This window comes from Fundulus heteroclitus, unplaced genomic scaffold, assembly GCF_011125445.2.
Source record: "Fundulus heteroclitus isolate FHET01 unplaced genomic scaffold, MU-UCD_Fhet_4.1 scaffold_98, whole genome shotgun sequence".
NCBI classification, from domain to species: domain Eukaryota; kingdom Metazoa; phylum Chordata; class Actinopteri; order Cyprinodontiformes; family Fundulidae; genus Fundulus; species Fundulus heteroclitus.
Window position 1 is genome coordinate 390167 of NW_023397450.1, and position 144179 is coordinate 534345.

Below are 144179 nucleotides of genomic sequence, written 5' to 3' on the forward strand. Positions count from 1 at the left end.
TCACTGTTACTCAGACATTTAGCAGAGAAAGAGCCCTCCCACTGGCGTTGCACATGAGAAACTCTGTAACGGGTCAGCATGGCAACCCTTAACCTGTAATCTGTTATCAGAACAAACATCGGCCGTCTCTGCGGGCTGACCGCCTAGCTTCATGTTCAGATACTCCAGTCAAAAGGTTCTGATTCTGCTTCAGTTCAGCAAAACATCACCTGAAGCTGGTTGGTTCCACACTGTGAGGATTAATCAGCTCACTTCACATTAGCAGCATTTCACTGCAAGCATCATGTCTGGGCACAAGGCACAAAACAGACCGGCCACCAGCTGGAGACTGAGAGGACAGAACGGAGAAACACACAAACGGTCCTGGGGAACCTTCTATAGAAAGGGAAAAAAAAAACAAGAGTTATGGTCAGCAGTAGCTTCATTAGTGGCTTAATCTTAATTAAACACAAATTAACTTGAATTTAAGTTTCATCTGAACCAGTAATACTAACAATAGGATAGAAACCACAGAGGTTATCCAGAGGCTTTATCCAGAAAAAAAAGATAGTTTAATGTGGAAACACTGGGCCAAGCGTACTTTCTACCAGAGGTTTTTGTCAGTTTTGGCCGGCGTGGTTAAACGTTTGCACACCACTGGCTTAAAACAAAGCTTAAACTGCTGCTTTTGGTTTGATTGTTCTGTGAAGACATCCTCTGGCTCTAGCCGTGTCTCTTTTCCTTGTCATGATGCCTGCTGGGTCTATAAACTCAGATCCAGACCAGCATCTACCTGATAAACCTCCTCTGGTCTTTATGGCCAGTTTTACAGCATGCATCAGTGGATAGGAGTTATTTTAGCCTGTGGCTCAAAGTCAAGATGCTCCAAATTGGTATTCTCTGCACAACGAAGGACAGATTCAGCCAGAACGCCAGCTGAAAACCTCTAATTTATCTGCAGGCATTGAAAAAGATAAGGAGAAGACAAACTCAGCAGGCATTTAACTATGCAGTTTCAAGGAAAAATGACAGAAGCATCCGTGAGATGGAGAGCTGCTGCTAAACCGAGGGAGGTGGGCTAAGACCACACACCCTTTTAGCTCTCCTTATCTGTCCCACAAATGGAGAAGATGTCCCTCGTTTGTTTCTATGCATGATGGACACTTTTTAATGTCGGGCATATATCCAAAGACTGAATAATATGACAAAGGTTCCAGCTGTTAGTCAAAGGGGGCAAACTTGGGGTGAAGCACAATTTAGCCTTTTAACGTCTCCACTGGTTTTAAACGCTGCATAACCATGGGATCTGCCTAGAATCTGAGCTGAAATAATTTTGAGTTATCTTCTAAACACTGAGGTCATGTTTCCCAGAAAAATCCCACAGTCCGGAAGTCTCCAGCTCCCCAACATGAAGCCTCTCAAGTTGAGCTGGAGATACTTCACTGATGAACGGATGGCTCCTCTTCAGAGGGAGGAATCAGCATCCAAGGTTTTCATCAGAACCTCATGTTTTTACTTCCTGTGGAAATGGAGGGCTGAACAGAAATCTCAGATGATGGATTATAGTAGATCTGAGTTTTACTGAAGCTGTTGAACCGAAGGTGATTCAGCTGTTTAAACCCTCTATCTATCTGACAAAGCTACAGAATCGCTGTGCAACGTGTAAAGCAGGTTTGCAGCGGCAGAAAGTCTGACAGGGTCACTCTGTGTGCTTCAGATTAAGGACCCCTACAGATCGTGGCCTGAAGCTGCCGTCAGCAGCAGATTATCTGGACGTCAGACTCACAGGTGGCGTCCTGCTCTCAATCCCCCTCAAACTGATTCCAGCTGCAGAAGAAAACATCTGTCCTCTGATTGCTTTTTTTTCTAAGACTGATTAATGGATAGAAAGCCTGCACTGCCTGCCTCCACCTTTCTGACACAAACATGCAGATCAAACCAAATCCTCTGACTGCACAGCACTTTGATTTCCTGTCTGACATCAGATTCACTCATTTAAGATCAGATTGAGTGGTCAGAATCACCACAGAACCTCATGAGGAAGATGCTGACATCATCAGAAGTCCACATCAAGTTTTATTTAACATCTCTTGTTTCATAGAACAAGTCTTCACTCCCTAAACGTTAATACACTGTTTAATCGGAGTTTAATGTCAAGTAATTTAAACGTCTGGAGTAACAAGCGTAGAGAGGGGTAGAGGGTATGACACATATAAAGAGGCCTTAGTCCTCGACCCGGCTGACCCAGCTGACCCTTCTGGAGTAATGATCTGGTCAGGTCAGTAGTCAAGGCGGTTTTTAATCATTGTGGGCGGTTCTGGTGTTAATGACGGTCATGTTTCTGACTTGTAACTGGTGTTATCTCCTTCACTTTGTCTCCACCCTCCCCCAGCAGTTCACCAAGCAGCTTCCATTCACCTATTTACCTGCCTTTATATACTGGGTACCTACAGTCTCATCTTGCCTGATTTTTAAAAGCCTTTGTCTGAGTAGGTGTCTGGCGTTCATTGCCTGGTTTGCCTGATCTTGATCAAATTCCTGTTTTTGGATTTCACCTTGCCCTCATTTGGACACCTCGTTGGCTTTTGTTTTCTGGTCACAACCTGACTCCGAACCTTGCCAAGCCCTTGCAACCCTCATCTCTCATCGTTATAACATCATATCATATCCATGGAGGGAGAAGCACTTTTTTGGAAGTGTATTTTATGGATCTCTTGTCTTGTTGAATTCTGTCATCTTTGAAGGTTGACACTTGTTTTGGTGTTAGGATCAGGACCAGCTAGGATCAGGATCTGGCGAATCATGAATCAGCTTGGATCCGGTTTCTGCTGTGATCAGAATAATCTGGAATCAGAACCAGTACTGCACCTGAATTTGGCTCCTAACCTGATGTCAGGTGTCGTCTGGGATCAGGATCATCAGAGACGAGATTCAAGTGGGATCAGGTGTTGACTGGGGCGAAAATAATCTGGGATCAAGACCAACAGGTGAGTCAGGTCTCAGATAGAATCAGGTATTAGTTGGGATTAGGCAACACTGGGTGTCAGTTTGGTCTGTCAGTTTTGGATCAGGATTGTCTGGGACTACACTCAGCTGGGATCAGGTGTTAGATTGGACCAGAGTCATCTGTGATCAAGTGTTGACTGGTTTGAAGACCATCTGGGGTCATTAAGAGCAGGTGAATCAGATGTTTGCTAGAATCAGGTCTTCACTGGGATCAGGATAGTCTGGGACTAGGGTCCGTGGTTTCAGGATCCAGTTGAATCAGGATCAGATGGGACCAGTGGTTCGCTGGGAACAAGACGATCTAGGATCAGGATGAAGTGTTAGCTGGGATCCAAACCCGGTTGTACCAGGGTGAATTTGGTTTAAGATCAAGCAGGATCAAGTGTCCATTGGATAAAGGTTGTCTGCGACCAGATCAAGGTAGGTGATGTCCTTATTCACTTAGTTCTTCTTTATCGCTGCTGTGGAGAAACAATGACACTCTTCTGCTTTTCAAACACGTTTTTTATCTGATATTGTAATGTCCAGTTTGTTTCTGGATCTTGTTCTTTAGGTCGAGCCAGAACCCTCTTAATCACCCTGGGTTTTGTCTGCTCAGGCCGAGCTGCAGATGTATAAATAGCTCAGTTGCTCATCTGGGAATGTGTGAAACTCTGAGTGTTTAAAAAACATGAACGGGGCCCCTGAGCACTATCAGACTCAGCTTACGGGTCAGTACTTCCTGTGTGAGGGCTGGGAAGCTGCTCCGGTCTGCCCCACGACTTCTCAGGAAGCAGTGAGTTTGGGAAGTTTTCTGTGAGTGGGGACAGAGATTTTCATGGTAAGAAACCCTCATCACAGAAAGATGGCAGCTTCAAGACAAACTGGTGATCAGTTCCTGGATTTCCTTCCCTGTAGACAGAAACCCGGCTGCTGGTTTCAACAGTGTCAGCAGAATTTCGTAGATCACGTCAGATTTAGGTTATGGACATCATCCAATATTGCAGTGACAGGGTTTAAAATAAAGAAGAACCTGATGTGGCGGTTCCAGAAACATCTGCGACCTTCAGGCTCAATCTGCTGCTTCTGGAAATGAATCCACCAATCAGCTGCCATCAGTGCAGGAGCAGAGAGACGTTTGATCTGACAGCCGAAACTTTGATTTTTCCTCTCTGGAGCTCTTTGTTTTACTTTGATCTGATCAAACGCTAATTAATCCTCCCATCTTTGGGATGATCGGCGGCATGATTTGCTGTCTTTAGTCAAATTTCCCATCTGGGATGTTTGCGCTGCAGCAGCATGTTTCTGTTATCACTTCATATTTCAGCTGTGACTGTCGCTGATTTGGGCTGTGTGTGTGTGTGTGTGTGTGTGTGTGTGTGTGTGTGTGTGTGTGTGTGTGTGTGTGTGTGTGTGTGTGTGTGTGTGTGTGTGTGTGTGTGTGTGTTGGGAGGGAAGATAAATAAAAAGGCCCAGAGAGCAGGTCTGGGATCAGAGGCAGGAATGCAGAGAGGGCCTGGGAACTACACTTCCCCTGCAGCAGGACTCACAACACACACTCTGATCTCACACACACACACACTTATGACACATCACTGCTGCTGTCGTTATCATCCATCCATCCATCCATCCATCCATCCATCCATCCATCCATCCATCCATCCATCCATCCATCCATCCATCCATCCATCCATCCATCCATCCATCCATCCACAGATGTTCCCAACACTTCCTCTTTCAGCACATGAGTAGCATAAGATGCTATAATCGATAAGCAGCTTATGATTTTCCACTTCTCAGGTTCTGTTACGTGTTCTGTTTGGAACAAAGCAACAAGTTTTTTTTTTTTGTTTCTCTTTAATATATAATAAATCGTGATAAATCGTGGCTCTGTTGCATTTTCCAGAGGACTGGGCTGCAGAATCTGTGACGTAGCAGACGTTAATCGCTGATATGGTGAGTTTTACTTCCTAAAAACAGATTTTGATCCATTTTTACTTTTATTTAGCCAGATGTAGGTCCACCCAAGGCTACATGGTTGATCAGAGCTTAGCTCGCCCCAAACAAGGAAGGACTGAATCCAAGCCGGTACATGTGTGGGTTTTCCACCAGACTCTGTAATTTCCATTGAAAAAAATCAGAAACATTCATGTAGATTTAAATTGTTATAAAGTGTGTGAATGCTTTTTTTCTCCTGCATGTCCTTTGCTGCACTGCAAAAACAGACCTAAAAATAAGTAAAATGTTCCTAAAACGTGGGTTTTTGTCCTTGATTTGAGCAGGTAAATTATATTATCTGCCAATGGAATGAGTATTTTGACCCCTAAAATAAGATAATTAGACATCCTGGACTTGAAATAAGACGATGGAGATGAGTTGTTCCTATTTTATGTGTTAAAATCTTATTCCATTGGCAGATCATCTTATTTACCTGCTCAAATCAAGGACACATACACTGATTTTAAGAAAATGTTACTTATTTTTAGTTCCATTTTTGCAGTGTGGGTTACTGACCTGTCCAGGCAGTGATGGTTGTTGCATGAACGGTGTTGCATGAACGGTGCACTGACTGAGCCCCTCCGTGTGCACCTCTACTATCCCCCACCCATGCATGACCCTGCACATAAACCCAAATAAGCAGCTTATATTTTGAATGAAAAAAAGCCTGTATTTTGAAGTAACTGCTTTAGTTTCTCTGTCTGAGTAGCTATGTTACTATCATCAGCTGTGAGCCCATGTCAGGTTACTTTAAAAAAAGACTGTTTTTTAACAATGCACGGACTTTAAAGTATAACCTGGAACAACCTAGTGTGCACATTATTGATATTGTGAAATAATAAATGAAAATCAATATATCTTGTTAGACATTTGGATGGAGACTCACTGCAGTAGGTACTCTGGGCACAAATCAAATGTCTTAATAGCCTGCAGCCATAATCTGAAGCATTTATTTCCTCTATTCAAAGAAAATGCATTTTGTAACGGAGAATAGACTACTAAAAAGAGATAAAAAATCTGAGAGGATTAACCTACTAAGGTGAACAGGAAGCAGAGGGGTGGAGCAGATGAGTCTGTAGAAACGTCTGCTTAATTTACGACGTTAATTGAAAAACAAGCAGCTCTAACATGGAAAACATTAGAAGAGATCCATCCTCCTGCCATTATGGAAATGAGCTGCTGCAATCATCCCACCTCCACTTTGATCCTCCCTGATCGTCCCAAACATCAAAGAAGGAACACACTGGAAACATAGGGAATACATCCAAACCTCCTCTGCTCTCCTGGAATTTAATGCAAATAAAGAGGGTTGATTAATATTTGATGGGTTTTTTTTACTAACGCTGGATGCATATTAACCTCTGAGTCTGCAGGAAAACTGGGAATTACCAAGAGAAGCTGATTTAAGATCAGTTCTTCATCCTCATCCTGAGAGGTCTGAGCTCCGTGAGCTCCGCCCACTTATTCATTCATCAATCCGGTCAGATTTCTCAGATTCCCAGCATCACATTGATGGGTACAAGATTTTTCTGTTCCTTTCTTGTAGCCCAGAGGTAAGATGTTTAGGACCTCACAGCAATTTCCAGTTCAGGTTGAGTTGTAAGTGGAAATTCAGGATGAGACTGATGCAGGATTGTTATTAGGTGTTTTGCTGCCCTGCTTGATGGTTAATGTCCTATTTTCTCTTTAAAACTACATGTTTCTGCATAATGAAGCTCCAGGTAAAAAGCTGGGACATTAGAACACCTGCCTCAGCTCTGACTTCTGATTTGTTGGATCCAATCAGGTACTGTAGGAGAGATGTATTCCTGCTGGCAGTGGGTGATTGTTTTCTACAGATGTCTTTTCCAGCTGAGCACCAAACTCTCCGGGGGAAAGTTGCCCCAGTTTCCTAATCTGATTCCGAAGCAACTCCTCTGCTTGCGCTTTCATTTGCCTGGTTGTGGCTGAAACCACCTCAGGAAGGAGGAAAAGTCTCTGTTTGCATCCGGAACCCCGACGGATCCCATTCATGTTTATTTACATCTTTAATCTTTAATGATGTGTGTGTTTGCTTCACGTTTTTCCTCGATCACACTCAGCAGTGCCTCTGACGATTCTGCAGGAACGGCAGCAACGCCGCAGCGAGTTTTCATCTGTAATAAGTAAAGTTGTGATGAGGAGTTTTAACGTGTGGGACTGAAACAAGAGGCTGACGCCCGTGCTGCAGCGGGCTGCCTGTTTATCCTGCAGATCAACAGATTTTCCCATCATGCTCCGGTCTGTTTGGACATCATCAGGTGAACGCCACCACCGCAGCAGCAGCAGATTGTTTTTTTTTTTTTACCTTTTAAGTCGGCATTAGTATGAAAACTGAAAGCCTCTTACAGGCTGACATGAAAATCCTCTGAGAGTTTGAGCTGCAGCCAGCAGTCTGTGTTCAGGTATCAGTGGGTTTTAAAGGCCCGAAATGATGAAGATGATGATGAAACCACCCCCGCTCCTGCCTGTCGGACAGGCAGAGGCTCAGTCTAATTAAAGAGATGAAGGTCTGAGTGTGAGTGTTGGTGTTGGGATGGAGATAAACCCTGATCAGGGAGCAGGTCTGAGAGGAAAACCCTGATCCTCAGGTCTGAGAGGTGCAGATTAAAACCTGAAATCTGCTCGGTCTGATCAGCTCTCCGCGGCATGTGGAGGTGCACAGGGAGCCGCAGCCAGCTGCAGATTTTCAGCCGCATTAAGCTGCAACAGATGTGTTTGGGTGTTGACATTGTTTGGATCTGATAGATCAAAATGTTTCACTCGCTAATAGGCTTTGGTTTCTGTACATTCTGGATTTAGAAGGCCCCTATCACCCCCCGTCCTGACTCTGTCTGGAGCAGAGCAGATCACGTGACGCCTGCAAGGTCACATGAAGCTGCTAACAGTTTGCTTTGAATCAAAGGTTTAAGGAAAATTACTGAAATGTGCACGTATATCCAGAGGAGATTTCCTGCTGCTGGTGGTTGACTGTGCAGGAAAAGAGAAAGAGGAACGCCTCCTCTGCATCCTTCTGCTCCTCCTCTTCCTCCTCTTCCTCCTGCTATGGTCAGCAGCTCTACTAGACTTTGACAGACAAAATGTTTCTGTGAGGTTTCACTCAAAGAGTTAATCCAGCCTGGAGAACCTTATGATGGGTTAGACTGATCAATCGTTAAAAAAATAACGAATAAAACAAAAAAAAAACATGAATAAATTGTTAGTGTTGCGTTGTACAGAGAGACATTAATTGTTCTTTTAAAGCTCTTCAGCGAACAAAAAGCCTGGACTTTTTTCTGTGACAAATAATTAAAAAAACTCAAAACCTGGTCTGTCCCTTTAAAGAAAATAAACTACTATGGGGTTTTTTTTCAAATTATAACAAAAGAGTTCCTTTTATGAACAAAGAAAACCTTGAGAACCTAAACATTTTATTTAAAGAACCAAAATATAAGCTCTTTTTTTAAATAATAAAAAGTTTCTTGATAGATCAAACTATTTAGAAGGATTATTTGAAGGACATAAATATGAACTGTATTTAAAAAAAAAAAAGTAAAACAAAATCGTTGCTATTAAGAAAGAAAATTTGTTTGTTTTGGGAAACAAAAAGCTGAACTATTCATTAAAGGGACAGTGTTTAACTAATTTGGCTTTCAATTAGCAAATATCAAGTATTGCTTTTATAAATACATATTCTGGCAAAGTCTAATAACCTCAAAAACGAAAGCGTTCTCATTACTTTGAATTAGTAGTTTATAAATAAACAGGCGTCGGTGCACCCACTGGGAGGCGCCATGTTGCGTCACTATTTCTGATTTCAGTAGCTCTCATGGGGGGGGAGGAGTATAAACAAGCAAAGATGACTGTAGCTCATTCTATTTGCCATTTTCTGGCTAAATGAAAAAGGAAAAGAAAGTAACCAAGAAAAGAAAACGTAGTAATAACCGGGAGATAATTTATGAGGGAGAGGGGATTTAAAATGGATGCGGGGTTTGCAGGCTTTCTGCTGGACAAGTAAGTTAATTTAGTATAACAGTGAAGTTTAGTTTGGCTTTATGTTATAAACAGTGAACTGTAGTCCAACAACCATTAATTTGTTCATCTCTCGATATGTTTGTACGTGGAGGGGCGGAGGGATATCAGCCGTTCACTGCCTGTGGCGCAGCAGCAAGATGGGTCTCTTTACTTGTGTTTATAGTCACTTATTTTAGAACCCAAATAAGCGACTGCACGTTCAGAAACAAAACTTTTAAAAGCGACTTTAGAAAAAGAGCAATTAGACTTGGCAGCAGTGCTAAAAAAAAACGTTTCAGACAAGGACCGTAGCTATTAGCTATTAGCAGTGGCTAATACATGAAGGACATGTTGACATTGTCACATTTATGTTACTCCGCAGCCTCCGTAGTGGTTATCACACAGTCAAAGGCGAGGTCATTTGTAATCCATTTAGCGCATCGTTAGATGGTCAGTGAAAATCATACACACTGGAGCTTTTTTTTTTTTCTCTTTCTTGCATAAGATGAACTGTTTCTTTAAAGAATCCCCCCTCCATCCCAGACAGGAGTCACATGGGGCTGATGTGATAAGCTGAGGTCATTCATATCAATCAGTCTGATCATGAATCTTTTGAAAAAGCATGATCATGTATTAAACCATCAGAACCATCTAAGGATGAGCAGCAGACCGTCCTCTCCCTGTGAACCACCTCAGAGGATGTTCCTGCGCCTCACTGGACCCCGCTGCCCTCACAGCCTCCTCGTTGTCGCCGTCCTCCCTCTGACTTGTTATCAGGACTCAGAACAAACGTGTTCTTCAGCAGGGAATGAACAGATAAAGAGTTGATCGTGGTGCCCCCTCAGGAGCTCGTTTGGGGATGGGGGGGTAGTGGGGGGGTTATGAATGTGTGTTTGATTTCATATAGAGATGGAGGACGGCGCCACACTGAGCTGCTTGTTGACTGTGGTCCAGATGTGCAGCAGTCAGAGCCAGCCCATCAATGCCCCCCCTGTTCCTCCTGTTCCAAACACACTCAGGGTCTCATCTGCACCTCATACAACAACCCCCCCCCCCCGCCCGAAAAAAGTGGACAGAGGCAGGGAGGGGGCCACAGAGCACAGTTCATGTGTTCACTGTCACCTTCTGCCGTCGCTCCATGTGACCGAACAGAGGAAACAGAGACGCTTTAATCCTGAGATGCTGAATGTGACAAGCTGGGAGGATCTTTACCAGTCACAGCTCAAACTGCTGGGAGACGCCTCAAAACCGTCCCTTTAAGGAACCCAACAAATCTCATCTGTTCTTAAAGGATTAAAGGGAAAATAGTTACATGGACTGTTTATGTAAAGAAGGGGAAAACTGTATTGTTCCTTACGTAAAAGAACCCTTTAAAGGACAGTAAACCTATTTTTCTTATCCAATTAATAAGAAAGACACAACTCAACTGTTCTTTTAAGGAACCACACTAGTAAAATTTGAAAATAAGAACAAAAATATGCACTGTTCTTTTATGGAACATGTCACACTACTTAAAAGAATGAATAGCAGAAATTTAACCATTCCTTTTAAGAAAAAAAAAACATCTTCAATTGGCCCGTAATGGAGCAAAAACCTATACAGTTCCTGTTGTAGAAAAAAAAGTCTGCTCCCATAAAGAACAACAACTGAATTGTCCTTTTAAAGACTATTACTGTAAAGAACAAACAGAAAGAAACTATTGTTTTATGTGTGGAAAATATCTATCTATCTATCTATCTATCTATCTATCTATCTATCTATCTATCTATCTATCTATCTATCTATCTATCTATCTATCTATCTATCTATCTATCTATCTATCTATCTATCTATCTATCTATCTATCTATCTATCTATCTACCTCCACTTCTCTCTCTCTCTCTCTCTCTCTCTCTCTGTATATATATATATATATATATATATATATATATATATATATATATATATAAACAAAGGAGTAAAGCTCCTCCTCCACAATAGAAGGAGTTAGCTAATGTTGCTGTACTGATCAGGACATGTTAACCTTTGTATCTGGAGGATACCTCAGATTCACATTTTTACTTGTTTTCACCCATTAGAAAACTTCTCTTCTCTTGTCTTTGCTATGATGTTAATTTGGTTTGAGATGATTCAGCAGAAATCCTGAATTTCCTTCTGATTTTTCTTAAGTTCTCATTCATTTTTACCTTTTTCCCTCTCAGTGATGGATCAGTGTGTGTGTGTGTGTGTGTCTACATAGTCAGACAGAGATTAAACAATCCCCCCCCCCCCCCAACCCCAATCACCCTCCTCTGTGTCAACAAAGATGAGTGCAGTACGATAATCTTCATCTTAATGCAGAGACACCTGCTGTTGCCACGGCAGCACTCAGCATCCCATAATGTTGCTATAAGCAGATTAGGCCTCTAATGCAGGTGTCCGAGGTAAAGTCCTGATGGAGCTGATGGAAGCTTGCTCTGCTTATTGGTTTCACAGGATGCTCCTCCTTCTCCTTGCCGTCATCATCATAATCATCATCATCATCATCATCATCATCATCATCATCATCATAAATGTAGATTAACAGATTAATGATGTTTTAAAGCCTTTATTTCTGTTAATTATATTTTTTTCCACCTCCAGCTAATAAAAACACATTTACCCATAACACACTTCAGATTAGAATATTGTATCAGACCAACACAAAAGCAACATTTTTCCTGCAGAAACTGAAATCAGTTCAATTAAAAAATAATTTATTAATCCCGAAGGAACATTAAAGGCTGGTGTAACTCATGTTATGTGGTGTTTTTCATGGAGTCGTTGGAGATACTGATGGCTGCAGGCGTGAAGAATCTGGAGACACTCTGTTTTTGTATGACAGTGTGATGAAGAGGATGCTGTATATAATTTTCCTCATTTTATGAAGAATCCTTCTTTGTAAAGTAATCTCTAGAGGCTATAGAAGAGTCCCCAGAACAGAACAGAGCCAGCCTTCTTGATCAACTTGTTCCTTATGAGCTTCTTCTGAGTACATTTCTGCTGACTGTATGTCAGAAGAGAGGTGAAACTTCTTTTACATCCAACTCAGACCAACTAACCAATCAGCAGGAAGCCTGCTGGCTGGAAAATCTTTTAGAATGATTAAACAGTACATCATCCATTTGTTGATGCATCTTTTTACTTTCTAAACACAATAAGGTCTGTCAGATTTAACCCAGAGAAAGATAATGTATGTATAAATAAAAAATAAAATGAATCAGATTCAAGGGGAATGTTTTTATTTCAGAGGACAGGATTATATAATTCTCTTGCAGCGCTGCCGTCTGGAAGCTTTTTGCTCTGAAATATAAAGCGTGAAGATGTTTCAGGCCTGGATCAGGAAGGTTTTTTAATCTCCTCGTCTTCATTGTGGCTGCAGCTCAGGCTGACCCTTGCAGCTGCAGCTCCACCTCTCACCTTGTTGCTGTGAAAGGAGAACTGGGTAAAACAGCGGCTGGTTGGGTAACAGCAGTCTGACTCAGAGTGCTCGCTCAGCAGCTTTCAGCGCTGCGTCTGTTGGCAGGTAAGACAAACTGTCAGCAATGTGGCAACTCCAGACGACCTGCCGCTCCCACACTTCCTCTCTGATGAGTTTCAGAGAAAAACAAGAGGAACAGAGTAAACTTTTACCTTCTGTCCAGCCGGCAGGAGCATCCCGAGGACGCTTCAACGCCCCGCTGACAAACTCTGCATCATTGCTGCTCAGAAAGGCTCAGTGAGTCACTGTCACCACGGTCCGACCTACCTTAACCAGCTACAAACCAGTTAACTGCATTCCTCACAGGCCAAAAGGTTTAATTGTCCATTTTTTAAAGGTCGATGCTTAGATAAAGTCCTTTTAACAAGAAGAAATTAAATCACTGTTAAATAGAAATGAAAGTAAACCCATGCAGATTATTACTGACCTGCAGGCTGTGTGTTTGTTTCTATTTCCAATAAAAAAAAAAGTAAGAACACCATCAGGTAAAAAGCAAACCAGTCGCTCTGGATGTTTTTGGTTTTGTTTGGTCCTGTTGCAGGTTCTATGTTCTGGTATTTAATATTTATTCCTTGTTTCTGATCACATCTGGTTCTGGTTAATGAGAGGATAACACCTGGTCTTTTACTGGTCTTATCAGATATAAGATATTATTTTAATTTCTTATATCTGGTTCTGGTTTATTCAGCTTCCTATCTAGATAACAAATTAGATCTAGCTGTAGTTTGTTAACCACCTGTTTTTTTTTTATCCCTCCTGGTTCTAGTTTGTGCATATTTTATATCTTGTTTAGGTTTGTTGCTTTGGTGGCAAAGAAATTCATAGTAAACTTGGTTCTGACCAGTTATTCATCATATCTGGATCTATTAAACACATTTAGTTTTGGTTTAGTAATCCAAGTCCTGGTTTGTTAACATCACACCTGGTTAGGATTTTGTCATCTTCTGTTTAAGTGAATTCATTTTATTTTTATCTAAACATCTTGTATTATCTATTAACTATTGCACCGTATTTTCACCCTTCTGGTCAGTCTCTTTTGCTGTACAGCTTAACTTTAAATTTTGCCTTTTATGAGAGTTTTCTCTACAAATGCTCTTCATGTCTCCATGGATGTGTGTTTATATGTGAACCCAGAGCTGCTGTTTCACCAGAAATTACATAATATGTACAAACCGACAATAAAGACTGTTGATTCTGAATCACACCACTTGGTTCTGGTCTCTGAAAGAATCAGACCTACTTCTGGTTAGTTAGATGTGGTTTGTTTGTATTTACTCTGTGCTTCTAGGCCTCAGCTCCTCCCTTTTTGCTGTTCCCTGTTTGCTCCAGTTTAATAACCCTAAATGGTTTTAATGAGACTCAGAAAGTTTCTACGACTTAGACACATCCGGGCCTTGACCCGAACTGGAACTGTCAGACTTAATTCTTAATTAATATATAACTAAAGTTAAAGCTGTTTTTATTGAATAGAGCTTAGGTGAATTTATTTGATACAAGTTGATACAACGACCTATTTGTTTAAAACTAAACTCTCCACTTACTGAAACATCTCCAGAACTGCTGGCATACCTATTAGGATAGAAATGATTGAAAACCATCTGTCTGGACCAAACCAGATCTTCTTATTGCTGAGAATTTCTTCATCAGGCTGGTTTTCACATTTCTTTTTGCTCAATCTGATTTTCATCACATCTGAACTTTCCCCGAGTCTGGTGCTTTCTCCTGCTCTGGCCTTTGACCCATAAACAGAGCCATATTAACAGGACTGTAGGCGGGGGGGGGGGGGTTGTTAGAACAGAACATCTTCCTGACCCAGGTCTGGGTGAACCAGAACCTGAAACCTTTCACCTCGTTTCTGTCTTCTTAATGTAAAGCCATCTAGCCTTCCTGCATATTCATGACCTGCTGCTCAGTTTCAGTCATTCAGGTGGTTTCTGAGCTACACCATTGATTTATTTGGGGTTTTCCATTTATGTGAGGTCAGGTCACAAAGGATGCGTGTAGTTCCCTCGCTGCGACACTCTCCAGCTCATTCTGGGGGATCCCATGGTGTTTCTAGGCCATAAGCGACATGCTGTCAGTATAACGAGTTCTGGGTCGGCAGGGTAATCCGGGTTTATATTCTGGATTTTTCATGTTGGTGTTAACTGTCTCTGCACAAGGCCTGCTTCCTCTCTTTGAAATTCACTTATTTATAGCCGGCAGAGTTTTGATACTGGATCCAACATGAAGCGTAGAAAAATCAGCACGCCTTTATCTTCTTTTCAGTAAACTTGAATATTTTCAGGATTAGGTCAAACCCTCTGAGCTCCTGTTGTTCATTCTCTAGTAATGTCATGGCAATCTACAGTTAAGAAAATTATTTAAACTGACCCCTTTTTCTCTAATGTACTCTAGTTTTTTTTAAATCCAGCTCTCTCTTCTGTATCATCACTGGACTGAATGTCAATATATCAATAAACTTTCAAAATGAAAAAGATAGGAAAATCAGAAGCTTGGATGATATCCTAAATAATAAGGACTTCTTAAATAAAATTTAGACACATATTGATTGTCTTTCGTAAATTCATCTGATCCCAAACGGCTGTCATGTGATCCCAAACGCCTGTCCTGTTGCCATAGTTACCCATCATACCAATAAAAAAAATCCTGTGGATGCCAAGCATCCAAACCAGCAGCAAGAAAATCTCTCAAATCAAATCAAAAGAAACTGGGTTACTTAGGCGAGCTGCCACTAGAGGGTGCTGTGCCAAGTCTGCATTGCATTGTGGGTATAGTTTCATGGATTTTTTTTTCTTTAGTTTACAGAAGGTGTGGATCTAACATCCTAAAACATAATTTCCTCTATGCAGGAACAAAGATGGGTCATGTGACTGTGTCCAGTTAAACATAGTGTGTCCCATCCCCCATCCTGACCCCCCCCCCCCCCCCCAACCCGGACAATGTTCTGATCCTCCATCTGATCTGTTATCAGCTGCAAACATCTCTGTAATCTGACCCTTTTATCAGATTAACACAGATTACAGATGAAAACACACACACACACACACAGAAATATGCAGAGACACAGAGAGTCACAAAAACATACTTAAACCCGTAAACACGCACTGAAACATGCAACAACAAACCGCCGCTCACCTGCCCTTACCCTGCAGTATGTAGGTACAGGATGAGCGACCCCACGACAACAACATGATCACATCGGTCCAGCAACATGTCAACGCCGCAGACCAGCCAGGCTGCAGCTGCTGCTACAGTGACGATGCTCTGCAGAAACATCTGGACAGAGAAAAACCTTCAAACCTTTTCATTAGGAGAGACATTCCTCAGTACTGCCACCTGACTCCTGCATCAAGGACAGACATGTTTCCCGTCACCGCGGGTCAGATGACACGGGTGTGAGCCAAAGAGACTTTCTGATTGATCGTCGTCCTGCAGTGAGTCAGTTTACACGAGACAACCACAAGCCGCTGATCTGCTGTGACAGCTAATAGTTCAGACACCAGCCATGAACTCCACCCACAAACAGTTTCCAGACTGTTTCAAGAATGTTTCCAAACCCATTCTAGATCGATTACAGACTGACAGCAGAGTTTTCCTCCAGGACCGACGAACTGAGGTGGCTCTGGATCAAATTCTGCTTTCCAAAGATCACCAGGAATAAAACTTTATATCACATCACAGACACACAGATCCAGTGAGGTGCAGTCAGAGGAGGCAGGTGAGGCAATGCCAAATTCGTCATGCCGAGTAAAATACTGATAAGATTTGTCCCTTTGACATCTCTTTAAATTTGTTTTGAGTATGATTTTAAAATTTTTCAGAATCGCTGAATTTATGCGTTTCCTGTTCAAAATACATGACAGAAGGAGGCCAAGCAGTGAGGAGCTGTTGATGGCGCTGTGCCACACAATCTGATTGATGTATGTTGGAACATACCCAGTGCTGTCTGTCTTTATATCACCAATACACTCGTTATATTATACATGTAGTTCACAGTCTGTCTACAACATATAATGCATGTGTGTGTGGCATATTTAGTCTTTGTAATCAGCCATAAATGTGCGGTTAAAATTCACTAAGTACGGCAAAAAGCACCAGTGATAGTGCTGAGTCCCATAGAAACATGTAACAGGTGCACGGTTTACATTTTAGCACATCCTCAGGTCTCAGGAAAACATCCTCAGGCTAAACTACATCAGACTAAAAAGTCTGATCCTTCCCTCACTGAACATCCATCCATCCATCTTCTTCCGCTTATCCGGGGTCGGGTCGCGGGGGTAGCATCTTCAGTAGGGAGGCCCAGACGTCCCTCTCCCCAGCCACTTGGGCCAGCTCCTCAGGAGGAACCCCAAGGCGTTCCCAGGCCAGCAGAGAGACATAGTCCCTCCAGCGTGTCCTGGGTATTCCCCTGGGCCTCCTCCCAGTAGGACGTGCCTGGAACACCTCACCAGGGAGGCGTCCAGGAGGCATCCTGACCAGATGCCCGAGCCACCTCAACTGGCTCCTCTCAACGTGGAGGAGCAGCGGCTCTACTCTGAGTCCTCCCCGGATGACTGAGCTCCTCACCCTATCTCTAAGGGAGAGCCCAGACACACTACGGAGAAAACTCATTTTGGCCGCTTGTATCTCGGTCACGACCCAAAGCTCGTGACCACAGATGAGGGTAGGAACGCAGATCGACCTTCGTCTTTTGGCTCAGCTCTCTCTTCACCACAACGGATTGGTACATCAAGCGCTTCACTGCAGACGCTGCACCAATCCGCCTGTCGATCTCCCGCTCCATCTGTCCGTCGATCGTGAACAAGACCTGAGGTACTTAAGCTCCTCCACTTGGGGCAGAAAATCCTCCCCGACACGGAGAATGCTTTGTACCCTTTTCCGTCTCAAGACCATGGTCTTGGATTTGGAGGCACAGAACCTTTCTGAAGGAGTAGCTTTCATCTGAACCAACTGCAGAAGAACTTTAACCGTAGTGTGAAGACCCGGTTCTGATCTAAAACAGGCCCAGAAACCAATCAGGTTCAGTTTGAGACTATGGACTGAAAGAACAGGGACTGAATGAGGATCCATTAGATGATTCTCTGGTTCTGGAGATCAGAATGATCGGTCCTGTTCTGGTTGGTCTCTGACTCCAAGAGCTGCAGCCAACTGTTCCTGAAGGATCAGAGAAACAATTACCTGTCATTCAGCTCAGTTGATTAAAAACCTGTTCCTAACAAGTCTTATTAGAGACTGCCAGCAAACTGTCATCATTTTTGGGGGGTTCTGATATGAAACAGTCAAAGTTGCAGCTTTAATGAATCCCATCAGAACAGCCTGATGTTCAGAGGAGAGGAGCAGGCACATAAACAGATGACCCGATGAAGCTGAACTTCCTTAAAATCTGAACATTATTCAGACCAGATTCAGAGGGGTTGGATAGCTTCACCTCCTGCAGCTTCATCCTGTAGAACTTCATTTCCTTCAGATTCATCTGCTGCTGCTGCTGCTGCTGCTGCAGTGAATCCAACTAGATTTACAATAAAACTGCAATAATCCTCACTATTAATCTGTCCATTAACTCATCTGTCTCCACTTCTTAACTAAACATTTTCCTTTCCGCTTTCATTAAAGGAAGAAAAGTCCAGAATCTTTTAAATGTATAAAGACGATTACAAGAGAGCATGCAGTTGAGTTGAATCATTTGGCTTAGTTAATGTGAAGTTAAAAAGGTATTTCTACAACAAAGTTTTCCTGTTTAGCAAATCCACCGACACAGCACCGTAGATAAAAATCAGATGTTTCTGACAAGCCTGATCGCAGCAAAATAATTTAAAACTCAACGCTTCCATTGAGAAAGTCTTTGCTAGAAATAGTAAAAACCTCAGTTGGCCTCCAGCTGTAAATCTGCTGGTTGAACAAGCTGTTTTTAGTCATTTTTTACACTATTGCCTGAGAGAAATCAATCATCAATCCCACTCATGGAGGATGATGTTTATTTATTGCAAAAGGGGACAATTGACGTTAAAAACATGCCAGAATTAGCCATGAAGGCTAGTTTTCATTGGTACCTCAGGGTACCATTTAAAATATGTTAAATATGAATATAATACATACAAATTATCTCAATACTTCCATTACAAAATACGATAAGTAGTAAAATCAGACTACATCTGTTAAAAAATCACGTAGCATACGTAAAAAGAATAAAACACAATAACACAGATCTGCAGCTGCATATCTGATCCAAAAACAAACTCATAAAGCATCAATAAAGCATCATGATCAGCCGGATTGCATGAAGAACAACCCTGAAAACTGTAAATAAGACAGTTCAGGACTTTATTTCATATTACATTATTTTGTTGGGAGGTATTTCTCGCTAAAGGTAATGCATACCTGCCTGGATGTTTGCCCTTGTTATCAGTGTATCAACCCTCCAGTCCAGCCTACTCTGCATACCTAGAACACGAACCAAACATGGAGAAGCAGCATTTAGTTCCTATGCTCCACTTATCTGGAACAAACTTCCAGAAAAGTGTAAAAGTGCTGAAAGCCTGAGTTCCTTTAAATCGAGATTAAAAACACATGTGTTTAAAATTGCCTTTGAATGTTCTAGTTAACTGAATCACCACTTTTTTGTTCTTTTTTGTTTCTACATTCTATCCCTACTTGCTTTTATTCCTATATTTTAATCATGTAAAGCACTTTGCATTGTCTCTGCACTAAATTGTGCTATATAAATAAATTTGCCTTGCCTTGCCTTGCCTTGCCTTGCCTTGCCTTGCCTTGCCTTGCCTTGCCTTGCCTTGCCTGTTGTTTTGCAGAATGAAGACCTTACTATTATATCCCAGATCCGGCCTTTCTGCATGGAGGTTGCATGTTTTGTCCCTGCACTTGTGGATTGTCTCCGGTTACTTGGGTTTCCTCCAGCAGGTTAGAATTGCACGGCGAGTTAACCGCAGATTCTAACCTGCTCGTGGGTTTGTGGGCCCAGCCCCTCACTGTTAAGTGCACCTATAGGGGACAGCAGAGGCCAGCAGCCTTGTTTGGCTCACCCAGCAGGATTCATTTATCTGCCGACATTCAGAGCGAACAGATTCAGAGAGCTTCATTACTTCTGTGATGAGCTGCCGCATCCAGTATCTGTGTTCGTTATCGGACCTCTGATTGGACGTCAGCACGGTGCCTTCGTAATGAGACAAACTAATGATGAGAAGGAAGGAGTACGGGGGGGTCAGGAGGTCATCGATAACATTATCACCTCGGCTCTGACACAAAGCTTGTCCTTGGAGGCTAAAAGGTCCTCGTTCAGACACAAAGAGCTCAGACAGATGGAGAAACATGTCGGAATACAGATGCTGCTGATTTCTGAACTTCCTTCAGACAGAATCTGCGCTCGTCACATGTGTTCAGACGGTCACACGTGTAGTTTCTGCTCAGACTGCAGCCTCTGCAGCTCTGACAGCCCCCTGCAGTGATGTCTGAGTCTGAACTTTAATAAAGTCATTTATTTTATATGTAGAACTAAATGAAGCTTTTCTCTTGTCCAGATACCAGAGATAAATAGTCTTCCTTCAGATGTGGGGCAGCAAACTGTACTTTGTAGAGGAACACGGCCTGCCACATCTCCTAAAGCCTACCCACAGGGAAGGCTTTTGTAACAAGTCAGTATAAGTCTTTGGTCAGCAGTGCCTGTGCACTAGGATACATTCGGTCTCCATGGTAACTAATTGCTGTACTCACTGATGGGAGGTGGTGGTGGTTAAATTAATCAAAGGTTCCAGAATAAATCAAAATCATTAAGGCTCATAATCTAAAAAAAAAGGTTTTAAAATCTCTCAGGATTTGGATGTATTTAGGATCAACACTGACTAATTTAACAATAATACGAAGCCTCTGAGCCTGAGGCCAGGGTCCTCTACCAGAAAAAGATGTATTGCCCCCTGGGGGTTGGGGGTCGGTCTTTGCCATGAGTTCACGAGTGATGGTAAGATGGAACAGGAGATGGACAGGCAGATCGAGGCTTCTTCTGCAGTAATGAGGGAGCGGCTCTGATCTGTTGTGGTGAAGAAAGAGCTGATCCAAAAGGCAAAGCTCTTGATTTACCAGTCCGTCTATGTTTCAACTAGTGTTGCACCGATACCGATTCCAGTATCGGACGGGCCCCCAATCCAGCACTGAAATGCTGGTATCGGCATCGGCGAGTACCAACAAATAGGGCACTGATACCACTTTGATTTGTATGTCACTTAAAGCGCGGCATTCTCTCTCCCAACACTCACTAGTGTTAACTAACGCTATTGGCCTGCTCAATTATTAATGTAATTTTACTTTCTTACTGTTGCACTAGTATTATACATGTTATATAAGTTCATGAAATTTGCACTATTTTGGTAGTTGAGAGCCAAAACTCAGGGCTTAAAAGGGATTATTAAATTATTAATGTAATTTTACTGTCTTACTGTTGCACTACTATTAAAAACATGTTATAATTTCACGAATGTTGCACTATTTTGGTCTTTGAGAGACAAAAGTTTATTCAACTATTATCACCCATTCCAGGTAGGCAATAAAAAGTTTTACTGGATTCACTTTGTATTAGTCTTTTTCCTGCTCCACAAAGGTAGGCAGCAGTTTGACAAAGCCATGATGGCAATTATTTTACATCCAAGTAGAATGCAATTCTTCATATATACACACACACATCAATTTCAAACAGATGGTATCAGTATCGGCCGATACTGCACAGCCAGGTAACGGGTATTGGTGTTGGGGCCAAAAAATGACATCGGTGCAACACTAGTTTCAAGATACCAACACAATTCTACTTCAAAGGGGACAGGATGAATGATGAGGGAAATCTATTCCTCACTATAGTTTTATCTAAATGGATTACAGACTTATGTTTATCAAACATTTATCAAGTCTTTTGAGTGCCTTAATGGTTCTAGGAAACATCTGTGTGGGTAAAAGCCACGCTCATCGTCCTCTAAGAACATTTTAAAGGGACACGGAGAAAAGCTGTTCTTGTGGCTGAAAGCTCAAATCTGAAAAGTTTGTGTTCAGTAGTCAAGCACTAGTTTTGGTTATTGTTTCTGTTTTATCTCAGACATTCAGCACAGCATCAGAATATTGCAAAGGACACAACGCTTAATTACCTATGTTAGCTGCCACCCTGCTTGTCCATCAATCTGAATTCAGAAACTTTACTAGGAGATCGTCAAAAACACAGCAGTATCCAGAGGATGAACATTAGCAGGAATTAGCAATGAGGAAGTTGTTTTCGTCCTGCTAGCTTTGAGCCATGCTCTGCTAACGACTCTCCAAGCACGCCGCATCCCGTGAGTCCTCCTTCTTTCAGGTCCGTCAGCTGGTAGCGTCCTCTAGATGAACAGCTTCACCTCCAAGAAAAGCTGCCATATGTCTTTCATATATGAAAGGTTTATCTGATTTCAGTCAAAAACACACAAATGTGCGTCCTAGACCAAAAGGCTGCAAGAAAGTTACTTCTTGCATTTTTTATTTTTTTTTATATATCTGTCATGAAGACAAACTGCAGCTTTGTGTTGCCTCGGACTCCGCTGATCCTCCTGGTGGTGGCGCTGCTGTGCAGGCTGTTTTTCCTGATGGCGGTCCTGCTCTGCAGGCGATCTGACACCTTCTTTTTGCAGGAACAGCCTCTAAACCAACAGACAGGAAGCAGCATGATGGGAACACACCCGCCATTTTCAGCCTGTTTGTTTTGTCCCAGCTGGGCTCTCCATTTCAGAATAAAAACCCGGCAGGACATCCCGCCACTGCCATCAGGTCACTTTTCTTCGTCCTTACTCAGAACACAAAGGCCGAGTCGAGGAGGATGGAGCCTGCAGCTGAAAGCCACCAACGGGCCCCTGATGTCTGCAGGATGTCTGCAGAAAAGGGCCTGAATGAAACCGAGGGTGCGTTTGGTTTTAATGTTGGCTGCAGAGGAGAGCTGTGGCAGGGGAGGAGACGCTTCCAGAGCCGCAGCATCATCTCTTAGCAACAGCACCTTTCAAATTGGACCACAACTCAGCTGGAAGAGCCTGTCAGACAGGAACAGGGAGGACAATTAAAAAATAAACAACTTTATTACCATGCCTTGAAAAAAAAAAAAAAAAAATGAACTTTTTCACTTTTTATTTTGTTACAGCCACATGAGTCAATCTGTTGAACTGGGATTGCATTTTCTATGAACAGTGTATCGTTTTCCAAAAGGTTTTAACTAATTGAAAATAAATCTGAAGAGTGCGGCATACATTTGTGTTTCATACAACTCGTTCAATGTAGAAACACCTTTCGCTACAATTAGAGTTCCACGTATTTCTGGGTATGTCTCTACAGGCTTTGCACAGCAGAGGCAAAATACTCCTGCACCGCTAGAATGAAGGAGCGTATCTGGGAACATTAGTTTTAAAATATTTTCACACATTCACAACAGGGTTTACGTATAAACTTTGACCAATTAGAAAATCATTTGCTTTCCACTTCACAAAAGTGCACTAATTTATGTTGGACTATAATTGTAATGTGTGAAAATGTGAAGAGAAGCCTGGTCCAGCCATTAAAAGTGGTGGTTTTACTTTATCTCATAAAGCAGGAGCAGTAGGAATAAAATGAGCGTAATCTTTGACCCATCTGACTTAGTTCTGCAGGAGTCAGAAGGTAGAGCTGATGGATGAAAAGGGAGCAAAGTGTTTGCTTAAATCTATTTATTAAAGGCAAATCAGGCTAAATAAAACCCCTCCATGATGCCTGACAGGCAAAAAGCTCCCTGTGGTTCCCACAAAGTGTCATAATGTTGGCAGATGGAGCCGAAAGTTAAAACAAACCTCCACACTGCTTCATTCATTCGGTCCCAGCTGGAGCAGGAACCGTTTTCTCCTCTTCACACGTTCAGACAAACAGAACACGCTAGGAGTTCCTGTCCTCCAAACAGGCTTTTATTTTGGTGGGACAGAGGCCTTTATTCCAGGAACAAATCAAAACCAATAGAAACCTTTATGTTCCCACTGAGCTGACCTCAGATTAGACCAAAGGTTCCTGATACTAACTCACAACCTGAACTGGTGGTTCAAGAAAAGATTCTGGTCTTGGTGGGTCTTGCAGAATTAATTGGAATCTGTCCCTGAAAATGTCTCAGGTCTCCGTCAGAAAGTTCACTTGGTTCTGACCAACTGGTTGTGGCTTCAGGGCTTTCTTCGGCGAATGGCTCACTTTAAAAATAAATGCTCCAATCATCTTCCAGGTCTTACAGAGCTCCTTCATGCATTCCATCAGGAGGTATCACTCTGTCTGTTATTTAAAATATCATGTTGCTTGTCTCTAAAACTCAATCCAGATTCTTATTCACCAGATCAAACCAGCACAAACTTTTCCACCGTGTCCAAATGAAATGAGCCCAAAGACACGGAAAATATCAAACTCTGAACTCAGTTCTGGTTCTGATGCCAACCTTCACACAGATCCCTGCACCCATGCAGGGGCGATGGTGTTTATGGGTGAGAGTCTGTTTTTAGAGAGCAATTTAATGAACATAAGGTTTACAGTTTTCTCAACTCAGGAGAAAGAAAAGATCTTCCGTTTTATGCATCTGGTTCCAGAATCTGCAGGTTGGAGCACTCTTCCTCTGCTCCACAGCACTAGTTTGGACTTCTGTTAGAGTAGCTGATTCCAGTGAGGACATGGTGTTTAAAAAGTGGGGCGTGCATTTATTCAACCCTTCTGAGTCAATACTCTGTAGAACCACCTTTCAATCTAGACGTTTCTGTCAGCCTTTTCACATCAGAATCAAAATCAGCTATAATCACCAGGTTTGTACACAAAAGCCAGAGCCTTGGAAAAGGCAGCATGGCCTCAGTGAACCTTTGTCTTGATGGCTTGTATTGAAATGTAACTTCCCCCACAGGGGACAAATAATTTAGACAAGGAACTTGACTGGTTCCACTTTGCCTTCAATTAATACATTTTAAGTATAAATCCATAAAAATGCAAGTAGAAATATTTTTGTAAATATTCAAATACAGAGTTTTTTGGTTTTTTTTTTACAAAAGAGGAAAAAAATGGTTGGATTGGGCCAAAGATTCATTATGATTAATCAATTAAGTGTTCATCAAAGTGTGGGCTAGGGGGAAGAAACTGTCTCTTTGGCTGCTGCCTTTTGTAAATAGTGCTCAGTAACGCTTTTGGGGTGGGAGTGGTGGCCTAGTGGTTAGAGTGTTGAGTGAGCTTGGGTCCCAGAGGTTCTGAGTTCAACTCCCACTGACTACCACTCTGGGTCCCTGAGCAAGACCCTTACCCCTGATTGCTCCCCACAGTGGCAGTCCACTGCTCCTCAAGGGGATGGGATAAATGCAGAGGTGAATTTCTCCATTGTAAAATAAATCAATTATCAATATTTTCAGAGTTTGAAACCTTTGGATTATCTTTCTTTTTTTCCCTACATTACACTATTATACATTACTTTGTGCTTATTTTTCACATAGACATGAAGTTTGAGCTTTATTCGACTGCTTTTAGTTTGTTTTTTATTATTCATTACTATTTCTAATGATTGACAGAAACAAACGTTTAATTTTCCACCCACGTGTGCGTTGAATGTCAGCTGATCCCCAGATGCGTCTAAATAGTTCTATAGTAACAGCTTGATGTCATACCGCCCTCTACTGGATTTATTACGGTACTGCATCTGCATCTAAAAACATCTTCCTTTTCATCCGCAACCAATCCATCATCTATCCATCTTCTAACCACTGAGCTATATTATACACTGGAGTGCTAACAGCCCCCTGTTAGAACGAGTCGCTTTGAAGCCACCAGACGCCATATTGGTACTCCCTATTTTCCTCCAGTAACTAGGGAATATGTGCGCTACAGCATCGAATAACGAGGATTTTCTCATGTTCAGGGGGGGGGGGGGGGCTTAAAACTTTTAAAATGTCAAATGCTATATACTTTATGTTCTAAAACTATCAAGTACTGAGAAAGTCATGTGCTGAAATATTTTGCATTTTATTAAATAAATATATAGCATTTATAAATATATAAATAACAATATACAAAAACATATATTTACATATATGTATACATATATACATATACAAATACTATATATATATATATATATATATATATATATATATATATATATATTCAGTACATAATTTCCTAGTAGTTGATAGTGTTAGTACATCCACTGACTGTAAAATTACCTATGAAACGTTTTCACACAGCCGGAAAACTGCTTGTTGTTTCAACCAAATCCTATGAGATTCTGTATGAGTAGGGAGTAGCAAGATGGCGGCCAGTGACTTCGGTTTTTCGGCAAAATCAGCTCTCCAGTGTATAATATAGCTCAGTGATATCCCTTGTGGGGTTGCGAGGGGTGCTGGTTCCTATCTCCAGCTGTCAGTGGGTGAGAGGCGGGGTACACCCTGGACAGGTCGCCAGTCTGTCGCAGAGCAACACAGAAACAAACAACCATTCACACACACACACCTAAGGAGAATTTAGAGAGGCCAATTAACCTAACAGTCATGTTTTTAGACTGTGGGAGGAAGCTGGAGTACCTGGAGAGAACCCACGCATGCACAGGGAGAACATGCAAACTCCATGCAGAAAGACCCAGGGCAAGGGTATCCTCAGCCTAAACTTTATATAATATAATCAAGGCTTCGTTAACATCCCCTCATTATTACCATAATCCTAGCACTCATCATCAACATCAGCACTAGCATCTTCATCTTTTTCTATCATTATTATCATCATAATTACTATATCTTTACCATCACCAGAATCCCCCTGATCACAATCATTCTCACTGTTATCACCGTGATCCTCATCTTCGTTATCATCACAATAACCATTGCCCTTATCATCCTCATTATCACCAATGTCATCGCAATCCCTATTATCAATATAATCTATAAGTAAAATCTTAATCATTGTCATCATCATAATGATCTCAACCATCACCACCATCATGACCATCACCGTGATTATTATCATGATCACCATCGTGATCACAATCATCATCACTACCATAATAACCGATCTCATCCTCAGTGTTGCCATGGTCATCGTCCCAATAACTACTGTCATCATCATCATCATCATCATCATCATCCTCATCTTCACAATCCTCCAGCTTGACTGAACACATGTATGAGCTCATTTTGCATTTGCAGCATAAAAATAGAAACCCATATCCGTGGTAAATCAGATAACTTGGAGATATGGTTACTTCATTAACTTAGAAGGACAAAGATAAAGTTTCAAATGCAGCAAGTTGTATAATAAAGGATTATTTTAGTTAATTAAAGCACCCATGTGCTGCCCAATGCACTGACTCACAACGGTGGAAGGAAGTGCTACTCTGAGGTCACTGTTCATAGACTTATGATCAACATTTAGACTCAGGTTCAATGCAGAGCTCTGGGATCTAGAACTGAACAGAAGAGTAAACGGGTTCTGATCTCCCCTCTGGTGCAGAGTAAAGTGCAGCTGAATCTGGAGTCCTTCTCCACCTGATACCAGGTTATAAGCTTATTTCTCACCATCTGTGCAATGAAGGGGGTGCTTGGTGGAGATAAAAGGCAGAAGCTTAATCAAGTAAATTCATTTTTATTCATATAGCACCAATTCACAACACATATCTCAAGCCTGGTCCTCTCTTCACCAATCCCTTGATTATTAAGGGATTTGTATGAGAAGGATAATTTTGACATTGTACTCTTAATTTAACAGGGAGTCAATGAAGGAAAGCTAAAATAGGAGAAATATCTATTTTTTTTTAATTTGCACAACTGTTTTAGTCATATTAATGGAACTGATTTACTGACTTCTGCTGGTTAAACCTGTAAATTAACACCTGCCTCAGTAAACGACCAGAGTTACTTCCGTGTTCTTGACATTTTGTTTTGAAAAAGCGGAAGTGGCCGTATGTTCCTGTTGGTGAACTTGACACATGCGAGTCGCGTGGAGCAGCGTGTGACCCTGCTGCATATGGTTAATTTCTATAGTTTGTATCTTGACCGATAAAACCGCCTATACCCCCGGTTTTCCTCAGATTTCCCACCACGAAGCCAGTCCACGGTGTGGTTTAAAGAGCTTGGCAGTGGGCGGGGCTTCTCCCCTTACGTCAGCCGACTCGCGTCCACAAGTCGCTGCTGATTGGCGGAGAACAAGATTTCCGTCTTGTCATTGGCCGCTTGTTTCGTCAGTCACTATTTTTGTGACAAGCTTAAAAACATTAATCTCTGCACGGAAGCCATTTTTTTTTGCTCAATGCTCAGCTGGTTCGGACAGGGAGAATCGAACCGAAAACGACTAAACCTGGATATCTACCCGTTGTAAATCCGGGATCGGAACCTCAGCGGGCTCGGTTCCGGTCTCGGTTCCAGTACCTACAGAATGAAGGATTGTGTCTTTGGTTCGGTCCACTGGGCTAAGCTAGCAGTAGCAGCTAACCCCGGTAGATAAAGTAACCGAACACAAGTCAATCAGAACCGGACTAAGGTAACCAGAACCCGGATGGTGGCTTGGTGCTCGTGCCGGACGGCTCCAGGTGAAAGAGGAGGCTTTTTTTTTTCAGCCAGAACCGAACCCACTCCTGACGGAATAAATCTCAGCCAGTGCGCCTGGATCTCTGTTTTGATTCGGATACCCTGATCCGAACCGAACTCAGCTGCCCACAGCGATGACCGAACTCTCCGAGTCAACGGTCCGGACGGTTCTGCAGGTCCAAACACGGCTGCTGTCTCTCCACGCAGAGCTTTGGGTCGGCGTGTTCCGGTGAACGGATCGGAACCCCGAACCAGCTGCCTGGATCAGAACGTGTGGTTCCCGTTCATCGGGACCGGTGTAAAAGTTAGCGGGTTCTCAAAACCCCCAACTGGGGCCTTAAACGTTTGGACTCAGGATGGGACCAGAAGCCAGACTGGTTCTGAGTGTTCTCCTCGTCTGCTGCTGCTGCTCAGGTGAGAAGCACACCTGTATGACGGTTACGTGATCAGACCTGGTTCCGGTTCGGTAACAGCTGGAAAACATTCCTCATCAACATGTTGTTTAATGAACCAGAGGTGGGCGGTTCTGATCCTTTTTCTCCACATTTTGGGTTATTTCGCACCTTCACACCTGGTTCCGATACGGGAACAATCTCTGATTCAAAGGTTCTTTATTGCAATAAACAACGTGTGCTGATTTTTATTTATTTCACATTAGATCCTGCAAAGATAAAGAAGGTAAATTAGGCGATAAAAGGTTTGTGTCAGAGTCTGAGGGCTTTGATATCAGTCCCTTAGCCGCTGATATGAGCCGTGACAGATCACTCCTTCATGAATCACCGTAATGAGGAAATAAGTCACTTTTTGTGTAATGATTTAAGGCTCCGTTTGCTGAGATGTGCAGTTTGACGCTCCTGAGAGAGAGACGTGTGCAAACAGGCAATAACAGAACGCCACCATGATGGTTGATAATGACCTGAACTGAAAATCCGGTTCTCCTGCCTGAACGTTTTTGATCTAAACCGATCATCTCCCTCCGCCGGGTTCTCCATCGGTTCCTCAGATTAGCAGGGAAAAGGATGATTGGGAGTGAAGAAAAGTTTAACCTTTGCTCCTCCAGAATCTCCTTAAATTCTCTGTTTATGTGTCAGTAAAGGTTCAAGGCTTTTACTGGAACTTTGTCCCTTCAGTTCCTCCCCCAGAAAATGCAGTTTATTCAGCACTTTGGGCTGAATCCCATTTCCTGGGGTCACTCCCTCCTCTCCTTATCTGTTGGCTCGTCACTCAGGAAGTCGCTGCGGCTCTGAGAAACAGGACGTGATCACATCTTACTAATTTCAAATGCCTAAACGCCTGTATGTCCGTATATTGTTGTGTAACCAGGCATCACGCTGGTTCTGTGCTGGTGGAAGAACAAAAATATAATAAACCCCAGTTTTCTGGTGAAACACTAATCGGTTTAACCAAAGTGAATTATTGGATCATTTTTAGGTAACAATAAGCATACCCATTAAGCCCACCAAAATCTAAGTTTACATATTTTTCATAGACACTAAGATTGTTTATAAAGATGATAATTTGTTAAAATGATGGATTAATCGCTCATTTGAAAGTGTAGTCATTTACTTATCCATATTTTAAAGAACAAATTAAAGAAATGTTATGAATAAAGTCAAAAGTTAAATAACTTTGTTATAGATTATACTTCCTGTTCTGCTTGTCTGGTTGTTTTTTACACAATGCCAGTGTTGAAATCTGAAGTCAGAATCTGAAGTTTGGCAGATAAAATGGATTCTTATATCGACAACATACCAACAAATGTATATAAACATAAATTATATGATTTAGAGAAACACCTTTTCTAGAGAAAAAAAAAAACACTGCAATAAACTACACATTTTGATAGTTCACGTGGTACAATATTCTAAATTAAGAAATATTTAGTGATTATTTCTGTGATAATCTGCAGTAATAGTTTACGTAACTTATCAGAACGCTTAAAAGTACGCAGTGATTATTTTATCATTAAAACCATGTTAAACTAAAAAAAAAAAAGGTTTACATTTGTGAGCGAATTTCCAAATGCGGCTCTTATGTCTGAAAAGTCTAAATTGTTTAAGGATATGAATTAGTCTGCAGGATGTAATGCATATCAGTGGTGTAGAACTACCTGGACTGAAAAACATGTTAATTATTCAGGAGCCTTAATGCAAACAGGCTGTCTGCCTGTAGTATAATGTGTAATAGGGCTGGACGACATAGGATAAAAGCATATCGATAAAATAGAAATCATATCGATCGATATCGATAATTATCAAAACAATTCAAAATATACGTTTTAAGTGCATCCAGTCCTGGCCATTTTATGTTGTTTCTTAATTACCTTTTTTTATATGAATGGATTCACACACAACCCTTTATTCAACCAACATTTTACAAAAACTGTAACTTAAGTGTTAAAAAAGGAAAAAAGAAAATGTGTTCTCTGATGGAGCTTTCCTGGGTTTGTGATTGGTTGGGAGGATTAATGACTGTATATTAACCTACATGATGAGCTAGAATGTTCTTTTATTGAACTTTTTATTGACCCCCGTTTTTTATATTGAACCATACGTCTATCGATCAATATATACCGTTATCGTCCAGCCCTAATGCGTAAAATTTTTTTGTTTAATGCGACAGAAACTAGCTTTAGAAGACAAAAAAGTGAGAGACTAAGAGTTTCAGGGGCCAGAAAAAACTTTCTGAATAAAACCCTGTTGTTGAGACGGAAATAAGGAATTTTTCTTTCCTGCAGTAGCTGGACAGACTACTCATTCCTTCCTTCTTTGTGTCCTTCCTTCCTTCCCTCTGGCCTTTACCTCCTGCTTCCACGTTTAAAGCAAGTTCACAGTGGAAAGAAATGTAGGAAACCATAATTCTGGGAAAAAAGTGTTGTATCTTCTCCAAAGGGCATAAAGGACAGAGAACTCTGACTTAACTGTGAATATTGAGGTTTTACAGAGAAAATGTCGAGGAAATTGTAAATTCCTCTGATTTATCTGTGTTTTAGGGGTGTGTGGGGGTCTGTTTGTACCACAAGTTGTAACATTTGTATAAAATTGTACGTTTAGTCAATAAGAAATAAATTATCTGTGGTTAGTCTGTCCACTAACTCCTCCCTGGGAAAGTGTACACCTAGAAAACAAGTATTAGCTGGATAAAAACTATATTACTAGATTAATATATACTGTAGACAAGTGTTGGAGACGGTTGTCTGGGTGACAAACTAATCAAAAACCTTGATTTAAGGTAAATATCAGGTTATTTTAAGTCATTTTTGTAGCACTTATGTTAATTATAAAGGTCTTAACCCAGACCTGGTTCTGTAGGAGCTCCGATCGGTTCTTGCTCATCATTAACGGGCTGCAGCAGAAGTTCAGACCATTCAGAACCGGTTCCATCTGCAGGTGTCGGTGGGAAACATCTCAGCTCCTGAGTCCGGTTCTGCCCCCCTGTGATTAAGTCTGAGCTGGTTCTGACAGAACCCCCTCTGTTCTTTCAGGTGCCGCCCTGGGCCGCTCAGAGGCCCACAGATGTGTTTATTACACCGCCAGCGGCTCCTCGTCCGGCCCGTCGGATCCAGAGAGTCCGGGGAGCGGCGCCACGGTGAAGACCTGCTCCGGGGCGGAGGACAAGCGGCTGCACTGCTTCTCCACCTGGACCAACGTCTCTGGGGAGGTTAGGGTGGTCCAGCAGGGCTGCTGGCTGAACGACCTCAGCTGCCACAACAGGTGAGGAGACACTACCTGTCAGCGTGGGATCAGTCAGAGCCGGGCCCTGGTTCTGGTTCTGAGTTGTTCATTACGTGAACACAGCTTTGGACTGGTTCTGAGCCGTTCCACAGCCTGTGTTAGCGCTCGTTCTGCCACACACACACATTCCTGATGTTCTGACATTAAACCGGTTTTGGTCAGAATAACTAATGGACCTAGTCAAAGTATAGACTCTAAGGTCTATACTTTGACTAGGCCATTCCAACACGTTGCAGTGATTCCCTTTAAACCGCTCTGGTGGCTTTAGCGGGATGTTTCAGGTCATTTTCCTGCTGGAACTGATTAATTGTGGAACTTTAACTGGTTTCAAGTTCAAAATTGTGAAAATTCGGTATCAAAAGACTAAATTTTGCGTCCCACTATTCTAACAGGAACTTTAGTTCCTTTAACAAAATCCCAAAGTCCTGATTTAGTGTTGTTTCTTCAACTGTATATAAAGCCGTTGCTCTGCCCCCGTCTAAGGCAATCTATGCCCCCTACTATTATATTTATAATTCTTGATTTCAAAAAAGATCATTTCTACTTGTATGAATGAACTTTTTGTCTTTTAATTTGTTTGCTCGTGTGAATGTTTTTAACTAAGCAGAATGAAAGTGTGAGTAAGGTTGTAATTTTTAGTATATATGTCAAACCACTTGTTAATATTGTTAGTCAGTGTTACTCTATAAAGAACATCAATTTTCATGTTAATATTATTTAATAATGAGCTTCCCCACGACATTCTAGATCAGTTAAAAAAAAATAAAGCAAATTGTTTTTTCTTCATTCTTTGCTTAATGATTGAAATTCATTAGTGAGATAAATAATAAGTTAATTGATTGTGTTAGAGATTAGTAAAGTGAAATTAATCTCCTATTGAAGAGTCAAAAGTAGGATTCTGAGAATAAATATATTGATGGTATATTTATCTCAATAATTTTAATTTAGAATAATTAATACACAAGATATTACATTAGGGCTTATTGACTTTTTTAAAGTAAATGTCTTCATTTAGTTTTTTTGCTAACCATGCTAATGCTAACTATGCTAGTCAGTCACAATTACAAATCACATGACTTGCTGTGACTCTTTTGTTAACACTACAGGAAGGCAGAATTAACACAGTTTGGTAAACAGGTGCAAGCATTGAATCCTGGATTACAGACATTTCTTTTGGAGAAAATACAAATTTTGTCTAAAAGTGAATTCACAAAGTGAATAAAAAATCTGATAGAACTTATTGCTCTGGTTGATCAGCTGGTCACTGTGTTCACACGCTGAAGATGATGATGATGATGATGTGTCCTTGTTCTCCTTCCTCCACCAGGAGTGAGTGTGTGGAGATGGCTGAAGCTCCTGAAGTCTTCTTCTGTTGCTGCAACGCCAGTTTGTGCAACATGAAGTTCTCCCACAGACCCAGGATCAGCGAGCCGCCGCCAACGCGTAAGAGACACCTGCTGCCGTCTTTAGCCTGGCTCAGATTGACGATAGCTGTGTTGATCAGACCTGCAGACTGGTTCTAGTTCCTCTGAACCTGCACAGGAACTAATCCGTAATCTTGTTTTATTCAAACATAAAGTGTGACTAAAATGAGATTAAAGAAATAATAAATGTAAAAGCAGAGCTAAAACACATAGATTTTTCCCTTTGAGCATCTCAGTCTGAATACTGTCAGTCACACCACAGACCAGAGGCACCACCATGTAGGAGAGAACAACCTGCCGGGGTTCTAGTTTCTGCTCCACCTTCTGGCCTGGTGTGGTTAAATCAACGTTTTTCCTAAAATTACCTCGTCGACGTAATTCTCCAACCATGACGTTGCCACCACCCAAACTAAATCACGTTTGGCCACATTTTCTGTCCTAATGTTGCCGTCATGAGGTGCAATATTGATCTTTTCAGGCTCGTCTTTAATGAAAAATATCAATGGCAAGAAATAACATAATTTTCCTTTGATGACATCATGATTATGACCTAATTCCCTAGTAATGTCATCACCACTACTATGTCCTGCCAGCCGATCATCATCCCAGCATCCTAAGACACCAACAGGACATGGTTTTCACCTCCCTACATCATCTCCCCTGATTAAATCATCTTATGTCCCGTCTCTTGGGTTCCAGTCCAGCTGTGCGTCCGCTCACGTCTAACAGCCGTTCTCCTCCTTCTCCACAGCGACCAGCGTCCCCCCCCAGCTGCCGTTGAAGCCTCTGATCTGGTCCACGGTTTCCATCGTGACCATCAGCGGAGCCGTCCTGCTCTCCTTCTGGATGTACAGACGGCACAGGAGGCCCTACCCACCTGTGCTGCTGCCCACACAGGTGAGTCCACCTGCAGCCGTGGCCGACCATAATCTCTTCTTCGGACCCTGTGGAGCCGACGGAGGAAGTCCTTATAGCGCACTGAATCGTAGACTGTAGAAACGTTGTTTTACTTCCAGATCTGTCTTTTTATACAGCCTGTACGTACACTGCCTCGCCAAAAATAAAGTCGCCACCTGAATTTAACTAAGCAAATAGGTACAAGCCTCCCGTTGGATAATTACTGCATGGGCAATTATGTTCCAGCCGGCAAAAAGTTATTTAACCCCAAGTTACTTCTCATTTCTTAAAACACCAATTTTAACGACACATCCGGCGGTGGTGGGAAAATATGTCTGTCGGTTTCAGAAGGGTCAAGTCATTGGCATGAATCAAGCAGAGAAAACATCTGAGGAGGTTGCAGAAACGACCAAAATTGGTTTAAGAACGCATAAAAACTGGAAGGATAGTGGGGACCTGTCGTGTTCAGGGTAAATGTTGCTGGAAGTGATTTACCCATCATGCCTGGTGTCTGCTGTACCAGCCTGTGGGGGCAGCGCTATGATCTGGGGTTGCTGCAGCTGCTCAGGTCCAGGTTCAGCTCAAAGAATGAGGTCAGCTGACTACCTGAATGCGTTGAATTATTATTGCAAATATTTTCTTCCCTGAGGGTACGGGCAAAATTCCAAGATGACAATGCCAGGATTCATCAGGCTTGAAATGTGAAAGAGTGGTTCAGGGAGCAGGAGACATCATTTTCACTCATGGATTGGCCTCCAGAGTCCAGACCTTAACCCCATTGAGAATCTTTGGGATGCGCTGGAGAAGTTTTTGCACAGCAGGCAGACTCTACCATCATCAATGCAGGATCCTGGTGAAAGATTAATGCAACACTGGGTGGAAATACATTTTGTGACACTGCTGAAGCTTATTGTAATAATGCCACAGGGAATGTGTGCCGTAATCAAAGGTAAAGGTGGTCCAATGAATTATTAGTGTCTGACCATTTTTCTCTTTTCTTGGCCTGGCAGTGTAAAATATTTTGAGCATAGATAATCTTTGGCTCAAATTATGTATTTTATTAACCACAGAACTAAGTTTAATCTCCACTTCTGAAAAGGTCTGCGTGCTGATTTCTTTTTAAGCATTAGTCACAATCCTCCTTTATGGTAATTTATGGTAAACAAACAGGTTTTGGGTTCAGGAGAAGAATCTCGAAGCTGCAGGCGCCCGTTGCTCCAATAAACCCAACGTTTGACAGGTTCCCTCCTCGTGTTAAACGCTGTTTTCAACACCTGATCATAACTTTGTTTGATGCTCCAGGAGTCCTGTCACTCTACACTGTTGTTATTGGCACCGACTGGGTCTTCTTGGTTCAGTTCAAACTTGTAAAATCTTTTATGATTGTCGGCTCTTGAACTGGGAACTCGGTGCTGACTTACAAAGTTGAGTTCTCCGCACCATGGAGCTGCCAGATTGTGACTTTTTAGTTTCCACGAGATGCGGCTGAAGAGCCATGTTGGTAGAAATGTAAAAACCACAGAAGAAGAAAAAATGGCAGGCAGCAGAGTACTGTTGACTCTTCTGGACTTACCCACGGTTGGGCAAAGATTTTTCCAAAGTTACCGTAATAAACAACAGCGGAACCTCTTCTCCTGTCTGTAGGAAAACTTTACTCTCCCATCTCAAAGGTTTAATAGTTGCAGCAGATTTTAGGAATACAGTGTGAGTTTCAAAGAACATAGCACCACTAGTGGCACGGAGTGGGAATTACACCATTTTTTAAGTTTCTGTTGCTGCTCGGTTAACAGAGCTTGTAATTAGATGATTGCCGTGTGAACGGGATCTCAGTCCTGAGCTTCTGGTGGTTGTGTGACCAGAGGTGGTAGAGTCAGCAGCTCAGAGCCCCCAGCGATGATTAAAAGCCGACTCTGACTGTGTGACCTCCTCTTTGTGTTTGTGCCTCTCAGAACGTCTTCCACATTCTGATGGAGGTAAGAACTGTCGGCTCCCTCTCACCTCCTCTCTGTGTTTAAACGCTGCTCACTGCCATGCTGCCTGTCCTTGTCTTGCACTGATGTCTCCACCTGCTGCACAGAGGACGATGGTGCATGAAGCCCAGCTCGGTTATTCAGGGGAAATGACTCCGATCTGATTGGTCCCAACTCACCTAGATCTTCTGGTTTCCATGTTTCCTTTAGGACCCTGGTCCCATGCCCCCCTCCCCCGTCTTGGGTCACAGGCCTGTGCAGCTGCTGGAGGTCAAAGCCAGGGGGCGCTTTGGCTGTGTGTGGAAGGCTCAGCTGCTCAGTGAACATGTTGCTGTGAAGATCTTCCCCGTCCAGGTGAGTCTAGTAATGATGGCTTATCATTACCTCCCAGACACGCTGTGCTTTAACGTTGTCTGGGTTGGAGCAGCTTCGTCTTTGACTCTGAGTTTCCGTCCCTGTGTGTGTCCAGGAACGTCAGTCGTGGCAGACGGAGTATGAGATCTACAGCCTGAGTGGAATGAAGCACGAAAACCTGCTGCAGTTCATCGGAGCCGAGAAACGAGGCTGCAACGCTGAGCTGGAGCTGTGGCTCATTACTGCGTACCATCACAGGGTAAAACGATGCCCCCTGCTGGGTGGTTGGGGTTCTGCAACAAATGTGTAGAATGTGGACACCTGCTGGTGATACAGGGTACTGCAGCAATTAGAATACCAGCCACAGCCAAGTAGGCACATCTGCAACAAGTGAAGGTGCAGCCAAAGTTAAGCAAATCATAGAGATTATATACGTAGACACCTCATTATGTGCTTAAGTGCATCATGTGTCGCCGCCATATTGAATGGGTCTCTCCTACAGGAATAAATGCCAAGAGAGCAACTATGCCTTTATTTTGTGCAGCTTCAAAGCCTGATTGGAGGATGAAAATGAGTGTTTACTCTGACTTAATAAGACAATTTAGAGTTTTTTTTCCCATATGAAGTTCATTACAATGATCTGTTTTTTTTAGTTATCTGGTAATACCAGTTAAAGGGACTGCTTTCTGAATTTTTTTAAGCTATTGAAATAAAGGAATCTTGATGAACTGACTTCATAGATGAAGTTTTTATTTGTAGTTTCTTACCTAAAAACATCTTAAAACTACTTTTTGCGACAATTTAAGGATATAAAATCAATACATTTGTACACTCACCTCCTTACTCCTGCTGACGGAGGATCTTGCTTCACTGCTCACAACCTTTAGCAATCCCTGGGCTTGTTGAAAAGTCCTAACCAAGACCAGGACCTTTTATTCGTGAAACCAAAGCCCCGGGAATCTGAAAATCCTTGTTTAAATTTGCATTGAAACGCGCGCTGGGCTTTTCAAAAGCAATGGGAGAGTGCCCATTATACATACATACAATAAATTAGCTTGGGACATCACGGCTTTCACAGCACAAATTAGTAAAAACGATTGCAAACAGCAAAATGTCCACAGTTGTATGATTAATGTATGTTTTTTTTCCTAAATTTGCTCACTTTATCAGTGTGACACAAACTTCTATTGAATCTCAGATTCATCTCAGTATCCTGATGAATGAATAACTCTCACTAAGATACAAACAAAATATAGTGAATTTTTGTTTTCAAGTTCTATTTAAGATCCAATTATTTAGTTGATAGCTTGCAGCAAACCGCAAAAAGCAAACAACACTCCCATCTTCTGGACAATCAGGGAACTGCAGCATTAACAATGCTGACCTACAGAATATGGAAGTGGTCTTGATGTAAAGACCTAGTTGGATGTTTTGTCTCTTACCTGCTGTAAAAGTGACAAACTTTCACGTACAACGTATTTATGTCATGCTTTAGCAAAAAGATCCAACAGATCCCTGTTACCGTTACCATATGTGATCGTCCTCTGTCCTCAGGGCTCCGTCTGTGACTACCTGAAAGCCAACATCCTCTCCTGGTCTGAGCTTTGCCTCATCGCTCAGACGATGTCTCGGGGTCTGGCCTACCTGCATACGGACGTACCTGGACACAAACCCTCCATTGCTCACAGGTAGGTAGGGTGTAACATCCAGACTAGGGCTGAACGATTTTGGAAAATAATCTAATTGCGATTTTTTTTCTTAATATTGCGATTTAATGCAATTATTTTTTTTTTCCCAGTTTAATTTATCATGTCTTTTTAAACATATACAAACAACAAATCATTTTGTTTCCTCGCTGTGCAGATTAGGTGCTAAAAGACCCGCAGCATCTAAACTCAGAGCAGTAATGATTGCGTTCTGCCTACAATATATTTCAACCAAAATTGCAATTTTGACTTTTCTCTGCGTTAACCACAAGCAACAAAAATGGTCTCTAAATAAAGATGTTTGTAAACAAGGACTATTCAAAACAAGAACTTTTAATGTTTCTATTGATCAGAATATTATTCAAGAGAACAGCTTTTAGTTGATTTGGACATCAATCCTTGTTGAACATAAAGTGCAACCAACAAGCAAGTCTATGTATTAAACTGATTGACCAGAACTTAATGCTATGTATGATTATATAAACTCTAAAACAAGTAATAAAATTAGATTATCTCACTGCTGCAACTATCTCTTCCCTTCCACGTGGAGGCAAACCCACTTTAAACATTTTACCAACACCTAATGGACGTGTCTAATTCCCTAATTGTTACATAGCCAAAAATTGCAGACTCTGCGATTTGGAAATTGCGTTTTTTTTTAAATTGCGATTATATTGAAAATGCGATTAATTGTTCAGCCCTAATCCAGACACATGGGTCAACCCACGGAAGACAGCCGTTTTCAGTCTTCTTGTTCTCGCAGGGACATTAAGACTAAGAACATCCTCCTGAAGTCTGACCTGACGGCTTGCCTCGCTGACTTTGGCCTCGCTCTGAGATTTGAGACTGGAAAACCTTTGGTGGCGGCGCATAGACACGTAAGTCCTCCAGAGAACGTTCTGAATTTATAATCTGTAATGATCAGAACCTGCAGGTATAAAGATTACAGTATTAACTATTCAAAGTGTTGGTCTCTGTGATACTTGAGCTCCTCTTCAAAGCTGTTCAGGATCACTTTCTTCAGTTCTATTAAAACAAAAAAAAACTTTTGTGTCTTTTACGATCTCTGATGTTCACTGTTGCTGTTTCAGGTGGGGACCCGGCGCTACATGGCCCCTGAGGTCCTGGAAGGGGCCATCAATCTCCAGAGAGACGTTTTTCTGAGGATAGACATGTACGCCGTGGGCCTGGTGCTGTGGGAGCTCGCCTCGCGCTGCAAGGCTGCTGACGGTAACCAAACACCACCAGACTGGTTGGGCTGCAGCGTTTAAACCGGACAGGAGTTTAAGAGTTTAACGGTTCGGTTATTAGAACCAGCCTCCATCAGAACCAAACAGACTAAATCACACTAAGGTATGCTTTCAGCCTGGACCTTTAAGAGCCGCAGCCTGTTAAGTAGAGCAGGGGTCACCAACCTTTTGGAAACTGAGAGCTACTTAATTGGTGCTGCGTCATACGAAGAGCTTTGAAATAGAAGAGTCAGAGCTCACCTTAACTTTATGTACACTCAACAAAAATATAAATGCAACACGTTTGGTTTTGATCCCATTTTTTTGAGATGAACTCAAAGATGTAAAACTTTTTTCACATACACAATATCACCATTTCCCTCAAATATTGTTCACGAACCAGTCTAAATCTGTGATAATGAGCACTTCTCCTTTGCTGAGATAATCCATCCCACCTCACAGGTGGCCATATCAATGCTAATAAGACACCATGCTTAGTGCACAGGTGTGCCTTAGACTGCCCACAATAAAAAGCCACTTTTTTCTGAACAATATTTGAGGGAAATGGTGATATTGTGTATGTGAAAAAAGTTTAGATCTTTGAGTTCATCTCATAAAAATGGGAGAAAAACCAAAAGTCTTGTGTTTTATATTTTTGTTGAGTGTAAAATAAACATATTTTTCATGCTTTGTTATCGATATTGTTGTTTTTAAAGGAGAAGTCCGGTCAAAATCAGAATTCAAACTGCTGAAAGTACTTTAAATATAAAACTACTACATACTGTGCAAAAAATTATACGTTTTTTTAATTATGAATAATTTTCATTTAATCATGTTTATGTGGAGGAAACCATCTTGGTCAAGAATAGTACTGTCAACTCCCATTTTTTGACGTCACTCGGCGGACCCGCAGTTGAGCAAGTTTCAACGCTCTGTTTGTCACGGCGCACTATTTTCCAACATGGCGACGACTGGTGCTCTGTACGAAGCAGAGAGTGATGAAGTACTTAGTGACAGAGTGATGAGAGTTCCGTGGAGCTATCATCATCTGATAGCAATATGGATTTTTTTTAGAAGAGTTTCTTGACAGAAACCGGACTTTTGACGGAATCCAGCGTACCTATTTCCAGTGCAAACTCAGTCGGGTCCTACAGTATATATGTATACACGCGTGTGTGTGTGTGCGTGTGTGTGTGTGTGTGTGTGTGTGTGTGTGTGTGTGTGCGCTCCGCCGCAGCACGGCTTTTCCGGCGCTGCAGCGGAGCGCACACAACCACACACACAACCACACACACAGTGGAGGAGAGATCGCGCTGAAGTGACTTAAGTTATATATTTTCCCTCTAGTAAATAGGGCAGGTGGTCATTATTGTATAAATATTAAAATATAAGAGCGTTCCAGCACATGCTGGGGCGGAGGGATACCACATCACATGTGGTATCCCTCCGCCCCTTTGCTCGGTGACCATCCCCGCAAATTCTAAATAAAAAATTCTAAAATAAAAAATAACTTACTGAAAATCCTCGCTCTCATGTCATGTTCAAAACATTCTTCTTCAAAATGGTCACTGCATATGACGTGTTTTCTCTCTGGCCAGAAGTTAGATGGCAAATCCGCTCTGTTCAAGTTGGCAATCCAGCAACGAGCCTGGTGGCTCATGAATCGGGAAGTTGAAATAAGCAATGTTTTTTCCACTTTTACCAGTTGTGTTGGAACATCCGATGGCCATGCACGTGAGCATTGTTGCTTCAGCAAAAGCTCTTGGGAATGTCAGTGGTGAAGTCCTCTGGAAATCCGAAATAATTATTGATGATCGCAGCTATGTAGAACGGCTCCTATTGACTTTGCATGGAAAGCGGAGAGAAATGCTGTCGCTGCTTCCGCTTTTCCACGCCCCAGGATGTGATGTCAAACGCCCCTTACTGCCCAAATATGGGCAGTAATGTCAGCCCCCATACACAGTGATTCAGACGACAATTTATGTTTTTATTTTCTTATTGATTAAAGATAAGTTCATTAAATAACCACAAACGTATTAGTTTTAGTTATAGCTAATGATACCCTGATTTTTCCTTGTTGACCGGACTTCCCCTTTAAATCTATATAAATGTTTATAAATGCCGTTTGTGACTAAACGGGTAGAGGAACAGAATAAATTAAAGTTTTAGATGAAGCTCACTGGCGGGTTGTGCTGTTTTTAGAACAGACTCATGGGCGCCACATGTGATCCTCAGTGGCTACCTGGTGCTTCTAGGTGATCCCTGATGTGGACTGTAGAGATGCAGAAGATAAGAAATTCCTCCATTGTCCCACAGTGGAGAAATCTGGGGGTGACAGTGGCAAAGACAAAGTTACACACAATTTATAGTAATGAACAACAATTCAATTCAGTTTTATTTATATAGCGCCAATTCATGATACATGTCATCTCAAGGCACTTTCCAAAGTCAAATTCAATCAAATTATACAGATTGGATCAGAAAGTTTCCTCTCTAAGGAAACCCAGCAGATTGCATCAAGTCTTCCTCCTGAAAGAGCGTAGAGCCACAGTGGACAGTCGTCTGCATTGTTGATGGCTTTGCAGCAATCCCTCATACTGAGCATGCATGAGGCGACAGTGGAGAGGAAAACTCCCCTTTAACAGGGAGGAAAACCTCCAGCAGAACCAGAACCAGGCTCAGTGTGAACGCTCATCTGCCTCGACCCACTGGGGGTTAGAGATGAGAACAATCTAATCTAATCTAAAGTTAGTTCTAGAATAACAGAGAATGAGCTTTATTGAAAAGGCCAAAATAAAAGTAAAAAAAAAAAAATTACCAGAGCAATTGTAGCACAATTATAGATGATTTGCCATACTCTGGTAAAAAAAAAAGATTAAATATTCACACTTAACACAGAAAAAAGGAGAATACTGTGAATAAATCATCTCTAGTCTGAGCCCATAACGGGTTTCCTTTATATGACTGGTTATTTAACCATATCAGACTTAGAACATTAGTGGTTCTGACTAACCTGAGTTCAGAATGAGAGGAACAGTTTCAGACCAGATGAGCAGACTTCAGGCTCTCAAAGCGTTCGGTAGGACCTGTTGTGGGGCTGATGGGAAATAATTCTGTAAGCAGGTTATGTAGTATGTTGCCCTGTCCCGGTTCTGTCCCGGTAACGGTGCCGTGGTTCTGCTCCCTGTCCAGCTCCCGTGGACGAGTACACGCTGCCGTTTGAGGAGGAGGTGGGCCAGCATCCGTCGCTGGAGGACATGCAGGAGGTGGTGGTCAACAAGAAGCTGAGGCCGACCCTGAGGGAGTGCTGGCGGAAACACGCGGTGAGTCACACTACGGTACCCAGCATGCACCACTGTGACATACTCTAGCTGGTTCGGCTGCTGAGCGTGTTTGTCTCCCTGCAGGGTCTGGCTGTGCTCTGTGAGACCATCGAGGAGCTCTGGGACCACGAGGCCGAGGCCCGCCTGTCTGCCGGCTGCGTGGAGGAGCGTGTGGCGCACATGCAGCGGCAGACCAACGCCACTGCTCCCGAGGACCTCGTCACGGTCGTTACCATGGTAACCAACACGGACTACCCCCCGAAGGAGTCCGGCCTCTGATGAGGAGCATGGCACTACAGAGTAAAAGACTTGTGGGTGATGATGGTGGTGGTGGAGGGCCTGACGGATGTCAGAGGGAAACCGAGACCTGCTCCAGGTTTGAAGCAGTTCCTGGTCCGGTCAGATACCCTGAGGGGTATTAAATGTTGGGCTAACGCTAACCGGTGGTGAAATAAGTGGAATAAAGGTGTCGTCCAGGTGAATTATTGCCCTGGAAGCAGAGCGTCTCGCTGCTGAAGACGTTTTCTGTGAACCCACCTGCAGACAAGTTTTCCTCATCTACAGGAACCCGGAGGAACCCAAACTTCAGGAACCTTCATATTCCTGTCGGACGTCTGCTGCTCAGTTCAAGAACTGACTTTAAGGGTTTTTTCAGGACCAGCGTCTCAGGATGTCTTCAGGTGTTTTACGAACTAAATTATTTATTGATGATCTGTGAAAATAATCAGCGTCTGTTCTGCAGAACACAGCTGACTTTATTTTATAGTTTTAATACAATCCACCGAGTCTGTGACAAAACAATCCAAACGTCTCCAGTGTTTGTAAAACAATAAAAATACAGTTTTTAAAAAGTCATGCCTTTCATTCTCTTTTTTACTGGTGTTGCAACAGCGCCCCCTTCTGTCAGATTTGAAATGTTAAGATTTAACAGAGGGTTCAGGGTGAGACATCAAGAGCCTGGTTTTCAAAAGGTTTGTACTTATTAAAACAGCTACGAAGTGATTAGTTTGTTCAAAGTAAACCAGGATCAGAGCAACAGAGAACAAACTTGTCTGAGTTCCTTCATTAATATTTAGATCAAATGCTAATGAACAATTCAGTTATAGGAGGTAACATGAAAATATGAACACGCTCCAAAGCTGGAACAGAACTGGCGCAGCATATTCTGAATATTCATATTCTGATCTGAAGACAGAAGAAGGACAGAGAGTCTCTGCATGTGAACAAACATTGACTGTTAGAATAACAGCAGCAGAATCATTTCAGTGGGGAAAACACGCAGCGAGCGGGACGCGCTATTAATTTTAATACGCCAAGGCGTAAAATACCAAACCTGATCCTAAACATTGTGGCATGCTTGTAAATAAACAAAGCTGGTTAATAAACGCCCCCTACACTGACTGTAGGCTGTAAAGACGTTAAATCATCGTGAAAAAAACTATTTTACTATACTGTTAAAGAGACGCTGTGGAGACGCTGGGAGTAGGGAGGGGCGCTGAAGACGTCTCACTGCGCAGGGGGGCTGGTGTCTGTATCCAGCGGTCAATGGGGGAGAGGCTGAGTAAATGTGGATAGACCTATGGTTTATTACTTTATTTTAATTAGTTCTTATTATTACCTCCAACGACTGGATCTCTACTCTGCTGTCGCATCTGACATGACCATCAGCGGACTGGGACAATAACTCAGGCCGGGAATCTCATACCATCTCAGGCCACGCCTCCACCTGCAGAACCTTGAAACCTGCAGGTGTGTTTATGGTCTTAAGGTTCCTGAAGGTTCCTGCTCTGACTCCATATTGCTGCTGTTCACCACCTCCATGCCAGCAGGACCTGGTGCAGCACTACGTCTATTCCCTGAACTGACACTGGTTCTTGTGAAAACATCAATTAAAAACCCACTTAATGTTTTCTTACTATTTAAAGCATTGGCTATATTCACATTACAACAAATATATTTCTAAACTCAATGGGATTTTACCAGGTTAAACAAAGTAAAATACAATAATATAACAATGATTTTCTGTCATGCCTATCCCTCATTAACCTGACTCATGCCAGACGTATGTTGCTCCGCCTAGCTCCACTCACATACATCTGGGACATCTTCCATAGAAAGTGATTTCTCCAACCAATTTTATTGTCTAGCCAATCAGGACGCAGGGCTGGCATTTCATAGATGTGACGTAGTGGAGAAGCGACCATGACGTGAGACTGTTTTGATAGCAATGGCGGCTCGTCGAGGAAGCAAGCGTTAACATTGATGCTGTTATTTCTTCCGTGTTGTCCAATCTACCTAATATTGTTTCATTAAAAGAACATCAGAGAACAGCTCTGAAGGCTTTTGTTGGTGGAAACGATGTTTTCGCCCTTCTCCCGACCGGATTTGGCAAGTTTTGTTTTCCGGGGCGCATACGCGTCCACTTTGTAAAGTGCCTCGAGATGACATGTTTCATGAATTGGCGCTATATAAATAAAATTGAATTCAATTGAATTGAAAATGTTCAGAATGCAGCCTTCAGGCTGCATCATGACAACAGATAATAATACATATTAAAGAAATGTTTAAATTTCTGAAAAAAAAAAAAAAAAGCAAATTTTCCCGATTGATGAAAAGAAATCTCTCCCTTTTCAAAAGATTATACATTTTCCCCTATTATTTTGCATTTTAATGACATTAAACGATACCTTGCTATTTTATTGACTCCTTGCTACACAGACAACTTTTTCCTCTGTCCTTATATCCCTCGTAAATCTAAAGTTGGGAGGAACCATTTCTTGTAGTACTTTGCACTGCTATCTTGACCTAAAACAAGTTTCACTTTAAAACATGAAATCTAGTTTTTATTCAAGGATAGAATAACTACAGCTGAAAGTTTTTTTTCTGCTAAAAGTTCCCTTTACCTCTAAATCCAAAACTAGATTCCAAAAAACAAAAATGCCAAACTTAACACAAAATTAATGTACCTTTAAATGTCCTATTGATATAGAGCATATTAACTGAACCTCTTCCACCTCATCGTTTCCTCTAAATCTGTTTAATTCTTTTCAATAAAATTGTCTCCAAAGTCGATAATTTTCCGCAGGGCGCTCAGGATCAGAGTATCAACATCATCTTTCAGGTCGATTTCATCGCTGTAGTTCTTCACAGGAAAGATGCAGTTCAATGGGATTCCCACTGATGCACTGAAGTCTTTCATCTGAACATTGAAAACCAGTCATAGTTACAGTCTGAAACATGTTTGTCTTATATCTCTGACCAAATGGTCTGAAACTCACCTTTGTTTTTAGGTATCTGCTCTTGTACACATTCTTCAGGTCTTTCTCGATTTCACCACAAGCTTCATCGATGAGCGTCATCATGGCCATTTGAGGAATTCCTGCAGGAAAAGAGACTCAAGTTAATATTTTTTTAGCCGTTTTCAGTTTAAAAGGTTAAAGCAAGTGTCGGTAAATGCAGATGAAGGTTTTTTTCTAGATCCCTCTGTAAACTCACCCAGCTCACTGGCTGTTTCTCTGACCTTCTTTATCTTCTCCAGAACTGATGGTCTAATCTGTGAACTGTGGGCAGACATCACACAGACCAGCACGTGGACTTTGTCATCAGCGGAGGGGTTCGGGTTGTAGTCTGGGTGACCTTCAGTTAGTGGAGAAACTGGGTTGAACTGGAAAAGAGCAAAAGAAACAACATGAACTTTATTCTAAAAGCAACACCAATCTGGTCGTTATTTTAGAGGAATCATTCATTCAATCACTTTTTTAGGCTGCACCTTGTAACCTTCCTTCACGTGTCCTTTCAAAGCCAGCTTGATGTCGTCTACATGAACTCCTTTGCTGCTCCCCTCTTCCAGACCCATGGTGTCAGTAAAGACCACAGGATAAAACGTCTTTGAGCTTCCTTGTCCTTTAATGAATTTATGAGTTTCATACTGAAACACAGAAAAAAAATGGATCCAGAGAAAATTACTGTTACTGAAGCAGTGATTTTTTTTGGATAGATCTATCGAACCAAAACTGACAGACAGGAAGCAGAAAGAAGGTTGGAGCTGATCTCCATTTTAGCAGACATACTTTATAAACACAAATTCAAACAACAAATTCAGATCAATGCAACACTGACTCTATTTCTGGAAGATGCACAGAAACGTCTTAGTTTTCTCACCGTTTTGGTAAAGGGGAGAAAACCGGCACAGGCCAAAGCAGGAGTCGACATCCGTCCTCGCATGACGTTACTGACAGAGTTGATGAAACTGGACCTCCCAGCACCAACAGGTCCGTACAGGAGGACTCGAAGGTACCTGATGTCATCTTGTGCAGGCTTGTATTCCTGCACATACTGACGATCCTCCTGTACGTTTCTGGGAACAGAAAGTACATCCGTTAGTTCTGTCCTAAAACAAACAGGACCCAACAGAAAATATCGAGTCTGTAAGAATCTGAACCCAGATAGAACCAAAAACCTGCAGAAGAATTTAAGAAAACGAAAAGACTTCATTTCACAATATCTTCAATTTATTTTAATAAAGATGTTGGTAAAAGTTTCCCTAACATTTAAAGATTTAGACAGTTGTGTTATTTTCCGGGTAAGAAGAGGCTAAACTAAACTGTCAGAGTGAGATAACTTGATTCAGCCACAGCTGTTTTCAGGGCTTCTGAGAACCTCTCTCACTGTAACTCTAGATGCAGGTTGGTGTTCAGCAATACTTGGTTTTGATTCTCTAGCCTCTTTTCTTCAGGATAGTTCGAACCAAGAGACACATTCCCTAACTAACACATCAGCCGCTATGATCAAAATACGTCAAATTCTCCCATTTTTTTATGAAGAGTTCTGCAATGGTCATTTTATCTATATATGTAATATGGACTCTGTTCCTCTTAGCCTGTAGTCAAACTAAAGAGTCCAAACACCTGTTAAAATGCATTTTTTTTCTGATGTTAACAATCAGGAAGATCTCACATTTAACCTCTACCATTCCACCTAAAAAAACAACACAGTGAACAAATAATGAGAGCATAACTCCAGCAAAATTCTGGTTATACATCAGTTAAACTTTATTGACCGGTATTGAAATCTATTAAAAAGAATGTTGTTTACAGAAAGTGCAGAAAGTCATTAATATACCTGCACCTGCCGACCTGAGGGGTCTGGTACACAAACATTTCAGATAAACACTTTGCAGCAAAGCCACTTCAAATTTTAAAAGGCGATAAGAGAATGTCAAAATCCATCCTGAAAGATAATGGACCTTAATATTAGACTTATGAAGGCTCTTCTTCTGGTCCTTGTAGAAAGACTCTAAGACTGAAAGAAGGTTTTGTGTTTTGTCAAAAGATGGAAGGGATCAGGATCTTTGCGCTGGTTTTTGAAGGTTTAGGTCTAATCGTACGTCAGTGTTGGAAGCCTCCCTCACGTAGTTACTCTCGTCTTTTCATCAGTTATAGAAAAATGTTCAGATCTAGCTGTTTGTGTTATTGTTTCATATTTCCTCCAGTTGTTGATGACTGTACTGTTTGGAGTTTTGTACCTTTTCCCTAATGATACTTTAGCAAATTGATGGTCACATAGCTCCTTTGTAATATTACTACAAACAGCGGCTTTAGCCAGGGAAAAATGTCAAATAATCCCAAAAGGATTGCTGAGCTTTATTTGCAGTTGCAAGCAGGCTTAAATTGTAGGTAATCGGACTTTCCCTCAGTTTTTCTGTAAAGATTTCTATATCTATCCAGGAGGCATTGCTGCACATGGAGCCACATCCTCATAGGCACATTCCAAGTCAAATGCAAATCAACAACTATCAGCATCACTGCAACTGCAGGTTGCTCAAGTGTGAGCTGCCAGAATGGATGAAAACTCTTTGTAACTCTTTGTTAGTTCAACTGAAAACTGAGCAAAAGTCCAGATGAGTTCAATTAAAGCCTGTTTGCTGTTTTCATGACCCGAATTTTCTGCAACTTATGTTAGACCAGTACCCAAGAGGACTGAATGGTGGAACAAAGTATTGGTTTAAAGGTGTGTACACTTATACAACCAGATTGTTTCAGCTTTTTCATTTTTACATTTCTTTTTAATAGCAGATTTGCTTTTTGTTTTATTATTCAGGTTACAGGTTGTATTAAAAATTAGGCAAGGTTTCATTTAATAATTGTTCCTTTTCTCCAATATGATAGTTTGTTAGATCTAAATGTATCTGAACTGCGCTATTTCCATCCACCACCACTTTAAAACGTTCTACACAAAATCCCGTTGCTTCTTATTGACTGTTTACTGACAGTTTTATTAACCACTTCAGATTTTGAGTATTGCATAGTAGAGCTCTTCTGTCCCACAGCATACTTTTCTGTTATGACAATCTACTCATAAACAATATATCCATGGATGTCTCTCACTTCAAAATTCATTTATTTATTTATTTATTGTGTTTGTCTAAATGAAATGCAAATAGTTCAAATACACTTGTAGAACATATTGAACAGCCATTGGCAGTTCTACTGTAAACTCACCCCCAGTACAGTTCTCTCCACGGTCGATCCAGAACTGAAGAGAAACATTAATTATGTTTCTGCAAAGATGACTAAAACATTTTCAAAAACAAAATGCCAAATTCCTCCTATGCTGTCCAGCTTTTTTACCAGGTGGAAACACATATATCACAGCAGAACACAGTCACCAGTAAGTGCACTACTTCACTTCCCCTTTCAGTTTCCTGTAATGTACTTGTACTTGGTGAAAGAAAAATGTAATCACTCACGAGCAGACGGCTCATATTCTTTGACTTCTGAAAAAAATAAAAATAAACAGAAAAAACATCAGTCCAAAAAGATTTCCCTCAATCCAGTCAGAAAAACATTGAAAAGTATAACCACAAAGTGCTGTTAGCTTTTTTTTTAATCTAAGCTGATGCCTTTAAACAACATTTGAAATATCGGCTTTCACTTTCAAATCAGTTTTCGCATCAGTTGCAGAGGATAGTAAATTTGCTCCATTAGAAAGTGTATTAGATCTGTATAATGTAACTCACCGAAAGGTTGCTTGAACAAGCCTTGAAACATTCTGTGTTTACTGCTCTGTTTTCAAGTGAACGAACAGCTAGAATGTCTTCTGTTGAATAACGCCCTCTGATGAATCTCTTACTTTCACTTTCTGTGAGCCCTGTGCTGCCATTATGTGTAGATTAGAAACTTTTTTGTCCCAATATTGACATTTTTTCTCACCGAGTCAATGCATGAGACTAGCTATTTACTGATACTTTTAACACTCAACAAAATATAATCAAGTAAGAAACAGTCTCTATCAAACACATTTAAGCGCTGACAATGAAAAGACAGAACTGACAACATCACCCTCTGCAGCTCATGGCTTGTGTCCATACTAAATTACATACCAGGGTTATCTAAAAATTTAGTAATTTGGTCAAACGTGCTCTAATTAAAGAAATATAAAGGTTCTACCAGTTCAGACCTGCTTACTATGAAAGACAAAAACAAAAAAAGGACTGTTTTTTTTTCTATTTTCTCTAATGTTTGGGTAGTGATACTTTCTACCTGACTTTAGAATCCGTAAGGAGTGGCTGCTTTTGATCAGCAAGATTTCTTTTTACTTTATAATGAAATCTCTCTCCGTAAATGTGTTCTAAGTTATCCAAACTAATCCCCAGCAATTTACTGGCAGTGGTCACTATTTTCTCCAATGTTCTCTTTCGTGTATCCATAAGGCCGTCAAAGTAGCATTTGATTGTCCATTTAAGCTCTGTAAAACATGGATTTTAAGTTTATAAAAATTTCTTAAAATTTTCTTTATTGTAAATAATCGAAAGAAAGGGACTTTTTGTTCATCGAATTTTCTATGTTTTTTTTTTCTTTTGTTATGTAATAGTAATAATAGTAGTATCATCTTTGTTGTCATTGAAACATACATTACAACAAAATTTGTTCTCTGCTTTTAACCCATCCCCTTGGGGAGCAGTGGGCTGCCATGTGCGGCGCCCGGGGAGCAATCTGGGGTTAAGGGTCTTGCTCAGGGAGCCAGAGTGCAGGCGCTGGGGATCGAACCGGGTACCTGCATCCTTCTCTGAGAGCAAGCGCGCTGCTCTAACCACTAGGCCAACACTCCCCAAACCCGTCTGCGTTTCAAACAAATTTTCCCCACTCAGCGACACACCCGCTGAGAAGCCGACCCTGATTATTGGGAGCTCAATAGTCAGAAACGTGGCACTAGAGACACCAGAGACCATAGTTAAATGCCTGCCAGGGGCCAGAACGGGCGACATAGAATCTTAACTAAAACTGCTGGCTAAGGATAAGCGTAAATACAGTAAGATTGTTATTCACGCTGTCGGTAATGACACCCGATCACGCCGATCAGAGGTCACTAAAGTTGGTGTTGCTTCGGTGTGTGAGTTTGCTAAAGCAATGTCGGACTCCGTAATTTTCTCTGGTCCCCTGCCTGATTTGACCAGTGATGACATGTATAGCTGCTTCTCATCATTCAACCGCTGGTTGTCTAGGTGGTGTCCTGAAAACGACGTGGGCTACATTGATAACTGGAGAACTTTCTGGGGAAAACCTGGTCTGATCCGGAGAGACGGCATCCATCCTACTTTGGATGGTGCAGCTCTTCTTTCTAGGAATCTGGCCGGATTTATTAGTCCTCCTAAATGCTGACAACCCAGGGTCCAGACCAGGAAGCACAGCCGTAGTTTAACACACCTCTCTGCAGCTTCTGTACTGTTACCCATCCATTATCCTATTGAGACGGTGTCTTTCCCACGGCCAAAACTTAACAGATCAAAAACTTATCTAAAAGGAACAAATCATAAAAACCTAATAAAAATCAACACAGTTCACCTTGAACCTAAAAATAAAACAATTAAATGTGGTCTATTAAATATAAGGTCTCTCCCTCCAAAGACTTTGTTAGTTAACGAATTGATTTCTGATAAACAGATTGATTTGTTTTGTCTCACAGAAACCTGGCTATAAGAGGACTACGTTAGTATAAATGAGTCAACTCCCTCCAATTATTCAAATTTCCACATTCCCAGATCTGTGGGAAGAGGAGGAGGAGTGGCAACCATCTTTCAGTCTGATTTATTAATTAGTCCCAGGCCAATTAATAACTACAGTTCTTTTGAACATTTAACCCTCAGTTTCCCTCATCCAAACTGCAAAGCAATAAAACCTCTTCTGTTTGTTGTTTTGTATCGTCCACCAGGCCCTTACACTCAGTTTTTGGATGAGTTGTCAGATTTCTTATCTGATTTGGTGTTAAATACTGATAAGGCTATTATAGTGGGTGATTTTAACATCCATGTTGACACAGAATGTGATAACCTTAGTGTAGCCTTTAAAACCATCCTAGATTCAATTGGTTTTGCTCAAAATGTGCATAAACCGACACACTCTTGGCTCCATACTTTAGACCTTGTGCTGACATATGGCATTGATTGTGAAGAATTAACAGTATTTCCTCACAATCCTGTCCTATCTGATCATTTTTAATAACATTTGAGTTTAATCTAACTGAGTTCTCCACCCCCAAAAGAGGGTTCCATTACAGTAGATATTTATCGGATAATGCTGTATCAAAACTTAAAGAGTCTGTCCCCTTTTTAATATCCTCCGTATTGCAGAAATGCCCTGTAGATGGCAGCAATGTTGTTTCTTCCAATTCACAAATAGATGTCTTTGTAAACGGTATGACTTCGTCATTGCGTTCTGCATTAGACAATGTAGCTCCCTTGAAAAAGAAGGTGATTATTCACAGGAAGCTGGCTCCTTGGTTTAATTCAGAGCTGCGTTCCTTGAAGCACAATGTTAGGAAATTGAAGAGAAAATGGCGCTCTACACACCAAGAGGAATCCTACCTAATCTGGAAGAACAGTCTATTGTTGTATAACAAGACCCTTCGCAGAGTTAGAGCAGCATACTTTTCATCATTAATTGAGGAGAATAAGAATAATCCTAGATTTCTCTTCAGTACAGTCGCCAAACTTACCCAGAGCCACAGCTCTGTTGATCCATCCATTCCCTTAGCTCTTAGCAGTAATGATTTTATGGGATTCTTCATAAATAAAATTGATGCCATTAAAAATAAAATAATTGGCATCCTCCCAAACATGATTACCTCGTCCTCAGTAAGTGAGGCAGCATTGGAGGAATCCTTAGAACCTGCGCAGTGTCTGAACTGTTTAAAAGCAGTAGAGCTTTCTGAGCTATCTAAAATTTTAGCTTCATCTAAACCTTCTACCTGTATGTCAGACCCAATCCCAACCAAGTTGTTTAAGGAGGTATTCCCTCTGATCAGTGGTCCTATTTTAGACATGATTAATCTATCCTTGGTAAATGGATATGTACCACAGGCTTTTAAAGTAGCTGTTATTAAACCTTTACTTAAGAAACCATCTCTTGATCAAGATGAGTTAGTAAATTACAGACCTATATCTAATCTTCTTTTCTTATCTAAAATTCTTGAGAAAGTAGTTGCTAATCAACTATGTGAACATTTACAAAGTAATGACCTACTTGAGGAGTTTCAGTCAGGCTTCAGAGCTCATCATAGCACTGAAACAGCTCTGGTGAAGGTCACCAATGATATTCTCATGGCCTCAGATAATGGACTTGTGTCTATACTTGTCCTGTTAGATCTCAGTGCTGCATTTGATACAGTTGATCACAATATTCTCCTACAAAGACTTGAGCATACTGTAGGGATTAAGGGAAAAGCATTAGGCTGGTTTAAATTTTATCTGTCGGACAGATTCCAGTTTGTTCATGTTAATAATAAATCTTCCTCAAACTCTAGGGTCACTTGTGGAGTACCACAGGGTTCAGTCCTTGGACCAATTCTATTTACTATATATATGCTTCCGATTGGCAAAATTATCAGACAGCATGGGATTAATTTCCACTGTTATGCTGATGACACTCAGCTATATTTATCCATAAATCCTGATGAATCCAATCAGTTACTTCGACTGCAGTCATGTCTTGATGACATCAAAAGCTGGATGACTTTAAATTTCCTGCATTTAAATTCTGACAAGACAGAAGTTGTAATCTTTGGGCCAGAGTCTTCAAAAAATAAAGTTCTTAATCAATCACTTAATTTGGATGGCATTAACTTGGCCTCTGGTAATAAAGTTAAAAATCTTGGTGTTGTTTTCGACCAAGACATGTCATTTAAATCCCATATTAAACAGGTTTCCAGAGTTTCCTTTTTTCACCTCCGGAATATCGCCAAAATTAGAAACATTCTGTCCAGGAGTGATGCTGAAAAACTAGTCCATGCATTTGTTACTTCAAGGCTGGACTATTGTAATTCTTTACTATCAGGAAGTACACAAAATGCAGTTCGAAGTCTTCAGCTGATTCAAAATGCTGCGGCAAGAGTTCTGATGAAAATCAACAAGAGTGATCATATTTCTCCAATTTTAGCTTCCCTTCATTGGCTTCCTGTTAAATCAAGAATATAATTTAAAATTCTCCTTCTAACGTATAAAGCCCTTAATAATCAAGCTCCATCATATATCAGAGCTCTGATTACCCCGTATGTTCCTAACAGAGCACTTCGCTCTCAGGCTGCAGGTCTGCTGGTGGTTCCTAGAGTCTCTAAAAGTAGAATGGGAGGCAGATCCTTTAGCTATCAGGCTCCTCTCCTGTGGAACCAACTCCCAGTTTTGGTCCGTGAGGCAGACACCCTATCTATTTTTAAGACTAATGTTAAAACTTTCCTTTTTGACAAAGCTTATAGTTAGAGTGGCTCATACCCTGAGCTATCTCTATAGTTGTGCTGTGATAGGCCTAGGCTGCTGGAGGACATCAGGGTCTAATTTTCTCACTCTACTGATTTCTACTGTTCTTCAGTCTACTGTTCTCCAGTTTTGCATTGTATTACATTGAAATGACTGTCGTCATTTCAGCTTTTAACTTTTTGCTCTCTCTCTTTTTCTTCATAGTAGGTACACCTGGTCTGGCGTTCTGTTAACTGTGACATCATCCAGAGAAGACAGCTCACCCGCTACTACCATCTAATGTAGAACAGATTACTAGATCAATGTGTGCTTCTGTGCTTTTTTGTCTCTCTTGTTGTGTCTCTGCTCTGTCTTCCGTAACCCCAGTCGGTCGAGGCAGATGACCGTTCATACTGAGCCCGGTTCTGCCGGAGGTTTTTCTTCCCACTGTCGCTTCATGCTTGCTCAGTATGAGGGATTGCAGCAAAGCCATGTACAATGCAGACGACTCTCCCTGTGGCTCTACGCTTCCCCAGGAGTGAATGCTGCTTGTCGGGACTTTGATGCAATCAACTGGTTTCCTTATATAGGACATTTTTTGACCAATCTGTATAATCTGACCCAATCTGTATAATCTGACCCAATCTGTATAATATGATTGAACTTGAAAGTGCCTTGAGATGACATGTTTCATGATTTGGCGCTATATAATTAAAATTGAATATAATTGAATTGAATTTAGAATGGTTAAATATAAGAAAAGCTTATAACTTAACCTTACTCGATTAAACTGTATTTTTTACACTTCATCATGATTTGCTATTATGTCCTTTCAATGCCTAAAATCAATGCGCACCCCCCTCCCACTCCCTCCTTTGTGTTGAATAAGTAAAGTTTGAGAAAGCAAATGTAATTTTCTCTCAAAAAACTCTCATGTCGCTCATGCATTGACTTTTCAGCTATTCTCTACCACCAACTCGCTTTTTCTACAGTAACAGTATTGTATCTTATAGTTTAATATTCATTAAAGATTTCTAATTCCACTTGTGGGAAATCTGGATAGTGGACCAGAATCGAAGCGATTCTGGTCCACTATCCGGCGTCTCAGGAGGGGGAAGCAGTGCAGTACCAACACTGTTTACAGTGGGGGTGGTGTGCTGCTGACCTCGACTCGGGACGTCGTGCGTCGGTGGGCGGAATACTTTGAAGACCTCCTTAATCCCACCAACACGTCTTCCATTGAGGAAGCAGAGCCTGAGGACTCTGGGTCGGGTTCTCCCATCTCTGGTGCTGAGGTTGCCGAGGTTATTAAAAAGCTCCTCTGTGGCAGGGCCCCGGGGGTGGATGAGATTCGCCCTGAGTACCTTAAGGCTCTGGATGTTGTGGGGCTGTGTTGGTTAACGCGGCTCTGCAGCATTGCGTGGATTGGCAGACTGGGGTGGTGGTCCCCCTATTTAAAAAGGGGGACCGGAGGGTGTGTTCCAACTACAGAGGAATCACACTCTTAAGCCTCCCTGGTAAGGTCTATTCGGGGGTTCTGGAAAGGAGGGTCCGTCGGATAGTCGAATCTCGGATTCAGGAAGAGCTGTGTGGTTTTCGTCCTGGCCGTGGAACACTGGACCAGCTCTACACCCTCAGCAGGATTCTTGAGGGGGCATGGGAGTTTGCCCAACCAGTCTACATGTGCTTTGTGGATCTGGAGAAAGCATTCGACCGTGTCCCCCGAGGGATCCTGTGGGGGGTACTCCGGGAGTATGGAGTACCGGACCCTTTAATAAGGGCTGTCAGGTCGCTGTACGACCGGTGTCAGAGTCTGGTCCGCATTGCCGGCAGTAAATCGTACTCGTTTCCGGTGCGAGTTGGACTTCGCCAAGGTTGCCCTTTGTCACCGATTCTGTTCATAACTTTTATGGACAGAATTTCTAGGTGCAGCCAAGGTGTTGAGGGGATCCGTTTTGGTGGCCTTAGGATTGCGTCTCTGCTATTTGCGGATGACGTGGTCCTATATGCTTCATCAGGGCGTGATCTACAGCTCTCACTGGAGCGGTTCGCAGCCGAGTGCAAAGCGGCCGGGATGAAAATCAGTGCTCCAAATCCGAGACCATGGTCTTGAACCGGAAAAGGGTAGAGTGCCTTCTCCGAGTTGGGGAGGATGTCCTGCCCCTAGTGGAGGAGTTCAAGTATCTTGGGGTCTTGTTCACGAATGAGGGGAAGATGGAGTGGGAGATCGACAGGCGGATTGGTGCAGCTTCTGCTGTGAAGCGGGCGCTGTACCGATCCGTTGTGGTGAAGAAAGAGCTGAGCCAAAAGGCGAAGCTCTCGATTTACCGGTCGATCTACGTTCCTACCCTCATCTATGGTCACGAGCTTTGGGTCGTGACTGAAAGAACGAGATCCCGGATACAAGCGGCTGAAATGAGTTTTCTCCGTAGTGTGTCTGGGCTCTCCCTTAGAGATAGGGTGAGGAGCTCAGTCATCCGGGGAGGACTCAGAGTAGAGCCGCTGCTCCTCCACGTCGAGAGGAGCCAGTCGAGGTGGCTCGGGCATCTGGTCAGGATGCCTCTTGGACGCCTCCCTGGTGAGGTGTTCTGGGCACGTCCCACCGGGAGGAGGTCCAGGGGAAGACCCAGGACACGCTGGAGGGACTATGTCTCCCGGCTTGCCTGGGAATGCCTTGGGATTCCTCCTGAGGAGCTGGCTCAAGTGACTGGGGAGAGGGACGTCTGGGCCTCCCTACTGAAGCTGCTACCCCCGCGACCCGACCCCGGATAAGCGGAAGAAGACGGACGGACGGGCACTTGTGGGAAATGCCACTTCCAGGTTGCCATGGTGAATCACGTTATCTATTCCACTGATCAGGGCTTTTTTCATGCTCGTGCTCACGTTCTACTCATGGTTGATCTGGCGCTGTGTTAGTTACCTGACTGATATCACCTGTTCTAAAACTTGAAACGCTGAGTCTGACAGTGAGGTAGAACTACTCAGAGCAGCAGCTTTCTACTCAGGGTAGATTGACCATTTTTCTGAAACAGGGCCCACAATAAAGACGCACACCGCAACCTGCCCAACTATAAAGAAGTCTGACCCACTCACCAATCAGTGGAGTGGTCCGATCAGCACCTGGCGCTCACAGAGTGAGACCGCGGAACACCGTCTAACCAGAGTTGCAAAATGGTACTGTCAAGGTTTGTTTATCGATGAACTCAGGACACACACACGGGACTAAAAGTTTGAGTTTTTTATTGAAGGAAGTATGCTGGGTGGTGAGTGATGAAGACCGGAGGTTCAGGACTGCAGAAGGTCAGGGATGTAGGTGATGGCAGGAACTGACAGCCCGGAGTAAGAGTCCATAAAGCTAGGAGGCTAGGAAAGCATAGAGCTGCTTGGCTAGCAGGCCTTGTAGCAACACCAGTGCACAGAGTGGAGCTTCTATAGGGCGGCTAGTCAGGTTAGCAGTTCTCGGGAGACACCAGGACACAGAACAGAGCTTCTCCAGGGACAACAGCAGGCTACAAAGTCTTTCAAGGCAACAGGCAGGACTAACCTTAAACGAGAGAACAGAAACATATCTTCCAAGACAAAAACGAGGACTGGCATGGAGTGGGTGATAACAGAAGATGGACCAGCACTAGAGTGAGGCAGAGGGAGGCTTAAATAGGAAGGCTAGCAGATGAAATGTGTCTGATTGATTAATTACCAACAGGTGTGACTGACTGCAAGGAGAGTGAAGTGAAGGCTGAGTGAAAGGGAAGGAGGAAACTAAAAATTAACAATGAATAAAGTCAAAACCTAACTAAAACCCAAAGAAGGTGGAAAAACTGAGAATAACGGTAAACCAAAGCCGAATCAAAACTAATCCATGACAGGTACAAAATAACTTGGTTTATTATTGTTTTGTTAACAGTTCATCTTAGATTTTATTTACTGTGCAGCATAGATTTGCTGTGCGATTGCGCATGAGCGCAGCTTCGAGGCATCATTGCGTCAAAGGTATTAAAGAATATTGTAACCATGTAATTCTCTCAATACCTAATTAATCTTTTATTTATACTCTTGTGTCTAAGGTCTTACAAAGCAATGCAAATTGTTCAAATATAATTGTAGAACATTTTCTAAACGTTCACTTTATAATTATATTGCACTTTGTTTTCCTTTGCCACCACATCTTTAACTTCATCCATGGATAGATGAATGGATGGATGGATATCAGTGTTTAACTCCTTGGATTGTTATATGTCCTTCTATCATAAAAGCAGATACAGTAAAAGGACATTACTGATGAGCCAGCAACAGTGTTACTGTAAACACACCCCCAGTGTAGTTTCCTCCACGGTTCCTCCAGAACTGAAGATAAACATTATTCTGATTAAAACAATAGAAAGTGTCTAACTTTACTTTCACTTTTTATGTGTTCTGTGACATATTTCTGCTTGGTGGAAAAAAAAAATGGAATCACTCACGAGCAGGTGGCTATTTTACCTGATCTGCAAAAAAACATAAAAAAAACATATTTAAACTGGTCCCAAAGATTTTACAGAATCAAGTTATTCACAAATTACAAAAGTATTTTGTTAGCTGTCATTTTTATATGAGCTGTCACAATTAAACATTTAAAATCTTTACCTTTAAATCAGTTTCATTATCAGGAGCAGAAGATATAAAATGTGCTATATCAGGAAGTGTTGGAATAACAATACAGCTGTTTATAATGAATTTAACATATTTGGACACGTTGCTAAGACATGTAACAGTCTTCTACGCGGTCGTGTTTGACTCCATCCTGTGGACCGTTGCCGTGCCTCCACGCCCTCTCTCAGCCCTCTTCCTGTCATATACTTTCATATAAAGGCCACGAGTGCAATGAAAAAAATTACAATCTGCTCAAAAATGCTTTCTGCTCATATTAAATATACTACAACAACTTTTGGGAATAAAGTCTTGCAAATACGTAGCAAAGTCATCTGCAAAATAGAGGAACTGACCTGAAGGTTTCTTGAACCAACGTTGAAACATTGTGCTTTTATTGGCCTGTTTTCAAGTGAACCAAGATGTACCGTCTCCTCTTTTGAACAACGCCCTCTGCTCTGAACAAAGATACAATCTCTGATGAATCCTTTACTTTCGCTTTCTGTGCGCTCTCTACTGCAGTAATATGTTGAATCAAACATCAAATTTAACCACAAAAAGTGTTAAAGACAGAATTAACAACACCTTCTGCAACTCATGGCTCCTGTGGAAACTAAATTATATACCAGAGGTATCTAATAAATGCATATTTTATTAAAACATGCTCTGACAAAAATAAGTAAATATCCTAATTGTTCTACCAGTTAAGACCTGCCGACCATGATATCCAAAAAATCCATTGATTCAACATGTATTTGCTTGCTTTCAGAACAAAGGACTGTTTTTTTCTCAAGTTTTTTCAAAGGGCTGGGTCACAGTTTAAAGCAGTGAGGAGATGAGGCTTCTGTAAGACTACTAACTGCTCTCTACTGAGATATCTCTTAGTGCAGCATACTGTTCCCAAAGAGATGAGATAAAAACAGAGACACAGCTCCCCTCTATGGGACTATAAAGCAGTATATATAATTTATTTATAATTTTTTTTCCCAAAGTCCTACCTCAAACCAGGACCTTTTATCCGTGAAACTAAACCCCCAGGAATCTGAAATCCTCCTTGTAAGTTTGCTGGGCTTTTCAAAGTCATTTTCACACAGTTTGGTTTGTTACAATTGACACAGATGCGTTTATGATACGGGATGCTATCACACATAAAACATGTTTTCATGCTAAAATACTTTGTTTTATGCTTTTAATTGGCATTGTATATTAATGCGTAAATAAATACATGATTTCATATTAAAATAGTTTGCTTTATCCTATTTAACAAAGACAGACATGAGGTATGGCATATTATTAAATATGTAAATAAATACATGTTTTCATGCTGAGATACTTTATGCTGTTTAACAAAGAGAAATGTTTTGTTACATATTAATAAGTATATAAATGAATACATTTTTATAAAGTCGGATCGTTCATTTAAATTTATTTCACTCCTCTCATAACGTATCCGGAGCCTTCACTACACACCAACAACAATTTCTTCAAATTTCTGCTGCTGTACACACACACTTCTATACTTAGTTTTTTTAAAGACCTGGAAAAGTGTTCTTTAAAATCTCCAGTTCATTCCAGTGTCTCACACTACCCTTGTAACTAGGGCTGGAGCCTAAACCCCCTGAAAAATAAATGTTTTGCACAGCTTCTTGCATGTGCTGGCACTCTGTAACTCTAAGGTACTCCATTTAGCAACGTCACTCAGCCGTAGTTTGTGAAATACATAATACATAAGCATGAAATTATGGTCCATCGGTTGGGTTTCTGCAATGCTCACACCAGGTTAAAACACATCTTCGGAACCAATCTCACGCCAAAATGGTGATCTGCACCAACTAGTTTCAGTAGTTATTGGCAGTTATGTCAGAAGATACAGGCACAGCTGTTGAGGCGTGATGAAATGCCTGGTCTATGCCTTGAGTACTAATCCTAATCGGTCAGGATGGGACACACCTGGGGCTGCCGTCTACCTGTCGCTTCCTGCAGTAGAAAGGTGAGACGATACACCACACAACCACCAACAATTCACATGACTGCATTCCTGACACACAAATTCATGAGGTTTATTCAAACTTCTGACAGGACATGGAATCTTCTTCTTAGATCAATAAACGCGTCACATCAAAAACACTCCTGAATGCTTAACATTGTTTAACATACAAACTACCAATGCAATGTAATATTGATGCGTATAAAAAAAGCAAAGTGAGATTATTTGTACAGCTCCTTTGTAAAAACGGTAACTGCAATTGTTTTACAAGGAAAACAGAGGTGGAGGAAACTTGATAAATCAAAAGGATGAAAAACGGGTCACATTAAAACATTAAATGAGACATAATCAAACAAAGATATGTTTATATTTCTAAGAAAAAAAAAACGGTAAAGTTCACACTCCTGATTTACAACAATTTCTGTCAACAGAATATACTTTTTCTTGTCATTATCTTGGATTATAGTGACAATGAATAAAATTTCAACACAGCCATTTTTTTTCCTCGGTCTTAATTTAACTTGCAAATCTATCATTGGGAGGAGCTGTTTCTGCTAAGACTTTGCTCTATTATCTTAACCCAAATTTTACTTTAAAATGTAAAATCCATTTATTGAAGGATAGAATAACTACAATTGACAGTTCCTTTTACCTCTAAATTCCACAGCTAGATAAAAAAAAAGAGTTATCTTAATGCAAACTTAATGAAGCTTTAACTGTCCTATAGATATACAGAATATGTAACTGAACCTCTTCCACCTCATTGTTTCCTCTAAATCTCTGTTTAATTTTTTTCAATAAAGTCGTCTCCAAAGTCGATAATTTTCCGCAGGGCGCTCAGGATCAGAGTATCAACATCATCGTTCAGGTCGATTTCATGGCTGTAGTTCTTCACAGGGAAGACGCAGTTCAATGGGATTCCAACTGCTGCACTGAAGTCTGTCATCTGAACATTAAAAAACAGTCAGTTACAGTCTGAAACATGTTTGTCTCATATCTCTGACCAAACTAACTGAAACTCACTTTTTTCTTCAGGTATCTGCTCTTGTACACATTCTTCAGGTCTTTCTCAGTTTCACCACAAGCTTCATCGATGTGCGTCATCATGGCCATTTGAGGAATTCCTGCAAGAAAAGTTAATATTTCTTGAGCTGTTTTTAGTTTAAAAGGTTAAAGCAAGTGACAGTGAATGCAGATACATTTCTTCTCGGATCATTAAAATCACCCAGTTCACTGGCTGTTTCTCTGACGTTCTTCATCTTCTCCAGAACTGATGATTTAATCTGTGGAGCGTTGGCAGAGAGCACACAGACCAGCACATGGACTTTGTCATCAGCAGAGGGGGTCGGGTTGTAGTCTTTGTCACCTTCAGTTAGTAAAGAAACTGGGTTGAACTGGAAAAGAGCAAAAGAAACAGCATGAAGTTTATTTCAAACCAGGCTTCTGCAACCTTTACAATCCAAAGAGCAATGTTTACCAAATGCTAAAAAAAAAACGTTACCTTACCTTTTGAAAAAAAAAAAAAGTTTTGATAAATATTTTCTATGAGAAATATGCAATGATCGTTTAAAGAAACAGCATTTTATATCTAGTTTAAATTCTGAAATATAAAGGAACTTTACAATAGTCCAACAAAGTCAATGTGTAATTTGTTTTTCTATTATTACCTTATGGTTATTTTTAAAAATGACCTAAAAAAGAAGCACATAGTTTAAAACAACCAAAAGAATTTGATCTAAAAACTGAATACGTTACTTTTAGCGTCATGCGAAAATTAAAAAAATGCTGTTATTATACATAATAATGTTATACATCTATATTTAAAATATCTAAAGTCGTTGATGTTTTTTTTTTTGAAAGAAAATAATTTCTTTCATTTAGTTGTAGGTTTCAGACCCCAGTTCTAAACAAACACCATCTCAATCTCAGGGGATTCATTCATGTATTCATGCAAATTTTCCAGTAAAGGGTTCTTGCCGCTGTCCCACCTTGTGTCCCTCCTTCACGTGTCCTTTCAAAGCCAACTTGATGTCATTTTCATGAACCCCTTTGTTCTCCTCTTCCAGACCCATGATGTCGTTGAAGACCACAGGGTAAATTGTCTTTTCGTTTCCTCGTCCTTTATTAAATTTGTGAGTTTCAAACTGAAACACAAAACAAAAGTTCATCTGGAGAAAATTCCTGTTGATAATGCAATGATTCTTCTAATCGATCCATTAAAGACTCATAGAACCAGAGTTAAAGGAGAGAAAGCAGAAAGAAGGCGAGAGCTGATCTCCATCTAAACAGACTTCATGAACGTTCAAACAGCAGCTGAGTGGATCCAGATGAATGCGGATTGACTCGATTTGCATGGAAACATCTTAGTTTTCCTACCTTTCTGGTGAAGCTCTTGGCTTCGTCCAGGGTGGCACTGGCCAAAGCAGGAATGGAAATCCGTCCTCGAATGACGTTACTGACAGAGTTGATGAAACTGGACTTCCCATGTCCGACAGGTCCGTACAAGAGGACACGAAGGTACTTGATGTCATCCTGTGCAGGCTTGTATTCCTGCACATATTGACGATCCTCCTGTACGTTTCTGGGGACAGAAAGTAGATCAGTTAGTTCTGTCCTAAAACCAACAGGACCCAAGAGAAAATATTGAGTCCCTAAGGATCTGAACCCAGCTAGAACCAAAGACATGCAGAAGAATTCATGAAAACAAAATTTTAACTTAATTAGATTAAAGACATTTCTTAAAGTTTCATTAAGATTTAAAGATTTTCAAACAGTTGTTCACGGTTGTTGTTCTTGTTCAGGTATACTTGGCTCGGAGTCTGTAGCCTCTTATCTTCAGGAAGGTTCACAAACCAACATATCAGCAGCTGTGATCAAAACACGTGACATTCTCCAAGTATTGTTTTTACAAAAAAGATTTTCAAGAGTTATTTTGTCTATAAGATGCCTGTTTTTCCTGTTGTAAACATTGAGACCACCTTCTCACCTTTAACCTGTACAATTCAACTGACAAGAATGTGGTGAAAAACAAATGCAACCGCTACAACAAGCTGGCTGTATATCAGTCAAAATCAGTTCACTGATCATAAATGATACAAAGAATATTGTGTACAGAAAATATGGGAAAGCATTAATTGACCTCCATCTGCTCATCTCATCTTTGGCACGCCAAAATGATTTTGGATGAATATTTTGCAACAAGGCTATTAAAAACATTAAAAAGCAATAAGGGAGTTTTAAAATAAATCCCAGTCTCCTGGTCCTCGTCAGGAGACAGGAAATTTAGTTTAGAATTTGGTAATTACCTTTTATCATTCAGGTTTTGATAAAATTGGGATTGTTTTCATTTAATGTTCAGTTGGATTTTCACATAATTTTAATTTCAACGTGGTTGTAATTAAATGTCTGCGTCAAAATTTTCACAGAGCAGCAGAGTTTTTTGCTACGTAAATGCATCGTTTTCTGACCAACACCATTTCCATCCACAAACCCTTTAAACAAACATTTGCACAAAATCCCATTGCTTCTTATACACAATTCATTGAGATTTTATTAATCATTTTAAATTTTAAGCATTGCATCCCAATGGATTTGTTGTGATGAGAACCCTTCAGCTCCACTCATGAACATTGTAACCAAGGATGTCTTGCACTACATAGTATATTTTCTCTTTATGTTTGTGTCTAAGGCATTACAAAGCAATGCAAACGGTTCAAATACACTTATTTTCTAAACCTGCACTTTATAATTCTGTTGGCCTTATTTTTCCTTGCACTTCTACACTTGATCCCACCACACCTTTATCTTCTGTTATCAAAATACATCAGGTTATTGTACGTCCTTTTATCATAAAAACAGCAGCAGTAAACGGACATTACTGATCAGCCATTGTTACTGTAAACTCACCCCCAGCGTAATTCCCTCCATGGTTCATCCAGAACTGAAGAGAAACATAAATTGTTATTCTGACTTAACGATTTTCAGAAACAAAATGCCAAATTCCTCACTATGATGTGCAATTATTTTACCAAGCGGAAACACACATATCACAGCAGAATAAAGTCAGCAGAAAGTGCCTCACTTTACTTTCACTCTCTCTGTTCTGTGACATATTTCTACTCGATGAAAAAAATAATGAAATCACTCACGAGCTGGTGGCTCTTGTGGCTGATCGTCTGCGAATACCAAAAACAAAACAAAGAAGCATTGATTAAACTGGTCCCAAAACGTTTATTCGATCACGTCAAGCACAGACAAGTATAAACAAACAGTGTTGTTAGCTTTTCTTACAGTATCTTTTAATCTATGCTGACATATTCAAACTACATTTGTAATCTTTACTTTAACTTTTAACTCAGTCTCAACATCAATTTGCTAAATTAGGAAGTGTTGGGTTTGAATATCCAGCTGTTTATAATGAATTTTATGGATTTGTAAACACTGGTAGCACAGGGTTAGCATCTTTTCCTGCTCTCTGTCAGCCCCCTCTGGGTCAGACTACTTTTATTAAAAGGCCACTAGTGCCACAAAAAATAAATACAAAGAAAATAACAATATGATAGAAAAATGAAGAAAGACTTTGGCTTTTTCCCCCCACAGGATTTACAGATAACTAAAACCTTTTTTTCTGCTGACATAAAATATCCTAGAACAGTTTTTATGAATTCCATAAAAGTAAAATGCACTCACCTACAGGTTTCTTTGACCAACGTTGAAACATCGTGCTTTTGTTGCTCTGCTTTCAAGTGAACCAACAGCTACTGTTTCCTCTTCTGAATAACGCCCTCTGCTCTGAACAAAGACACAGCCTCTGATGAATCTTACTTTCACTTTGTATTTTTTTTGTCCTGTACTTGTATGTAGATTATTTCCTGTCATAAAACAAACAGGACCCAACAGAAAATATTGAGTCTGTAAGGATTTGAACCCAGCTAGAACAAAAGACACGCAGAAGAATTCATGAAAACAAAACTTCAACTTAATTAGATTAAGGACATTTCTTAAAGTTTCATTAAGATTTAAAGATTTCAAACAGTTGTTCACTGCTGTTGTTCTTGTTCAGGTATACTTGGCTCGGAGTCTGTAGCCTCTTATCTTCAGGAAGGTTCACAAACTAACATATCAGCAGCTGTGATCAAAGACACAGCCTCTGATGAATCTTACTTTCACATTTTATTTGTTCTGTTCTGTACTTATATGTAGATTATATACTTTTTCTCCCAACAGGGATAGTTTGCCTATTGAGGGAATATGTAAGACTGACTATTTATGCAATATATAGAAAAAAAAGAAAACTAAAAAAAAATGAACTGCTTACAATGTAAAGACTGAATTAACAACAACCTCTGCAGCTCATGACTTCTGTGCTTACTAAATTACAAACCAGGGTTCTGTGATTTGGGCTGCACAGTGGAACAGTGGGTTGTGCTGTTGCCTTGCAGCAAGAAGGTCCTGGGTTCAAGTTTCTGTATGGAGTTTGCATGTTCTCCCTGTACATGCATGGGTTTTCTCTGGGTACTCTGGATTCCTCCTACAGTCCAAAAACATGATTTTTAGGTTAACTGGCCAGGTTCTAAATTCAACATTTGAATGGCTGTTTGTCCTCTCTGTCTCTGTGTTGCCTAGCGACCTGTCCAGGGTGTACCACGCCTCTCACCCATTGACAGCTGGAGATTGCTAGATGGTAATAAAATTTCTGAAAATGATAAATACATACTTTATTAAAACATGGTCTAACTAAAAAAAAAAAAAACATAAAGGTTCAACCAGTTCGACCTGCTGATGATGAAAGACAAAAAAATCTATTGATTCAACATAAATTAATAGAATAGAATCAACAGTTTGGTTTCAGCACAAAGGACTATTATCTTTTAAAGAGCTGGATAGCAGTGCCTTCTACCTTAGGGTATAGGTTTGAAAGCAGTTAGGTGTCAATGCATTTCTAAGACTAGTTTTTATATTTGTAAGTGGTCTCTGTTAATAGAAGCGTTCCAAGTTATCCAAACTAATGCCCAGCGACATATCTATATATACATATCTATATATGCATTTCTATCTCTCTCTCTCTCTCTCTCTATATATATATATATATATAATTATATATACATAAATATATATATATATATATATATATATATATATATATATATATATATACATACATATATACATAATTTTATATATATATATATATATATACATACATATATACATAATTATATATATATATATATATATATATATATATATATATATATATATATATATATATATATATATATATCGCTACTGGTGGGAAAGGAGACTCAAATCTATTATGGAAATTACCACGTAAAGAGGCTTTATTGGAGGAATTCAGACAGAGTCCCCTTCTTCAACATACACTCTTCTTCAAAGACTTGCAGCTCAAAAGAGCACAACCCAAACAACCAAACCAATCTGTTCTCTGACTGGATTTGTAAATTTGTGATTGACATGACATTGACCAAACAGCTGAGGGTAAGAAACATCAGGTCAAAATTCAAACTCACAAGGTGAAACACATGTAAGTTAGAGGACTAGAACACAGAGCTTTACACACAGATTTTTGTTTTGTGTCAGTAAATAGACCATAATAACAACAAACAAAAACATTTTAAAAAAATGTGTTATGCTGTTTAGATATCAGCAATTTCAAAGATGATAAAGTGTCTTCCAGTTCAATAACAAAAACAAGAATTGCTAAACAGAAAAGAATAATAAGTGATACTGATTTATAGTGATTTATTCAAACTCCTGATAGTTCATTGAATGTTCCTCTTATATTAAAATCTCACCACCTGATTAAAAGGTTATAAATTGTCCTGTTACTCTGCATTCTAATAACATTAAATGACCTTAAAACACAACCAACTTTTTATCTGCCTAATTTCAGTCATAAATCTAAAGTTGGGAGGATCTATTTCTGGAATTGCATTACTATCTAATCTGGACCTAAACCAAGTTTCACTTTAAAACTGGGTTGTAGTCAAAAAACAAAAAAACAAAAAAAAACAATAACAATGATTTTTGTTCTGCTAAATGCTGAATTTCTTTTTACCTTAAGAGTAACATTCACAAATAACAGCAAGACCTAACTAAATACAAATTTACTGAAGCTGTAACTTTGTCCTCAGGAAACACTGTAAATGTAACTGAATCTCCTATAAAATTTTTCCTATAAATTTCTGTTTAAATCTTTTCAATAAAGTCGTCTCCAAAGTCGATCATTTTCCGCAGGGCACTCAGGATCAGAGTATCAACATCATCTTTCAGGTCGATTTCATGGCTGTAGTTCTTCACAGGAAAGATGCAGTTCAATGGGATTCCCACTGCTGCACTGAAGTCTGTCATCTAAACATTGAAAATCAGTCATATTTACAGTCTGAAATGTTTTTGTCTCATATATCTGACCAAACAGAGACAAACTCACCTTTTTTTTCAGGCGCTTGCTCTTGTACACATTTTTCAAGTCTTTTTCAATTTCACCGCAGAGTCCATCAATGTTAGTCATTATGGCCAATTGAGGAATTCCTGCAGGAAAGGAAACTCAAATAAATGTTTATTGTGTTGTTTTCAGTTTTAAAGTGAGCGACAGAGAATGCAGTTAAAGTTTATTTCCAGATCATTCTCTGTAAACTCACCCAGCTCACTGGCTTTTTCTCTAACGTTCTTCATCTTCTCCAGAACTGATGATTTAATCTGTGGAGAGTTGGCAGAGATCACACAGACCAGCACATGGACTTTGTCATCAGCAGAGGGAGTCGGGCTGTAGCCCAGGTCACGCTGAGTTAGTGGAAAAACTGGGTTGAACTGGAAAAGAGCATAAAATAAACAGCATGAACTTTATTTCAAGCAAGCACCATTCTGGTTTTTGTATTAAGGGATTCATCATTCATTGGTGTAGATTTTTCAGAATGGGTTTTTGCAGCTGTCACACCTTGTGACCCTCCTTCACATGTCCTTGTAATGCCAGCTTGATGTCATTTTCATGAACTCCTCTGCTGTTCCCCTCTTCCAGACCCATCATGTCGATGAAGACCACAGGATAAAATGTCTTCGAGCTTCCTCGTCCTTTAATGAATTGATGAGTTTCATACTAAAACACAGAGAAATAGCTGATCCAGAAAATTCCTTCTGCTGATGCAATCATTTTTTCATAGATGTATCAAACCAAAACTAAAAGACAGGGAAACAGGAAGAAGATCAGAGCAGTTTTCTATCTAAGTAGATGGACTTTATGAACACATAAATATGAACTTGATCCAGATTCAGTGTTTAAACAACAGCCGAGTAGATCCAGATCAATGCAGGATTGACTAGGTTTGGTAGATGCACAGAAACATCTTAGTGTCCCTACCGTTGTGGTGAAGCTTTGGTTTGAGAGGGTTGCACTGGTCAAAGCAGGAATGGAAATCCGGCCTCGAAATAAGTTACTGACAGAGTTGATGAAACTGGACTTCCCAGCACCAACTGGTCCATACAGGAGGACTCGAATGTACTTGATGCCATCTTGTGCAGGCTTATATTCCTGCACATATTGACGATCCTCCTGTACTTTCCTGGGAACAGAAAGTACATCTCTTAGTTCTGTCCTAAAACAAACAGGACCGAACAGAAAATAGTCAGTCTGAAATTATTTAAATCCAGGTAGAACCGAAGACCTACTGAAAAAAAAAAAAAAAAACACTTTATGTTAATATTCCTAAAGTTTCACTAACTTTAAACAATTTCAACAGTTTTAATGTTTACTGAGAAATAAGCAGTTTTAAACTAGACTTTCCCAGTGAGAAATAGTCCAGTCACAGGTTCTTGTTCAGTAATATTTGGTTTTGATTCCCCAGCCACTTATCTTCTGGAAGATTCCTGGCCAGGAGCCATCATAGACCAGTTCATCGTTATTGTTTTGATTTCATTTTGTCATGCATGCGTGCCAGACTGGTAGGCAAAAGGCGAACACAATAGCGGACGAAAACAAAGAAGAAGAGTTCTCTGCGTATTTTTGTTCTTTAGATAACGCATCACAAGATACAGCTACCTTATCAACACGCCAGGCCAGTACACATGAGAGAGCATGAAAGCCATGAAATCACTTGACGGCTACATACCTGGACATGTTCAGACATGCTTGTGTAACATGCTGGAGAAGGACACGACTTTGTGCTTTGTGAAAGCCAAGGTATCCCCATCCCCACAGGCCAACGACAGTATAAATCTCTGATCTAAATATTTTTAGAGTAGTCACTGTAAAGTAGCTCTAAATCAACATATATATTCAGTTACTGGATATATTGTCTTATTAATCCTTTTCACAGACTCAAACCAGAGGGTTTGCATACATTGTACATGTACGTATATTATTACGAAACAAACGTTTATGTCTTGACTTAAGTCCATCCACCCATCCATTTTCTGACCCAATTAATCCCTCATGGGGTTGTGGGGGTTGCTGGTGCCTCCAGCGTCCGTCTTGACTTAAGAATATATCCTAATTTTTATTTCTATAATTATTTAAGTAGAACAATGACTAGTGCAAAATTAAGTTGTATTTATCGGAGATAAATAATAAATAATAAATAAATAAATAATAAATAATAAATAATAATAATAATAATAATAATAATAATAATAATAATAATAATAATAATAATAACAATAATGTTATGTGCAGGGTTTTTTCGCTAATCCACCTCTTATATACTTCAATCCTTATGTAATTTTGTCTGTGTTGTGTGCACCTGCCTGTTGCTTTAATCCTATAAATTTCCCCGTCGTGGGATAAAAAAAGGATTAGCTAATGTTATCTTATCTTAAATAACACTTTTTAATATATGTACTGGGTTCTTTCAAGGTCTTAATTACATTTTCTGTGTGGGCTCCAGTAACATATGATAGATAATATCTACTTTGAAAGTTAACATGAACTGCTGCTGAAGATGAACACTGATCTACCTGGATGTTCCATGGAGGACTGAAACGCCTCAGTCAGAGACGTCTGTGGGTCTGTCGGGGCAATGACAGAAGTTTCGTCTCCTCTCTCCGTTTCTGTGGCTCGATGTGCTTAGATAAATTTGTTGTGTTTCCACTTAAATGAACCGGCTTTTTACAAAACATACAGCTTGATTTCATTTACGGTATTAAAATAAAGCCAAACGGTGCTACTTCTCCTGTTCATGTTTTTCCGCTGCTGTGGTCTCTCTCAGCTGTTTGTGTGTTAAGTTTGTGTGAGAGCTGAGTGGGCGGGCCAGGCTGAGCCTGCGTGCTGATTGGCTGGCAACGCTGAGCCATGTACGAGAGGGGAGGGGGAGCACCAGAGTGCTGCCGTGACTGCTGCTGCAGTCAATTAACGCGTTAACTTGCCCAGCCCTAATATATCTATCTATATATATATCTATATATATATATATATATATATATATATATATATATATATATATATCTATATATATATATATATATATATTCAGTTGAGTTCAATTTTATTTATATAGCACCAATTCATTAAACATGTCATCTCAAGGCACTTTCCAAAGTGAATCAATCAGATTATACACATTGCGTCACATTATACAGATTTGGTAAAAAAAAAAATTCCTTTCTAAGGAAAGCCAGTTGATTGCATCAAGTCTTGACAAGCAGCATTCCGTCCCGAAGAAGCGTAGAGCCACAGGAACAGTCGTCTGCATTATCCATGGCTTTCAATCCCTCATACTAAGCAAGCATGAAGCGATGGTGGAAAGAAAAACTCCCCTTTAACAGGAAGGAAAAAACCTCCAGCAGAACCGGGCTCAGTATGAGGTCATCTGCCTTGACCAACTGCGGGTTACAGAAGACAGAGCAGAGACACAACAAGAGAGACAAACAAGCACAGAAGCACACATTGATCCAGTAATCTGTCCTACATTAGATGGTAATAGCTCTTGATCTGTCTTCCCTGGATGATGTCAAAGCTAACAGAACGTCAGACTAGGTATACCTACTATAAAGATAAATAAATGACAGAGAACAAAAGGTAAAATATGAAATAACAACAAGCAATGTGAATTGGAGAACAGTAGCAGAATTCAGCAGAGTGAGAGAAATAGACCCTGATGTCCTCCAGTAGCCTAAGCCTATAGCAGCATAAATATAGAGATAGCTCAGGGTAACATGAGCCACTCTAACTATAAGCTTTGTCAAAAAGGAAAGTTTTAAGATTAGTCTTAAAAGTAGACAGGGTGTCTGCCTCACGGACCAAAACTGGGAGTTGGTTCCACAGGAGAAGAGCCTGATAGCTAAAGGATCTGCCTCCCATTCTACTTTTAGAGACTCTAGGAACCACCAGCAGAACTGCAGTCTGAGAGATGAAGTGCTCTGTTAGGAACATACGGGATAATCAGAGTTCTAAAATATAGGAATGGGAATCGAAAACCAGTTTCTGTTCAGAACCGGTTCCGTGTGTTCCACGGCACTGTTTGGCAGCTCGCTTAATGATTTTTTTTCGATTCTGTCGTGCTGCGGCTCTGAGCAGCATAACGGCAGGAGGACGACGTTTTTTTCCGCAAGTTACGCACACGGCATTCAGTAAGCAAGTACGATATGACCAGGCATAAGTCTAGAAAACAAAACAAAAGAATGGCGCCCCAACGGGTAAAGCGGTCGAAAGTTTGGCTTCATTTTAAGGAAGAGAAAGATGGCAACAAGGCGCTTGGCGCAGGAACCCAGACGGCGCGGGAACCCAGAGACATAGACTTTAAGGGGATAAACAAACAAAAACTTAGAAAAACAAACCAAGACCAAAACTACCAAACTTGTCAGGGACTAACAAGACTAAGACAGGGGATACAGGATAAAATAAACAGATAAATTACAGGAACTAGGAATCACGGGGAACTAGAATGCCAAAACATAAACTAAAGAAGGCAGAAACTATAAGGCCAAGACAGGAACTACTGAGCTAGATAGGGACTACAGGACTAGGATAGGAACTACTGGACTAAAACTAGAAAATCAAAACAAAACCAGAAAACTAGGAAGAGAACCAAAAACTAAAGCAAACTATAAAACAAAACAAAACAGGGAAGCAAGGGCAAAATACTGGGTAACTAATGTAAAACTAGATAACTAAAACTAGACATAAGAACACAAAGCAAAACTTGGAAAACTAGGGTAAAAAATAGAATTCTAAAGCAAAACCCGCAGACTAAAGGCAAACCTAGAACACTAGAACAGAACTGGAAAAACAAAAGCAAAATAGAAACTCAAATAATCTAAAGAAAACAAAAAAAACACAAATAACTCTAAAACACAAAAATCCTAGGTAAACCAAAACTAAGGTTAAGCCTAAACAAGTTAACAGAAAGCAGAAACAAATCTTCTATAGTAAAAAAAACTTTAGTAAAAAAAAACATACAAAAATCAAGACTAGAAACTAAAGCAGGACTAGAACACAAACAAAAACCGAAACTAAAGAACTCTAAGAAATCTGAGGAGCACTGAAAAACTAAGGAACGTTAAGTAACTCAATACACAAGGACCTAAAATAAATCAAAACAAAAACAGAAACTAGAAGGCGCTGGGCAGCAAAGTCTTCGGGAAACAAAGTCAGAGGTAGGGCGTCGCAGATGCGAACCCGGCAAGACGAACCAGAGGCGAGGCGTCACAACACAGCGACCCAGGCGAGACGGAACCAGAGGCGGATGGCATCCATGAAGTCCCCAAGCTGAGGCGGAGCAGATCCTGCCAGCTTCTGCATCGAGCTCTGTGCGTGCTCGGGTTCATCCTTTTGGCCGGTCCGTAATGTCATGATTTATCTTAGGATGAACCCGGACACAGCAAGTTCTTTAAAGTGAGTTTACTGAACATTGTGGATGATGATGTTGAGAGGAACCAGAGTCTTTTAACTGACGGAGATGTAGGGTGCAGAAGCTGGCCGACAGGAGGAGTGCGGGGAGACTGACCAGGAAGGAACACCGGAGCCGAAGACCTGAGACCAGGGCGGAGCACCTGAGACCAGGACGAAACACAGGAGCCGAGAACTTGAGACCAGGACGGGACACCAAAGCCGAAGACTTGAAACCAGGACGGAACACAGGAGCCAAGAACTTGAGACCAGGACAGAACACCAAAGCCGAAGACTTGAGACCAGGACGGAACTCAGGAGTTGAGAACAAGAGTTGAGAACTTGAGAGCAGGACGTAACAGTGTCTTGGGTTGAGGCTGGCTCCTGGCTGACTGAACAAAAAACAAAGCTGAAGTGAAGTCCTCTGGCTGACTGAAACAAAAAACTGAGCTGACACAGGGTTCTGGCAGAAACTGAGCAGGAGAAGAACACTACGGACCGGCAACGAGAACAGAATGAGGTGAGTATATATAGAGGTGAACACAGGTGGCAACAGATCAGAGAATAATTGCAGCCTGACAGGTGGAACCAATCAGGCTGCGCAGGGAAGAGAGAGAGGAAGGGAAGCTCAGCATGCAGCCTACAAGCTGCATCCTGACAGTAACAGCTACTATAAAAGCCTGTGGTACATATCCATTTACAAAGGAAAGATTAATCATGTCTAAAATAGTGCCACTGATCAAAGGGAATATCTCCTTAAATAACTTGGTTGGGATTGGGTCCAACATACAAGTAAAAGTTTTATATGAAGCTAAAATTTTGGATAGCTCAGAAAACTCTAACGCTTCTAAACAGTTCAAACACAGATTAAGTTTGTCATGTTTTGTGTTTTTGTTGAGGACCAATGGTGCAGAAGAAGTGGCGTGGAAGCATCGGAAGGCAGGTAAGTTATTTTAATCCAGAGGGAACATCGGAAAAAGTTATAACAAGCAGGCTACAGACTGGAACAGAATACAGACTAGAGATTTGAATTAATAATATAAAACTAGAGAAACAAACTAACTAACTAACTAACTAACTAAGAACGTTCACTGACTAAGGATCCAGTGAAGACTAAACAGAAACCCAGAACTTAAAAACACACAGGATAATTGAACTAAACAGAACACAGGTAACAGAAACAGCTATAGAGGCATGAGAAGCAGTAAATGAAAGCATACACAATAACAGAAAATATGCACAATCCCAAGGATTAAACTCATAGATAAAGAATCAGAAATGCCTAGGGATCGTCACAAGGTTTTAAAGATTCCTCCAACACTGCCTCACTTACTGAGGACGAGGTTTGGGAGGATGCCAATTATGTTGTGTTTAATGGAATCAATTATATTTATGAAGAATCCCATAAAGTCATTTCTGCTAAGAGCTAAGGGAATGGATGGATCAACAACGCTGTGACTCTGGGTAAGTTTGGCAACTGTACTGAAGAGAAATCTCGGATTATTTTTATCCTCCTTAATTAATGATGAAAAATATGCTGCTCTAACTCTGCAAAGGGTCTTTTTATATTACAGTGAAATGTTTTTCCAAAATAGATAGATAGATTTTAGCAATGATACGGGGCATCAGGATGACATATCCAAGGAGCTTGATCATCTGCTCGGACACCACAACCCATACCCAGGTGACACTGCACACCATACATTAAACGAGTTGATGTTTAAATAATAATACTCTATCATGCCTGCTAGATCAGGCGAACCAGTCACTTAATGGTCAGTAGACCTTCATTACAACCAACATATGAGCAACCCTATCGGTGCTCTCTGCACAGTATTAGTACTGTCACATAGGTTATGGATATACACAATTATATTTATCTTTTTAGGCATACATCATCATATTTAATCACATTTATCATTCATATCAGCTTAGTTTTCTTATTTTTTATTGAAAGTTCTGGGGTTGGGGATTAGGGAACACCACCCCCCTTGGAGGTCGAGTCCCCAGTCCTTCTGTGGAAGTCCCAGGAGCACGTTGTCCTGGCCCCTGTTGCTGTACCAGTGTAGTAGTAGCCAAACTCCACTGCAATACTTGACGTCTTGCTGTGTCGCGTTCTGCTGTCATCTGCAGCAGTCTTCCCTGTAAGTTGACAATAGTCTGTTGTGCATCTTGAAGTCGTGTCAGATTGTCATGTTCCTGGGTTAACTGGCACACTCTAGCCCTATGTTTGGCTTTGTATGTGCTGCGGCGAACTGCGTACATGCGCTTCTTTGACGCCGAAGATAGACCTCTGATCAGCTGAGTATAAATGACAGTGTCCATAGAGGCAATTTCAGTTTTTAGGTCTTGGGAGGTTCTGTAAAGATCCAGAGGGTGCATCAGAAACCCCGAGACGTGGCTCATCTCGAGGGAGCTCAGCTGCATCTGCTGAAAGACATTAGCAGGCGGTTCCATTGCAGGATTCCCCATCGCGGTAGGACCAGTCGTCATCGTGCCCGATGTAGATGGCATCTCCTGAACAGCTCTGTTTGGCCTTCCTAGGTCCGGTGTGGACGGCATCTCCCGGACAGCTCTGTTTGGCCATCCTCGGTCCGCTGGGTCCTCAGGGCTGACAGGGCTGAAGTCGATCCTTAGGGCCCCTGGTGATGGCAGGTCGTCCATCGACAGTTCTCTGGGGTCCACCAGGAATCTGCTTCCTCCCGGTGGTACAGCGCTTGGCCCCTCTGCTGGATCGTCTGGCCGCCTATTGGGAATACCGGTGCTTGTACCTACATATGCTTGTGTGCCTAACGACGCATGTGCGGTGTTTCCTCCTCTATTTGCATGTTCCTGCCAATCCTCAGCGGGTGTGTGGTGTACATTAAAATAAGCGTCCGCCATTTTCAACAGTCTGCATGTGGAGACATAGTATGGAAAGTTATATATCCACATGAGGCATATATTTTCCTAAGACAATCTATAAATACTTTGGCATGTAAATTACTACTTCTAAGCTAATCTATAAATACTTGGCATGCAAATAACTACATCTAAGGTCGTTTATAAAGACTTGGCATGCAATTTACTATATATATTTAACATCAGAAAAAATGCACATACCTGGTGGGGGTGAGAGGAGATCATGGTATTACTTTATATGATTTGGTCTACCTGTACCTCTATTATTGGGAACTGACCAGTTACACTCACAATAAGTTTTGAGACCAACGCCCGAATGAGGGGTACGACACAGCAGACGACTATTAATATTATCAATATTATGGCTCCTAGTATTATTCCTGCTGCTTTGAGGTATCTTGTCCACCCAAGCTTATTGAACCAATCCCAAAACCCCTTCAGCTGAGTGTTCCAATTGGATCTCTCCACATGTTCATCTCTCATGTGCTTCATTTCTTGAAAAACACCTGTTAGGCTGCCGTTAACATCAGTATGCATAGGGATTAAAGTACAACAATCTGTCCTGATATAATCACATAGCCCCTGGTCTCCGGCCATACGGGATTCCAGTACGAACCTATGTTGTAAAACCATTAGTGATGTGGCATGTAATTGTTCTTTTATAAGGTCTACTCCCTGTATTGTAAAATTTATAAACCTTTGTTGATTGTACCATAGGAGATTTATCCACCTACTATTTCGAGCTATGTATTGCGCATTGTTAATTGCTCCGCCGATTGGCCATGGTATCGAGCCGACCCCTTTTCCAGCTTCTATCCACTCACTTCCTATAGCAAGATGTTCATCTGGCACCCCTAATGGGACCTGATCCCATGTAATGTATACTTCATCTGACATTTGCCAACTCCGCTCGTGCTTAGAGGGAATACTTCTTTTTGTACGGTTGCTTATTTCATTAGATGTTTTGTTGCTGATTTTTTGATTATCTATTATTAACTTTAATTGTCCTGTAAGCATTACTGGAGCACAGATACCTTCCCACTGAGGAGGCAGTGAGGATAGTATTTGCTCATTATTGTGACACATCCAAAAAAAGTCTCCTAAAGGGGCAGATCCTCGCGCCAGACTCATTACTCGGTATTGAGCTACTGCTGTAGGTTGGAAGTCATAGATGATATTTCCTCCATCTGGTACTACTTGTTTACAACTTATATTAGCTTTAAGGGTAGTTTCACATAGTTTGATGTAGCTGACGTTCCCTCCAGCTGCCAGTGGGTACCACTGTTTTTTATTACATTTCACCATTTCGTCTGCAGTCTCCATTTTGCTAGAGGTTCTTTTGGTCACCTCTTCTAATTCTTTTCCTCGCGCTATACAAAACGGAAAACTTAGTTTAGCTGGCTTTTGCACTACTGGAGGGAGGGAAGATGTACTCAGTACTTCATATATTGAGGAGGTTAGTGCTTCGGGGCATCTTCTCCTGTCTTTTGTCCATGATGGTAAACCTGCAGCCATATGCATAACACTGTGAGCAAAACATTCTGATATGTCTGGGCAGTCACCTATTTTACTTCTGGGTATAATCTGAAGGGTCGGTAATTTTTTAGCATTATAACAGGCTATACAGTCATCTTTAGGTCGCTTTTTAGCTGTAAACATTGCTTGAACCGAGAATTGTATCCATTGTTGGAACATGTTTGTCTCCCATTGTGACGTTTTTAGTGTACTTAGGTCCCTTTTCTGTCTTTTGTTTATTAACTTTACTACTCTATGAGCTCTTTCTATCGTCATTATTTGTTTTGTTAGTATGTTTTGGCACATGTTTGTCTTGCATCTTACCGTAAAGATCACCATCCCATCCCCACGGCAGTCCATGCTTTGTGGAGTTCCAAGCCAATGTTTTCCCATTGACTCGTTTCCTAAAATTTCTTCAGACATTACATAATCATAACCTTTGGTTTGCACATGCATTAATGATTTATTCTCCCCACCGTTATTGCTGATTATCCCCTGGTTAGTAGCTAGTGTTATCATTGCTAGTGCACATGTTTCTGTTTGACGCTTTAAGTGTGAGTGTGCCTTGTTAGTGGTGAGCTTAATAAGGTCCCCCCTTGTTAACCCAAAAAGGGTTAACAAAAGAAGAAAACTAGTCAGATTCAGAAGAAGACGCATACGAGTGACGCCCAGACGGCGATGGAGTGGGCGGACACGGCTCGAACGCCGGCCCAAACGCACCGTACGGGGAAGGGGAAAGGGAGGGAGGGGGTGGGGAAGGTGAAGGTGAGGGATGTGGAGAAGGGGAAACAGCTCCACCACTGTCTGGTGGGTGAGAAAAAAGAGGTTCCTCCAGTGCCTCAGAGCTGGGTGAGTCTGAGACAGGCCTGCCAGGACTCTTGAGTGGCAGGAGAATCAGCATTACTGCTGCCAGTCAGAAGGCGAATCGGAAACAAAAGAATGAACACTATCATTCTCCGAGTCCCCTGACAGTGGAGACCGTCGGGCTGCCAAGCGGGCTGATCGTCTCTGGCCATCAGACGATGACAGGGGTGAGGATGCATCAGTGCTCGCCCCAGGTACGACATCAGACGTCTGTGAATGTGATGTGGTGGCATGCGGAGGGAGACTTGCTGCTGCCCTGTCAGCATGCGCAGAGCCTGTCGGTCCTGGATCAAGTCCAGGTGGGTCTGGTGGACGGTGACGTGTGCAGTATTTTTTGTGGAACCAGAAGGGCTTACCTTCAACTTTTAGGGCAGTGGGAGTGGTAAGAACAACTTTAAAGGGCCCTTCCCTACGAGGTTTGTTCCACTGACGTCTAAACACTCGTATGAACACACTGTCACCGACTTGGACGTCTCTGACGTCCACTGGAATACGTGTCTCGTCTCGGTTGTGAGCTGCTTTCACCTGTTGAAATATAAGTCTGTGAATACGGGTTAGGGACCTGAGGTAGTCCCCCAGTTCACGTTCAAGTTGCGCCAGGGAAATCTCCTCCTGGGGCCCTCGGACCTGTGGGAGAGGCATAGGTCGACCTGTAAGCATTTCATGAGGAGTGAGATGGGTTAGTCGGTTAGTTTGGGAACGCATTGCCATCAGTGCAATCGGCAACGCATCCACCCATGTCAAGCGGTTATTGCTATCAGCAATAATCTTTGCAATTTTGGTTTTGAGGACACCGTTGGCTCTTTCCACGGATGCCTGCGATTGGGGATGATACACACAGCCAAACTTTTGTTTTATACACAACTGTGTGAACATCGCCTGGATAACCTGTGAAACAAAGTGAGGTCCGTTATCAGATGATATAGTATCAGGCATACCAAACACTTCTTTACATAAAAACCTGGCTGCTGATTTGTGATCGTTCTTAGCAGTGGGGCAGGCTTCCACCCATCTGCTGAACCGACAAACAACCACAAGCATGTATCTCTTTCCCTGAACACGAGTTAACATGTCAACATAATCCATAATCAGATGACGAAAAGGGCCGTCTGGCATGGGGATATGTGCTAAGGGTTGTGTGAACATTTTACGCACATTGTACTTGGGGCAGTGTGGGCATATAGCTAGTTCTCTGTCTACCATAGGTGTCATATAAGGTGACCACCATACTGCCTGCAATTTTCGAACAACTTGGGCTCGTGAACAATGATCAGGTTCATGCATTATTTTGATGGCCGTTGGCAATAAAGACAATGGCAGCACAAAATGCCCTCGGAAACTTCGCAACAACCCTGCATGGGGGTGTGATGTGCGTACCGCTCCCCTTTGCACCCACAATCGTTTTTCCCACAATTAGTGATGGGTTCACAGTCAGCTGCAAGAACCATTGGTCCTTGTATTGCAGGTCCTGTGGCTTCTTTGGCTGCCTCATCTGCCAAGTTATTTCCTATTGCTATAGGTGTTTTCGCCGTCTGATGTGCAGCACATTTTACAATAGCTAACGCAGATGGGAGCTGCATGGCTTGTATTAATTCCATGACAGCCTGCCCATGTGTCACCGGGGTGCCATCAGTTCGAAGAAAACCTCGCTGTTTCCAGATGCTCGCGTTTATATGGCATACCCCGTATCCATACGCACTGTCAGTATAAATGGTGACTCTTTTACCTGAAGCTAATTTACATGCAGCTGTTAATGCCTTTATCTCTGCCAATTGGGCAGAGCAAGGTTGGTCAAGGCTTACTGACTGTACTTTTGTATAGGTGCCGTCGGGGTCAAGCCGGACTACTCCGTATCCTGCTTTGTTCCCCGTCTTGCCTCTGACGCATGACCCGTCAACAAACAACGTTAGATCGGACGGGATTGGGTGATTGTATAAATCCTCCCTTACTTTCATGAAGGCGTCCGTCTCCTTGAGACAATCATGGGGCTCACCTTCTGTTGGCAATACCATTCTTGTGGCCGGGTTGATCGTGACACAACGTTGCACGGTAAGGTCAGGTCCTGAAAGCAGAACTTCATAACCAGTCCGACGAGCTTGGGTTATCACAAAGCGTGGGCTTGTGAGCAGTGCATGCAATTGATGTGATGTATACAAGAAGATGGGGTGGCCCATAGTGATCACTGAGGCCTTTTTGTATGCAAATGCGGCTGCCGCCAAGCCTTGGTAACAAGGAGGCAGGCCTTCTTCAACTCCATCTAATTTTGTGCTGTAATAAGAAATTGGTTGTTTACCTGTGGGGGTGTCTTGCATCAATACTGCACATGCATACCCTTGTAGCTCTGCCACGTACAGATGAAATGGTTTGCCATAATCTGGATTGGCCAGAGCAGGAGCCGTTTGGAGATCTTGTTTTAGCAGCTGAAACGCACCCTCTGCCTCGTCTGTCCACTGTAACTGAGCCGACTGGTGTCCTTGGCCTGCGGCTTTAATAAGTGCTCTTAATGGAGCAGATTTGATGGCGTAATCACACACCCACGGTCTGCTGTAACCTGCCATGCCAGGGAAAGACATGTGACCAACAGTTTGAGGTTTGGGCATTTTGGTTATGGCTTCTATTTGGGACGGTGCGATAGACCTCTTGTCCCCACTGAGTTGCCTGCCGAGGTATTCTACTGTTTGTTGGCAGAATTGAAGTTTTTGTTTACTTACTTTGTTTTACTTTATTACTTTCAACTTTAAAATATCGCAAGATATCTCTCTGTTCAGCATGTTTCTGTTTTTTACGCAAATGCGTTTGGTCATGTCTCGCATCGTTATGCCGCAGCCATTCCTCTACTTCATCACAGCATAACGGGTCAAAGCTGCCTTCTATAGGCCAGCAATTTTTTCCAGATGTTATTTTATGCCATTCTGTCATGCATTTTTGAATTTTGCGTTTGTTAGATGGATGTGTTACCATTACTAATTTAGCAGGCGTCAGTTCCTTAGTCTGTTTGCTCACGTTGGTTCCCATGGCACTCAGCAGTCAGCTAACACCGTGGCCTGTGTCTATTTACTTAGGGCTGAACGATTTTGGAAATAATCTAATTACGATTCTTCGTACTACTGCAATTTAATGTGATTTAATTTTAATCATATACAAACAACAAATCAACTTGTTTCCTTGCTGTGCAGCTCAGTTGCCAAAAGACCTACAGCATCTAAATTCAGAGCAGCAATGATTGTGTTTAGCCTAGATATATTTTAACCAAGGTTGCAATTTTGACTTTCCTCTACATTAATCATAGGTAAGAAAAGAATGGCCTATAACTAAAGATGTTTGTACACAAGGACTGGTTACAACAAGAACTTTTATTGTTTCTATTAATCAAAATATTATTCAACAGAACAGCTTTTAGTTGATTTGGACATTAATCCTTGTTAAACATAAAGTGCAACCAACAGGCAAGTCTAGCTTTAAACTAATTGACCTGTACTTTATGCTATGTATGATTATATAGACTTCTAAATCCAGTGATAAAATTAGATCATCTCACTGCTGCAGTTGTCTTCCCTTTTATGTGGAGGCAACCCCACTTTTAACGTTTTACCAACACCTAATGGACACGTTTAATTCTCTAATTGTTACGTAGCTACAGATTGTAGACTCTGTGATTTGGAAATTGCGTTTATATTAAGAATGCCATTAATTGTTCAGCCCTGCTATTCACTAACCCTTTTAGTCCCTATTTGTCTGATTTTATCGGGTCCTGCTCTTTCCAATACAGATTTTTCCTATTTTACCTTTTTACCTTTTTCAATCTGTTATGTTTCACCAATTTAGGGTTAGGGTATTTCTGTTATGCTAAACTTCTTGTTTTATCCTACGTTTTATAATTTTATTTATATATTTTACTACTACCAATTCTATTATCTATTATCATCATATCTTTTATGTTTTATTGCCTAAATTTTGTTTTGTTCTACGCTTTGTTCCTTTTGAATGTATAAATATATCTATGTATCTTTATCGCTGCCAATTTATTATTTATTATTATCTTACTTCTATGTTTTATTGTTATAGTTCCCCTTCCCCTTATTTCCCCTTTAACAATTAATTACAATTACCTACACTCTATACAAACAAAGACAGACAGACATATACTTACGTTTTTGCTTAAGCTTCAGTTATCAGCTATACACTCCTAGTGCTTTACGTTGCAGGCCTATTTTATTCTTACAGTAACTTTCCTCACTGTCTCTTACAGTGGCACACGTGTTTTCCCAGCTGTCAGGCTCCACTCCTCAATAGGCTAAGTGGAGGACGTCCCCTTCGAGCGGTACTTATCTCTGGACTATCGCTTAGCCAGGCTTAATCACCAATTCTTTTGCACAACTTCATAGAACACTTCGACTATCACTTAGTCACCAATACCCTTATTTTGCCACAGATATGAACCATACACTAAATGCATCCACTGCTCCAAGTGGCTGTCTCATCAGAGTATGTCAATCGCTTTGACCGGTCTGTCCCTACTTCTCTAACAATTGTCTATTCAGACACAAAATAGTTCTTGCACCAATCAATACCTTAAACAAAAATGCATAACATAGCTTGTTATGATCAACCCAGCTGTACACAAGATAGTTCATGCACCAATCAATACCTTACACAAAATGCATCTGTTTACATTAGCCATACATTCATGCACATATACTTTTTGCATCAATTAATACCTTAAACAAAAATGCAGCCACTTACATTAGCCATATATTCATACACATATACCTTTTGCATCAATCAATACCTTAAACAATAATGCAGCCACTTACATTAGCCATACATTCAACACCTTAAACAAACATGCAACCACTTACAATAGCCATACATTCACACTTTAAACAAAAATGCAGCCACTTACAATAGCCATACATTCACACACATTAAACAACAATGCAGCCACGTACAATAGCCATACATTCACACACACACACACACACACACACACACATACCTTTTGGACCGCTCTCCAGCCTATTCTGCTCTTCTTGTATGTTATTTTATGTATATATTACTAAATTTAGAATGCTAGGTTCTTTTAGGAGAGCTGTGTGATGCCTGACGTCCACCAGCCGCCTGCCAGAGGCCGGTTCCCCACAAATTTAGATAATTATAACAAATTAGTAGCTCACCTGTATTGGTGGATTAGTGGGCCCTTGGGGTTCCTGGCCTCCAACCGGTGGCAGCAGTCGTCCGGGATCACGCTTCCACCTGGCTGGCTTGCCAAAATGTCGTGGATGTCCTCCAAACGACGTAATGATTTGTGCTAAGTCCCTCAAAAATTATAAGTTCTTGTTAAGGCAGTTAAAAATATCCAACAATGGTCAAAAAAGTGAGCAGGAGTAGCTGGGTTTCGGTCCAGAGTGGTTTATTGCAACAATACAAGTCAACCACATATGAGATGTTCTCCGGTCAACATCTGACAACATACAGAAAGTGGTCTGCTTATATACATTCCCTGGGTCTGGGGGGCTCCTCCCTCAGCCCCTCCTATTTATTACGTATTTTCAATTACTTTTCCACGGATATCTTTGTTATTTTATTACATATCGGTGGAAACTTCCCGAGGGTGCATATTTTTAAAAACGTGGTTACACACTATTATTATTGCATCCTTCCAGATGGCCCCACCCCATTATGTTAACATCATTTACAAAATGGCTACCCATCATTACCTTCTTCTAGATGACAACACCTCATTACGTTAACATCATTTGGCCATTCTGGACAGCTGCACATCATCTCCTTTTCCGGACCTTTTACCATACACATTTTGTTTACAGTACCGTATAATTTGATTTCTGATTCTGATGTTTTCCTTGGTGCATCATGTACTTCTCCTATGCCAGGGCCTGTGTGCATCAATTCTCTAACTCTCAACTTGACCTCTGGACTGACACACACACATTTCCCCCAGATACATGTTAAAGCACACTTTTTAATCATTGTGGTAAGAATACATTCATTGTGAGATATATAAGCACACCCTTTAACTACTGTGACAAAAAATACATGCATTGTGAGATATTAATCCACTACAACACATTGCAATTACTCTAAACTAAACAGTCTTTGTTGTCGTTGTCAATAAAGTTTTGTTCTTAACATTTATATTATCTATGGCAGGGATGCTCTAATCCAGCTCTGGAGAGTTACTCTCCTACATCTTTGTTCCTTGTTCCAATTAACATAAATCAAATTCCTGAATTCGCTCTTAACTGCATTAATGAGCCATTTATTTATTTCAATTATTATGGATGATTTATATGTCAAAGGTTGCATCCTGCAAACCTTTGACATAAATATAAAAAACACCTTCAGATAATATCAAGTAAAAAAGTAGCATAGAAAGTAAGCATTATTTCTATTTGATGTTGTGGCTTTCTAACCTTGCCTCCAAGGTGAGTTCTCGCTGTATTTATGTGTTCACAAACACACGGGGAATCCATCTTTTACTCTTCCCGCTTCAATTGTTTGTGTCTTAACCAAAAACTGTTCTGGCCAATCTTGCTGCAGTATTTTGTTTTAAGGTGAGACTAACAGCTGCAACGAAAGCAAGAGTGGCTGAGCCCACAGCCAAACCAACATAAACATGGCAGCACAGGTGCACGCACGTGTAGCTTCCGCTATCGCATCTGATTTGTAAGAATCCACAATTTTATCTTTGAAAGAAGAGCAAGAAGTGCATTGACCAGGTTACATTCTTTTTTTTAATAACCTTAATTTTATTGAACTTTTCAGTATACAGATAAAAAAGCAGTCAAAACAATACAAAAGATACGAAAATATAGAACCAACAAAACAAATATAACATACTAGGGGGAAACTCTTATTCCAATATCCCAAAGATCAAGGGCATCCTTCCTTACCCAAGTTAGTCCTGTACGTTGATGTGATGCTTATCCATTTTTCCCATTTGGCTTGACATTTTTCTTCCTGTGTTCTCAGTCTATGTGTTAGAATCTCCGTCTCATAAAATGTGTTCATAGTCTGTATCCATTCTTTTGTGGTGGGGGGAATGGATTGGCCCCACTTCCTGGTTATTACCTATTTGACAGCCACCGACAGAATTTTTAACAAATAACAGTCATTAAGTCATTACTAAGAACAACGTTCTCCAAAAGGCCTAGACATGGAACCAGACTGGTGTTAGGTACTATGTAACCTAATATTGTTACAATCTTTCTGTGTATTTCGTTCCAGAACTGAGTGATTTTAGAACGGAGCCAGAAAATATGTGCATGGTTAACATTAGATGCTCCACAGTTTCTCCAACACGGTTGAACAGTAGATTTACATTTACTGATAATCTTAGGTGTTATAAAAAAATCTGATTATATTTTTACAACAGTGTTCTCTCCTAATTCTGGAAGAGGATGTCGTAGTTTGGGTCTTCCAGATATTCGACCAACGCCCGCCGACAGGGGGGACAAACGGGTCAGTTGTCCAGGGCCCAGGACAGAGGGGTGGCCCGAAACTGACACTCTGACTGACCATTAAAATGGTCAGTCAGAGTGTCAGTCAGCGCGCGTCTTCATCCAAAGTCTCCGCGTCTGTGTCACGGCAGCACTCTCCTGCTCCCCCTCCCCTCTCGTACATGGCTCAGCGGCGCCAGCCAAGCAGCACGCAGGCTCAGCCTGGCCCGCCCACTCAACTCTCTGGTGTGTCTCACAAACAACTGCACTGCGCTGCTCAAACTCGGAGAGAGACAGAAAACAGGAGCGGTAAAACATGAAGAGGAAAAGAAGCGCCGTTTGGCTCTATTTTAATACCATAAATGAAATCAAGCTGTATGTTTGGTAAAAAGCTGGTTACATTCAGTGGAGACACAACAAATTTATCTAAGCATGTGAAAAACCATCAGCAAGAAAACGTTGAGCGACAGAAACAGAAGAGTGGAGACGAAAGTTCTCTGATTGCCTCGACAGACCAGACCCACAGACTGAGGCGTTTCAGTCCTCCAGCGAACATCCAGGTAGATAAGAGTGGTCATCTTTAGCAGCAGTTCATGTTAACTTTCAAAGTAGATATTATCTATCATATGCTGGTGAAGATTCTCAGTCATCCAGGTCATGGTCATTCCAAAAAAAACGTTTCGCTTCCTCTCCAAGAAGCTTTCTCAATTCAAAAAGTCTGGAGTAATGTGGAGTAACAAGCTTTATACAATTACCAAACAAAGGCCTTGTAATGGCTTAGATAACATGCAAATTCCACCAAAACAGGTCCACCCCTTATTAATGGTCCACTCCTCTGTAACGAGGAGTCGTTAGGTTCTCCTCGTTATGGACCCTAACAACGTTAGGGAATTGAGAAAGCTTCTTGGAGAGGAAGCGAAATGTCTTCACTACGGAAAACAAGTCCAGTTGTTTTGTTTTTACTTTTTTTTGGAATATCTATCATATGTTACTGGAGGCCACACAGAAAATGTAATTAAGACATTGAAAGAACCCAGTACATATATCCTATTAAAAAGTGTTATTTAAGATAAGGTAACATTAGCTAATGATTTATTTATCCCACGACGGGGAAATTTATAGGATTAAAGCAACAGGCAGGTGCACACAACACAGAAAAAATTACATAGTGATTGAAAGATATAAGAGGTGGATTGGAAAAAACACTATGAACATTATTATTATCCATCCGTCCGTCGTCTTCCGCTTGTCCGGGGTCGGGTCGCGGGGGTAGCAGCTTCAGTAGGGAGGCCCAGACGTCCCTCTCCCCAGCCACTTGGGCCAGCTCCTCAGGAGGAACCCCAAGGCGTTCCCAGGCCAGCAGAGAGACATAGTCCCTCCAGCGTGTCCTGGGTCTTCCCCTGGGCCTCCTCCCGGTGGGACGTGCCCGGAACACCTCTCCAGGGAGGCGTCCAGGAGGCATCCTGACCAGATGCCCGAGCCACCTCAACTGGCTCCTCTCGACGTGGAGGAGCAGCGGCTCTACTCTGAGTCCTCCCCGGATGACTGAGCTCCTCACCCTATCTCTAAGGGAGAGCCCAGACACACTACGGAGAAAACTCATTTCAGCCGCTTGTATCCGGGATCTCGTTCTTTCGGTCACGACCCAAAGCTCGTGACCATAGATGAGGGTAGGAACGTAGATCGACCGGTAAATCGAGAGCTTTACCGGTCGTGTTATTATTATTATTATTATTATTATTATTATTTAATTGTGATAATAAAATAAAAATCACAAAACCCGAAAGGTCAACAGTTTCATGATATATCAACCTTAGGGACTGGCTAACATACAGCAGGTCAAAAAAAGACACAGTGTGTGGTTCTGGGTTCATCCGTAAACAAATCCTGACTTGAATGAACTATAGAAAGTATTGGAGTAGCCAAAGCGTCTAAGCTTTTCATGTTCCTGTTTAGACAGGTGTGTTTCCTGTAGATAGAATATCTGTGCTTTTTTTTTTACGCATTTTAGTTAATTTTGTTTTTTGCATTTTATAGGATTGTTCATACCATTTACATTCAACGAAACAATCTTGATCTCATCAACCATTATTTAGAATGGAAAAGTCACCATGTGACATCCGAAAAAGAACCCCCAACAAATAACTGAACAAGTTATTGTAACATAAATGAACAAATAGAACAGAAGCTTCCAAAAGTAGGGATGTGTGGGGACATCCCTCATGGTCCCTGCTGGTGGGTGGAGGGTAGAATGCCACACTGAGGTGGGGGCCCTCTCTAGTAGTAGCCTGAGGTTTACTTGTACTAGATAAGTCCAACATTTGGTGAATGTTACGTTTATTCCGTTCGGTCATTGGATAATTATTTATCAAAGACCCATAGCATAAAGTTTTGGTAACAGAAGGGAGATTGATATTCAAAACGGGTTTAAATCAGGCTGGAAAAGTCAGTAATTTCTTGTGGTTGTACAAACCTCCTCCTGTGATTCAATGTTCAGAGTCACTGGTCCTCACATCTGAACTCCATTAGCTTCTCCCTCGCGTGTTGGCCTGTCTCTGTGTAGTTGATCCGTTTCCATGGCATTAGCGAATATTGCCATGGAATATAAAGGTGTTTTCCATCCATCTCCACTTTCTGTTCCCAGGCTTTCTTTAGACCCATTTCTTTTGTGTTGAATTGTAGAAAGTTCCCAATTATAGATCTCAGGCTATGTTGGGAGGTGGCCTGGGCGCCAATGGTCGGTGGGCTCGTTGTTTCTGGATATCTGATAGCTTCAGCTGTTTGGTTAGCAAATCAGTGACAAAATCGGAGACCGATCTACCTTCTTTACTACCCCAGCGTAACAGGCTCTCCGGTGGACGTCCCGGAGGACGGCCACGGAACAGAGCTCACTGAAGTCGCTGATGGAGTAGGACCCTCAGAGGCAGACAGCCGGCAAAGACCCTCAGAGGCGGAAGGCCGGCAAAGACCCTCAGAGGTGGACGACTGGCAAAGACCCTCAGAGGTGGACGGCCGGCAAAGACCCTTAGCAACTGTCGGCGGACCCGGACCCTCAGAGGCCATCGGCGGACCAGCACCCTCAAGACCCAACGCCTGGAAGAGAGAACAGCCAAAGACGGCGCCAGACTACTGGCTGAGGGGGGCGCCAGACTACTGGCTACAGGTGGCGCCTGGCTAAAGGCCACAGGTGGCGCCTGGCTAAAGGCTACGGGAGGCCCTGGGCTACAGGCTACGGGAGGCGCGGGGCTACAGGCAAGGCAAGGCAAATTTATTTATATAGCACAATTCAGTACAGAGACAATGCAAAGTGCTTTACATGATTAAAATGTAGGAATAAAAGCAAGTAGGGATAGAATGTAAAAACAGAAAAAGAACATTAAAAACAGTAAAACAGTTTAACTGGAACATTCAAAGGCAATCCTAAACAAATGTGTTTTTAATCTTGATTTAAAGGAACTCAGGGTTTCCGCACTTTTACAGTTTTCTGGAAGTTTGTTCCAGATAAGTGGAGCATAGGAACTAAATTCTGCTTCTCCGTGTTTAGTTCGTGTTCTAGGTATGCAGAGTAGGCTGGAGCCAGAAGACCTGAGTGGTATGGAGGGTTGATGCCCTGATAACAAGTCTGTGATGTATTTAGGTGCTAAGCCATTCAGGGATTTATAGACTAACAGAAGTATTTTAAAGTCTATTCTCTGAGATACAGGGAGCCAGTGTGTTACTGTTTCACCGTGCCGTGTCTACGGTGAAACACCCTCGGTGGACCCAGTTCGTTTTACCCAGTCAGGCGACCCCCACTTACTTATTACCTTGAATGTAGGACGCATAAAACAGACAAGTATGCTTTTAGTTATATTTTATCTACGTAAAGACAGAGAAATAGTTACAGTCACACCAGCGCTGATGGGCCCCTGATCGGCAGGAGGCCTCGAGTGCTCATCACACAAACATTATAAAGGGATCTCGGGACACACCCATACAGGGGCGGTACACATCCAAACTGTGACATCAGCAGGGAAGCTGTGTCACCTCCGGGGTGGTATCTGATAGATATGTGCCAATCTTTTGGGTCAGTGCCATCTAAGTGTGCCATGCAGTTCTGGGATAAACAGCTCGTTCCACTTGACCTTGTTGATATCCTAACAGACCCCCTGATGATGTGTCATTATGGCACATCACCAAAGATGATCAACTAGTGGAACGACAGCTCTCAGTCTGTCCCTCTCCCAGAACAGTCGGTCATTCCGTCCAGTCCAAGCAATCCACGCACGTCAGCTTCCGGCTTCCAGAGTCCATCCATCTGTGATCTCCATGGCAGTCGATAGTGCGGCTCAGTCTCTGGGGTCACACAATCTCTGCTGGTGTGACTGAAAAGCACTTTGTAAAAACCAGTCCAGTTGTCCGTTAGCCCCCCCTGTTGGTGTGCCCCAAAGGCACATCACAACGAAAACAGTTCCAAGAAAAGGGCCGGACAAACCACAATGGAAACATCTTAGCATCAATCAGCATGAATACTTCATAATTCAGCATTTTTTACTCAACACCACAGTCCAAGCATTTTATCTACAATTTAGGGTTCAACTATTCGAGCTAGGCCTGTTTTAGGTTCCTATGCGCACATTATTTTAAGTTTACTTTAGACTATATAAGCTAAAGATGTACCTTAATCAAGGCCAAATTCGTCTACTCTACCCCCACCCCAAGAAACCTCCTACTCGGTCCTCCACTCTCCATTCCTATGGACAACGATCCATCACCTTCATACCTCACAAATCCAAGAGTACCAGTAGGGGGCATCACAGGGCAGGCTGAGTCTTCATCACAAAAAACCATCTCTAAGAAATGGCAAAAAAGTAATGGAGCCCAGTCTAGGGGAATCCCACTCTGGGCCAATCTGAGCGAGAAGACACCCTGTATTGAATCTAGAAATTAGCCTTACCGAGTAATTTATGGATCTGTGATAGCCATCAGATCCTGGTTCTCTATATAACAAAGCAAAAAGATTGCAAGAACTGAAGGTCTTGGTGTGTGTGTCTGTAACAGAGAGTTTCCATTCTTAATCATAAAACCATAGCGATCAACTTAAGTCAACTTCACAGTATAAGTCATAACACATAAAATCAAACATGAAAGTCAGTCGAAAACAGAAAGGAGAAAAAAAAAAGAGAAAAAATCAGTTTTGTGATATAAAAAGAGTTTGTACGTCAATAACGCAAGTAAAAAACCGTCAGGCCAGTCTAAGCATGTGGCAGAGATAAATCTATTTGCGCATAAGTGGTCAGCTCAGAGTTCTCAGGCAACTGCTCCTTTGTTGCAAAAAGGAAAAATATATATATTTTTTTCTTTAAAAAATGATAGTTCTCTGGCATGTTACTCCCAAACTTCTTAAGTCCTCTTCTTGTTCCTCAGCATGGACAAAAACGATTTAGTTGGATGGTAATGAGTGTTCTGTCCTTTTTCAGGCAATAAGCATTTTATCCCCAGTAAAATGCTCTGTTGAGATGGTTGGCAGACACCAGGCCTTGTTTACTGTCGAATAACAGAAACAAGATGTAATTAGTGTCCTTATCAAGACTCCCAATCCTTCTGTCATTTACCTTCTTCAAACACTTTCACATCCAGATAATTCCGTTCACAATTATTGTGCTCTTAGCTTAACCTCCTTTACTGTAATCATTAGATCTTGCATTACTCTTATATAAAAAGAGAAATCTGAAAATTCAACATTATCTGCAGCAGCATTTCTCTATAATTCTTTCCCATGTGTGTCTCACCTTACAATTGTCCAACAGTTGAAAAATCTCTGCAATAGAAATTTATCATCATATGTTTCATGGCTACTGTGACACGGTTCATCTCAATTTATTTAGCACACAAGGAATTGTATTAAAACCTTTCAGAAACATCTTACTGAACCAGCTCTAAACTACTTCACATTTTTCTAAAAAGCCCAACAGAAAAACCCTTAAGTTTGTAAAAGAAAGCTCCACTATGTATATTTGCAGAATAATGTTGTGACATTAATCAGAAGCAGCCCTATGTACTTCTTGTCTTATTTTGAAAAGCTCAGCTAAGAGAAAGGAAGTGTGTGCATGCCCCTCGCCCAAACGGAGTTGTGATTGGTTGCTATTCAGGAAGTGGGTGTAGCCCAGGGCGGAGACAGGAAGTAGTTCTGTGAATCAGTTTCAGCTTGACAAGCATCAACCCAAAAGTCTTGTAGTTGAATGCGCCCTCCACCTGAAGCGAAGAGCAATTCTAACCCCATTAATTCTTGATTTTTTAATCACTTCTGCTTGTTTTAACAGACAGCTTTTGTAAGCGACCCTAGTTGTATCTTATGTCCCCCTGTTTGAAACAAACCTTCAAACTGTAGTATGCTGTGAGCAGTAACTCATTGTTGCTTATTAAACACATCGCCCCCTGGCCATGTAAGAAGCTCCATACTGCTCTAGGTCTTTAAACATTTTTCAGTCATTCAACAATATTTTAATTTATAATACATCCAAGCATAATTATATCCCCAAGTAAATCAACCCTTTAACAAGTATCTAGTTCTTGTTCTCATGTGTTTAGTTGACCCTTGAAAAACTTTAAGCAGACATTATTCCGAATGATTTTCTTACATTTTCAAACATTTATTATTATTACCGTTGTGATCTTATATCACCCAGTGATCTATAAATCCTTATTTTATGTTTGCACCGTCTTGTCCCAGCAGATTAAAAATTCCCATTCTAGAATTTGCTTTTTTGTTTCATCAATCACTGTCTGTTGTGAGTATTGAAGAAATTGTGCAGTTCCTTTAAACCCTCTTAAATATTGACCACCCATAAGTAAATGATCAGCATTAAGTTTCGCCCTTTATCTAGTTCTTTGTTTAGCCTTGGTATCTGCACCTTAAATTGACGATTAGTGGAATTCTTTGTATAAACACTCCTCTGTGTCTGTTATTGTTTTGGCCTCTATAATTTTCTTCTTTGCATTTTAAGTGTGAATCTGGTCAGGATAGAGAGAGTCATCTCCGATGCTCCTTTTAGCAATCCCCGCAAACCCAAACATAAAATTGTTCACAGTCAGTGTTAGGTTACAGGTAATCCCTGTGGGAACACGACGTTGTTTCCTTGGTCCAACCTGGTTTCAAGCGCCTGGGTCATCGAAACACTCCACCACCTGTGACAAATCTCTGACATTTTCAAACCACAGCAGCTATTCCTGGGTGTCCACATCCCCTGTCTGTGAAATGTCTCTCGTCGTAAGCCCAGGCTTTCAGTTTATCTCCTCCTTAGTGTTCCCCTTTCGGGCCCATTAACCCCAAGTTGCATATTGTGGAATCCCCATTTTCAAATGTTCTTTTGTTGAGAGTCCAAGAGTGTGTTCTAAGTGCGTTTCCTGAACGCCAACCTCTCCATGTCATGTTCCTGAAACCTTGTAGTTGAATTCCTTCACCTGTGAAGCAAAGCAGTCATGCATAGTCTTGTTCAAGATGTTTTTAGCACAGCAGGAGTTTAACTGTTGGGTGCCATTGCAGCTCTGATGTTCCTCAGAGCCAACCTTCATGCATTGATATCATGTTGAAGCTGTTATCCTCCTATCATCATCTGGTGTCCAGGAGTCACTTCTGCTGTCCTGACCAGATACCAAACGTCCAACTAATCTAATTGACCTCATTTCTTTTCTGCATGTACGCAAGAGGACGATCGTTAGATTATCCTGGTCTAAAAGACCACTAGGTTAATATATGGCTAAACTATGTTTATGTGGGTTTTTTTTCTTCTGGATGTTTTAACATTTAGTTAAAGAACAACTATTGTGCTATTTTGTGTTCAAACAGATAGTTGTTAAGTCTCCTCAAACCTTTTAGGTAACTGAGTACAATTCCAAACTATTTACACTGGTGCTTTAATCCCTAATTTACCCAAGTTATTTATTAGAACAAAGCATTATTCTAAACTTGCAGTTTTATCCATTTAAGTCCTTAACCTTTGTGGTGCTTTATTGATGTCTGCCGGAGTGGCAGATTTTACAGGCATCCTAATTATTTGCTCCTTATTTATACCCAGTAAATGTGCTCACAATTTCTCCTTCGCTTGAACAAGGTTAAAAGGTTTAGAGTTTATTCTGCTTATATTGAAAAATTAGCTTGCTCACTCGTTCGTTCATTCGTTTATGCTATTAACTGTTGCTGTAATGCCTACTTTAACTTTTTCGCCCACTAGTTTTGTCATGATCATAATTATCGCTCATTGATGTAGATGTATTTTTTTTTTCATGTCGTCAGAATTGCATACATTGTTCTTATCCATTTTCCTTTTACGATTAAACGGCCCCCCTATGTATCCCACTCCTTACTTTAATCACCAATACTCATAAGTTGTTGAACCTGTTTTAGGTTTAGCATAATTACTTAAGCTGCTCTATACTCTCATCGCGTAACTTAATATTTTTGTGCAAAATGGATGTCTTTTAGCGGTTCCCCCCTATTTCTTCTCATGCATGATGTATTTTATGAAGCTTATTGTATCTTAAAGGTGCCTCTTTGAATCTTATTCAAAACCCTTTGTGGGGCTGATAAAATTCCAAAACATATCTATATGTATTTTAGATGATTTAAATAAAAACTTTGTTAGAAAAGTAAAAGAAAATCCTTCTTATCTTTGCAAACTCTACCAGCTTTGTTTCCAGACCAGTACCACTTGTCCGAATGCGTTTGACCCTCTTATCACTTGCTAATAACAGCTCTGACTTAAAACAATTAACATCCTAGGGGTTTAATAATAATAATCTTGATTGCTTTTAATCTGAAAGTTTTCTCCTAAGCGCATTCGCCAATGTGTTTGTTTCTAATGTTTGGTTTGTTTTTTAATTGTGTACAGGAAAATCTGATGTGAAATGCAGAAGGGGTGTCTGCCAACTCATCTTTGTTTCGTGTTGCAGTCCATTGAAGGTTATCCGATGCCTCTGTCTTTGCCCCTGCAATTAGTTGTCCATTTTCAGTCCTCATGTCTCAGTTCAGCACCACAACATCGTTCCAGGACGAGCATTGTCCATGAATCTTCTTTCTCCAATCGTTGTGTCTGAAACCACAAGGAATTTCTGCCAGCATTTTGCCAATATGGATTTTGTCCAAAATCAAATTGTCTAATACAAGAATTGTCCATCTTCATCCGTAGTGTAGTTTACATAAGTTGAAAAGAAAAATTAAAACAAAAATTACAGTAAAACTTTCTCAAAACAAAATCAACCACATCGTTCCCTCTGAAACTAACTATTCTAAAAAAGTTCTTCACCTTTACCCCAGATCTTGATCCCTTACAAAATTTATCCAAGCAAAATATTTTTACAGATAGTTCAACCTTTTTGTATAAGTTCAATAATCAAAAATATATTTCTCTTAACCTTGTAGCATCACATTCCCCATTAAACCTTTATGCAGCTTCTGTAAAAATTACAGATTTTTTTTTGTCCAAAATTTGATTAAAAACTGGATTAGGCAGGAGTCAAGTACATCACCTTTTTTCTCCGTCCCCTGGACCACTGTGGCACCACTTGGTACTCACTTGTCTCTGAGAATGCCTGAGAAAAGAGACTAAAATCTCTCTGTTAGCACATTCCAATTATATGTATTTGACCAGGTTTCTTTGCAAGAAAAAAGGCAGAAAACAGGATAGAAATGTTAATGTGAGTCAGTGGAGAGGGGAAAAGTGGGAAGGGGTACAAGAAAAATTTCTAAAGCCACCTTTCTCCTCCAGAAGGTCTCCATATTACCTGGTTTCTAAGTTTGTTAAGGCTTAGCATAATTCAGTCACCTTTATCAATCCCTGCATGTCCATTTTAGATCATAACTTCTTACCATACGACCTGAAAGAGCTCACTTTCCAGAGTCTTCTGTTGGAACAAAGGTGGCTTTAGCAGCCTCATCTGCCATCATCTGAAAGAAGTAACTCAGAGAAAAACAATTCTGTTAGTGTATTAGGTGACAAAAGAAAACCTGGTCTTTTTTAGTGTCTTGGTTCTTAACGTGATGTGTCTAAGTTCTCTGTTGGTCCAGGGGATGTAGGAATCTCTTGTTCCTTTTCTTTCAGCGTTTTGTATTAAAACTTCTCCTTATCTGCCGAACAACCTTGAATGTTGTCACTTTTTTGCCACTGGTGATGCAAAAATTAAAGCAAAGGAATCATTTAACAAAGAAATAATCAAAATGCACAAAACAATAAAAACCCAAAACTAAAAAGTCTCCCAATGAGTGCAATATGTGTGTTCCAATATCTTATAGCATTCTTTTGATTTCTTTCTAGCTCTTTTGATCATGCAAACTTAGTTATTAATGCTTTTCAATCAAGTTTTCCCCCGTAATTCAGCACATTGAGAAGGCTACCCAAAAACAAAGAGATTAGAATTAGATTACAACCCTTCAGAAACTCACCTTTTATTTTATTTTGCTGATATATTTTTCATGCCCCCTCAGGCCAGAACACACTGAACCCAGCCTCACCATAAACTTTCGGATGTTTACATCATGGTCAGATTTGTTTATCATATCTTTTGTCCTGTTTCAGGTTAAACTGTCCCTCTGAGGCTTGTCTCAGCTCAGTATAACTAATAACATCAGATGATTTTCTAACTGATGACGCGTGTAATGTGGCCTTCTGATATTTTGACACTTTTCAAAATTTCTCATTAGTTGCATTCAAATCCAAAGTAAAAAGAAATAAAATAAATTAATAGAGAAGCCTTAGAAAAAGCAACCATATTTAGTCCCATACAGTTTGTTTAAAGCACAGTTTTTCTCATCTATTTAAATCAAAAATCATGTATATCTTAATGCTCTTAAATTCTTCTCTTTAGGCAGCTGTAAAATCCTTAGTTAAAAATCTCCCTTTAAACATATCCCATCCGGTTCCATTTCTCCCAAACAGTTTCCCATATTCTCCCCATATGCTGTTTGCCATTTTATTAATGTTCTAAAATTACAATTTAAAGCTTTTACTCTGTTATTATTTCAGCTGTCATGAATTCATTGACAAACACAAGCCAAACGCAATCTAATAGCATAACTGAATACAGCCCCAACGCCTCTGGTTGCTGTATTGCATAATTAAGCTCCAAACTAAAAAAAACTTTATCCCCAGTCCCAAGTATTTCCTACAACCCTGGGATATTTTTTGTTTAAGACACGTTAACATCTCTCAGTGTAACAATTTAATTTGGCCAGATATTTAATGTGGGAAGAAAACAAACTATGTTATTGAAATCTCTCTTTACCTTTCTTCAGCTTTTAGTTAACATAGTTCATGATTAAAAACGTCATCTGAATTACGGAGCTGCAGTCCCCATAAACAAATGAACAATTTGAAACCATGAACATTACTTCACACAGACGAACGTTTAGTCACATACGATACACAAATACATACATACATACATATATACATACATACATACATACATACAGTAACATAGAACTGACGACATTCAGACAAACAAACACATGCAGGCCTTTACCTCTGACAGGGAGGAAGGGCTGGTCAGATCCTAACGACGGTTATGGCAGCTTCTTTCAAAATGCCCTGGCCAACCACACGATTACATCTAGGTCTTACGTTACAGCTTATCTGTCCCCCACATAACACCATACCAGGCACCTGCACCGAAGGGTCTGATGAAGTCACCACACTCCTGGCCTTGGATAACAGTTCTGCACTATCACCACACAGATTGTTTTGCATAACAGCGGCTGCACCAAAAGCAGACATGTCTGGAATAACAGGAGTTGTGTACTTACCTTCTTGTTTGAAAGAAGATGATTCTCTTACCCCCTGCAGATTTTCACTCTCTTGTTGTTTGTCGAGGCCTGAGAAGCATATGCTGAAATAATGTTCAGTTAGTTTTATCAAGCCTGCTATTTTGATTTCCTCTTTTTGGCATTTTTCTCTAGCAAACTCACCAGCATCAGCCGTTTTTACTTGTGCTTGGGCTAGTCTATTTTTTAACATTTGCAAATAGTAAGTGCACATTTGGGCTTCGGGTGGAGGTCCTTCTGTATCACCAAAAACCGCGTCTCCCCTCATTTTTTCACACCACTCCTCAAATTGTTTTAAATGGTTTTCAGCCTCTTTGTGTGGGAAGCTTGCCATTATGCTCCCTTTTCCTGCCTCCAGCAGTGTTCCTAAAGAACACCCCTGGAGCTCATTTTCTACCTGATTCTCAGCCATTTCAGCACTCACACGTCTTGGCCAACCTGCTGGGACAGCGTCCTGACCCCGGTCCAATGAGAGCTTATTTTTTATCTCTCAGACACCAAAACTTATGTTCCTATATGCCTTATAATTGTGTTTTTACACGGCAGTTTCAATGAGCCAGTGTACTCAGGATGGGCAGGTTATGTCACCTGAACAGGTGCACCCTGGTCTTCACTTCCAAAGGCTCAATGTAATAACGTGTCTCACACACACACACACACACACACAAACACTCACACTCACACTCTCTGGCCAATCTTTAGTTAACTCCGTACGTACCTCCGGTCTTGCTGGTTGTGTGTGCGTCCACTGGCTGATTTTCTATTTTCGTCTGTAATCGGGGTTTTAACAGAGCCACCCTCCGTCAAACCTCCGCATTGACACCATTGTGTATTTGCCAGGTCTTGTTCTCAATCTCATACGCGCTTGTTTTTCGAAAAAGGCTGCTTTTATATTACCGCAAAAACGAAGATTTTTATGTTCGTCCTCGCGGAAAATAAGGGGGCTCTAAACCCACATTTTCTAGGCGACACGATGTTTTAGAAGCCACGCGTAATGGCGTGCCTGTCAGAATGGCCGCTTTTATGCTACACACAGAGGAACACGTATTTTCCTCTGTGCCTAACAAGGGGACCTTTTAAACCCTAAATTCTCAAAGTTCACAGTATTTTCAGAAACCTGGTCAGGGTCTCCCGGACTTTCACCTCTGTGACCGCACGCAAATCCCAAGTCCTTATCGACACGTTTGCAAACAATTATCCTCAACCCTTTCTCTGCCTTTAGGAGTACAAAAAGTCGGCCCTTCCAAGAAGAAAAAGACACTGGGAGATAAATGGAATCTCCTTACCTTTTGTGCGGCCGCACGCTGTGTGTTTTTCTTCCGGAATGACGTCCTGACCGGAAAACGGAAGGTGGTACGCCGCCTTTTGGGTCCGGGCGGAAACACCAATTTGTTACTGTTTCACCATGTCCCGTCTACGGTGAAGCACCCTCGGTGGACCCAGCTCGTTTTACCCAGTCAGGCGACCCCCACTTACTTATTACCTTGAATGTAGGATGCATAAAACAGACAAGTATGCTTTTAGTTATATTTTATCTACGTAAAGACAGAGAAATAGTTACAGTCACACCAGCGCTGATGGGCCCCTGATCGGCAGGAAGGCCTCGATTGCTCATCACACAAACATTATATAGGGATCTCGGGACACACCCATACAGGGGCGGTACACATCCAAACTGTGACATCAGCAGGGAAACTGTGTCACCTCCGGGGTGGTATCTGATAGATATGTGCCAATCTTTTGGGTCAGTGCCATCTAAGTGTGCCATGCAGTTCTGGGATAAACAGCTCGTTCCACTTGACCTCGTTGATATCCTAACACCTTAGTGTAGCCTTTAAAACTATCCTAGATTCAATTGGTTTTTCTCAAAATGTGCATAAACCGACGCACTCTTGGCTCCATACTTTAGACCTTGTGCTGACACATGGCATTGATTGTGAAAAATTATCAGTATTTCCTCACAACACTGTCCTATCTGATCATTTTTAATAACATTTGAGTTTAATCTAACTGAGTTCTCCACCCCCAAAAGAGGGTTCCATTATAGTAGATCTTTATCGGAGAATGCTGTATGAAACTTTTAAGAGTCTGTCCCCCTTTTAATATTTTCAAAATTGCAGAAATGTCCTGGAGATAGCAGCAATGTTGTTTTTTCTCATTCACAAATAGATATCTTTGTTAACGATGTGAGTTCCTCATTGCGTTCTGCATTAAACAATGTAGCTCCCTTGAAAAAGAAGGTGATTATTCACAGGAAGCTGTCTCCCTGATTTAATTCAGAGCTGTGTTCCTTAAAGCCCAATGTTAGGAAATGGAAGGGAAAATGGCACTCTACACACCAAGAGGAAACCTACCTAATCTGGAAAGGCAGTCTATTGTATAAAAAGACCCTTCGCAGAGTTAGAGCAGCATATTTTTCATCATTAATTGAGGAGAACGAAAATAATCCCAGATTTCTCTTCAGTACAGTTGCCAAACTTACTCAGAGCCACAGCTCCGTTGATCCATCCATTCCCTTAGCTCTTAGCAGTAATGATTTTATGGGATTCTTCATAAATAAAATTGACTCCATTAGAAATAAAATAATTGGCATCCTCCCAAACATGATTACCTCATCCTCAGTAAGTGAGGCAGTGCTGGAGGAATCTTTAGAACCTGCGCAGTGTCTGAACTGTTTAGAAGCAGTAGAGCTTTCTGAGCTATCTAAAATCTTAGCTTCATCTAAACCTTCTACCTGCATGTTAGACCCAATCCCAACCAAGTTGTTGAAGGAGGTATTCCCTTTGATCAGTGGCCCTATTTTAGACATGATTAATCTATCCTTATTAAATGGATATGTACCACAGGCTTTTAAAGTAGCTGTTATTAAACCTTTACCTAAGAAACCTTCTCTTGATCAAGATGAGTTAGTAAATTACAGACCTATATCTAATCTTCTTTTCTTATCTAAAATTCTTGAGAAAGTAGTTGCTAAGGAACCTTGTGAACATTTACAAAGTAATGAGCTACTTGAGGAGTTTCAGTCAGGCTTCAGAGCTAATCATAGTACTGAAACAGCTCTGGTGAAGGTCACTAATGATATTATCATGGCCTCAGATAATGGACTTGTATCTGTACTTGTCCTGTTAGATCTCAGTGCTGCATTTGATACAGTTGATCACAATATTCTCCAACAAAGACTTGAGCATACTGTAGGGATTAAGGGGAAAGCATTAGGCTGGTTTAAATCTTATCTGTCGGATAGATTCCAGTTTGTTCATGTTAATAATAAATCTTCTTCAAACTCTGGCATTAACTTGGCCTCTGGTAATAAAGTAAAAAATCTTGGTGATATTTTCGACCAAGACATGTCATTTAAATCCCATATTAAACAGGTTTCCAGAGTTTTCTTTTTTCACCTCAGGAATATCGCCAAAATTAGAAACATTCTGTCCAGGGGTGATGCTGAAAAACCAATCCATGCATTTATTACTTCAAGGCTGGACTATTGTAATTCTTTACTATCAGGAAGTCCACAAAATGCAGTTCAAAGTCTTCAGCTGATCCAAAATGCTGCAGCAAGAGTTCTGATGAAAATCAGCAAGAGGGATCATATTTCCCCAATTTTAGCTTCCCTTAATTGGCTTCCTATTAAAACAAGAATAAAATTTAAAATTATTCTAACGTATAAAGCCCTTAATAATCAAGCTCCATCATATATCAGAGCTCTGATTACCCCGTATATTCCTAACAGAGCACTTCGCTCTCAGACTGCAGGTCTGCTGGTGGTTCCTAGAGTTTCTAAAAGTAGAATGGGAGGCAGATCCTTTAGCTATCAGGCTCCTCTCCTGTGGAACCAACTCACAGTTTTGGTCCGTGAGGCAGACACCCTGTCTACTTTTAAGACTAATCTTAAAACTTTCCTTTTTGACAAAGCTTATAGTTAGAGTGGCTCATATAACCCTGAGCTATCTCTATAGTTATGCTGCTATAGGCTTAGGCTACTGGAGGACATCAGGATCTAATTTTCTCACTCTACTGATTTCTACTGTTCTTCAGTCTACTGTTCTCCAGTTTTGCATTGTATTACATTGAAATGACTGTCGTCATTTCAGCTTTTAACTTTTTGCTCTCTCTCTTTTTCTTCATAGTAGGTACACCTGGTCTGGCGTTCTGTTAACTGTGACATCATCCAAAGAAGACGGCTCACCCGCTACTACCACCTAATGTAGAACAGATTACTAGATCAATGTGTGCTTCTGTGCTTTTTTGTCTCTTTTGTTGTGTCTCTGCTCTGTCTTCCGTAACCCCAGTCGGTCGAGGCAGATGACCGTTCATACTGACCCCGGTTCTGCCGGAGGTTTTCCTTCCCGTTAATGGGGAGTTTTTCTTCCCACTGTCGCTTCATGCTTGCTCAGTATGAGGGATTGCAGCAAAGCCATGTACAATGCAGACGACTCTCCCTGTGGCTCTACGGTTCCCCAGGAGTGAATGCTGCTTGTCGGGACTTTGATGCAATCAACTGGTTTCCTTATATAGGACATTTTTTGACCAATCTGTATAATCTGACCCAATCTGTATAATATGATTGAACTTGATTTTGTAAAGTGCCTTGAGATGACATGTTTCATGATTTGGCGCTATATAAATAAAAAATTTAATTCCAGTGTCTTACACTACACAGCTTGTAACTAGGGCTGGAGCCTAAACCCCCTGACAAATAATTGTTCTGCACAGCTTCTTGCATGTGCTGCCACTCTGTAACTCCAAGGTACTCCATTTGGCAACGTCACTCAGCCTTAGTTTGTGAAATACATAATACATAAGCATGAAATTATGGTACATCGGTTGGGTTTCTGCACATCTTCAGAACCAATCTCAGGCCAAAATGGTGATCTGCACAACATGACCTACTTTCAGTAGTTATTGGCAGTAATGTCAGAAAATACAGGCACATCTGATGAGGCTTTTAGTCTATGCCTTCAGTACCACTCCTAATTGGTCAAGATGGGACACACCTGTGGCTGGCATCTACCTGTTGCTTCCTGCAGGAGAAAGGCAAGGAGACACACCACTCAACCACCAGCAGTTCACATGACTGCATAAACCTAACAAATTGTTTAATGAGGTTTATTTAAACTTCTGATAGGACATAGAATTTTCTTCTTAGATCAATATAACTTCACCACATAAAAAAAACACTCCTGAATGGTTACAGTACCAATGCAATGTAATATTGATGCGTAAGGAATGGCAAAGTGAGATTATTTGTACAGCTCCTTTGTAAGCCGGGTAACTGCAATTGTTTTACAAGAAAAACAGAGGGGATGGAAACTTGATAAATCAAAAGGATGAAAGACGGGTCACATAAAGGCATTAAACATCACACAATCAAACAAAGATCTGTTTACATGTCTAAGAAAAAAACGGTAAAGTTCACATTCCTGATTTACAACAATTTCTGTCAACAGAATATCATTTTTACTGTTATTATCTTGCATTATAATGACACCGAATTACTTTTCAACATAGACGTTTTTTACTCTGTCTTTTTTTCACTCGTAAATCTAACATTGGGACAAGCTGTTTCTGCTAATACTTTGCTCTGTTATCTTAACTTAACCCAAGTTTTACTTTAAAATGTAAAATCTATTTATTCAAGGATAGAATAACTACAACTGATTTTTTTTCTACAAAGAGTTCCTTTTACCTCTAAATTCCAAAACTAGATTCCAAAAAGAAAGTTATCTTAACACAAACGTAACAAAGCTTTTACTGTCCTATAGATATAAAGCATATATAACTGAACCTCTTCCACCTCATCGTTTCCTCTAAATCTGTTTAAATCTTCTCAATAAAGTCGTCTCCAAAGTCAATCATTTTCCGCAGAGCACTCAGGATCAGAGTATCGACATCATCGTTCAGATCGATTTCATGGCTGTAGTTCTTTACAGGGAAGACGCAGTTCAATGGGATTCCCACTGCTGCACTGAAGTCTGTCATCTGAACATTGAAAACCAGGCATTGTTACAGTCTGAAACACGTTAGTCTCATATCTCTGACCAAACTAACTGAAACCAACCTTTTTTTTCAGGTGTTTGCTCTTGTACACATTCTTCAGGTCTTTCTCAGTTTCACCACAAGCTTCATCGATGTGCGTCATCATGGCCATTTGAGGAATTTCTGCAGGAAAAGAGACTCAAGTTAATATTTTTTTTAGCTGTTTTCAGTTTGAAAGGTTAAAGCAAGTGACAGTGAATGCTGATACATTTCTTCTCGGTTCATTAAACTCACTCAGCTCACTGGCTGTTTCTCTGACGTTCTTCATCTTCTCCAGAACTGATGGTTTAATCTGTGAAGCATTGGCAGAGAGCATACAGACCAGCACATGAACTTTGTCATCAGCAGAGGGAGTCGGGTTGTAGTCCAGGTCACTTTGAGTTAGTAGAGAAACTGGGTTGAACTGGAAAAGAGCATAAAGTAAACAGCATGAAGTTTATTTCAAACCAGGCCTCTGAAAGCTTTACAATCCAAAGAGCAATGTTTACCAAATGCTAAAAAAAACTCATTTAGAGCTGAAAAACGTTATCTTACTTTTTGAAAAAAACACAATATACTTTATAAGTTTTGATGAATATTTTCTATGAGAAATTTGCAATAATCGTTAAAAGAAACACCATTTTATATCTATTTTAAATTTTGAAATATAAAAGAACTTTACAATTGTTCAACAAAGTGAATGTGTAATTATTTTTTCAAATATTATCTTATGGTTATTTATAAAAATGACACAAAAAAGAAGCATATAGTTTAAAACAAACAAGAGAATTTGACCTAAAAACTGAATATGTTACTTTTAGTGTCATGGGAAAGTTAAAAAAAAATGCTGTTATTATATATAATAATGCTATACATCTATATTTAAAATATCTGAAAACATTGATTTTTTTGAAAGAAAACTATTTTTTTTTCACCAAAGGCATTGATTTGCAGACCCCTGTTGTAAACAAACACCACTCTGGTCTTTGTATTAGGGGATTAATTCATGTATTCATGCAGTTTTCCTGAAAAGTCCCACCTTGTGACCCTCCTTCACGTGTCCTTTCAAAGCCAGATTGATGTCGTCTTCATGAACTCCTCTGTTCTCCTCCTCTTCCAGACCCATGATGTCGTTGAAGACCACAGGATAAATTGTCTTTTCGTTTCCTCGTCCTTTATTGAATTTGTGAGTTTCAAACTGAAACATAGAAAAAAAGTTCATCTGGAGAAAATTCCTGTTAATAATGCAAAGATTATTCTGATCAATCCATTAAAGACTCAGAACCAGAACTAAAGGAGAGAAAGCAGAAAGAAGGCAAGAGCTGATCTCCATCTAAACAGATAGATTTCAAGAACGTTCAAACAGCAGCTGAGTGGATCCAGATCAATGCGGGATTGACTCGATTCTGGAAGATCCAAAAAAACATCTTAGTTTTCCTACCATTTTGGTGAAGCTCTTGTCGGAATTGGTTGCACTGGCCAAAGCAGGAATGGAAATCCGTCCTCGAAATACGTTACTGACAGAGTTGATGAAACTGGACTTTCCATGACCAACAGGTCCGTACAGGAGGACTCGAAGGTACTTGATGTTATCTTGTGCAGGCTTGTATTCCTGCACATATTGGCGATCCTCCTGTATGTTTCTGGGAACAGAAAGTACATCAGTTAGTTCTGTCCTAAAACAAACAGGACCCAGCAAAAATATTGAGTCCCTAAGGATCTGAACCCAGCTAAAACCAAAGACATCCAGAAGAATTCATGAAAACAAAACTTCAACTTAATTAGATTAAAGTAGTTTCTCGAAGTTTCATTAAGACTCAAAGATTTCAAACAGTTTCAGTGTTTACTGGGGAAGAAGAGGCAGGTTCTTAGTCAGTAATACTTGGCTTTGATTTTGTAGCCTCTTATCTCCAAGAGACACTTTGATGGGAGTGGTGGCCGAGTGGTTAGAGCAGCACACTGAGAAGGTTGCAAGTACCCAGTTCGATCCCCACAGCCGGCACTCTGGGCCCTGAGCAAGACCCACAACCCCTTTAAAGAAACTTCTGCACTTAATTGCTTCTTATACACAATTCATTGAGATTTTATTAATCATTTTAAATTTTAAGCATTGCATCCCAATGCAAAATAATCTGGTATAATCTGATCCAATCTAATTGAATTTTGGAAAGTGCCTTGAGATGACATGAATTTAATTGAATTGAAAATTAAATGCACTTTACGAACCTTGTAACCATAATGTATCACAATACGTAATTAATTTTCTACTTATGTTTGTGTCTAGATTATTACAAAGCAATGCAAACGGTTCAAATACACTTTTTTTCTAAACCTGCAATTTATAATTCTATTGCCGCTATTTTTCCTTGCACTTCTACACTTGACCCCACCACATCTTTATCTTCTGTTATCAAAAAGCATCAGGTTATTGTACGTCCTTGTATCATAAAAACAGCAGCAGTAAACGGACATTACTGATCAGCCATTAACAGTGTTACTGTAAACTCACCCCCAGCGTAGTTTCCTCCACGGTTCGTCCAGAACTGAAGAAAAACATGAAATATTATTCTGACTGAAACATTTTCAGAAACAAAATGCCAAATTCCTCACCATGATGTGCAATTATTTTACCAAGCGGAAATACACATATCACAGCAGAATAAAGTCACCAGAAAGTGCCTCACTTTACTTTCACTCTCTCTGTTCTGCGACATATTTCTACTCTGTGAAAGAAATTATTGAATTACTCACGAGCAGATGGCTCTTCTTCTGCAAATAAAAACACAAAACAGAAAAGCATTAATTAAACTGGTCCCAAAAGATTTTTTTTGATCACGTTTGACACAGATAACAAGTATAACCAAACAGTGTTGTTAGCTTCTCTTTTTTTTTATCTATGCTGACGCATTTAAACAGCATTCGTAATCTTTAACTTTTAACTCAGTGTCAGCATCAGATACAGAGGATAGTAAATTTGTTAAATTAGGAAGTGTTTGGTTTGAATATCCAGCTGCTGAATTTTATGGTTTTGGAAACACTGGTAGCACAGGGTTAGTGTCTTTTCCCTCTCTCTCAGGCCCCTCCGGGTCAGCCTGCTTTTATTAAATGGCCACTAGTGCCACAGAAAAAAAAAAAAATAATAATAATAATATTGAAAAAATTAAGAAAGAATTTAGCTTTTTTCCCGCCCAGGAAATAAAAAATAAAATTTCAGATGAAATTAGAACCAAAACCTTTTTTCTGCTGACATAAAATATCCTAGAACAGTTTTTATGAATTACATAAAGGTAAAATACACTCACCTAAAGGTTTCTTGAACAAACCTTGAAACATCGTGCTTTTACTGCTCTGCTTTCAAGTGAACCAACAGGTACCGTCTCCTCTTCTGAATAACGTCCTCTGCTCTGAACATAGACACAGCCTCTGATGAATCCCTTACTTTCACTTTCTGCCTGCTCTCTTCTGTAGTTATATGTAGATTATATACTTTTTCTCCAAATAAGGACATTTTGCTCGGAGAGTGAATACGAGACTGCCTATTTATGCTGACATTTAACAAAAAAACAAACAAAGAGTAATCAAGTAATAAACACGCTCTATGAAACAATGGCATTAGTGCATACTAAATTACATTCCAGGGTTCTCCAATTTGTGAAAATGATAAATACATACTTTATTAAAACATACTCTCACTAAAATAACATAAAGGTTCCCCTATTTCAGACCTGCTGAACAAGAAAGACATAAAAAAAAATCTATTGATTCTACATGTGTTTGCTTGCTTTCAGCACAAAAGACTATTATTTTTCAAAGAGCTGGATAGCAGTGCCTTCTACCTCAGCGTATAGGTTTAAAAGCAGTAAGGAGTCTATGCTTTTCTAAGACTACTTTTTACTTTCTTAAGTGGTCTCTGTTAATACTATTATTATACTATTAATACCAACAATCACTATTTTACTCAATGTATTTTTGTGCTTCCATTAGGAGCACCAGTAACATTTTAATAAATGTTCATCGTGAATTACTTTTTGGCAGCCTTACTACCTTAGTATATCTCATATCCACCAGCTTTTAAAGGAGCCTGTTTACAAGCTGGTTAATGAGGTGGCTGTTTGTGTCTTGGCCCCAAAGGTTGCTGGTTTGAAACTCAGTCACTCTGGCTGCTTGAGCAAGACCCTTGAACAGAGATTGCTCCTCGTGCGCCACTCAGTGTGGCAGCACACTGCTCCCTAAGGGATGGGTTAAAAGCAAAGACAAATTCCCCCTCTATGGAACTATTAAGGGAAATATATATATTTTTTCTTTTTATCCACAGATATAACATTATGAAGTCCCATCCACACTGTAAAAAAAAATCCGTTGTTTTTACGGAAAAAAACTGGCAGCTGTGGTTGCCAGAATAATCCCGTAGAAAATACTACAAAAATGTTAACAACATTACGGAACAACTTGTACATTTTACTGGGATTTAATGTACAATAAATGATGACTAAATGTACATTTTGCAATTATTCAATGTACAATAAGCAGTTTTAGGATGTGAAATTTACAAGTTGTTTTGTAATGTTGTTTACATTTGTACTGTATTTTTAACGGGATTATTCTGGCAACCACAGCTGCCAGTTTTTTTCCGTAAAAACAACAGATTTCTTTTTTAAAGACGTTTACATTTGTACTGTATTTTTAACGGGATTATTCTGGCAACCACAGCTGCCAGTTTTTTTCCGTAAAAACAACAGATTTCTTTTTTAAAGACGTTTACATTTGTACTGTATTTTTAACGGGATTATTCTGGCAACCACAGCTGCCAGTTTTTTTCCGTAAAAACAACAGATTTCTTATTTTAAAGATGTTTACATTTGTACTGTATTTTTAACAAAAAAAAAAAAAAATAAAAAAAAAAAAAAAATATATATATATATATATATATATATATATATATATATATATATATATACATACAGTCTATCTACATTGCTTCAAATTACTTCTAAATGAAAAGTCAGGCTGTAACAAACCACTCGTCAGACATTATACAATTCACAATAATGCAAATTTATTGTTGAAAAAATTATGAGAAAGAGATCATTAAAGTGTGTGTGTGTGTGTGTGTGGTTGCACTTGTGTTTGTGAGAGAGAGGAATTATGAGTGAGGTGTGGTAGTGAGTGAGTGAATAAATGTGAACCTTGTTAATAGCGAGCCACGAAAAAAGGTGATATAGGTGTTCATCGGCTCCATCACTTTGAAGGAACACCTAGGGGAATAGAGAAGAGAAACAAACACAATAATCTCCATTAGTTTCATTAGCAAAGTCAGCAATAATCAAAGATAACAGTAGCACTAGCACACATACCTTTTTAAATAGCTCGCCATTCATGGAGAGCTTGTGAATGATGGTAAAGGCTTGATTAAGATGCAACTGCATTGCTTCTAGAAGAACATCTAGATAAACATGGGTGTTCATGGTCACCTGAAGGAACAACTAATGGAATAGAGAAGAGACAGAAACACATATTCTCCATTAGTTTCATTAGTAAAGTCAGTCAATAATCAAGGACAGCAGTAGCATTAGCACACGTACATTGAACACGTGGGAATTATGTACAGTGCATCCTGAAAGTATTCACACCCCTCTCAATGTTTCAGCATTTGTTGCATTGCATCTCCTTCAGTCAAATAAGTTCATTTTTTTCTCCTTGATCTAGACTCAGTGATCCATAATGACAGCAAGAGTGTTATTGAGTGTTATAACATAGGGTGTGAATACTTATGCCCATGTGGATATTTCAGTTTAACGATTTGCAAAAACTTGTACAATTCTGTATTTTGCTGTCATTATGGGGCACGGATCCTAGATCAGGGAGAAAAAAAATTCACTTATTTGACTGAAGGAGATGACTGCAATGCAACAAATGCTGAAACATTGAGAGGGGTGTGAATACTCTCTGGATGCACTGAAAATAATTCCCACGTGTTCATTCATAGTTTTGATGCCTTCAACAAGAATCTACAATGGAAATAGACATGGTAATAAAGGAAACATTGATTGAGAAGGTGTGTCCAAACTTTTGGCCTGTACTGTACCTTTTCAAACAGCTCGCCATTCATGGTTGAAAAGGTCATGAATCAAGTTACAGAAGCTTAGATTAAGATGCAACTGCATTGCTTCCAGAAGAACATCTAGAGAAACATATGGGTGTTCACTATCGCGGCCACTTGAAGGAACAACTAATGGAATAGAGAAGAGACAGAAACACATATTCTCCATTAGTTTCATTAGTAAAGTCAGTCAATAATCAAGGACAACAGTTGCATTAGCACTAGCACACATACCTTTTTAAATAGCTCGCCATTCATGGAGAGCTTGTGAATCATGGTAAAGGCTTGATTAACATGCAACTGCATTGCTTCCAGAAGAACATCTAGAGAAACATATGGGTGTTCACTATCGCGGCCACTTGAAGGAACAACTAATGGAATAGAGAAGAGACAGAAAGACATATTCTCCATTAGTTTCATTAGTAAAGTCAGTCAATAATCAAGGACAACAGTTGCATTAGCACTAGCACACATACCTTTTTAAATAGCTCGCCATTCATGGAGAGCTTGTGAATCATGGTAAAGGCTTGATTAACATGCAACTGCATTGCTTCTAGAAGAACATCTAGAGAAACATGGGTGTTCACGGCCACTTGAAGGAACAACTAATGGAATAGAGAAGAGACAGAAACACATATTCTCCATTAGTTTCATTAGTAAAGTCAGTCAATAATCAAGGACAACAGTAGCATTAGCACACATACCTTTTTAAATAGCTCGCTGTTCATGGAGAGCTTGTGAATCATGGTAAAGGCTTGATTAAGATGCAACTGCATTGCTTCTAGAAGAACATCTAGATAAAAATGGGTGTTCATGGTCACCTGAAGGAACAACTAATGGAATAGAGAAGAGACAGAAACACATATTCTCCATTAGTTTCATTAGTAAAGTCAGTCAATAATCAAGGACAGCAGTAGCATTAGCACTAGCACACATACCTTTTTAAATAGCTCACCATTCATGGTCTGAGAGGTCCTGAATCAAAGTAAGGACTCTTGGATTCACATAGAGCCGTTTTGTTTTTGTTTGTTCCACTTTTGTCCCCTTCTCCGGATTAATAGAGAAGAAACATCTAGGTTAACAGAAGAGAGAAGAAACACATACTACTATAAATGATACAACCATCTCAACTAGTCAAATCAGTACAAAGGAAAAGACAAAAAAGGTGAGAATACGGGTTACAGTTTTCCATTAATTAAAGTTTAACTGGTAGGCGGGGAGCTAAGGGGCCAACCGTGAACCCCCCACATAATCCAACTTTAAAAAAAATATATAGATTTTTTTAAAGGTCCCATCATGCTTAACATGAATTAAAATGTTTACATTGAAAATTTTGCACTACATGTTTCAGGTAGTCAGTGTATTTCCAAACATTGCAAATTGCATTACACCTTCCCCTAGCTCATGGAGAGTCATGTTTCTGTAATGTGTTTCCATTGCATTTTCAATGTATGGAAATACATTGACTACCTGAAACATGTAGTGCAACCCAAAATGTTCAGTGTTAACATTCTGATTTATGCTCAGCATGGTCAGACTTTTAAAAGAAAGTTGGTTCCTTTGAATTATGGGAGAGTGAACCTTAAGGCCTATAGACATTAGACACTACACTCTGTCTATTGACATATCAATGTCTTTTTTTTTTCCTCTTGATGACAGACACCTTTGGTATAATGTATAGATTCCTAAGTTAAAGGACAACTTCGGTCAATTTCAACAAGAGCTCTATTGCTCATGCTACTTGAGACTTGCCAGGACTGAAGATGTGAGAAATTTTGGTATAAATCCTATAGGTTTCCTTGAACAGAGAATTAGCACTGACAGCTAATCCATGGGGGCATAACTTTAAATTGTGAATTTAACACTCCAAATGTCAACGCCAAAGCTATACAACACCAGCTGACACAGTACAACACAACACTGTAATGTGTATGACTAGAAATGCTTAAAAAGTAGTTAAAAACAGTGTGTTTGTGTAAGCAGCCATATACAAAATTTAAACAAATGATATGATAAAACACAGTGTAAAGTTCTGCCCCCATGGGTTAGCTATCAGAGCTAATTCTCTGTTCAAATAAACCTATACAAGTTGGACCAAAATGTTTTGCGTCATCAGTACTGGCAAGTCTCGAGTAGCTTCAGCAATAGAGCTCTTGTTGAAATGGACCGAAGTTGTCCTTTGAGCAGAACATGTCATTTTGCCCATGAAATTAAATCGTTTTTGCTAAAAAAATACTCAGGCAATTAGTTTGACAACGTGTCAACATTATTTCATACATGTTATTTGATTCATCTTATTTTAGTTAGCAATGCTACAGAGCTGGTATCTTGACTAAGATGGTGGTGGCGATGGGGTAAAGGAACTTGGTTATCATGCCAGTAGCCACAGAAGTCAGGGGTTGAAGCTAGCCCCTAGCAAGGCACTTAACCCCATGTTGCTCTAGGGGAGAATGGCCCTGTAGGTATTTGTATGCACGTTGCTTTGGATAAAAGCCTGAGCCAAATGACTAAATAAATAGAACAAAACAATTGTACAAATTTACTTTTAAAGTAAATGTGCTTTGACAACCTGCCACAGGACACTTTACAGATCTTCCCTCCACTAAATGTTTTTTTAAGTGTACAAGAAGTTCCTGCACAGTCTGAAATCGGTCTGAACACAGTGACATGGCGCAAATAAAACTTGATATAATGGCTGTGTTAGCATTAGCAAACGGCGCTGGGACATTGTGCTTTCGATAGAAGTGACACTTAAATGATGCATATGTACAAAATGTCTGTCTGCAGTCAGTACTCTCACACTTGAACACGCAGCGTGGTTCGTTTCTATGAACCCTACAATGCAACACATAACCCTTTAACGTGTGCAATGTTCTCCCGCAAAAATGACAATGAATCATGGCGTGGGGAGCTAGAAACAGGCAAAATAGCTATTAGCTGCTAGCAGCCAGTATCAATGTGAAGTTGTCAGTTGTCCGCCTATCAGCCAGTGAAATCAATAAAAACGCGCCGTTTTGTTTCACAAAATTGTCTTTTGACTTAACCTGATGCTCGAACCAGAGACATTACTTACTCAAACTTGGTGTCTGTTAAGTGCCACTGCCACAGAGCCGAACACGCACGTGTGCCAACCTAGCTAGTAACCACTGTGAGGTGGGACGTTGACGCTGAAGCGCAACTAGAGCCTGTGAATGGGCGGAGCTAACATTTGAACCAAAATAATTTTATATTCTCCTGCAAAGAACAAAGTTTTTGTAAAATAAACTATTCTACATAGCAGGAATAAACAGAAAATAAAATTGTTTACTTACCAATAGTTGGTTCCATGAAAAATTCCAATATATGTAGAGCAGCAGCACCAGATGGCCATGGTTTGATTCTTCTTCTTCTTTATGAATTTTTCTGGCGGTTGGCACAAAACGAAACGGTGCATTACCGCCACCAACTGGTTTGGAGTGTGGATCACCATGGTTTGATTCCGCTGCGTTTTCCATTCAAATATCATCATGGATAGGCATCCCGTGTTAACTAGACCTACATAAAGCTCCCCTTTCCTAATTTATTCTAAAAAAAGGTATTGTCTTTTAAACACATTAACAGTTTTATTTGGTTTAGAGTTTTACGAAATGGTAAACGAAATTAGGTTAGGGATCAGACAAAGCGCAGCCCAAAGACCCCTTATGATGAGTACCATTAATGGACTCAGTGCTCCTTGCCTGTGGAATTCCAGAGGCAGCTGATGGGTATCGGCAGTCCAAGCGACATGCGGCTCGGGCGGTTGCCGAGGCAAAAACTCGTTTTATGAAATGTGCCAAAGAGCCTAGGCTACTGACTTTTTTTTAACAGGGCAATGATGTAATTTTAACTGTATGACTTTTTTTTTTGGCATTACAGTTTATTTGTGCTTAAATTACATTAATTTGCAAATTATACAAAAAATTCTGATCTATTCAACATATTCTTACTGTAAAATGAACAGTTGTATTTGGTTAGGAGTTTTACAGTTTATCATTGTAAAATACACAATGCTTCATTGTTTTTGCATCTACGGTTTTTTTATGTCATGATTTTACAGGAATTCACTGTTAATTCTACGGATATTATTTACAGTGCAGTTTAGGGAAGGTTTCTGTCCTTGTATGGTGGTATTATCCATTTATAAAAGATCAAAACAAGCATATGGCTTGGACCTTATGTTTTTGTTTTAATAGTAGTCAAGTTTTCTTTTTTTCTTTGTTCTTCACGATGGAGAAGGAAAGCCTCTGAATCAGCTTTTCTCCATGTAGCCAATTCTAGATCATATTTCTGTGGACTATTAGGATCTCTGGGTGATGAGACATCGACATTAACAGGCAATCTGGGCTCCCGACCATGATGAAGAAAAAAAGGGGACTACCCTGTGCTCAAGTGAGGACTGGAGTTGAAAGAAAGAACCACAGCTGGGAGATATAGTTCCCATTTACTATCAAAGTCCTGAATGAGTTGAGCCTATTAAATTTCACATATTGTGTAAATAACTTTAGACTCATATTGTAGTCACTGATCTGAAAACATTTCTTCAGGAACACTATGTTCAGGGATGTACCTATGCTACCGCTGTAGCCTTTTGGTCAGACATATATATATACTTGGTAAAATTAACCTATTTCATAAATAAATACATGTTACCAACAGAAGTTACAGGGAGTTCAGTAATGTTGTACAGAACAACTGAAATGGTCTGTCAGTCTGGATAGATTGTAAAGGACCTCTGTGGCACAGATCTGCGCTTGGCCTATGCTTGGATTGTCTTATGGAGACTCCAGCATACTTAATCTATTTTGGGGACCTCTGCATGTGTAGTTCATTGAACCCTCCAGCTGTAGGAAGCTCTTCACGCAGTCTCCGACCACCTTTCCTACAATAGTTGAGAAAGATCACCAACAGCCGGTGTCTGTGATGCTGGTTCGATGTCTGATTTCACAGAAAGGCTGTACTTAGCCCTTGGTTCCAGTCAGAGCACGTTTGCGGGTATCTCCTAGTGCTGTGTAGTTCTTGAATGATTCATTCAAAACAACAAATCATTTGTGTGAACAAACTGAACCAAATCTCTTCATCAACGTCCGCGGCGGTACTGTCTTTGGACTGGAAGTCCAAAAGCCATGACAAGATACTCACAGTGGGGGTGTTCAAAGCCATCTACCACCCATCACCTTCTTGGATGTAGACCAGATGATAGGCATAACAGAGGTCTAGTTTGGTGAAGAAATTGGCTCCCTGGATTTGGTTCCAGGTGTAATCTATCAATAGAGGGGGATAACGGTCTTTAATCATAATTTTGTTCAATCCCATGTAATCTATGCGAGCCGTCCTTCTTGACGACAAAAAAGATTCTAGTCCCCGCTGGTGAAGATGAGGAATGAATTATACCTGCTTTGAAAGAGTCCTTCACATATTTCTTCATAGCCGGTTGATCTGGAACCCAAAGGGGGTACAATCTGGCTCTTGGGGATGAAGTTCCTGGAAGAAGATCAATAGGACAATCGTAAAGAAGGTGTGGGGTAGTAAAGTGGCTTTGTGCTTATTGAATACCTCCTTAAGATCATAATGGATCTCTGTAACTTTAGACATATCCGGATCAGTCTCCTCCATAGGGACCTCAGGAGCAGCAGGAGAAACAGCTTCAGGCAAACAAGAAAATAAGACATTCAACTGACTATCCTAAAATCTCCTTGGTGCGTCAGTCAATATAAGGATTATGTTTTCTTTACCCATGTAGCTGCTTGAATGATGGGCAACTGGGGACACTTCATGATAGTGAAGGTGATGGTTTCATGATGATTGCCCCCCCAGGGAAAGTTGAACAGTTTCTGTGTGAATGAGTGATTTAAAACATTTCCATCCAAGGCAGGTACTCGGCCAATAATGGAAACAGGTACCAGATTAATATTCAGATTCTTGACAAATTGCTCATCCATAAACTCCCTGTCTGCCCCTGAATCACTGAACACAGAGACTGCATGGGGCAGATCAGCAACTTTAATTGTGGCCTGAATGATAACAAGATAACAAATGGTACTCTTGACAGTTCGGTGGGAAATGAAGAATGTTGTATCTGTAAAAACAGTTGAAGACAATTCTAAACAAATGTGTTTTTAATCTTGATTTAAAAGAACTCAGGCTTTCAGCGCTTTTACAGATTTCTGGGAGTTTGTTCCAAATAAGTGGAGCATAGAAACTAAATGCTGCTTCTCCATGTCTGGTTCTGGTTCAAGTTCTGCAGAGAAGGCTGGAGCCAGAAGACCTGAGTGGTCTGGAGGGTTGATGCACTGATAACAAGTCTGTGATGTATTTAGGTGCTAAGCCATTCAGGGATTTATAGACTAACAGAAGTATTTTAAAGTCTATTCTCTGAGATACAGGGAGCCAGTGTAAGGACTTTAGAACTGGGGTGATGTGCTCTACTTTCTTAGTCTTAGTGAGGACGTGGGCAGCAGCGTTCTGGATCAGCTGCAGCTGTCTGATCCACTTTTTAGGCAGACCTGTGAAAAAACCGTTGCAGTAATCTATTCGACTAAAGATAAACACATGGATTAATTTTTCCAGATCCTGCTGAGACATAAGTCCTTTAATCCTGGAAATGTTCTTCAGGTGATAGAAAGCCGACCTTGTAATTGTCTTTAGGTGCTTTTGGAGGTTCAGGTCTGAGTCCATCACTACACCCAGATTTGGGCCTGATCGGTGTTTTTTAGCTGAAGCAGCTGAAGCTGTGTGCTAACCTTTGATCTTTCCTCTATAAGTCCAAAGATTATTACTTCAGTTTTGTTTTTATTGAACCAAATTTTTTTACTGAATTTTATGATCTGAGCTAGAGGGAGCATGTAAATATTGAAGAAGAGGGGACCCAGGATGGACCCTTGGGGAACCCCACATGTGATTTTTGTCATCTCTGATGTAGAGTTACCTACTGACAAAAAATTCCCTGTCCTTTAAGTAGTATTTAAACCAGTTGAGAGCTGTACCAGAGAGGCCGACCCAGTTTTCCAGGCATTCTAACAGAATGGAGTGATCGACAGTATTAAATGCTGCACTAAAGTCCAATAATACCATCTGTATTTACACTGATGTCATTAAACACCTTAATAAGGGCGGTCTCTGTACTGTGGTGTAGGGGTGGGCGATATATCGAATATACTCGATGTATCTCAAGTTTCCCTCCTCGCGATAGTTAAAATTACTATCACGACCATCGCGGGTAAATTTTCACGGCAAGATTGAGCCGCTGTATTTAATTCACTGTGAATTTAGTTTGTCCCACATGCTGTGAACGCATCACTGGCTCCGCCTCTTAGAAAGCGCTCTGGCACACACACAACAACGAGCACGTACGCTTACCTGCGTTGACTAGACAGGGAGAACTATGGCGACAGCGGGCGTTTCGGGCAGTGGTTTGGATTTCACAAGAAAGAGGTCGAACAAAATGCGGTAATTTGCAAAACATGCCGTAACACCATTGCCACAAAAGTTAGCAGTAGCACAAATCCACCTAAAACGTCATCCAGTGCAAAATGAAGACTCTTGTAAACTCCACGTGTCGACCACCCCCCAGTGTTGACCATGAAAGAGCTTTAATGTGACGATATTGTAATTTGTGAAAAGCTTCTATGTGCAGCTGTGGTTAAAATAAAAAAATAAAACATTTTAAATTCATTTTTATTTTGCAATCAATTTTTCAAACAAGAAAAATTTTGATACGTTAATGAGATATATCAAAGCAACTTTAGGCACTATGTGGCTAAAAGCAATTGTTATTCAAGGTTATTTGAACATATCGTGTATTGTGATATAGCCCAAAGATATCGGGATATTACATTTTCTTCATATCCCCCACCCCTACTGTGGTGAGCACGGAAACCAGACTGGAAAACGTCAAAGCGGCTGGTCGTTGTTAAGAAGGTGTTTAATTGTTGAAATACAGCTTTTTCAATAATCTTACTGATAAAGGGGAGGTTTGAGATGGGCCTGTAGTTCTGGAGTAGTAGTTTGTCTAAATTGTTCTTTTTCAGCAGTGGTTTGATAATTGCTGTTTTAAGAGACTGGGGGAAAACACCTGATAGAAGGGACGTGTTTATTATCTGGGTCAAATCAGACGCTATGACATGTAAAACTTTCTTAAAGAAAGCTGTGGGGAGAACATCAAGACAGCAGGAGGAGGAACTTAGCTGCTGAATGATTTCCTCTAAACTTTTGTTGTTCAACTGTCAGTTGAACTGTCAGCCTATAAAAGGGAGTGTGAGGCTCATGTTTGCTCAATGGAAGTATGAATGTACAACTAAGTGTTTGTACAGAATAAAGGTCATCCTGCTGGCTGAAGAAGAAACAGCTTAGTTTTGTCTCGACTTTTTGTTTTTTTCAAGTTATTTCTCTCCCACAAAAATTATGGCCCATACGGGGAGTGAATCAAAGGAGGGAGAAGGAAAACGGCTCTTTTCAGGCCATGCAGCGCCTGTGACGAGTGGGCCCACTGAGAAAAGGAAAATGGTGTGGGTGGGTGGCGGGGGGGATAAGTAAATATATCTCTCTCTTTCTCTGCTTTATTATAATAAAACCACCACATGCAGGTTCTACTTTGGGAAGAGTGTATTGTTTTTTTTTTTTCTAAGTAAGACAGGTGAGGCATTGCTGCTCCTCTTTTGAGGCCAGCAGTTTATTTTCTGTGCGGAAAAGAGGCTGACTAAAAGAGAAAAAGATTTCCGTGGATGGGTCAAAATTAGGCACTTGGCAGAGTCGGTGGTGAAGAGACCAGTGGAGTCAGGAGACTTGGTGTATGTGAAGGTGTTCAGACAAAAATGTAATGAGTCAAGATGGGATGGACCCTGGTATCATTTGACTGATTGCACTAAGGTCCACACCAGAGATATGGTGAAACCAGACATTGGAAAAGAGTGTGAACAGACAGGTTGCAGCAATGACACTGGTATTAATGACTCTTCAACTGTGGATGTTGGCAGAAGTGGTAGTCATACCAGCTGTGAGGGCGGAGATTAACTTTCACAACCTGCAGCCGGCACCACGGCACCAGCCAGCTTCAGCTCAACCAGGAGTGGAGACAACCACGAGTAATGTGGGTCAAGTCAATAGACGTCCAGCAGAGAACTTTGGTACTAGAGTCCATAAAGGGGAACCCACTTCAATAGGAAAAGGTGAGTACAATACAAAATTAATTGGTTTGAACAAGCACACAACAGTGTTTTTGCCAGCTGAACTAAAGTTAAGACCCATTCAGGTTTCTAACAACAATTAACAGTAAAAAGAAAAAAGAAAAGTCCATGCTCAACTTAAATGGATAGCTGGAATAACTGATGCAGAATTTCATACAAAATTAGATACAGAGTTTGAGGTAAATATTTATTACAATACTAGAAAGTTGTGTGGAAAAGTTTAGAAAAGGACCCTGCATATGGGACAGAGCAGTGCTCTTTTATTATACATAAAAGGGATGATGGTTTTGATATAGAAACATAAATAGAATGACATTGGTATCCGGTTAGAATTAGAAGTTTGACTTAACAATGAGGAATCCAGAAAATACAAATGTAGCATCAGGAAAGAGCAAACTTGAACTAGTAGGAAATGGGGAATTAAGCGTTACAGTTGAAATGTTAAATGCCCGAATTAGAATACAAGTCATGCTAAAAGGTAATCAATCTGGTTTGGTTGAAAAGAACATAATTATTTCGAGAGTACTGCAAAAAGATGACAGAAGAAGAATGTGTAACTGGTATATGGATTCAAGCCATCAAATGTCAACATGGAATCAAAAAAGCACTAATTGCAAAATGAACGTTTGAAATACAAATTGCAGCTGGACTATTAAAAGCAGACGCGATAGCCTTCCGGATTGACAAATCATATGAGTTGAAATTAGAAGATATCACTACTGGTGGGAAAGTAGACTCAAACCTATTTTGGAAATTACCACGTAAAGAGGCTTAGACAGGGGAAGTCCGTTGTCCCTCCCCCCGCCACCACTGTTGCTTCTACAACCGCAGTAGACGTGATGAAACGACCGTTTCACACCATTACTAACACTGAACATCCTCCTAACAAAGACGAGTGATTAATGTTTAGCTAGTTTTTGTTATACACAGTGCAACACTTTTACAACCCATACAACGCATTTATGTAACTGTCACCCTATAAAAGGGACAGTGAGGCTCATGTTGTTGGAATTTTGCTAAACAAACTAAAGTCTGGTTATTTACCTTACTTAAGCACACACTTTAAAATAAACACCCTATAAGGATGACTCAGACTCAGAGGTATTCTTTAACACTTTGATCTAAAGAAGAGACATGATTAAAAGGGTTCACCATGGCTGGAAGCTTTTGTGCAAAACAGAGTCATTTACTTTACTATAATATCAATACCAAGTCAACCCCTAGAGAGTTACTAACCTGCATCTTTAAATACTCCCTGTGCCAATAAACCTGAATTAAATGATTGCATTTCCTCCTAATTTCTCATTCAGCTCTGCAGAGGAATGTTAAAGAGCCATTTATTTCATTCCAATGTGATGCAGGACAAATGGGTCTAAAAGTTGCAGGATGGAAGTAATCAGGACAGATCTGTGAGGCAGACAATCCTGATCTATTTCTCTCACTCAGCTGAGTTCTCCTACGGTTCTCCAATTTTTCATTGTGCTTTGTTAATAACTTTTCTGTATTTCATCCTCTTCATAGTAGTTCCATCTGGTCTGCCATTCTGTTAGCTGTGACACCATCTACGGGGCACACATTTGATTCATATGTTTTGTGCTTGTAAATTCAGATGTGTAGTTGTGAAAACATTTTTCCACCCTGCAACCCAAAATCTCTGGTTCAGTCTTTGTGTATCTATAGATAAGAATTTATGTGTAAAAAAAGATTAGATTTCTTTTTTTACATAAGTTTAAATTTTTTGTAAAGGTCATTTGACAAAAACAAAGCAAAAATTCACATGCGAAATTCTGCCGAAAATGGAGGACGGCGGAAAACACTTCTACGGATCAGGTAGGTATGAATTTATAATATAGTAAAATTAAAACAAAATCGTTCCACAAATGTGTTTTTATGACGTTCAACTTTTCAAACAGAGCAGGGTCCCCTTCTTCAACACCCACTCTTCTTCAAGGACTTGCAGCTCAAAAGAGCATAACCCAAACAGCCAAACCAATCTGTTCTCTGACTGGATTTATAAATTTGTGATTGACATGACATTGACCAAACAGCTGAGGGTAAGAAACATCAGGTCAAAATTCAAGCTCACACGTGAAACTCACATGTAAGTTAGAGAACTAGAACAGAGCTTTACAAACAGATTTTTGCTCTGTATCTATAATAGACCTTAACAAATAAATATATATATATTTTTAGGATGTGTAAAAAATGTGTTGTGCTGTTCAGACTTCAGCAATTTACAATAATAATAAAGTGTCTTCAAGCTCAATGAAAAAAGCAAAAATAAGAATAAGTGATGTTGATGAGGTTTATTTAAACTTGTGATGGTTCATTGAATGTTCCTCTACCTCTTACATCAAAATCTCATCACCTGTTTTTCTGCCTGTTAAAAAAATGATAAATTGTCCTGTTACTTTGCATTTTAATAACATTAAATGACCTTACAACACAACCAACCTTTTTTGTCTGCTTAATTTCATTCATGAAGCTTTAACTGTGTCCTAAGAAAACACTGTAAATGTAAATGAATCTCTCCCTCCTTTGTGGTTCCTATTAATGACTGTTTATATCTTCTCAATAAAATCGTCTCCAAAGTCGATCATTTTCCGCAGGGCGCTCAGGATCAGAGTATCAACATCATCGTTCAGTTTGATTTCTTCACTGTAGTTCTTCATAGGAAAGATGCAGTTCATTGGGATTCCCACTGCTGCACTGAAGTCCTTCATCTGAACATTAAAAACAAGTCATAGTTACAATCTGAAATGTTTTTGTTTCATATATCTGACCAAACTGATTGAAACTTACCTTTTGTCTCAGGCACTTGCTCATGTACACATTTTTCAAGTCTTTTTCAATTTCACCGCAGAGTTCATCAATTTTAGTAGTTATAGCCATTTGAGGAATTCCTGCAGGAAAAGAAACACAAATAAATGTTTATTGTGTTGTTTTCAGTTTTAAAGTGAGCGACAGAGTATGCAGTTAAAGTTTATTTCCAGATCATTCTCTGTAAACTCACCCAGCTCACTGGCTGTTTCTCTGACGTTCTTCATCTTCTCCACAACTGATGGTTTAATCTGTGGAGCATTGGCAGAGAGCACACAGACCAGCACATGGACTTTGTCATCAGCAGAGGGAGTCGGGCTGTAGCCCAGGTCACGCTGAGTTAGTGGAGAAACTGGGTTGAACTAGAAAAGAGCATAAAATAAACAGCATGAAGTTTATTTCAAGCAAGCACCATTCTGGTTTTTGTATTAAGGGATTCATCCATTCATTGGTGTAGATTTTCCAGAATAGGTTTTTGCAGCTGTCACACCTTGTGACCCTCCTTCACATGTCCTTGTAAAGCCAGCTTGATGTCATTTTCATGAACTCCTCTGTTCTCCTCTTCCAGACCCATCATGTCGATGAAGACCACAGGGTAAAATGTCTTTGAGCTTCCTTGTCCTTTAATGAATTTATGAGTTTCATACTGAAACAGAAAAAAAGCTGATCCATAAAATTCCTTCTGCAGATGCAATCATTTTTTCATTGATCTATCAAACCAAAACTAAAAGACAGGAAACAGGAAGAAGGTCAGAGCAGATTTCCAATCTAAGTAGATGGACTTTATGAGCACATAAATATGAACTTGATCCAGATTCAGTGTTTAAACAACAGCTGAGCAGATCCAGATCAATGCAGGATTGACTAGGTTTGGTAGATGCACAGAAACATCTTAGTGTCCCTACCGTTTTGGTGAAGCTTATGTTAGAGTTCGTCGCACAGGCCAAAGCAGGAGATGATACCCGGCCTCGAAATACGTTACTGACAGAGTTGATTAAACTGGACTTCCCATGACCAACAGGTCCGTACAGGAGGACTCGAAGGTACCTGATGTCATCTTTTGCAGGCTTATATTCCTGCACATATTGACGATCCTCCTGTATTTTACTGGGAACAGAAAGTACATCCGTTAGTTCTGTCCTAAAACGAACAGGACCCAACAGAAAATAGTCAGTCTGAATGGATCCAGGTAGAACCAAAAGACCTGCAGTGAAATTTAAGAAAACAAAACTTAATATCAAGTACATATATTCTTAGAGTTTGACTATCTCTAAATGATTTAAACAGCTTTAATGTTTACTGAAGACTTAGCGGTTTTAAACTGGACTTTCTCAGTGAGAAATAGTCCAGACACAGGTTCTTGTTCAGTAATATTTGGTTTTGATTCTCCCGCCACTTATCTTCTGGAAGATTCCTGGCCAAGAGACTTAACTAATACATCATTGTTATGCCATCATAACATGACAAAATCCAACTCTTGGGATGACCAAATTTGCCACATCACCCTTTCTTACGTTTGTTATGTTGGAGAGGTCGCAACTCTAAATTTATGTTTAACTCAACCCTAAGATGCTAAACCCCACATGTCCTAGTGAACCAACGAAGTCCATCTGTTTTGCCTTGGCCAGGCAAATCATCGGACCAGTTGATGAGCTGCAGTTGCCCCTCTGACCCGAGGTACTCACCCACAACTCCAGAGGCAATATTCTGTGTGGGCTAGCCGGGGCCACCCTCTGACTCGAGTCCGCCTTTAACGCTCATCTGGTTGGAGTAGAAGCCACTCGTTGCTAATGGGCTAGTTATCATTAGCCAGTTGCCATCTTGGGGCTCCGACCTAGAACTGTTAGGAAGCTAACTGTTGCACAGACTAACAAATGCTGAGGCTAGCTCATTCACCTGAGGTGTCCGCCATTTTAGCCTCAGGCCTGGTGTGTATACCAGCCATTACCTACCTTAAAGCGACTAGCCATGCTGTTTTACATCACAGGTGCTACTATTGTGATGGTGATTGTCCAATGTCGGATCAAGTAGGATTTAATCAAATTCGAATTAATTACAAAATGCTACCTCTACAATTAATACATTTTTCTGACCTTCATTTTCAGTTGTTTTCTATTTTTCGTGTTTTATTTAGTAGTAGTAGTAGTAGTAGTAGTAGTGTGTTCAAGTGGTGTTATTAAACAGTATAATTGTAATGGGGTTTAGTAAATTCCAACCAGGTTTATCGCAGTTGATCTGTGCTTATTTTGACTGAGCAATCGAATGGTCTCTAAAGGTCAGAATCATCTTTTGAGTTAACAACTTAATATACTTGTGGATGCATCTGTGGACATTTTCTTGTGGATGCATCTGCCCATCTCATGGGTCTGGAAGGCTCATATTTCAGATTTTTTTTTTTTTTTTTTTTTTTTTACATTTAAAGCTTTAAAAAGCAATAAGGGAATTTTAAAATCAGTCCTGAAAGACACAGGAATCCAATGCTGACACCCTAATACTGAAGTAATGAAAACTCTCCTTCTGGTCCTCATAAGGAGACAGGAAGCTAAATTTTAGGGCTCAAGAGGCAAGGAAAAAGATTGTTGCCTTGGTTTTTGAAGGTTTGGGTCTAGTTGTACATCAGTGTTGGCAGCCTCTGTGAGGGTTTTACTCTTGTCTCTCCATTAATAGAAACATTTTCAGATTTGGCTATGTATATTATTGTTTCATATTTTCTGAAGTTGGTGATGGCTTTATAATATAAAGTCACTTTATAAGGCTTTAATAATATACTGCATTTTTGTACCTTTTACCGAATGATACTTTAGCACAATGAGATAATGTATATTCTTTGTAATGTGTTTGCAAACTCTGGCTTTTGGCAGCCTTTTTTAATTTTTTTTTATTATTTTTTTTATTTAGATTTTGTAATTTTAGACATCTACCCAAGGAGACTGAATGGTGTAAAAAAGTATTAGCTCAAAGGTGTGCATACTTATGTAACCACGTAGTTTCAGCTTTTTTTTTCTTTTATCATTCTGGTCTGAGATTAGCTAAATTTTTTGTTACGGTGGCAGCACAGCAGGAATATCCGCCGGAATATCATGATTTATTGCAGGTTTTTAGCAAGGACCTGGCACTTTCTCCCCCTATGACTACGCGATCAACCTCCTCCCGGGAGCGTCTTATCCCCCAGGGAAATTGTACAACCTATCTCGCCCCGAACGGGAGGCTATGGAGCAATATATTCACGATTCTTTAGCCGCCGGCATAATCCGTCCCTCGTCCTCCCCGCTCGCTGCCGGTTTCTTCTTCGTGCCCAAGAAAGATAAGACACTCCGCCCGTGTATAGATTATCGCGGTTTGAACGCCACAACTGTAAAGAATAAACATCCTCTCCCTCTCATAGATTCGGTCTTCGATTCCCTTGCTAAATCCACTGTCTTCACCAAATTAGACCTGCGGAACGCCTACCATCTCGTGCGCATCCGCCAAGGTGATGAGTGGAAAACTGGGTTCAATACACCGCTGGGCCATTATGAATATCTGGTCATGCCTTTTGGGCTGACCAACGCCCCAGCCGTGTTCCAGTGTTTGGTTAACGATGTCCTCCGTGATTTTCTCCACCGCTTTGTTTTTGTTTATTTAGACGACATCCTTATTTTTTCCGAGGACCTCACCCTGCACCGAGAACATGTCCGCCTCGTTCTCCAGTGCCTCCTGGAGAACCGTCTTTTTGTCAAGGCGGAGAAGTGTATTTTTTCACGCCTCTTCCCTGCCGTTCCTTGGGTTCATTGTGGAGAAAGGCCGTCTACGGGCAGACCCGGAGAAAATCCGCGCAGTCGCGGAGTGGCCCGTTCCATCCTCAGTGAAATAGCTGCAACGTTTCCTTGGGTTCGCTAATTTTTATAGGCGGTTCATCCGCAATTACAGCTCGGTAGCGGCCCCTCTCACTCGTCTCACCTCTGCATCGGTGCCGTTTGTCTGGTCCCCGGAAGCTAACGCTGCCTTTGAGACCTTAAAGGAAAAGTTTACCTCTGCGCCCGTGCTCGCTACACCCGACCCAGCTCTCCAATTTATAGTCGAGGTTGACGCCTCGGACTGCGGAGTCGGAGCCACATTGTCCCAACGTTCCCCGGTGGATGAGAAGGACTGTCACAGCTTTGTGGCTGCCTGCCAAACCTGCGTGAGGGCTAAGTCCTCCCATCGACCACCTGCTGGTCTCCTACGCCCACTACCGGTCCCCAGTCGCCCCTGGTCCCACATTGCCCTAGATTTTGTTACTGGTCTCCCTTCCTCCAATGGTCACACCGTAATCCTCACCATCATGGACCGTTTCTCCAAGTCAGCTCACTTCATCCCCCTGCCTAAATTACCCTCCTCCCTGGAAACAGCACGCCTTTTGGTAAACCACGTTTTCCGGCTACATGGAATCCCCCTAGATATTGTCTCCGACCGCGGCCCCCAGTTCACGCCGTGTATGGAACGAAGCCCGAGCTGCACTGCAGCGTACAGCCGAGCGCAATCAGCGCCTAGCGGATCCTAGAGCTCCCTGCGTCTCGACAAAATATTTCCCTGGTGTTTCTCCCTTGCGCTAATCCCTTTTCTGTGTTTCCTTTCAGGTTCACTCACCTTGCTGATCTTCAGCCAGCTGGGCTCGCGACCGATTCTTCCCTCCCGGACGCTGCCACTGCGGCTCACCATCCACTTCCCAGTTGGTTGCTCGCCGGCCGGTGCCCTCCTCCTCTGGGTCTCGAGTCAGTCGTTCCCGGGTCGCCTGGGTTAGTCCACGTTCCTGCGCCCTCCCCCCTTGAGAACCGTACTCCCCGCTGTACTTAAACCCTTTACTGCTCTAATTAAAAGAAACCGTTTTTTCTGAGTGGTTGCGTGTGGGTCCGTTCTGTCAAACCTTAACAGGTTTCATATAATGTTCAGTTTGGTTCTCACTTTTGGATTTTCACACAATATAATTTTCATTCTAACTACAGGGTGTCAGCCTTCTCTATGTCCACAGTTTCAGAGGGCAGCATCAACAGAGATTTTTATTGTCTGTCAGCTCTTCCACTGTTATTCCTGTCCTCCAGTATGAATGATACCAGCCCTTCAAAGAAACTGTTAGAGATACTGCACCCTGTCGGCGGTGAAACACCTTTGGTAGACCCAGCTACACAGCTACTTAAAATCCCATTGTGTCTTACATACAATTAATTTAAAATGGTATTAACCAATTTAAATGTTTACCATTGAGCATTGGGCTTCTTCTATCCCACTGCATTTTTTTATGATGAGCTCTCCAAACCCACTCATTAAAAATGTAACCATGAATGTCTCGCATTTACTATTATTTTCTTATTTATATTTTTAAAACTAAGTAATACAAAGCAATGCAAATGGACAAGTGTAGGTCATGTTCTAAACCTTCATCTTTTCAAATTATATTGCTCTTACCTTGTCTTATTCTTCTGACTTTGACCCCACCACATGTTTATCAACGTTCAAGTCGTATTCTCATTAGATATCCCTCTATCATATAAATTCATTATTTTAAGCTAAATAAGTTGTTATCCAGTTGATCTGAGGGCCTGATCCACTTCCTTCCTCCATTTTGGGTTCAGTTATAATCCCTTTAGGCCAAACTCAGACCTGAACCAAGCAAAACCCAGCAGAACCTTACACAAAAAGCTGACTATGAACGTTTTTCTGTGTTATTCTGTGTTATCCCAGCTCTTTAGCCACAATTTTTGATTTTGAAAGGTTGACAAACAAACCAGCAGCAATAAAACAGTTATTGATCTACCTAAGACAGTGTTGCTGTAAACTCACCCCCAGCGTAGTTCCCTCCATGGTTCATCCAGAACTGAAGGGAAACATGAATTGATATTCTGATAAGATGACTGAAACATTTTCAGTAAAAAAAAACATCAATTTCATCTGATACTGTGCAATAAGTTGGAAACAAATGCAGTTTATCACTGCAGAACAAGTTGCAGAAAGTGCCTAGCTTTAACTTTCACTTTCTGTTCTGTAACTTATTTCCAATGACTAAAACAATCAAAACATTTTGAAATAAATGACATCACTTACGTTTAGACGTCTCATTTTTCTGATCATCTGCAAAGAAAAAAAAAACAATCGCTAAACTGCTCCCAAAAGATTTTCTTCAATAAAGCTAGCCACAAATCCAAAAAGTGTAACCAAAACATTTTAGCTTTTCTTTTTATATTTGAGTTCATACATTTAAAATTGAAAAATTCCATTCAAATCAGGTTTATCATCAGGAGCAGAGGATAAAACATTTTCTGCATTAGGAAGTGTTATGTTTGACACTGTAACTTACTAGAATCCTCTTTCTCTCTCTTTGGCTTACCTGTAAAAAAAGGGACAAAGAAAAAGAAGAAAATGTGACTGAAAATTACACAGTAAATGACCTGTTCATGAAGAATCTAGCACATGTTTTTCTTCAGGATTTAGAGGTAATGAAATTCTCAGGTGAGAGTGGAACAGACATTCCTGATTACAATATGATTGTAATAAGCAGAATTTTTCTTCCTCTCAAAAATGTTAATTATTTTACAACTTTTATGAACCAAGTCCATATGAAACAAAGTCATCTGTAAAGTAAAATGCACTCACCACGACGTTTTTTGAACAAACCTCGAAACATCTTAATTGTGCGACTCTGATGCAAAATGAATCAACAGTAACCGTCTTCTCTCTTCAAGAGAGAACCTGACTTCTGATGAATCCCTTACTTTCACTTTCTCCAGTCTTTGTTTTTCAGCGATGTAAGGAATACATTGTTTATTTTACCAACAGGGTCATATTGCTCATTGAGTAAACACATGGGAATGGCTATAAAAAGTCATCAATTAAGACACAATCTCCATCAAAGAACAAATTAACCACAGAGCTTGTAAAGACAGTTAAGAATAGCAATTTTTGAATCTCATACCAAGTTAATCACTTCAAACAGGTGTTTAAAATATGTATTGCGTTCAGTACAAATAACTTTTATTGTAGGTGTCTTAGCAAGAATACTTCTTACCTTGTTAAGAGATCTTTATTTGTAAATTTGCTTCAAGTTATACAAATTAATCCCCACCAGCTCAGTAGCAGAGGTCACTATACTGATTGTATTGTTTTATGCTTCCGTTAAACCAGTTAAAGTACATGACATTTTACAGTTACTTTGAAATAAGAGCAGGGTTTTCAGAGCGTAAGTATGCATTTCCATATATATGTATATATCTACACATCTCTCTCTCTATATATATATAGACAATATTATAGATAGATAGATAGATAGATAGATAGATAGATAGATAGATAGATAGATAGATAGATAGATAGATAGATAGATAGATAGATAGATAGATAGATAGATAGATAGATAGATAGATAGATAGATAGATAGATAGATAGATAGATAGATAAGGCAAGGCAAGGCAAGGCAAATTTATTTATATAGCACAATTCAGTACAAGACAATACAAAGTGCTTTACATGATTAAGATATACCAAAATAATAAAATGTAGATAGAAAATTGAATAAAAGCAAGTAGGGATAGAATATAGTAACAAAAAAGAACATTAAAAACAGTAAAACTGTTTAACTAGAACAGTCAAAGGCAATTTTAAACAGATGTGTTTTTAATCTTGATTTAAAAGAACTCAGGCTTTCCGCACTTTTACAGTTTTCTGGAAGTTTTTTCCAGATAAGCGGAGCATAGGAACTAAATGCTGCTTCTCCTTGTTTAGTTCTGGTTCTGGTTCTGTAGAGTAGGCTGGAGCCAGAAGACCTTAGTGGTCTGGAGGGTTGATACACTGATAACAAGTCTGTGATGTATTTAGGTGCTAAGCCATTTAAGGATTTATAGACTAACAGAAGTATTTTAAAGTCTATTCTCTGAGATACAGGGAGCCAGTGTAAGGACTTTAGAACTGGGGTTATGTGCTCTACTTTCTTAGTCTTAGTGAGGACGCGGGCAGCAGCATTCTGGATCAGCTGCAGCTGTCTGACCCACTTTTTAGGAAGACCTGTGAAAACACCGTTGCAGTAATCAATTCTACTAAATATAAACGCATGGATTAGTTTTTCCAGATCCTGCTGAGACATCAGTCCTTTAATCCTAGAAATGTTCTTCAGGTGATAGAAAGCTGACCTTGTAACTGTCTTTAGATGCTTTTGAAGGTTCAGGTCTGAGTCCATCACTACTCCCAGATTTCGGGCCTGATTGGTGGTTTTTAGCTGAAGCAACTGAAGCTGTGTACTAACTTTTGATTTTTCCTCTATTTGTCCAAATATTATTACTTCAGTTTTGTTTTTATTCAATTGGAGAAAATTTTGGCACATCCATGCATTGATTTCTTCTAGGCATTTACTCAGTGCCTGAATTGGTTCATAGTCACCTGGTGACATGGTGATGTAGAGCTGTGTGTCGTCTGCATAGTTATGGTAGCTGATGATGTTATTTTTTATTATCTGGGCTAGAGGGAGCATGTAGATATTGAATAGGAGGGGACCCAGGATGGACCCTTGGGGAACCCCACATGTGATTTTTGTCATCTCTGATGTAAAGTTACCTACTGATACAAAAAATTCCCTGTCCTTTAAGAAGGATTTAAACCAGTTGAGAGATGTACCAGAGAGACCGACCCAGTTTTCCAGGCGTTCTAACAGGATGGAGTGATCGACTGTATCAAATGCTGCACTGAGGTCCAATAGAACCAGTACTGTGGTTCTTCCACAGTCTGTATTTATATGGATGTCATTAAACACCTTGATAAGGGCGGTCTCTGTACTGTGGTGAGCACGGAAACCTGACTGGAAAACGTCAAAGCAGCTGGTCGTTGTTAAGAAGGAGTTTAATTGTTGAAATACAACTTTTTCAATAATCTTACTGATAAAGGGGAGGTTTGAGATGGGCCTGTAGTTCTGGAGTAGAAGTTTGTCTAAATTGTTCTTTTTCAGCAGTGGTTTGATAATTGCTGTTTTTAGGGACTGGGGAAAAACTCCTGACAGAAGGGACGTGTTTATTATCTGAGTCAAATCAGACGCTATGACAGGTAAAACTTTTTTAAAGAAAGCTGCGGGGAGAACATCAAGGCAGCAGGAGGAGGAACTTAACTGCTGAATTATCTGCTCTAAGCTTTTGGAGTTTATTTGGCTGAATTGGGACATTTGGTCAAAATCAATTCTGGTAGGAGACAACGTTGGTACTGAACTTAGTATGGATGTACAAACAGATCCTCTAATCTTTTGGATTTTTTCAGTAAAGAAGTTTGCAAATTCATTGCAGGCCCTGGTGGAGTGGAGTTCTGAAGCCACGGACACAGGAGGATTTGTTAACCTGTCAACTGTGGAAAATAAGACACGAGCATTATTAATGTTTTTCTTAATGATCTCAGAGAAGAAAGATTCTCTTGCATTTTTCAGTTGTAAGTTATATCTGTTAAGTCTTTCTTTATAGATGTCATAGTGAACCAGGAGTCTATTCTTTCTCCACCTGCGTTCAGCTTTTCGACATTTCCTTTTTTCACTTCTAACTGCTGGAGCATTTCTCCAAGGAGATTTTTTCTTCCCGGAAAAAAACTTCACTTTGACTGGAGCAATGCAGTCAATGATGTCTGAGACTTTAGACTGAAAGTTATCTACTAGCTCATCTACTGAGTTGCAGCCCAAGGTTGAAGTAGCAGAGTAAGCTTGAATAAAAGTTTCAGTGGGATTGTCCTTAAAGGTGCGTTTTCTTACGATGTCCCTTTGGCTAAATGAGTCACTGGTAATGATACATTCAAAGGTAACGGAGAAGTGATCGGATAAGGCAACATCAGTTACATTGACCTGTGAAATGTTTAGACCTTTAGTGATGATTAAGTCTAAAATATGTCCCTGCTTGTGTGTTGGCTGTTTAACATTCTGAGTTAAACCAAAGTTTCTAAGTGTGTCACACAGTTCTTTTGCACTTCTGTCTTCAGGGTTGTCAACGTGAAAGTTGAACTCTCCCACAATAATTAAACAGTCATAATCGACACATATCACAGACAAGAGGTCACTAAAATCCTTAAAAAAGTTTGATGTGGACTTAGGAGGCCTGTAAACATTCAGAAACATAGTTCGTACCGGGCTCTTTACCTTGAGAGCCAAATGTTCAAAAGAGTCAAATTTTCCCAAAAACACCTTTTTACACTTTAGTGAATCATTAAACAATGTTGCTACTCCTCCACCTTTCCTTTGCTGTCTGCTCTCACAAAGGAAATTGTAGTTTGGAGGAGTCGACTCCAGCAGTATTACTTCTTCATTAGATTCATGTAACCATGTTTCTGTTAAAAACATAACATCAAGATTGTTGTCAATAATAAAGTCATTAATTAAAAGGGATTTTCCTGACAGAGATCTAATGTTTAATAAACCTAGTTTATATGATTTGGTGGTTGATGATGTCTCTGTGGCAGGTTGCATCTGACAGTTAATGACTTTCAAGTATTGGTTCCTGTTTATCCTTTTGTTTTTCTTTTTTCTGCCACGAATCATCACAGATATTCCGTAATTCCCGGGAAAAAGACCCAAGCTGATTCTCGAAACTGTCTTGTCTGATAAACGTGCAGCGAGGGCCCGCTGTGTATCACAGCGAAGTAATCTGAAGGTCTTGAGGACAGGCATGTTCCGTGATACGTAGAGGAGGATCTGGGGCTCTGCGGCCTTTGGAAGATGCTGGTTTAGTCACAGAGCTGTGGCTATATGGAGAGGATGTCATCTGTAGGCCAATCTTAAATACTTTGTTCATGTTGGGAGAAAATTCCAGAAAAGGAACCTCTGGGCTTTGTGGAGAGGAAGGCGAGGCGGGTGTAGTCCGGACCGGTGTTCGTGACGATGGATTTTCTTGGTCCTCTCGTTGTCCTGCTGAGATCTGGGATGAATCCTCCTGTAGCTCTGACGAAGCCTCTTTCTGTGTCATCTTTCTGGCCATGTTTATCTTGGCTTGTTCGGGCTGCACTGGGCTTATCTTTTGTTTAGGCACTGGATGTACTGTGTTTTGGGACAAAGCTGATGTGTGTATTGCTACGGAAAAGTCACGTGACCAATACAGCACCTGTTTCGAACTGACTGACGCGCCAAACTGTTTCTGTTCCCTCTAAGCTGCACGCGTGTGCATTCGCGCACAGCAGCGCGCACAGCAGAGCTATGCTGCGCAGTAAAGAAAATCCAAGCTGAACTGTAAACAAAATAACGGTTAATAATGGTTAATTTTTAACCATTTTGCAACTCTGGTGTGATGGTGTACCACAGTCTCGCTCTGTGAGCGCCAGGTGCTGATCGGAGCGCACCACTGATGGATGGGTTCTGCAACGCTTTTTTGGTTGGGCGGGTTGCGCTGTGCGTCTTTGTTCTGAGCGTCGTTTCAGAAAAAAACGGCTGATCTACACTGAGTAGAAAGCTGCTACTCTAAGTAGTGCTTCCTCCCTTTGTCATACTCAGCATGTCCGATTTCAGAACATATGATATCAGTCAGGTAACTAAACACAGCGCCCGATCAACCATTTGTAAAAAATAAAAAAGCCAGTCCACAAGCATCCTCCTTCACATTATTTATTGACTGTATCTAAAAAAAAATCAAATATATGTTTAATTCAAATGAAAATATAAAATAATACAATGCAACATACAATGATTTAAATTGTATTGTGTATACTTGGTCATCAAATCAGTGTCAGTTAACTCAGTCAACCAGGTTGCCTGTAGGGATTTTTAAGGTCCAGCAGGTGTCAGTATTCAGTGACACAGTATCGGCATAGTATCAATACAGTTTGGCAATGTGTCGAAACGTTTCATGACGCCTCATCGACCCATCACTACCTGAAGTCATTGGCAGCAGCAGCTCAGCCAATGTCCACCAATAATTGTGGTATCATGTTTCAGTTCTTAGAACTGGAACAGTATATATGAAGAGAGTGTGCAGCAGCAGGAGTTCACAGTTCAATTATATCGAAAATCAAATTACCTCTGGCTCTGTGATGGACAGGCAACCTGTTCAGCGTGTAACAGGTCTAACGTCAAATGACTATTAGAGATAGGTACCAGCCCAACCATTTTATATAGATTTATCAATCTGTAGAGCAATAGTTTTACTGTACAAAAAATCTAAATAGCAAAGCCAGCTCTAAATCAAATCCAAATGTGCCAAATTCAAAATGTCTGCCTGCTGCACCCTGAGCATTTTCCAGCACCTTCCTCCTTCCACCCAGCCCCCATTCCACTCACCTTAATCACCTACACTTGTCAGCCTCTAATCATCCTAGACTCAATCCACCTGTCAGCTCTCCTATAAAGACACTCCTCAGTCAGCTCTTCCCTGCCGTTCGTCTCTCGTCTTTCATCCTCCCTTGCCAGAAGGACTCTTGTCTTGACTGTGTCTACTCGCTCCTGACCGCATTGTCCCCTCGCAGCCCTGTTGGATCCCGCTCCAAGCCCAGCTCGGGTCCTGTCCTGAAGCTCACCTGCGGTCCTCCAGCTCCCTCCCGTCTGCCTGCTCCTGCCTTGTACTGTACATCCACCTGCTCCATCCCGGTAACAGACTCTGGTTTCCCTCCTCCACAACTCATCAACCTTCAATAAACTCTCTAAAACCAAGCTTGATGTGTGATGTGTGTTCGGGTTTGTCGTGACAAATCATGACAGGCATGAAGCCAATTTTATTAACCTAAAACCTCATGCGTTGATGGAAAGATTAATTAACATTAAAAATAAAGATATCTGTGATGAATTTAGGAGGACCCAAGAAATACCCGAAAACAAGTGAGTACGAAATATTATCAGTCTTTATTTTGACGCTGGCGGCGCGGTCCCCTGGCTCGGCTCGCACTCTGCGACTGGCCGCTCCTGAAGGCAGAGTCGCAGGTTAGTGACCAGCGGATATTAACAGGTTGGTCAGAGAGAAGTGAGGTCACTAACCTGGACGTGCTGAGGGCAGAACTCTGACTCCTTATGACGAAGGCGTCCGAGAGGGGGTTATCCAGGGCTCTTTGTCCAGGTCCGGTCCAGGTCTTGTCAGGGGAAAATCCGATTAACTCAGGCAGCGGTTTCCAAGGGAGAGTCCAACAGGGCGTCCAGGTCCAGGTCTCAATCCAGAAAGCACAGACAGAACAGGGGGCAGGCGAACTCGTGCTACTCACGGACAGGCTGTGGTCAGAAACACGGTGAGGCAGTCCAGTTCTCTGAGGCTGACAGGCAGGACCCAGGCAGGCAGACAAATCCAAAGGGGCAGACAGGTTTTCAAAAACAGAGGCAAAACAGGTCGAGAGACTGACAGGCAGACAGGAATTCAAAAGGAAGGCTGGAAGCGCTCACCGTGTGGCTAAAGACGTTCTGGCACTGGAGACTGCGAGGAGCAGAGCTTTTAAGCAGCCAGGGTGGAGAAAGACACAGGTGTGCTGATTGCAATCAGCAGCTCCAGTGCCAGAAACGTTACAGAGCCCCCCCCTCAAGGGCGGATTCCAGACGCCCTTAAACGTCTCTAAGAGTACAAAAGAAAACTACATAAAAGTCTGACCGGGCGGGTGGAGGGGGCTACAGGCAGGAGGGTCAGGAAAAAAAAAAGGAAAACAAGGGTCCATAACAGAAAACAACCCTCGGAAGGGCAAAAACCAACTAACTGAAATGCTTTTAAACCAATCTCTAGAACAGAGAGTCTGGTGGGCATCCTGGAAGACGGCCCACGCGAGAAACGGTCTCCGGCGGTCGTCCCGGCGGACCGTCCGGCGGACCGTCCGGCGGACCGTCCGGCGGACGTCCCCGGCGTGACAGGCTCTCCGGCGGACGGCCCCGGCGTGACAGGCTCTCCGGCGGACGCACCCGGCGTGACAGGCTCTCCGGCGGACGGCCCCGGCGTGACAGGCTCTCCGGCGGACGGCCCCGGCGTGACAGGCTCTCCGGCGGACGGCCCCGGCGTGACAGGTTCTCCGGCGGACGCCCCCGGCGTGACTGGCTCTCCGGCGGGCGTCCAGGAGGCCGTCTACGGAGCAGGAACCTCGGAGGCCGGCGGCGGAGCAGGAATCTAGGAGGCCGGCGGCGAGGTCTGGAGAGAGGAAAAACAGAACCCGGCGCCGGACTACAGGGTACGGAAGGCGCCAGACTACAGGGTACAGAAGGCGCCAGACTACAGGGTACAGAAGGTGCCAGACTACAGGGTACGGAAGGCGCCAGACTACAGGGTACGGAAGGCGCCAGACTACAGGTTGAGGAGGGCGCCTGGTTAGTGGCTACAGGCGGCGACGCCTGGTTAGTGGCTACAGGCGGCGGCGCCTTGTTAATGGCTACAGGCGGCGGCGCCTGGTTAGTGGCTTCAGGCGGCGGCGCCTGGTTAGTGGCTTCAGGCGGCGGCGCCTGGTTGACGGCTACAGGCGGCGACGCCTGGTTAACGGCTACAGGCGGCGGTGCCTGGTCACTGGTTCCCGGTGCGGGAGCCTGGCTACAGGCGACCGAAGAAGGAGCCTGGCTACAGGCGACCGAAAAAGGAGCCTGGCTACAGGCGACTGAAAAGGGAGCCTGGCTACAGGCAACTGAAAAAGGAGCCTGGCTACAGGCGACTGAAAAAGGAGCCTGGCTACAGGCGACTGAAAAAGGAGCCTGGCTACAGGCGACGGACGAAGGAGCCTGGCTACAGGCGACGGACGAAAGGGCCTGGTTACAGGCGACGGACGAAGGAGCCTGGCTACAGGCGACGGACGAAAGGGCCTGGTTACAGGCAACCAACGAAGGAACCTGGGTACAGGTGACAGAAGAAGGAGCCTGGCTACAGGCGACTAAAGAAGGAGCCTGGCTACAGGCGACAAAAGAAGGAGCCTGGCTACAGGCGACTGACAAGGGAGCCTGGCTACAGGCGACTGAAGGGGGAGCCCGGCTACAGGCGACTGACAAGGGAGCCTGGCTACAGGCGACTGACAAGGGAGCCTGGCTACAGGCGACTGACAAGGGAGCCTGGCTACAGGCGACTGAAGGGGAAGCCTGGCTACAGGCGACTGAAGGGGAAGCCTGGCTACAGGCGACTGAAGGGGGAGCCTGGCTACCGGCAGCTAAGGTGGGAGCCGGGTTACAGGCTGCTAAGGTGGGAGCCTGGCAACAGGCTGCTAAGGTGGGAGCCTGGCTAAAGGCTGCTAAGGTGGGAGCCTGGCTACAGGCTGCTAAGGTGGGAGCCTGGCTACAGGCTGCTAAGGTGGGAGTCTGGCTAAAGGCTGCTGAGGCCACAGGATTACAGGCTACAGAGGCCACAGGACTACAGACTACAGAGGCCACAGGGCTACAGACTACAGATGCCACAGGGCTACAGACTACAGAGGCCACTGGGCTACAGACTACAGAGGCCACAGGGCTACAGACTACAGAGCTACAGACTACAGAGGCCACAGGGCTACAGACTTCAGGAGGCCCCGGGCCACAAGCTTCAGGAGGCCCCGGGCTACAGGCTTCAGGAGGCCCCGGGCTACAGGCTTCAGGAGCCAAAGTCAGACCCTTTGCCACCAGGAGTCTCAGGATCAACTCCTGGAGGGTCTCAGAAAGAGACATCCAATAAAGTCTCTCCCAGAGTTGGCTGTCCATGAGGGCAAAAAGGGGTCTGGGCTTAAACACAACATCGAGAGGCTCAAAGTCTCCAGGGGGCCACAGTTGTTGCATCCTCTTCGGAGGCCCGGGGTGTCCGAAGAACGAAGGATCCACCTGAGTCCCCGCATCACAGTTCAGCGACGGACCCCACTGTGTTGCCGCATCACACCTCTGCGACAGACCCCTCTGGGTTCCCACGTCGGACGTCTGCGACGGACCCCTCTGGGTCCCGACGTCGGACGTCTGCGACGGACCCCTCTGGGTTCCCACGTCGCACGTCAGCGACGGACCCCTCTGGATTCCTACGTCGCACGTCAGTGACGGACCCCTCTGGATTCCTACGTCGCACGTCAGTGACGGACCCCTCTGGGTTCCCACGTCGCAGGTCAGAAGAGGCAGGTCCTCCTGGACCACCTCTCTGGACTTGGGCAGAGGCAGATCCTCCTGGACCCCCTCGTTGGGCTTCACGGGAGCCGAGGCGTCGGCCGGATCCTCAGGGACAGACTCAGGAGGCGAGGTATCGGCCGGACCCTCGGAGACAGACTCGGGAGCCAAGGCATCGGCCGGACCCTCTGGGACTGGTTTAGGTCGGCTGTAGAAAGCCTGGAGGGCTGACCTATAATGTCCCTCTACCTCTCTTAATTTCTCCTCCAGTCCCTCTGAATATTGACAGAGAAGAGCCTCTCTGAGGCGTTTAATAATGGGGGCAAACGTCCTTATTTTATTCTCCAGGGCTTTATGGTCGGCTTCTACAGCGTCACTAGAGGGAGCTGTGGGCAGATCAGGATAGGGAAGTGGAGGACTCCGGTCCGCAGGACAGGAAGCGGCTGAAGAAGCCAGAGGGACGGTCGGCAGAGGCTGGGGCTGAACTGGCCCGGCTGACCGCTCCTCAGAACAGCTGGAGGCCTGGTCAATAAGCCGCCGTCTCCTCCTCGGCGGACCCAGCGGGGATGCCGATTTCTCTTGAGGAGACGGGATCGATTCCAGAAATAGGTCCGGACGGAGATCCCGGATCACCTCCGGGTCAACCTCCAGGAAGACGTCCGGACCACTGACGGAGTAAGTGGAGGCAAAGCAGGACATCACATATGCTTTATCGGACCGGTCTGAAAAGAATGAGGAAGGTTGCAATTCGAAATGTGTCTCGCACTGTGTGAGAAAAGCCCTGCAATGTTCTGGATCACCAGAAAACATTGCCGGCGGGGAGAGTCGGGGCTCTGACGAGAACGACGTCACCGGAAGTGACGGAGGGCTAGAGGAAGCGGCTTGCGGAAGTGGAGGCTGCGTGCTTCCCCGACTTCGAAGATGGCCTAGAATCTCCGAGACGCCGGCTTCTAAAACAGAAACGGATTTCTCTACCCCCGCGCGCCACTAGGTTTCGGGTACAGGGTCCATGTTTGGCCAGAACGTACTGTGATGAATTTAGGAGGACCCAAGAAATACCCGAAAACAAGTGAGTACGAAATATTATCAGTCTTTATTTTGACGCTGGCGGCGCGGTCCCCTGGCTCGGCTCGCACTCTGCGACTGGCCGCTCCTGAAGGCAGAGTCGCAGGTTAGTGACCAGCGGATATTAACAGGTTGGTCAGAGAGAAGTGAGGTCACTAACCTGGACGTGCTGAGGGCAGAACTCTGACTCCTTATGACGAAGGCGTCCGAGAGGGGGTTATCCAGGGCTCTTTGTCCAGGTCCGGTCCAGGTCTTGTCAGGGGAAAATCCGATTAACTCAGGCAGCGGTTTTCAAGGGAGAGTCCAACAGGGCGTCCAGGTCCAGGTCCAGGTCTCAATCCAGAAAGCACAGACAGAACAGGGGGCAGGCGAACTCGTGCTACTCACGGACAGGCTGGGGTCAGAAACACGGTGAGGCAGTCCAGTTCTCTGAGGCTGACAGGCAGGACCCAGGCAGGCAGACAAATCCAAAGGGGCAGACAGGTTTTCAAAAACAGAGGCAAAACAGGTCGAGAGACTGACAGGCAGACAGGAATTCAAAAGGAAGGCTGGAAGCGCTCACCGTGTCGCTAAAGACGTTCTGGCACTGGAGACTGCGAGGAGCAGAGCTTTTAAGCAGCCAGGGTGGAGAAAGACACAGGTGTGCTGATTGCAATCAGCAGCTCCAGTGCCAGAAACGTTACAATATCAAATAAAATATCCTTAACAACATAAAGAAGGGAGTCTGAAAAAAAAGCTTAAAAAATAAAACAGCTGCACTTTCATTCTGAAGCTGAAGACGTTTCGCTTCCCATCCAGGAAGCTTTCTCAATTAACAATGTCTGAAATAGTGTAGAGTTTCAAGCTTTATGGACCTGCAGGCGAGGCCTCGTTATGTTTATCTCATCCTGGAAGAAAGAGCAAGATCTATATTACATATATGTGTTACATTTTATATCCATCAATAGTAGTTTTCATTATAATAAAGCATTTCAAAATTATATTTTGTTTCAGATACGAGTGCACAGCTTGGATGCTGTGACTTGATCATATCACTTTCATCTTGGGCAGTACAGGGCTGTAAATAACGTATGTAGGGTATTTATTCATATAAGTTTGAATTTGACATTGAGGTTCTTTTTCATTTTAAAAGTTGACATTGTCCAAAGCCTCTATTTGGATTTACCAGTAATGGAATAGATATGAATCCCCATCTAACCTTCAATATAGTAAGAAAATGAACGCTCGATTGCTGTCTTTGTTGCCAGAGAATGTGGAGGACAATCATGATCTCTGCACTAGTGCTGGTCTGATCCCTCACAGTTATTTCCTGCCAGACTCAGTGGCGGCTGGTGCTAAAAAAACTGAGGGGGGCGCACACAAACAAACAAATGAAAAACAAACAAAGCAAATCTTAAAAAATAGCACTATTTGAACATGAATTTTGCCCTCCTTTCCTTCTGCCCAGCAAATTTCTCAATTATATTCTTAATTGTTAAAGTCAGTCATCTCTGTGACTAGTCTTTTCTCCATTGACAACATGGCCAATGCATTCAGCCTGTCCTGAGTCATTGAGTTTCTCAGAAAAGTCTTGATTCTTTTCAGAGTTGAAAAGCACCTTTCAGCTTCTGCTGTGGTCATGGGTGTGGTGATGAGGATCTTCAAGAGCGTGACAGTTTCTGAAAAGACTTCTTCTAGATTGTTTTCCTGATTTTAATAACATTTGCTGCCATTTTTAAGGCTGTGTTATGAAATGTGTTACAGCATTTTTGTGGGACAAGATTATACAAAATTCAGTAACCAAATGTTTTATTCCCCATTACCCATAAACTTCAGTACAACTTAAATAATAAAATATCTTGCTGACAAACATTACATCAACATACCTACACAGCATAGACACAACTAAAGGTATTTCTAACTACAAAGCACATCTTCCTAATATATTAAATAACATTACTATAAACCAGTGTAACAGTGATTTTCCACAACAACTCACCTCTGCAGCAATCCTTTCATGGTCTTCTACACTGAGTGTCCGATGCTTCTTCACTGGCTGACTACTACCTACACTGCTTTGCCCAACCATGGAGTGGAGAGATCACTTGCCTGCTGCTGAATTTGTAAATTAAGACGATCCGGTCCAAGCTCCTTTATCCTGTTTTTTTCTTCAAGGGAACGCTTTGTAAAAGCATTTTTTTGTAAAGACAAAACAGAATTTTCTCTCATTTTGAAACTACTCCACTTTGCAAGCGTAAACGTGAATCAACCTAACGAACTGCAGCTGCGCTGAGTCGAATTGGGGATTGTCCAATCACACAGTGTTTTTAAAAAAATTAGCTAGTACTGACACTCTACCAGTAATGACACAACAGAATGGGTGTGTCCGGGACGCAGAGCAGTGCGCCCCTATGCAAAACCCTAGATAACCAATTAAAAGTCAGCCTCAGATCACGTGCTTGCCAAAGTTGACGCGGCTACATTCACTCCCATTAGACCGGCGCCCTGCACATAGGAAAGGAGGAAGTGTGCACAATGTGAGCAATTAAATAGAATTATGTATTTACTATTTTAATAAATTCTAACATGTCTATTGGACACACAGTATGAATAAATACATTTCTAAGTACTTTGCAGTTCAGAAATCATTTATCATCTAAACGATTTAAAGGGGGCGGCGCCCGAGCGCCCCCTACTGGCCAGCCGCCACTGGCCAGACTGTCAATCACCAGAGCATGAGTTGCTGTCCAGCAGCCTTGTTTTGCATTGAATGTTCCCTAACTCAGTTTAAACAACAGTTGGCCACCTGTGCCCATGTTGTTTCACATTATTTAATTGGTTCCGACTGCTGTCAATCAAATGTGCTGATGTGTCCAAAGTCAATATCCACAAGAGGGAAATGAAATAGGTAAAAAGATTCACAAGGTTTTCTCGCCCGAGTATTGAGGATGTACTGTAGAGTCAATGCTAGCACCTATACCAGTTACAGTTTAATTAAATAGCGTTAACAGAGCTGGTCTGTTGTCTATAAACTGAGGTTAGCATGTTATTAGTGATCTGCTGAATAAGCTCCCCTTGTTTAACTATGGGATTTGAGGCTCAAATCAGATGCTAGCTTTATTGTGTTGTCCCACCTGAAACAACTGTGAAGTGATTTTTGAGCAGCTTTATATTTATCAACAATTTGGGCCAATTACATTGTAGTTTTGTGGTTTAAGGTGCAGGAGGACACGTAGCTGCTGTTATCACATCTGTTTTGTAAGAATTCAATGGGACCAGTCTCAGATGGGTAATATGCAGAACATAAAGTGCTCCACATTATCAACCTAGCTTTCCAGGTTACTAGGCTTCTTCACTTAACCAAACTCAATGATTTGTGTGGTTGTTTGTGCTCTATTGTAAGGTGCACCTGGGTGACCTCCAGGTTGTGTCGTCAAATTTGGACAACCTTCATTCTATCTTCAAAACCATACTTTCACATAAAAAGGCACATTGCATACATTGCAGCACAAAGATAACTCAAACCATTGACACCATTTTGTTGAGTGTAAAGAAAGAAGTACCATGGTGGTAGTGATTTATCTCTGTCATCCACCAACATCCGATATGTTGTAAAGGACCCCTAGCCTGAATTTGTCGGTGCAGCATTGTTAAGATCGCAATATTTTGTAAGTGTTGCTAAAAACTCAACAAAACAACAGAGAACGATTAAACAGACAAGATTCATGAGTTTGATTGATGAGGTTTATTCAAACTTTCTCTAACATAAAAACACTCCAATTAACTGAACATCCCAGATATGCTTAACATTGCATTACATAACGTAGCAACTACTTAATTAATGTACTATTGATAAGAAAAGACAAAGTGAGTTTATTTGTACAGCTCCTTTGAAGACAGTGTCTTCACATGGAAAAAAGACTAAAAATGACTACAACAAACAGTCTTTTTCTGCTTTATGCTGAGTTCTTTTTACCTCTCAAGTCCAGAACTGGAGTCCAAACTTGAAAAGAACTAATTTAACGGTATATATAAGTGCACCTGTTTCACCTCAGTGTTTCCTCTAAGTCTCTGTTTAAATTTTTTCAATAAAGTCGTCTCCAAAGTCGATCAGTTTCCGCAGAGCGCACAGGATGAGAGTATCGACATCATCTTTCAGGTCAATTTCTTCGCTGTAGTTCTTCACAGGAAAGATGCAGTTCAGTGGTAACTGCATTTTGTGGACTTCCTGATAGTAAAGAATTACAATAGTCCAGCCTCAAAGTAGCAAATGCATGGACCAGTTTTTTAGCATCACTCCTGGACAGAATGTTTCTAATTTTGGCGATATTCCGGAGGTGAAAAAAGGAAACTCTGGATCCCTCTTGTTGATTTTCATCAGAACTCTTGCTGCAGCATTTTGGATCAGCTGAAGACTTTGACTTCATTAAATATTATTAGGATTCGAGGGTTATATGCACCAGATCTGATTTTTTTATTATTTTTTTTGGGGGGGGGGGGGGGGGTTCATGACCCCTTAGCTCCCAGAAAAGTATGCCCCTGTGCCCATGCCTCTTATTCTATCTATCTTGGCTGCATGCCTAAACTGCAGACTGAAAGTGAAAGTTCATGCTGGGGATTCAGCTAAGCTGCAGAGTTTACTATAAGTGACATG

General features: G+C 41.2%; 5 protein-coding genes and 3 long non-coding RNA genes across 18 annotated transcripts; 1 reads left to right on the forward strand and 7 right to left on the reverse strand.

Annotated features, from left to right (window-relative positions):
• The first annotated feature begins 27708 nt into the window (after positions 1 to 27708).
• Positions 27709 to 43530, forward strand: LOC118562583 (activin receptor type-2A-like). Of its 2 annotated transcripts, XM_036135021.1 has the most exons (12): positions 27709 to 28452; positions 31523 to 31751; positions 33100 to 33215; positions 33948 to 34093; positions 36043 to 36066; positions 36274 to 36417; positions 36533 to 36676; positions 37972 to 38105; positions 38887 to 39001; positions 39215 to 39353; positions 42545 to 42675; positions 42760 to 43530. In XM_036135021.1, the coding sequence occupies exons 1-12, from the start codon at positions 28395 to 28397 to the stop codon at positions 42952 to 42954; spliced, it is 1575 nt and encodes a 524-aa protein (XP_035990914.1). In that variant the 5' UTR covers positions 27709 to 28394; the 3' UTR covers positions 42955 to 43530. The 2 variants fall into 2 exon arrangements, with proteins under 2 accessions (XP_035990914.1, XP_035990915.1); XM_036135022.1 differs by lacking the exon at positions 36043 to 36066 and having other exon boundaries at positions 27710 to 28452.
• A 1800-nt stretch (positions 43531 to 45330) lies between these two features.
• On the reverse strand, positions 45331 to 46609 carry LOC110366654 (interferon-induced protein 44). Its single transcript, XM_036135035.1, has 4 exons — positions 46445 to 46609; positions 46171 to 46339; positions 45954 to 46054; positions 45331 to 45874 (listed from the first exon to the last, which is right to left on the reverse strand). The coding sequence occupies exons 1-4, from the start codon at positions 46529 to 46531 to the stop codon at positions 45713 to 45715; spliced, it is 519 nt and encodes a 172-aa protein (XP_035990928.1). The 5' UTR covers positions 46532 to 46609; the 3' UTR covers positions 45331 to 45712.
• Positions 46610 to 46795: 186 nt separating this feature from the next.
• On the reverse strand, positions 46796 to 49782 carry LOC118562585 (interferon-induced protein 44-like). Its single transcript, XM_036135026.1, has 5 exons — positions 49694 to 49782; positions 49424 to 49450; positions 49176 to 49209; positions 46837 to 47032; positions 46796 to 46801 (listed from the first exon to the last, which is right to left on the reverse strand). Exons 1-5 carry the CDS (start codon positions 49722 to 49724, stop codon positions 46796 to 46798), a joined length of 294 nt encoding a protein of 97 aa, XP_035990919.1. The 5' UTR covers positions 49725 to 49782.
• An 11282-nt stretch (positions 49783 to 61064) lies between these two features.
• On the reverse strand, positions 61065 to 107827 carry LOC105922913 (interferon-induced protein 44). 5 transcript variants are annotated; one of them, XM_036135004.1, is made up of 9 exons: positions 107709 to 107827; positions 107158 to 107175; positions 106916 to 106949; positions 105848 to 106049; positions 105446 to 105604; positions 104662 to 104830; positions 104450 to 104550; positions 104190 to 104370; positions 103482 to 103765 (listed from the first exon to the last, which is right to left on the reverse strand). In XM_036135004.1, the coding sequence occupies exons 1-8, from the start codon at positions 107737 to 107739 to the stop codon at positions 104209 to 104211; spliced, it is 876 nt and encodes a 291-aa protein (XP_035990897.1). In that variant the 5' UTR covers positions 107740 to 107827; the 3' UTR covers positions 103482 to 103765; positions 104190 to 104208. The 5 variants fall into 5 exon arrangements, with proteins under 5 accessions (XP_035990895.1, XP_035990896.1, XP_035990898.1 ...); XM_036135002.1 differs by lacking the exons at positions 103482 to 103765; positions 104190 to 104370; positions 104450 to 104550; ... (3 more) ...; positions 106916 to 106949; positions 107158 to 107175 and adding exons at positions 61065 to 61962; positions 62040 to 62140; positions 62242 to 62410; ... (2 more) ...; positions 64923 to 64956; positions 65165 to 65191 and having other exon boundaries at positions 107709 to 107781; XM_036135003.1 differs by lacking the exons at positions 103482 to 103765; positions 104190 to 104370; positions 104450 to 104550; ... (4 more) ...; positions 107158 to 107175; positions 107709 to 107827 and adding exons at positions 61065 to 61962; positions 62040 to 62140; positions 62242 to 62410; ... (3 more) ...; positions 65165 to 65191; positions 65706 to 65773.
• Positions 107828 to 109440: 1613 nt separating this feature from the next.
• On the reverse strand, positions 109441 to 114209 carry LOC118562573. 6 transcript variants are annotated; one of them, XR_004930671.1, is made up of 8 exons: positions 113818 to 114209; positions 113580 to 113740; positions 111445 to 111578; positions 110983 to 111111; positions 110741 to 110877; positions 110492 to 110635; positions 109761 to 109889; positions 109441 to 109661 (listed from the first exon to the last, which is right to left on the reverse strand). It is a non-coding gene; the product is annotated as an uncharacterized LOC118562573 (long non-coding RNA). The 6 variants fall into 6 exon arrangements; XR_004930669.1 differs by lacking the exon at positions 113580 to 113740; XR_004930668.1 differs by having other exon boundaries at positions 113580 to 114209.
• An 8003-nt stretch (positions 114210 to 122212) lies between these two features.
• Positions 122213 to 122941, reverse strand: LOC110366405 (interferon-induced protein 44-like). Its single transcript, XM_036135027.1, has 4 exons — positions 122933 to 122941; positions 122720 to 122888; positions 122509 to 122609; positions 122213 to 122429 (listed from the first exon to the last, which is right to left on the reverse strand). Exons 1-4 carry the CDS (start codon positions 122939 to 122941, stop codon positions 122268 to 122270), a joined length of 441 nt encoding a protein of 146 aa, XP_035990920.1. The 3' UTR covers positions 122213 to 122267.
• Positions 122942 to 135254: 12313 nt separating this feature from the next.
• Positions 135255 to 135656, reverse strand: LOC118562576. Its single transcript, XR_004930676.1, has 2 exons — positions 135452 to 135656; positions 135255 to 135379 (listed from the first exon to the last, which is right to left on the reverse strand). It is a non-coding gene; the product is annotated as an uncharacterized LOC118562576 (long non-coding RNA).
• A 3853-nt stretch (positions 135657 to 139509) lies between these two features.
• LOC118562577 lies at positions 139510 to 139830 on the reverse strand. Its single transcript, XR_004930677.1, has 2 exons — positions 139707 to 139830; positions 139510 to 139634 (listed from the first exon to the last, which is right to left on the reverse strand). It is a non-coding gene; the product is annotated as an uncharacterized LOC118562577 (long non-coding RNA).
• Positions 139831 to 144179: the final 4349 nt, after the last annotated feature.

Coding starts and splice junctions, on each gene's coding strand:
- LOC118562583 (XM_036135021.1), top strand. CDS start 28,395: ATGGGACCAGAAGCCAGACTGGTTCTGAGTGTTCTCCTCGTCTGCTGC. Junction 38,106..38,886: donor AAACCCTCCATTGCTCACAG/GTAGGTAGGGTG, acceptor TTGTTCTCGCAG/GGACATTAAGACTAAGAACA. Junction 42,676..42,759: donor AGTGCTGGCGGAAACACGCG/GTGAGTCACACT, acceptor GTCTCCCTGCAG/GGTCTGGCTGTGCTCTGTGA.
- LOC110366654 (XM_036135035.1), bottom strand. CDS start 46,531: ATGGGTCTGGAAGAGGGGAGCAGCAAAGGAGTTCATGTAGACGACATC. Junction 46,055..46,170: donor AGAAACAGCCAGTGAGCTGG/GTGAGTTTACAG, acceptor CTTTTCCTGCAG/GAATTCCTCAAATGGCCATG. Junction 45,875..45,953: donor GCAGATACCTAAAAACAAAG/GTGAGTTTCAGA, acceptor TTCAATGTTCAG/ATGAAAGACTTCAGTGCATC.
- LOC118562585 (XM_036135026.1), bottom strand. CDS start 49,724: ATGTTTCAAGGCTTGTTCAAGCAACCTTTCG. Junction 49,210..49,423: donor AGAATATGAGCCGTCTGCTC/GTGAGTGATTAC, acceptor GTTTCTCTTCAG/TTCTGGATCGACCGTGGAGA. Junction 47,033..49,175: donor TGGAGAGAACTGTACTGGGG/GTGAGTTTACAG, acceptor TTCTGTTCCCAG/AAACGTACAGGAGGATCGTC.
- LOC105922913 (XM_036135002.1), bottom strand. CDS start 107,739: ATGTTTCAAGGTTTGTTCAAGAAACCTTTAG. Junction 65,192..107,708: donor TTTGTTCAAGAAACCTTTAG/GTGAGTGTATTT, acceptor TGGTATTCGCAG/ACGATCAGCCACAAGAGCCA. Junction 64,957..65,164: donor GCCACAAGAGCCACCAGCTC/GTGAGTGATTTC, acceptor GTTTCTCTTCAG/TTCTGGATGAACCATGGAGG.
- LOC110366405 (XM_036135027.1), bottom strand. Junction 122,610..122,719: donor AGAAACAGCCAGTGAGCTGG/GTGAGTTTACAG, acceptor CTTTTCCTGCAG/GAATTCCTCAAATGGCTATA. Junction 122,430..122,508: donor GCAAGTGCCTGAGACAAAAG/GTAAGTTTCAAT, acceptor TTTAATGTTCAG/ATGAAGGACTTCAGTGCAGC.